The following is a 142,782-nucleotide window of genomic DNA, read 5'->3' as shown; positions in this document are numbered from 1 at the left end:
CTGACGGGATTTGGCCTGGAGCTCTCTCTCCCCAGGACTGTTGCCTGTTCGTCTCTGCATCTCCTACGAGCCACGGCACAGTGTCAGATACATATCAACCATCAGAAAATGTGCACTGAAATGAAATGATAGGAAATGACGCACATAGTGGTAGGCGCAGTGCACGTCACCCAGGCCCTTTAAGCAACAGGTGCATGCACTGAAAGAAATGTGGGTTCACCTCTGCCCTACAGACTGTGCAGGGTGAAGCTATTCAGTTCTATGAGTTCTCTGACAAACTCCTCCTAAGACAAAGACCTGTGGCCCAGAAGGTTCTTGACTCTCTAGCCAGAAGCCTGGTCTCTGCTAGAGGATTAGGCAATGTGTTCATGATTTCAGAGGAGGAAATGAGCACTTCTTCTAAGTTTTCAGACAGACCCCAACTGGTATGAAGGCTCCCAGTACTTCTACTGCCTCCAGCCCTTACCTTCCCCTTGGTCAGGGCTCGGTGGTCTACCATCCGTGTACTGGTGGAGGTGAAGCTGGAGAAGCAGCACACTGTTGACAGGGAACGACATGAGCTTGGCATCAGGAGACCAAAGTGAAAGTCCCGGCTCGGACGTTACCAGACATAGCACTAAGGCTGTGCCAAGTTACTCTGCCTCTTAGAGTCTCAGCCTCCTCGTCTACAGAACAGGTTTTAAAATAATATCTGCCCTTTCCAGCAACCTGTGAGGACCCAATGACATATTTGATAAAATGTGCAAGAAAAACATATGGGTATGGGGCGCCTGGAAGGCTCAGTGGTTAAGTGTCTGACTCTTGATTGCGGCTCAGGCCATGATTTCAGGGTCGTGAGATCGAGCCCCACATTGGGCTCCATGCTCAGCAGGGAGTTTGCTGGGGATTTTCTCTCTCCCTCTGCCCCTCCCCGCCCTGCTCGCTCTTTCTCCCTCTCTAAAATAAATGAATACATCTAAAAAATTATGTGTATGCACAGGTATGTAGACAGACTAGATAGAAATACACAAAAATGTTAACATGACTACAATTTGAAAGAGCGCCTAGTATACGCCAGGCACTGTGCTATATATTTTACATACAATAATCCTAATTCTTACAATAATCCCACAAGGTAAATATTTTGTTATATTTTAGGTGAGGAGACCAAGGCTCAGAGGTTAAACAATCTACCAAACACCAAACATCTACTTAGTGGTTTTACTGGGATTCAAGCTCAATGCTGCCCTTCATGTCCAGGATATTTCTAATCTATGGTAGTTTTCTCTGTGTGATGGGGTGATTTTTTTTTTCTGCTCTCTATTTTTCAGCATTCTCCAAATTTTATACAATGAAGTGTGTTACTTTTTAATGCTATTATTGTTTTAGCCAAGTTTTATTTTCCATAAAACACGCAATCATTTTTCTCCAATACACACTGGAATTTAGAATCCGATTATACAGTATTTAAAATCGTAAATAGATTTCTCTGTACTGAAATTCAGCATTCAGTGAGGAAGAAACGTTTCAGGAATATTGGTGCCTTGAGAACAACAAACACTATTTTAATTTTATATTTGTAAATGCTATTTTTTTTTAAAGGAAAAATTTCATGGAAAAACAAAATGATGTAATGAACATTTGAGCCTGCAAGATACCGGTTTAAATCCTGGCTCCCCACCACCATGTGTGCTCTGGCAGCTTGCTAAGCTTCTCTAAGTATCAGTTTCTTCATACACCGAGAGAGGTCAGAGGGAGGCCTGGGCAGCCTGCACCACGAGGCTGTGGTGAGGGTCAAAGAAGACACGATGTGAAAGTACTGTTGACTTACTCATTCAACACGTACTGTATTTACTGGCACCTATGGATTGTCCAGCGCTAGACAGAAAGAATACAAGAGAAGACATAGTCTCTGTCCTTAGGAATTTGAATCCACTGACATACAAAGCAATTTCAGTAGAGTGGGACAAGTGCCGTGTGACAGGCAGGTACCAGGTGCTGTGGAGCAGAAGACAGGCATCAAATTCAGTTTAGTAACTAGAGGAAGGGACAGCTAAGCTGCTGTCTGAAGGATGAGTGGGAACTGGCCAGGGTGGGGCCTGGGGAGAAGGACAGAGAAAGAGCGTGTGTTAAGCCTGAAGAGTGGCAGCATGGCCGGTCAGTGTGAATTCGAGAGAACTCCCAGAGCCGTTGAGGTGGGGCCAAGAAGTCTCACCTGGTGGGACTGCAACAGCAACAGATACTCCTGACAGGTAAGTACCCTTCATCCACTGTTCTCCCCATGGGTGACCCCAAGGCCCACCTCTGAAAGAACTGTCACTTCTCCAAAGAGTCTTATGAGCCACACTGCCCCCGAAAGCAGCGGATCTGTTCTCCACGTTTTGGTGGAGCCTATAGAGAACCGAGCAGCTCCTGCATCTGGCACGTGATACCCAAGATGGTCACTTTCCCCCTAAGAAGACGACTTTGCTGGCTAACTCAGCTCAGCAAATGTAGTTCATGCTCTTCTCCCGAGTACTCGAGAGTTCTTTTCAAAGTCTATGGTTCACTCCTTTTCCCAACCAGTAAGAGTTATTTCCCTCAGTCACAAGGGTTTTCCAGAGAAGGAACAGCGGTGAGAACAAGCTGATGAGTACAATTATCCGTTGTGTTGCCTCCTCGGTGGCCAGTGGGTGGAGGCCCCCAAACAAAATGAAAGGAAGGGGGCGGACACTCTTAAGGAAAAGCCAAGACTGAGAAACGTGAGGTGGAGCAGGAGGCAATGAGACGTTTACTTCTCTGAAGGCCTGGTACTAGCAGCCACAGCGCGCATGGCTACTAGCCACAGCACACACACTGACACGGTGCTCCAGACGCCAGCAATGTCCCATGCATTTTATAAACACATCTGACATATCCTAACTTCTTTCATCTTCACAACTCTATGAGATAAGAATAATTATTATCTTCATTTTACAGATGAAGAAATTGAGGTACAAAGAGATTAAGTAATTAACTTGCCCAGGGTCACATGGCTAGTAAGTGGCAGAGCTGGGATTTAAATCTAGACAGACTGGCTTAAAATTCAAGCTTTTAACTATTAGGTTATCAGTAGTATATTTAATATTATTTCATATATCAAATATTATCAATATTATATTGAGGCATTCATGCTGAAAGGCAGGAGGGGTAGCCAGTCAGAGTTAGCCAGGTGCCAATAAGAATGCTTTTATTTAGAAGCCTTAGCACAGAGCTTCCCTACTGATGTGCTGTGAATGAGATATGGATCCCCTCACCGGGCTGAGGAATATCATTTTCTGTGTGTGCTATGATGTCAAAAAGGCTGGGCAGCCCTGCTCTAGCTTACACAAATACAAAGGCATTATCACCACATTATCATTATTATATTAATCCGAATCTGATTTATCAGAAGCTTCTTTGTCTTACTTGGAGATAACTTTGTATTCTGTGTTTTGTTATATTATGGAGGATGAGCGACAAACCAGTCCAACCACTTTATTTCATGGCAGTTCTGGTATCAAGTACAAGGCTACATTCTTCTTCTATCTGACCTATTAATTGGTTGGTGTCCTTTCTGATGGTATCATTACTAATAGGGGACAAGGTCAAGGAAAAAGTACACTCAAACAGAAGCTAGTCGAATTTAAGGCACGATGGATGAAAGGAGCCACACGAGCAATCAGCTCACTCAAAGGACAGTCTGTGAGTGTGATTCCAATGGGCTGGGCCATTTCGCAGGTTTTTCCCACGAGTGCTGTGTGTAGTGAGGCTGGCTAGCTTTAGGCAGACTGCAGTATCTCACTCAACTGCAGTGAGAGTGGGCACTCGGAGGCCTACTAGGGTGCGGGCAGGGTGGTGATTTCCAACAGGCCTCAAACAGGGCTGGGATAGCAAGATTTCCAGAGGGAAAAGGTCTGGAGTCAGGCCCATCTTCTTTCTCTGTTCTGACTCTGGGATCACAGCAGCCTTCAGAGCTGTCACCACATCTCCTGGTGGCAGGAATGATCAGAGGAAGGACGGAGAGGGTAAAGGAAGTGTGTGCTTTAGAAAGAGCAAGCAAGAGTGAAGGACTGTGTTTGCGTGAGCAGGACAGTATAAACAGCTGAAAAAGGCAGGCTGAAGTCAGATCACCCAAGCTTATTAATGTGGCCACAAGGCCCACCAACATCTGGTCCCTATCTGCTAAGCAGCCTCACCAAGCCTCAGTCATTCTTTCAAGTAAAAATGAACAGTGGCTAGTTCGGCTTGTATTTCAAACAATCCCATAAATGCTCTTCGTTGAGACAACCACTATGCTTCGGAATGCACACAAGTGCTGCAGGAGCATTTCCACTTTGTCACACAGAATATTAAAAAGATGTGTACTCAATGGTTGAGATTCACTAAAATTAGCAATTTTTACCTCTTCATCAGGACATTCTCTTTTTTAAAAAAACTGAGAGCGTAGCAATGAAGAACACAATGACTGCAGGACGGTTCTGAGCCACTGCCCTGACTCGTGTTAAAGCACCGGCAGTTCTACCCACGTGGCTCTGCAACAACAAAGAACATCTAGTGCTATTACAAAAACAGTCCTGACCCGGTAGATACCCTGAAAGGTTTCAAGGACCCCCAAGGTCCGCTGATCCCACTTGTGAACAAGCGTTCTAGGCAGTGGGGAGGGACTGGGCTGTGAAACTGGCCCGTGTTGTGCAGAACCAACTGGCGGCTGGCTGGGGACTGGGAGAGCAAGGAGAGGCTGCTGCAGCTGGCAGGAAGGGAAGGAAGCCTTGTACTAAGGCAGGGATGGGAAGGAAGAGAAAGAGGCGAGGGGTGAAGCCACAGAGACAGAACTGGTCCTAGTCCTGCCAAGCAACTGGAGATGGTACAGGAGTCAGAGATGCCTACCCTTTTTGAAGGAAGGGATGGGGCCTATTATCTCTCTGTCCCCTCTCCCAGCAGGGAGCCAGCACAGAGGGAGACCTCAATATATGTTTATGAACCAAAGTCCGGTAACCATAAGAGCAGTGACCATCAGAGAAGGGGGGAATTCAGGAAGGGAAGCTGGTTGGGAATGGGGAGAGGGGAAGACGGTGTGTCACTGGGAAGCTTCAGATGAAGAAGGGTGACACACAGCAGCAAAGGAGTATAAAAACTCACAGATCAGACTCAAACCATCCTCGACCAACCCTCCTCTGACCCAATCTACAACAAAGGCATTACTTCTAACCCGCCAGGCATGATGGGGCCTCAGGCGTTCAAGGACACTTCAAAGGAGCATCGCATATGTCACAAATACGACAAGTTAAAAAAAAAACAACCTGGAAAGACACACCTCAAGCCATTATTAATAATGGTTACTCTGGGAGAACAAAACTGGGTGGGTACAGAATTGTACTTTTCATACCTCTGTTGTATTTGATTTTGTAATTTATGGCACAGTTGTTTAACTTTTATAATTACAAGTAAATAAATATGTTTTACTTACTGCACGATTTTCCTTATGACCTTCTCTGCCATTGTATTCTGGAAGAAATGTGCTCGTCCCTACTGTGTAACTGTCTTAGGCACGCACAGGCAGCCCAGCTAATCCTAGCTGCCCAATGAATACCGAAATCTCGCACCCTCTTCTCTGGAAGTATCAGATAATTTCAACCCAAAGCAATCTAAAAGGTTAAGCAAAATGTACATCCATTCTTACCTTGCCAACTTCTGAGAAGTAAATCCTCTGTAAACTGAAATGAAATAATGAAATAATGCTCCTGTCGGGCGGAAGGTCTTCCAGCGACAGGAAGTGTTTCAATAGTCTCTGGAGGGAGCAGGCATTCTTCACTTCCCCACTGGCTTTTGCTTCATCTGGCAGAAATAGAAAAGATTATAAAAATCTGACTTCTTTAAAATGACCCGCGAAGATAAAGATTACCTTATGCGTCCCCCAAACTTATGCATTATACCAGTAAGTAGATATATACAAGACCATCACAGATTTCCCGTCTTTAAAATCAGGCATTTGAGCATTTGAAATGCCAACACTAAACATTTGAAGATTTAATGAGGGTCTGAGTAAAAGTTTTCAGATTCTGTTTCCGCTGTGGGAGACCAGACCTGGACCTGGAGGACAGAGCTGGACAGCTCTGTTCACTGAGGAGTGCCCTGCGGAAGGCAAAAGCTGACACTTCTCTGTCACCCATGGTTTTATTTTATTTTTTTTAAAGATTTTATTTATTTGAGAGAAAGAGAGCGCGTGTGTGCACATTCATAAGCAGGGGGAGGGGCAGAGGGAGAGGAAGAAGCAGGCTTCTCACTGAACAAGGAGCCCCACAATGCAGGGCTCAATCCCAGGACCCTGGGATCATGACCTCAGCCAAAGGCAGACGCTTAACTGACTGAGCCACCCAGGCACGCCTGTCATCTACGTTTTTAGAGATGAATGAACTCTGGCTCCATCTCTTAGTGGCCAGGTCCAGGTTTCACAGGCAGGAGGCAACAGAGGCGGAAAGATAAAGTAGATGCTAAAAGCAGCAGGTGGTATAAACACGAACAAAGTTTTAGGCCCAATGCATAATTATTGCTAGTTTTCCATGTGATAACTTCATTTTCTATATGTCCACTGCAATTTTCAATCTTGCAACTCTAGCTGTCATATGTCAAAGCTGATTTGCTAATTTCTCTACAAAATGAGTATCTATTTCCCCTTTTCCCAGTGGAAAAGCTCTGAACGTGCAGTTTAAATCTGAGTTCTGGGGCGCCTGGGTGGCTCAATCAGTTAAGCGTCTGACTTTGGCTCAGGTCATGATCTCAGGGTCCTGGGATGGAGCCTCGCATTGTGTGTGCAGGTTCCATGCTCACTGGGGAATCTGCTGGTCCCTCTCCCTCTCCTCCTACTCATGCTCTTTCTGTGTCTCTCAAATGAATGAATAAAATCTTGAAAAAAAAAAAATCTGAATTCTGGGCCCTCGTGCTAACATTTCTAAAATGGTTTTCTAACCGGAAGCCGGATATGTTTCACCATGACCTCAGATCATGTGTCCCAAACTCAACTTGTCCCAACCCCCATCCTTCCTCCTTTCCCTTCTTCTCTGTCAGATTATATCACCCTTCCAGCTGCCCAGCCACAGATCATTTGAATCATTTCCACTGTCTCTTTCTCCTCTAACCTCGTAGTTCCAAATGCTCACACGGTCATTCTTTCCCTCAGCCTGGTATGCTGCTTCTCGAAAAGAACACCTATTCATCCTTCAGGGCCCCTCACGAATTACTGAAAGTGGTCCCACAAATTGCAGCAGTCCTTGACTTTTTTCTACTTCACCCAGCATTTCATCACATCCACAGCATGCTATGATAATACACAGAGCTGGGTATTCACACACATACATGGCTTGGCCACTAGGCCATAAGCTCCTCAAAGGCAGGGACGGATCTTTTTCATGTTTGTATTTCCAGTATCTAGCACAGTATCTGGCTCAAAAAGGGCTCTAGTAAATATCTGACTACATTACTTCATCCATAAAATATTTCTTTATTGTCCAATAGAGAATGTTAGCATATACAATTATTCTTCCTATCGTGCATTTTTACTCCCCAACAAATTTCTGTGGCCCAATGAAACTATTTCCAGGGCCCAAAGAAGCTCAGGTTACACTCCCTCTCCTTATGGCCTCATCTCCAGGAACAACCTTGAACAACTTTGAACTTTAACTCTTTGCCTTTAGTCTTGCCACAGGTTCCTTCTTGTTGCCTACAGTAGGAGTTGGCCAATTTTTTTTTCTACAAAGAGCCTGATAGTAAATAGTTTAGGCTTTCTATGTTGCATGATCTCTATCGTGACTACGTAATTTTGCCTTTGTAGACTGAAAGCAGCCACAGACAATACATAAATGAATGATTGTGACTATATTTCTATAAAGGCTAATTTGAATTTTCTTTCTTTCTTTTCTTCTTTCTTTCCTTCTTTCCTCCCTCCCTCTTCTTTCTTTCTTTCTTTCTTTCTTTCTTTCTTTTTTCTTTCTTTCTTTCTTTTTCTTTCTTTCTCTTCCTTCCTTCCTTCCTTCCTTCCTTCCTTCCTTCCTTCCTTCCTTCCTTCCTTCTTTCGATTTTATTTGTTTGCTTTAGAGACAGAGAAAGAGAGTGAGTGCAAGTGGAGTGAGGAACAGAGGGAGAGGGACAAGCAGACTCCACGCTGAGCACAGAGCCCAACCACGGGGCGTGATCCCACAACCCTGAGATCATGACCTGAACCGAAATCAGGAGTCAGATGCTTAACAGACTGAGCCACCCAGGCGCCCTTTAATTAATTAATTAATTTGAGAGAGAGAGAGAAAAGAGAGCAAGCACACGAGCAGGGGGAGGGGCAGAGGGAGAGGGAAATGATCTCAAGCAGACTCCCTGCTGAACATGCAGTTAAATGAGGGGCTCAATCTCAGGACCCTGAGATCATGACCTGAGCTGAAATCAAGACTTGGACCCTTAACCAACTGAGCCACCCAGGTGCCCCTAGAATTTGGATTTTAGATAATATTCCCATCACAAATATTAATCTTCTTGAATGCTTCCCTCAATCATTTAGAAATGTAATAAGTATTCTTAGTTTGCAGTCCACACAAAACAGGTGGTGAACCAGATACAGACTGTAGGCCATGTTTGCCAACCCAGCTTATTTCCCCTCCTCACCAACTCCATTCCTCCCCCCCCTCAATGCACATATGCACACGAACGCACCTCTGTTCACTTCCACCTGTAGCAGGTCTGTAGTAAAGACAGCCTTCAGAATTTATTTATGGATTTTGTGTTATTCTGCTGTTTGGAACTACTCAAGGGCTGGGAAGGTAGAAAGTCCATGGGCTTTTGAGCCATGGGGGCCTAGAATCAGATTCTGGCCTTCCCATTCACTAATGAGATTGTCTTGGACACAATACTTAACCTCTCTGCTTCACTGTCAGCATCTATAAAATGGGGGCAAGAACACCTACGCTGCAGGGTTGTTGTGAGAATTAAATGAGCTACTGTATTTCAAGTTCACAGCACAAAGGCTGGCATAGAGTAGGCACTCAATAAATAGCAATTATGACTCTAGCTTGAGATATGGCTTCCCAAGATCAGCTGTGGCCCTGGAATGCAGTCTGTAAACCACAACTGGGCAGCCAGAAGGAATAAACTGATAGCAAAGTACAAAGGCAGAGAGATAGAATTTGATTTTCAGATTCGTGACCCAGGATTCTAAGTGCCCGGTTGGCCCTGATTCCTTCTGCCACCATTTCAAATTCCTCTGGGTCTCTTTTCCCAGAACTTCTGACTCTCACACTGCCTGAATCTTCTCAGAGTTGCTTACCAAATACCCCCAATGAACCCTGGAACCCTCCCCTCCTTCCTGGACCTCTTCCTGGGATAGGGCTGGGAAAGGATGAATGTGGCCAGACCACACTTACACACAGCGGCCTGCCACCTGGTCTTATATAGGCTGGGCACTCAATTCCCTCTCATTTCTTCTGAACTTCCTACCTGTATATGGAAAGAAAATTTTCCAGACTTCAAGAACTAGTTTTTCTATGGAAGTTTTAGAGCAAAAATAGCCTGTATATAAACAAGGGATCCATCATATTATTAAGTAATATGAAAACATTCATGAAGGGCAGATAAGACTAAGGCTTGTGGTATCTCTGTCCTTGGTCCAAAAAGCCAAATTTGAGTGTGTCACTTCCTTGCTCCAACACTTCTAATGGGTATCCACTCCGCTGGAATAACCAAGCCCCTGTGCTGTACTCAGGGCCTTCACAAGCTTGCCTCAGATGACCCCTCCTGCATTACGTCCTACCATTCCTCTACAGAAATCCTGACCTACAGTCCAGGCAGAATGGGTGATCTGTTTCTACCTAATTGCCCTCAACAATCTCCAGCTCTCCACACTTGTGCAGAGTCCTATCCCAGCATCTGTAACATGTGATTGCACATCTCCCCTTAGACTGCGAGCTGAGGATAGGGTGGAGACTCTGATTCCTCTCTGGGTACCTTACACCTAGCACAGGGCCTGGCACGGGGCAAATACTCAATAAATGTTAATGAATGAATGAAAACACCTGAAGTTATTCTTCCCTTAAACTGTCTTAGCTGGACTCTTATTAGCAGACTAAGCAGTCTGGGTCACTGCCAAGAAGTAGAAAAACCGAAAAGAAAGAAAAGAAGCATGACCAATATGATCCAAGCAACGGAAAATAGGTTTTAAGAGTAAGGTAAAAGAAACCAAGGCTGCTTAGCCTGGAGAAGAGAAGAGGAGGCCTAACTCGATTCTGGCTTTAAGTACACAAAAGGTTCTCATGAGAAAATCTTGATCTCATCTGCCTTTATAATCAGAAGGAAGTTTTCCATATTCATGGAAAGTGGAACAAGAAGAAATGGCTTAAGTTAAGGTCAGAGGGGTTTAAGCTGGAGAGAAAGAAGAACCAAATTAGGTACCACTTTTCCAGAGATTCTGTTATTGTACTTTTTGGCAAGTGAATTGGAGGGGTCTTACTTAGCACTTTTGTTGAAGGCTGTGCAAAGGGGAATAAGTATGCTGCTCTGTTCCTGTTTACTGTGGAGAGAAGTGGGTGAAAACACAAGTCAGGTAAGATTCTCTAATGAGCCACTGACTTTTAACTGACCCTTTTCCTGCAGGCACTTTCTGTCATGTTACACTTTGCAGCTCTGTGATAGAACAATGTATTATTTCAAAGTTTCCTGATGAAGCAATGGAAGGCAAGAGAGGGCAGCAATGTCAGAGTAAGACAGTAGGGAAAACTGCCCAAATAAATCTTCCTTCTATAAAAACAATAGCTAATGGGACATTAATAATTGTTAATATGATTATTATTAAAGCTAACATTCATTGAGCACATACTATGTGCTGGGCCCTGTGCTAACTGTTTGACTAAAGTTATCTCAATTCTCGTAACAATGCTATGCAGTAGGTAATATTTGTACCCCCATTTTACTGATGGAGAAACGGAGACACAGGAAGATTAAATAACTTGCCCCAGTCACACAGCTAGCAAGTGATAGAGCCAGGACTCAAACCTAGCCAGTCCAACTCTGGAGTCTATATATAACCTAGCTACTGTCAATCCAGGAGAAGGATGGAGAGGCTGGAATTTAAAGCCTAATCTCTCAGAATCCAGGAACATATTCCCAGCCACTTCCTTACACTACCCCAAGCCGGAAAGAGCAAAGCGACACATGATATTAGCAAGAGAAGAGATCTCAGAAATGAACCCATACAGACCCAATATTACAGAGAAATAAGCTGAGAACAAGGACTCACAGATGATAATGAGCAGAACCAGGGCTTGAATGAACCAGCCTAGTAACTCTGAGCGTGGACCTCTTTCCTCCATTATAGATTCTTGTTGAATTTCAGAGTGAGAAAATGAAGGAATGGTACCTGCCAAATGGGTTCCCTCCCCACACATTTCTGTAATGAACTGCTAATCTCACATTAGAACCTATGCCTGAAACACAAGGATGCCAGCAGCCTCTGTAAACGGATTCTGAGGTTCTACCAGCAAAAGATGGCAACACACTTGGTTGATGGTGCTACAGCAGCTGCCAAAAATGCTCACACGTTAAACCAATCGAGCAGACCTGGACCGGGCAGCTTCCATATTAGGCTGGTGGTTCACAGTTTAAGCCTGAACTGGACTATCCTAACAGCTTCCTCGTTGATGTCCTCCTTCTGGGACCTTCTTTGCTCCAGACTAGCCTCCATTATGCAGCCAGAGTAAACAGAGCCTTAGTCATGGTATTAGGAGGCTTGCAGCATAATGGAAAGAACATAGGTCTTTGAAATCCAACACTCCTAAGTTTGGACCAAGCTCTGTCACTTACTCGCTACCTGACCTTGGGCAAGACACTTTAATCTTGCTGAGGTCTGGCTTCTTCGTCTTTAAATCGGGGATAAATATCCCCATATTGTAGGATTGTGAGGATTAAATAAATCATAGTGCGTAAAGCCTCTAACATATTGCAAGCCACAATACAGAGAAGACCCTCAATAAATGTTAATGTTTTCCTCCCAACTCCTCTCTACATTTTGGCCACAATCTACCATTTCAGCTTATTTCCTCTCCTTACCAAGTCCATTCCTCTCCTACACACACACACACACACACACACACACACACACACACCTGCTCATTTCCACTTCTAGACCACTGCTCAAATGAGGCTTCTCATAGGAATGAACTTCTTCCAAAGCCCGGCATAAATTTCCACCTTCAGTAATCCTTCTCAAGACCCCGTTTGGTCGTGCTGGGATTGATTTCTCCTTTTCCCAAACTCCCACTTTGTTGACATTCCTTACTACATTTACCACAGTCAGTCTGATTTCAGTTATTTATGTGCTTCTCTATCTTCCCAACTACACTGGAGGGAGAAGGCTCTGAGAAGACAATTACTTATTGGAGAGCAGGAAATGTGTTGTTTTCCTCTGTGTTTATTCCTCAATACCAGGGTTTTGTACGTAGCAAGAGCTCAATATGTTTATTGAATTGAATCTTGCCACCCTTGACTGGGAATCTTTACAGAAAGATCCTGGACTGAGTTTATTCTAAAACGGCATTTACTACCTGACTTGATAAACATGATAAACTAATACTCATTGGCTTGCTTCATTTTTTTTCATCCCTTCTTTCAATGCACTGTGGACTCCTCTCAAGACATCGCCCCAGGTTACAGAGTCACACTGCCAGGAGGACATCTCTCACTCACAGAGATGGCATGATCTGGGAGCAAGCTCTTTGGAGAACTGTTCCACCCACTGGTTAGGAGATGACTGCTATTTCCACCATATTAGAAATCAGAGTTATGGAATCAGAAAGTTGATCTGAATGATTTCTATCTGCCTCAGTTTCCAACTCTATAAACAGTTTTAAGGTGTTACATATAAAGCACGAACACAGTATCTGCCGTATAGTACGTGCTCAATAAATGTTAGATAGTATATTAAAAAGGTAGTGGACTGGAAAAAACAGTCAGGACTTTGACTTTTAGTACTATATCACTTTTAGTACTATCTGCACCACTGACTGATTCCTTGTGCAGTCTTAATCAAGTCCTTCCCCTCTTGGGGCCTCTCCCATCTGTAAAATCAGAGGTAGAACCAGATGGTTCCCAAGCTCCTTCTACTATCAACAATGTGTATTTTTCTATGATTATCAAAGAGACTTCTGTTCCACATGCTGAAGCTGTTGGCAAGGGAAAATGCAAATTTGTAGTTGCAGGTTCCCAAATAAAAGGACCAGGGCAAATGCCAAGGCCAAAGGCAGAACAACAGATTAATAAACCACCTGTGAGTTTTCCCCTGCATGAACTGTATCACACTCAGTTCAGGTCTTTGAACACAGCACCACCTTCCTTCCAACAAAACTCACAGCAAAGGCAAGAGAACAATAACAGCAATGAAGAATCTTGCCTTGTACAGAACTCCTGCGCTTTCTTGCCTTTGATGGCCTGTAATCAGGGCATCATCAATCTAAACTAGGGCTCTCCATAGGCACAAAGAGAAGGAGAAACACAAAGGCCCACTCTGAACCTGAAAGCTCATAAAACAAAGACCAAAGCAAGTAAATAAAAAATGTTAATGACTCATTCAACCACAAACACTGCAAAGGCCTACTATGCGCCAGGAAGAGGAGGGATGAAATAGACATGGTCCCTTAGTACCAGTGTACTCAGAGTACACATGGGGTGACATACCCCAAGGTAGACAGTAATCAGAGCTATATTCAAAGTTCAGCCCCGGCTACAGAAGATGCGAAGGAGGGCAACTAATCCAGCAAGGGAATCAGAGAAGCTTCACTGAGAAGGTCACATGAGACATTGGCCTTGAAAGATGGGAAGGAGGGAATGTCAGGAAGAGAATGCGAGCAAAGGAATATGGAGGGAGTGTTTAAGGAACAAAAACTAGTTTATTTTGACTGAGGCACAGGGTGCAGGTTTGGGAGAACAAAGGGAAACAAGGCAGGAGAGATGTTTGGGAACAGATTATGGGGGGACTTGTCTATGCGGCTGAGGAGTCCAGACTCTATATAGTAGGCAAGGAAGCCTGCCAAGGTTTCCGAGCAGAGACATACATGATGATAACATTGTCTAAGGAAGATCACATGGGCACCCATGAAAAGGATGCAAAAGGAACCAAATTACTAGATTACTATGGGACCACATAACAGGATATCACGTATACTTCCTAAGCATGTACTGGAATCCAACAGGCCGAGGTTCAGCTTCACGCAATCTAAGTTTAAGAGGTGCTCTCTTGCCAGGCCCTCTAACCATCAAAATCTGCCAGAGCACTAGAGTAACAGCCTTCCCAAAGTCAAGAACCCAGTTAACTCTGGGATCACACAAGGGGAAGAGCGGAGGTGGGAAAGAAAGAAAGAAATTGGGGAAGGGGACACCAAAGTCTCCAGCTGGTTCAGCTCCATATGAAAACCCGACCCTGGGTCTCCTCTTTACATCACCTTTCAGCCTCGCCCTTTTTAGACGGGCTGAAGCAAAGGGTAGTGAGACTCAAAGCACCAGGCCGATGGCTGAGGATCCAGTGCAACCATATAGATCAATGGCCCAGTGTGGTACTTGGCACATGAGCCAAGGTCAACAAGACTCGTTCCCTTCCCATCCTGCAAGGTCAGTTCCACCTATAAAGCCCAAGGAGGCTTCAAGACTTAGGTCACTTCAACTCTTCCCCAGGGGCCTCTCTAGAGTACTCCCATCCAAAATGACCTAGTTTCTAGAAATCACAGCTGCCATGTATTCAGCACCCATTTTGTGATGGGTGCCACACTAGGTGACACATGTAATCCTAGTCAACCTTCACAATGACCTTATTATGCCCCTTTTATACAAGATAAACCAAAGCTCTGAGAAGGGAACAGACTCAAGGACACACAGCTAGGAAGTGGCAGAGGTGTGATCTGAACCCAGGACTACCTAACCCGAAGTCAAGCACTTCCAACATTTCATTCATGTCACCTGCGCTGGGCTCTGATCCGCCAATGACCATCTGAACGGCAGCCTGGAAACTCCCTAAGAAGAGAATATGCCCTGCATCATCTCTCTTCACTGTACAGCGAACCCACACATGTCAAGAGCTTTCAGATGAAAACAGTTAACTTGAAAATAAGGTAGTGCACACAGATGATAAACTCCTCACGTGAAAATCTATTCGTGATGTTGGACTATCTGAGCCTTGAGCCCAGCCATACAGCGTGGTAGGGACTGAGTTTCAAACTGGCCGCTGACTGAGCTCCGACCTCGGACACCTGTCACAACCTAATCCTGACCCCAGGCACCGGCTGAGCCCCGGCCAGGGCCACACGCCACTTCGTGAGCTCGCCACAGACGGAACCCCGCCAGGTCACAGACGGGGTCCCCGAGGAGAGCCCTAAAGAAGCGTTCCCTTCGGCGGTCCCTCCGCAGCACGATCGGATCGTGACCTCGGGCCACTCTGAAGGCCCTGACTGCCCTGTCCCGGGCACACCGACTCGTTCACAGACCCCCGCCCCATTTTGCTCGGAGGGATACCTCGCTGTGTCTCCTTTACCTCAGCTGCGGGACCGGTCGCGCGAACCCACCTGCAGGTCGCTCCGAGAACGCGGAAGAGGCGGTACTAGACTCGAGGGGCGGGCCCGACCGGAGAGGGGCGGAGCCGCGCATGTGCCCTGATGGCTGCGCCCTGATGGCTACGCCCCGCGTAAGGGTGGGGGCGAGCTAAGTAAACTGGGAAGACGCGCTAGAAAGGGGCGGGAAGATTGCTGGGGCGGGGCTTAGCTCTCGTCGATGCTATTTTTTTTCCGAGTGAAGGTCGAGAAGTCGGGGAAGCTCCCGGAGGGAGGCGACCAAGCAGCGGCAGGTGTAATTACCATTTACCGACAGCTTCCGAGAGCTTCCGTGTGAATTTTTAAAGTGTCTTTTGCATATGGGGAAATGCTGACAGTCTTTTCTAAAACGAGGGCGAATTCTGTAAGATTTCTTCAGACGTTTGCGTACCTATCATTTCACCGTAAGAGTTTCCTTGAGCAAAGCGTTGCCCTCAGTAGTTCAAAATTAAGCACTTAAAAGTTCATTTCTTGGAGAAAACCAACTGCGCTTAAATTGCTCTTTCAACCAGCCCCCTGTCTTCCCCCAGGCTGCAAGTGTAATGAGGGAATGAGAGTGCTGACTTGGGTTTAATTCAGGTCCTGACTCTGAGTGTGTTTCCTCCTTGGTGAAATGGAAGTAAAAGATCCCTTCCCTGTCTGTCTCAGAATTGTCGTGTGGGTCTGGTGAGCACTGCTAGTTAAGAGCCTCTTAGATTTCCAACACACCATCCTGATAAAGGTTTGTTCCTTTCCCCTTCTGGGCTCAGTCTTCTCATCTGTATGATGGAAGGAGGTTGAACCTGAGAGAACATTCAGGGATTTGCTACATTTCTCAGTCTGGGTGAAGGCTGGAGAGGGGGCCTTCTCCCAAGCTTCTGTGTTGAGCCACTTATAGAATCCCTTAGTTCAACCTGAAGGCCCCTGTAATATCCTGACCTCTCCCACCCATCACCTTCTCAGCCCACTCAAGCTTCATGTCCTCAGCAGCCATGCTGGCCTGTTCTTTTCTTTGTTCCCTAAATATCTAAATAGTCAATTGGTCCTGAGCCTCTCAGGCCTATGTTTCAATCCAGGTTCTCAAAATTGCTGTCTTTATGTACATGATTCAATTAATACCAGATGAGGGCTCTGGAGGATTCAGAGAAGGAAGGGCTCCAGGAGGGCTCCCCCAAATCGGGTAGACCTCCAGCCATACTGTGGCTTCCTTCACCATGCACTACACATAGCTTCTGGGGCCGGAAGAGTGGGAGTGGCGGCAGGAAACCTCAAAGAAGAAGCTATAGCATTCACCAGGGCCAAGGGTGGTGGGCTATCCTTTACTCAATGGTAGATGCTCTCTGCCCCAAAATGGGGAGAGTGCCTTGCTTCCCCCTCATTCCCTGCTCTAAATATTTTTATGGATCTTGAACAAACAGGAAAACAAAGCCTTCTGCAGTGGCTGCCCAACCAAACTGTCCCTCTACCCCCAACACATTGCCTCTCACAGAACCCTCTCCTGCCAAGTTTTGCCCTATGGGGTGGGGGAAATGCTGCCTGCTTTCCTCTGGCTTGCTGAAGCCCCAGCTCTCTCTTCTGTATCCTTCTTTTTCTCTACCTCTGTCCAGTCTTCTCTGAGCATCCTTCTCTGAATTTCTCAAAAGCAGTTCTGTGATGTCTTCCTGATATAGTCAGACATTCCAATGTTAAGTGCAGGCCTTGGCCACACAGTTCTGAGATAAATTTACTTTCTCTGCCATGGTGTATTCCAAAACAACTATGAACACAGAGCCTGAATTTTGAATCTGAGCTGTTCAGCCATTGAGGAGGTAGTGGGTGATCTGTCATAGGAGGTGTGCAAGCAGGGCCACCTTTTAGGATGCTGGGCTGGGCCTTCTCTGGTGAGCCAGAAGGAATGGCAGAGTGGAAGGCCTTCCAGATACTAAAGCAGTGAAAGCAGGGATACTGGGTACCCGGAAGGGAGCCAGGCAGCTAGCCAAAGACTAAGCTATTACATGTGGAGCATTTAGAACTGTGCCCAACACATAGTATTAGCTATTACTGTTAAAATTGTGAATGATCCACAGACTGTGAGTAATGAATGAACTCAGAGATAAGTCAGTCCCTCACTCCCACACCTGGTCATGAAACAGACTGGGAAATCGAGGTCTAGAGGGGAAAGAGGCCACCACTGTACCTCAGGGGCTAGGCTGGGACTGGACTCCAGGCCTCTGCCTCCCAGGAGAGCCACTGCACAAAACCACCCTATCTCCTTCTCGGGGAGAAGAAAGAGCTCTTAGGTGGCCCTTTGCTGACTCTTGTCTGGGCAGCTGGTGGGTAAGGGACAGTGGAATGACAGCGAGCGCTAAGGGGCTCAGATGTCTCCTGAGGAATAAGCTTAGAAGTCAGCCCCATGTCTTGCCACCCCCACTTTGAGTTCTAGCCAGCACCCCACAAACAGCCTTTTCTTGAGAAGGGCTTCCTTTGCTGTGATTAGGGTTAGGACTTTATTTTTGCTCTGTCCCTTGACCCATTCGCTCCAATAAACCACATAGACTAAGGGGGTGGGTTGAGAATAGCTATGCCAGGGAACCTGAGCTGAAACAAGGAAAGACTCCTGAGAGACTGAATTCCCTGAAGGAAAGGGCCAGTGCTCCCTACTCCAAGGGTCCTAGACTAGGCCAGAAAGTCTGGGTCCAGAATTCCCAGAGCCCTGGGAAAACCTTGGTGTCTCCACCCTGGAGAGCTAAGCCAGACATGACCACACCAGCCAACCCTCCAGATGGCCTGGGATCTCAGGACAAAAAGCCCTCCCTTCTCCATTCTGGCCCAGTTCCCTCCACAGCCTGCCCAGGAGCCATGTGGCACCCAGACCACAGCTTCCCACCAGTGCTGCTTTAGTTTGCCTCCTTTATTTTACCAAAAATAACAATAATAAACCCTTCCCTCTGTTTCACAAAAATAGATTTCCCGTCTCCCCACCCCCTCCGCAGTCAGCACTGGCCACAGCCTAGAACCCATCTTCCAATCCACAGACCTCCCTGAGGGAATCTCTGATCCCCCGGACCCTAGCCCACCCCAGAGCCTCTGGCAAAGCTGCTGGGTCAGTGTTTCCCTCGGGAACTTCTCCAGAGGCAGTGGTCTGGGGTCCAGCTGGCTGGCCCCAGGAGCCCCATCTGCTTCCTCAGAGATCAGGCAGCTGCTGGGCCATGGAGAGGGGCATAATTTTGGAGGCTTGGCTCAGCATACAGCCCCAGCAGACCTGAGGAGCAGTGGGGCACTCTGGCACTCACTGGAAATCCTTGCTCAAAGCAGGAACAAGTGAGCTCTAGAGAGGGGCTGTCAAACCGTCCTTCCACATGCAGCTCATCTCCCTACGTAGCAATCCGCAGGCCCTGGGGTGGGAGTCAGGACCCCTGGCTTCTACTCCAGCTCCACAAAAGCCTCTCTGTGAGGCCTTGGACAGTTTCTCTCCTTTCTTCCTGGCTTCAGCTTCCTCCTATGTACACAGATGATTCTGTGAGGCTGGACGATCCTTGGGCCCTTTCCGGCTCTCCATCCTGGCCTCCCAGTGTAGAGGCTCTAGGAGGGAGGGTCCCGTCCCTGCATCAGTTTCCCCACCTGTGGGTCTGGGCACGACGGTGTGGAGTAATGGAGTGTCGAATGAACATCCCAGCTTCTCTGGGGACAGCTATCCAACCAGGTGGAATGTCTAGAGGATGGCTGGACAGGAGGCAGGTCCTTGAAGGATGGGGGCTTTCCAAGCCTGGAAGAGTCCGTTCACTAGCAACATGTCTTTACTGCCCGGGGATGGGAGACGAGTCTCCGGTGTTGCCAAATTCAAGGTGCACTAGCTCCTTGGGTTGGAGGATTATCTTGCGCTGGGCTTCAGATCCTAAGAGCCAAGTCTATAGACTCTGGGATCTAGATGGGAGTGTATGCTTCCCAATTTAAGGACCAAAGGACTTTTGTGGACATGAGGGATTGCCTCTGGCCCTCAGGAGGCTGTCTATAATCAGGCTTCCTAGAGGCAGAGGGATGAGCGAAATGACAGTTCCTGGGCATCTCTGGCTCAGCAAATCAGAACCTGTGTCTGTGGTGGGCCAGGGGTTTAGGTACTCAAGGCAAGACTCCCTTCTTCTGTCCCTCCGGCTTATGCTTATGGAAGCTGATGGCCTGAAGGTTCAGATAAAGAGCTACATCTACAATCAGTTTGTGCACTTCCACACATGGTCAGGCCACTGACCTGTCATCACTCCCACAGTGCTCATGGTCCGGGGGTCCCAATTCCTCCTTCCGTCCCTCCTTCCTTCCATTCATCCGTTTACCTAGCATGTATGGAGGGCCTACTATGTGCCAGGGAGGGTCTCAGGCAGCCAGCTCTTACAGACACACCCCACAGGGAAAATCACACACTCACACAGAGTCATCTGCACTTATTCACACACCACTTGCTTACGCTCTTGACCTTGCTCGCTATCCTTCAGCCCCATTCACATTCCCCACATGGGCACGGGAACCACTACTGAACGGTCAAGTATTGGAGCAGACACCTGGCCTATCCCACCCTTAGACTCCATGTGGAGATGTAGCTCCTTCTTTCCTTCTGTTTGCCCACGTTAAGCTCTCCCCTCCTCCATTCATAAGCAGTCAGGGGGCATGTGGGCAGACGCCTGAGAACCACAAGTCCAGGGGCTTTGTGTGTGTGGAGGGGTCCCACGGACTTCTGGTTCCTCTGCTACCAGATTCCTGGGGGGTCCACTCCCCAGCTGCACTGTGTTCAGATGGTCCAGCTGACAGGCAACAACTCCAGGCTTGGGCTCAGTGACAGATCCGCTCTGTCATCTCCCTCTGCAGACACAGAAGGTAGGAAGGGGTCAGTCAGAGCTCAACCTACCAGGCAGCCCCTTCCCAAACCATGGGGCCTGGCTGTTCTTCTGCCTGAATCTGGCCCCTTCCTGCCCCCTCCCAAGTCCAGGCTATAGATCAGAGTCTATAAACTGAGACTAGAATGAATTCTCTATTAAAGTACAGAATCCACTGCTCAATGAATTGCCTTCCCCTACTTATCCACGTAGGTATTGGATTTTCTGAAAGTAGGTAGCCTTTGGATCTGAAAACTCCAAGGCTAGCCCTGAGAGGGGAGGGCGGCAGGGGCCCGGCCTCACCAGTGGCTCCAGCTCCCGCTGGTCCACCAGGCTGAACTCGCGGATGAAGTAGTAGAAGTGTTTGTAGCAGGTGTTGACGTGTGCTTCGGCCCCCATGCTGAGGATGCTGTCGAAGTGATGGATGTAGACGTGGACGAAGACCCGGAAGAGGCGGGTCAGGATCTTGGTGCAGACCTGCTGGAAGTTCTTGGGGAAGGGAACTCCTAGGGAGTGGGGATGGCCAGAAGTTGGGGGATCAGCAGCCTGGGAATGAAATGCTACCCAACCCTGCCCTCCCTGCCACAGGCAGCCTTCACCCAGGATGGCCACTTCCTTGCAGGGGACAGAGAAACCAGGGTCTGCCTTCTCCCCACTTCCCTTTTGTTTTTTTTTTAAGATTTTATTTATTACTTAACAGAGAGAGAGAGAGAGCACAAGCAGGGCAGAGGCAGAGGGAGAGGGAGAGGCAGGCTCTCTGCTGGGGCTCGATCCCAGGACCCGGAGATCATGACCTGAGCCAAAGTCAGATGCTTAACTGAGAGCCACCGAGGCGTCCCTCCCCGCTTCCCTTTTAAACAAAGCACAGATCTCGCTGTGCCTCTCCCCTGCTGAACTACAAATCATCTCCCACATTTTCCCATCACCCAGAGCCGGATCCTGCAACCACGCTAGGTCACTGACCAGCCCCTCTTTGACTATGACGGAAGTTATGCCCAGGCTCTCCACAGAAACGTGTGTCTGCAGGTACTGCCCCGTGACCTCCTCGATATAATTCCAGGGTGAGTTTATCAACATCTCTGGTCCATTTTTAAAAACACAGGTCTTCAGGATTAAGTTCTAACTTCACAGGATGGTGCCTACTCAAAGCCCTTCATGATCTGACCCCAAACTCTTTCGCCAGCCCCACCCCAACTCCTTCCTCTTCATAACATTCACAGGGCAGGCCCCAGATCCCCCGTCCTGACCATTACAAAATCCTCAAGAACTAGTTCAGATACCTCTCGTCCCTTCAACTACTCAGTAACACAAAGAACCTTCCATCTTTGAGCTGGGCCCTGTGCTGGGTCCTCTGCGCTTTTTGCCTCCTCTGATACGGCTACCGTAGTCCTTCTAGACGTGATAAAGCAGAGGTGCGCGATAGTGACCCCACTTGCCCAGGGCCAGACTGGAGGCAGCGTTCAAACGCTGTTGGCGTGGCCCTGCAGTGACCCACAGAGGTGCACACCACGGCCCCTGCCCACGGTCCCCTGACAAGCTCCAGCGCCTGGGAAAAAGCCGCAGTTTCGGCACAGTCCCCCACGCTTAGGGTAGAGATCCTGGTGACTCCTCCTTCTTCTCTGCTGTGGCAGAGCCATCCCCAGGGTTAAGGCACAGACACCTGGGGTGTCCCAGGCCTGGGGGTTAAGGCCAGAAGGGAGTAAGAGCCCAGACACGGGCCCGCACTGGTCCACCCTGCTCCATACAGGTCCTCACAGCTCTTGGCGGCGGGCGGAGGGGTGGGGGGGGAGCCCTGCCTCCTTGTGAGCCCTTCCAGGCCCAGCCCGGGTTCCTCAGACTTGTCCTACCCATCTAGACTTTGGGGCCTGGACCCCAAGAGATCCACAGTGCAGTTCTGAATCCCCGATTCAGTGCACTGTGCCTCTGTTGGCCTCAGGTCCTCCTATGTGAAATGCAGGTGCCCACTGTTGGGCGGGATAGTGCAGGAAATGGCAGGTCCCCAGACGGGGAGGGGCTGTAGCACTGAACTGTGACTCAGTGCCCGGCCTCCCTCAGTATTCAGACTTCTCCCCTCTGGGCTTGCCCACCCTGCCCCACCCATCTCTGATTCCCACAGCCTTCACGTGGAGTAACAAGGAGGCCAGGTGGGGGTGGCGATGCTGGGATGAATACAGTGTCATGCCTGCTCAGCTCCCGGGCCAACACCCGCTCTTGCTGCCCTTGGGTGGGGAAGCAGGGCCAGTGTGACTTCACTCATGTCTTCTCGCCACCCTCACCAGGCTGCCCAGCTGAGATAAGAAAAGGCCCCATGGCTCGGGCCTGACAAGGGAAAATTCTGCCCTCAGACCCCTCTGAGGGAGAGATACAATCTGGCCCTCCCAATCCCCACCCCCTTCCCTTTCCTGGAGGGAAGAGTCAGAAGTAACAGGAGGTTGCAAATCAGTCAGCCCAGGCAGGGTGACTGGCTAGGAGCACCTAGAGGCATCTCTTCAAGAAGGTTCCCAGAATCACAGTGCTTTTGCCGGGGTGGCTCCCGGAGGGACGTTAAGCTTCAGATAAGAGTCCCAAGCTGAGAGTCAGGCAATCCTAGCTCCAGATGCCCGATCTCGAGCAGACGCTTAACCTCTCTGAGCCTCAGTTTCCTTTTCTGCAAAATGGGGATGAAAATCCTGCCCCCCCACCCCAACCCCTTACAGAACTGCTACGCCAAACTAAACGCCTCCTCTGTAGAACGGGCTCTGGGGGCTCCCTCCCTCCCCGGCCTGACTCGCCGGCCCGCGGCACTCACCCACACGAGTGGGAAAGACATCCTCGTCATTGATGAGGCCCTCGATCCAGTCCATGAGCAAGGCCATGTAGCGCGGCGCCGAGAGCTTGGCCGGCCGCCTGTACTGGCGCTCGTCCTGCCAGCGGTACTCGTAGCGGGGCCCTCCGGCCATGACCGGGCAGCTGGTTTCGCTGCAGCGCTCGGCCATGGTGCCGTAGATGAGGTTGATGCGATTGAAGAAGTCCACCACGTGCACGGCGATCCAGTCGTCGATGTTCTCCCCCGGCGGCAGCCTCACCACACTGCGCAGGTCCAGGCCCGACTTGAGCGACGCCTGCGCCTTCTTATACAGCTCGAAGCGCTGCGTGCCTGGCTCGAAGCGCTTCCGAGGCCGGAACGTCTTGTCCTTGGCGAACACCTGCTTCAGGCACAGCGCCATGGCCAGGCTGGGCGGAGGGCCAGGTGTGCAGGGGCAGGACCTGTGGATGCCCTGCCGGGGTCAAGGGCACAGAGGGAGCGTGGTGGTCAGGTAATCACCAAAAGGCTTTGACTTCCCAACACATCATCTCCCTCACACCCTCAGCTTTTGGCCAGTCTCTGCAGCCTTTGCCTGGAGTCTAAATCCTCCGCATCCCCTAGGGCCAGGGCCTCTGCCCTGTCTCCAGGCTACCCTCGCTTCCCCTGCCAAGCGGCCTCAGCCCTCCCGTCTCATTTTGTTTCCTCTCCCTTCTCACTGCATCTCATAGAGGTCTGGGCTTGGGCTCCAAACAGGTGCTCATCTGACTTCTTGTTGACCATTAGAGAGGGGGTGGAGGCTTCCTGCAGGACCGCCAGGAGGCAGGAGCCTGGATGAAATGACCTCGGGGGCGCCCGGTGGGCCAGCCGGTGGTGCAGCGTGGGAGAGCCTGGCTGCATTGTGCTGGGGGTCGGGGTAGGGGCAAGGCCCCGCCTTCAGCTTCCTCTGGGATATCCCGTAGTCCATCCGGCCACCGGGGATTCCCAGGGAGCAGGAGGGACTTTTCTACCAAAAATGTACTTTCCTTTTATTACCCTGAAAGAGGAAAGGGCCCTCATCTGACCATCTGGGTGGCCTCTGAGTGTGGCTGAAGGCGCTGGAGGAGAGGGGGAGGTGGCAAGTCCAGATGGGTGCCATTTCCTCTGACAGTGGCTAGAGATCCTTCCCTGCGGAGCCAGCCTCCTCCAGTCCCAAACCAGAACAAGCCACTGGCCTCTCCCCCTGCACCTGACAGTACATGTTCTGTGAGCACCTACTATGTGCCTGGCACCGTGAGGTAGGGAATGCAGTCAGATCTACCCAGCTGGGCCTTTCTAGGATTCAGACAAATTTGCTTTGCCTCTCAAATGGAGGGGTCCCCGACTCAGAACAGACTTTGGAACAGCAGTCAGAGCCCCAGGCTTGGAGGCAGGAGTCCTGGATTCTAGTTTCAGCTCCACCATGGCTGGGTGACCGCCAGAGCAAGTACAAGTCTGACCCATGCAAAGTCCTGGGTCACGCAGGTATAGGCCAGGTTTCTGGGACTCACGTGGTAGTCATCTCACCTCCCCTGTGGGTGTGTGAGCCCTTGGGAAAGGTGGACCCAGGTACCTGCTGAGACCAGAATTTAGCCACAGATGGAGGGCTAAGGCCGAGTGCAGGCTAAGCATTGAGCTGTGGCTCCAGGCTGACCTCTGACCTGGCCCTGACCCTGGTCAATCAGAGTCCTGACTCTAGCCCTAGACTGAGGCTGAATACAGCCACAAACAAAGCCTCGCCTTAACCTCAGAGCTGACACAGGAGCACTTAACCTTCTCACATCTCTCATGATGCTGGGGCAGGATGGGGGAAGGAACGAGATGACAGTTGGAGGGAGGTGTCATGTCAGACAACAAGTCAGGCTAGTGGAGAAGTCTGGAGCAAGGATTCTTCCTTGTACCCACAACAGGCAGGCCAGGATGGGGATGGTCAAGTAAACGACAGGTGACAGGTGTTTGAAGAGTAGGGGCAGGTCTCCCAGCAGGATCTTGTCCTCTTGAAAAAATCCCTCAAAGATCTGGAAAGTCATCTCATCCATTCCTTGATCCTTGACTTCCGGAGAAGTCCCCAGTGTAGATCCTGAGTTTCCTGACCCCAGAGGAGGAGATTTCCACACTTTACATGCCACATGCATTCCAAACTCTGCTTGGGGCAGATGCTTCCAAAATCACTCCTACTGCAATTAGGTGGGGTTCCTGGTTCTTCTCCTTTGCACAGCCCCCTTTACTGACAGTTACCAACACCCATAACCTCCCCCTATCTTTCCCACCTACTTCCCTCCATCAATCCCCCCTCACCTCGGCGCTGCTGCGTGATCCCTGAACCTGTCCCCACCCTCCTGCCTCTGTGTGTTTTCTCACACGGGTCTCTTTGTCTGACTATACATGGTCAAGGTGAATGCTACCTCCTCCCATAGCCCCCTCTACTGAACCCAGATGTCGCTGTCCTGGGTTGGGGGGAGGCTGCTCCTTGGACACTGTTGTCCCTCCCCTCCCCCCCGCCCCCAGCCTAGGTCAGGGCCTGGCACATAGTTGATACTCAGGCTTTAAGTAAAGCTTAGAATCAAGAACTGCAGAGTTGCAAGAGCCCTGAGAAATCAACTGACCAACCCACTTCTTGCACAGATGGGGAAACTGAGGCCCTCTTTCTGAGGAGCCGCCATTCACAAAGCAAGTTACTGGCAGGGGATCTCCAACAGCAGAACTGGGAACTGGGATAAGGTGGGGCTCAGCCGATCACAGTGAGTAAAGGACCATCTTGTGCAGCCTGTCACTGGTCTGGTGGAGGAGGTAGGGGAAAAAGAGGGAAGTGGAGGGAGAAGGGAAGGCATGTTCCCACCAACTACATCAACCTAATTCCTGTTCCCCCAATATGCTGAACTTCCCCCAGTCTCCCACAGCACCTTGAATGTCCTGATCCGTGAGCTAGACACCCACCCTCTGGCTACAGAATTTCAAGACCTGGGTCTTTTCTCAGGAAAAAGTAAGCTTCAGGAGGGGGAGGGAGGAATCCATACAAGCCACTTGCCACTTGTCTCTTTGCTTTCCACTCCCATGCCCTTCTAGGGTTTCCTTTCCTCACAGAACCTCTGTCCCCTCCCTGAACTATGGCCGTTTCTGCCTCTTAGCCCCTGTTTCCTAACTCTAGGTGTCCTTTTACTCCTAAAGTGCCCAGGGATGGCTCACTCCCTGGGTGGGCATCTGGGCTCCCCAAATGAAGACCACAGCGTAGCCCTGACTGTTTCCGACATTTAGCCCCCCTGCCAGGGCCACACCTGCCACTCCCCAGGCCTGGCCCAAGATCTTGGCAGGCGGCTGGCCCCAGTTTGAACCCAGAATGCAGCCTCTGTCTGTGTCAAGTGTGTGTGTGTGTGAGCGCGCGCGGGGACCCTGAGGGCAGAGCTCCAAGAGAAAAGTACAGGCGGGACTCTGCCCAGTAGCGCTCGGTCCCCCGCGTCCAACCCTAGGCCGCCCCCGGACCCCCCCCCCCCGACCCTACTCGCCCAGCCGAGGGGACAGACAGGGCGTAGGACCCAGAGGCGCAGGCCTGACGTTTCCGCTCCCGAAGACACGCCCCCCTCCAACACCGCCACCCCCAACCCCGACTTTCGCAGCTCGGAGCCTCGGACCCCGGACCGAGCGCTGCGGCCAGCCTGCCTTGGGGCGGAGGTCGCCTCCGGACGGGGCCACGCCGGGACAGCCGCAGAAATAAAAGTGGCAGCGAGGCTGGGCCGTGCGCCGGCAGGGGCGCGGGCGCTCACTCACGGGGACCGCCTCGGTCCTCCTCTCGCCGCAGGGTCACATCCCCGGCGCGCCGGGTCGCCTCCTCCTCCCGTCCTCCGGCTCGGCCGGTTCTCTCGCTTGTCCGCGCGTCCGCCCGCCCGCCCGGGCCGCGGTCGCCCTCCGCCCCCGCGGCGTCGCCAGCTCCGCCCCCGCCCGCCGGGGCCCGGCCGCGGCCTCCGGGCGGGGAAGGGGCGGGGAAAGGGGACCCCCTCCCAGTGCACAGACGCACTCCCGCCTTTCCGGAAAGTCCGAAGCGTGCTCCCAGCTTCCCTCTGGGCAAAGCACTGACGGAGCAGCTGGCCCTGGCCTTGTCTCCTTGGACTTTGCCACAGAGGCAGCCTCAGCTTCCTCGACTGTAAAATGGGGACAGACCGAGCTTCCGTGTGGAGCAGAAACAAAGGGGCTGCTAGGTAATGGTGGTTTCCTTGCTCTCCCAGAATCATCTGTGTCCCGGTGGGTCCTGAGCTCAATCAGGAATGGGGACTGCCCTCTCCACTCCCGTCGCCTCAGTTCCTGGCGTAGTGCCTGGTACATAGCAGGCACTTAATGCCCCTTCGCTGGGCAAATGAATGCTTCGGGAGACACAAGCTGAGTCCCTCACCCAGCGCGGAAAGGACTGGCCCTGAGGAATGCTCAGGTGACAGACTTTCACCTCCGCTACCGAGCAGGGCTGGGGTCTTTGCTCAGGCTGGGCAGATTCTCCTCACTCCTCACCCAGAGTCACCCCATTTTCCCCCATAAGACGTTTGTTCCAGCTCTGCCCAGTTTGGAATATTTTCTTTACCTCCTTTCTTCCAACCAAATCCAAACCTTTAAGGCCCGATCTGCTCTCTCTACTTTTCGGCTTAGGTTCCTCCTCTGAGGGCAGACAGATACCCCATGCCGTACTCAAGGCGCTATGGCCCCCAGGTCCAGAGATCATTTGGCTGACTCTGTCCTGGGATGGGAGGGAAGGTTGGAGGCCTTCCAGGATGGGAGGACCACGGCATAGAGATGGGTTACAGAAGTCACTCTGGAGGGGTGCAGGTGAGCAGGTGGGGGGTGTGGGGGGGAGCTGGTGGCAGGAGGTGGGCATTTACTATTGCACTGATGCCCCACTGGGCTCCCCTTGTGTATGACCTTCTGCTTGCTTGATGGCATGCGAACAGACTGAATCCCTAAGAATCCCAGCGCATAGAACTGAGGATTCATTCTTTTGCTAAGCACCTATTTTTGCTCCAGTCTAAAGTTCTCTCTCTCTCTTTTTTAATTTTATTTGTTTTTTGATGTCTGAGTCTTCACTCTGCCCCTAAATCCCCTATAAGCAAACAACCGCATGCTCTCATGTTTGCGGAAGGGATTCTAATCTAGTCCTTCGTTTGCTGGATATCCTAATCAATACCCTTTCTGCGCCCCGAGAGTCGATCAGGTGATGAAGCTGACCCTCTTGCTGACCTCAGGTGCTGACAAGTCAGCAGTGGGGACAACACAGAGAGAGATAACACAAGGTCAGAGCTCAGTCATCCAGAAGTGAGAACACGGTTAGGGACTGCTGGTGAGCCCTTTGTAAGCGTGGGGTTGTCCACAGGAAGCACACGGAACACTCAAATTGGGCCCTTTGAGGTGAGTCTAAAGAAAGCACTACTTAGAGGTGTAGTCAGGGTGTAGGGAAACCACAGGGGTGGCATATCACTGAGGGGCTAGCAAGAGCAGCCCTTTGCTATCTACCCTAGGCTGAAGCTGTCACCCCTAGCTGAAGGGGTGCTGGGAGGGAGTGGTGAAAGTGGGAACTATGAGGAGGGGGCTACTGACTGGAGCTGAGGCCTAAGCTTGAGAGGCATATCCAGCGCAGAGCAATCATGGTGCAAAGGACTGGGGGTAAACCCTACGGAAGCCCTGGACAAGGGACTGTCTGTGCAGCCCAGAGAGGTGAGCATTCCAGGGCCTAGAGCTGGAGGGAGGAGGGTGCAGGGTGTAACTGGAGAGGCAATGGAAGATACATGCTTGGCACATGGGCCCAGAGACAGTGACTTCACAAAGGAAATAGAAACAGCTTATGCTTCCCTTATCATTCAGTTCTAAATATTTCGAAATTTCATTGTCATTTCCTCTTTAACTCATGGATGATTTAGAAGTATGGTTTTAGTTTCTCAGCCTATGGGAGGTTTATATTTTTCTTGTTGACTTCTAATTATATTGCATTGTGGTTGGAGATCATGATCTGTAAGATTCTGTGGAATGTGATGTGACTCCCTCTGTGGCTTCGTACATGGTTATTTGCTGTACCTCCGAGCTGGGTTTTATAGGATGGGCAGGAGTTTGCCTGGTGAAGAGTGAAAAGCTCAGAATCTTACGTTGTGGGAAATAGAAATGATCCATTTTGAAGGCACTTCAGAAGTTCCCAGCTCATCCTCAGAGCTCCCTGGTGTCTGCCTTACTACAAGCTGACAGGCTGGCAGGTGGGATGGGAGGCAGATGGAAGGGTTGGGAGAAGCCAGAGATGACCCCAAATCCCTCAAACACCTGTACCCTCTTCCTATGGCTCTCAGAGTGGGCTAGAGACACTGTGTTCTTCCAGGAGGCTCTGCTGGGACGAAGACCCAGACCCCGGAGAACAAGGTCCTAGCAATACCACATATTAGCTGTGTGACCTTAGGTTACTTCTGCCCTCTCTGATGGCATGCTGGAACCCTACAGGACAGGCACTGGTCCCTGCCACTGTGTCCTGAGTATAAGTGGCTCAAATAAGGCCCTGGCTCTGAAGCTTGGCGGGAGCCATCGAGGACCTAGTTGAGGACGTACTCTCTTCCACTGCACAGTCTGAGCATATGACTCTTTGAGAACTCCGGGTGGCAGCTGGGTTGTGGCTAGACCTGGGCACCTGCCCTGCTGTGTGTGTCTGGGAAAGTCTCTGCACCTCTCTGTGTGTGTCTGGGAAAGTCTACTTTCCCCATTTATATCATAAAAGTATCTTCCAGCCACACCATTCCAAATGCCTTTTCAGGACCAGCTTCCTGCTCCTGCCCCCATAGGCCTGTACCCAGTGACTCTGCCGATACAGAGTGACTTCTCCCTAGGGACTCCCCAGCCCCTCCTGTGCCAGGAAAGCCCCCCCTCATTGGCACACTCCTCCCAGAATGAACTACAGTACTCCCCAGCTCACCCCACCAGGTATCTGGCAGCCCCTATAGCCTGATGGCGCCCATCTTCCCCTCACTCTGCCAAGAAAAAGTTTCTGTTTCAGATTCTGCCCCTCCCTGCCCAGAAGGCAGGATCTCTCATCCTGAGTCTTTCATCCTGGCCCAGTGAGGAAAAAGTGAGGGACGTCATGGCAGTAAGAGGAATTGAGCTGACTTCCTTTTAGCCTGAGGAAGGCCAGGTTCAAGGGAATGTGACAGGGGAAGACAAGGTTGAAAAGGATTTACGCTAAAATTCTGTGTGACTTTGGACAATGCGTTTATTCTCTCCTAGTCTGTTTCTCCTTCTGTGAAATAGAAACAACAAAGATAATAATCTATGCCCCACAGAAGAGCTGTGAGGGTTGGATGTGATAGTCCTTGTAAACTGCAGAAAGCTGGAGCCAGTCTTTTGGGGGGTGCCGCCTTCAAGCATCCAGCAGGCTCATGTGTAGAAGAGGGATTGCACTGGTCCCCGTAGTCCTGGCAGGCAGGGGGCAGAGACCCAGGCAGTAGACACATCAGAGCTGTCCATCCACACAGCCTGCTTGTGCTCCAAGGTGCTCCTCCCTCCAGGCTCCCCACCCACCCTTGGAGTGGGAGGCAGAGCGTGTGCATGTGCATAAGGGCCTTAGGCCAATGTCAAGACTTCTGCCCAGACCCCCAGCATGGCTCTGGTAGACCCTGCCCCCTCCCCTAAGTGCTGGCCGTCCAACCACTGGGCTTAGTTCCCAGGGGAGGTGATAGTGAAGGGGGCTGGTGTTCACCAGTGCCCCGGGCTCAGCCTTCCACAGAGCCCACCACAAAGCCTGCACAGGAAGTTCTGTCCAAGCCTACTTGTGATGGAGAGCAGATCAGTGGTTGCTAGGAGTTCGAGTTGGGGAGGAGAGTGTGACTGTAAAGACAGAGCCCAAGGGACTTTCTCTGGGTTGCAGGTCTGCATCCTGACCTTGAGCCTCTAAACCTATACACATTGTAAAATTTCAGAGAACTATATACAAAAAAAAAGAAAAGAAAAGAAAAGAAAAATGAGTGCATATAAAAACTGGTAAAATCCAAATAAAGTCTGTAGTGTTTTTTTTTTTAAAGATTTTATTTTATTTGAGAGAGAGAGAATGAGCAGGGGGGAGGCAGAGGGAGAGAAGCTCAAGCAGACTCCATGCTGAGCATAGAGCCAGACGCAGGGCTCAAATTCAGGACCCTGAGATCATGACCTGAGGCGAAACCAAGAGTCAGCTGCTTAACTGACTACCTACCCAGGCGCCCCTAAAGTCTATGGTTTTAACAGCATTATACTAATGTCAGTTTCCCAGTTGTGACCCTTAGTATGGTTAGGTGAGATGTCACTGGGGGAAACTGAAGGAGGGGTACATGGGAACTCTATCATTTTTCCACCTTCTATGTGGTCCAAAATTATTTTTTTAAAAAATTTTTTTAAAGATTTTATTTATTTATTTAACAGAGGGAGAGACAGCCAGCGAGAGAGGGAACACAAGCAGGGGGAGTGGGAGAGGAAGAAGCAGGCTCCCAGCGGAAGAGCCTGATGTGGGGCTCGATCCCAGAACTCTGGGATCACACCCTGAGCCGAAGACAGACGCTTAACGACTGAGCCACTCAGGCACCCCAGTGTGGTCCAAAATTATTTAAAAATAAGTTTTTAAAAAAACTGACCAAAAGACATATCACTTGCAAGGTATGGATCTTCTCTGGATCCTGATATGAACGAATAAACTATAAAAAAAATTTATGAAACAACTGGGGAAATTTGAATGACTGCTCTTTTGATAGTATTAAGGAATTGTTATTTACTTTAGGATTTTTTTGTTTAAATTTTTTTTTTTTTTTTAAAAGATTTTATTTATTTCTGTGACAGAGAGACAGCCAGAGAGAGAGGGAACACAGCAGGGGGAGTGGGAGAGGAAGAAGCAGGCTCACAGCGGAGGAGCCTGATGTGGGACTCGATCCCGGTACGCCGGGATCACGCCCTGAGCCGAAGGCAGACGCTTTAACGACTGCGCTACCCAGGCGCCCCTGTTTAAATTTTTTTTAAAGATTTTATTTATTTATTAGAGAGAGAGCATGAGCGAGAGAGGACAAGCAGGAGGAGCAGCTGAGGGAGAGGGAGAAGCAGGCTCCCCGCTGAGCAGGGAGCCCCACACAGGCTCCATCTCAGGACCCTGAGATCATGACCCGAGCTGGGGCAGCTACTTAACCGACTGTGCCACCCAGGTGCCCCACTTTAGGATTTGTTTTTAAGTACTTGTCTTTTAGAAATACAAACAGAAGTATGTATGGATGAAACAATATGATGACCAGGATTTGGAGGGAAAGGGGGTGAGGGTATATATGAAACCAGATTGTTATGTGTTCAACATTTTTTATGTTGAGTCATAAAGACTTGGGGTTTATTACACTATTGGCTCTACTTCTGTATACATTTTACAATTTCAGTAATAAGTTGAAACTTACAATAATAAGTAAACTTAATAACAATAAGTATTACTTAAATATTTTAAATAAATAGTATTTACTTATTAACGATAACAAGTAAAGTAATTAACAATAAGTTTAAAAAAGGAACCACACAAGGGGAGGTTTCTAGGTCTCTCTCATAGCAATTTTGTTTCAGCGTCTCTGGGGTGGGTCCTGGAATCTGCTGCTTAGCATGCTTTCCAGTGATATTTATTCAGAAGACTGAGGTTTGAGAACATCTGCTATAGACTGAATGCTTATATCCCTCCCCTGCAAATTCATACATTGAAACCTAATCCCCAATGTGATGGTATTTGGAGTGGGGCCGTTGGGAGGTGATGAGGTCATGAGGATGGAACCCTCAGGAACGAGATTAGTGCCCTTACACAATACCACAGAATACCCTTGCCTCTTCTACCATGTGTGGACATAGCGAAAAGGTGGCCATCTTGAACTAGGAAGCAGGTCCTCACCAGATACTGAAACCATGGATGCCTTGACTTCAGACTGCCCCGCCTCCAGAGCTGTGAGAAGTAAATGTGTGTTGTTTTTAAGCCACCGAGTCTATGGCATTCTGTTACAGCAGCCCAAACAGACTAAGACAACCTCTTCCTGTTCCCTGTAGCACCTGTGGGGCGGGGTAAAGCTGGAGGGCGCCTCTGTTCCTGGTTCTCTGTTCCTGTATCACCTCTCGGGGTGGGGTGACGTCTTCTAGTAATAATAGTAGTAAATCAGTACAGCTTTAACCTCGTATGAAGACAGTATGGTGGAGTGAAAACAGTATGCCCATCTGGTTCCTTTGTTCATTTACTCCTTCATTCTGTAAGTATTTACTGAGGGCTCACTAGATGGCAGGCACTGTACGTGGCCCCCCACGCAGACCTTGCCCTTGCTTTGTGGGTGATGACAAAAGCCTCAGTCTTCTGAGGATTTTCTGCCAAGCCCAGGTGTCCCATTTCACAGCTCATAAAACTGAGGCCGCACTGGGCCGCCTGGCTGGCTCAGTCAGTAGAGCACGTGACCCTATGCTAGGCATACAGCTTACTTTGAAACAAGACAAAACAAAAGGAACAACAAAAAAAGAGGCTACAGAAGATCGTTGTATGCAACAGGTCAGAAAAGGATTGGATCTTAAAGGGAAGGGTCCAGTGACTATCATCCCTTTTTTAACTTCCTCAGAGTAAATGGGAAAGATGCACAAGGAGTGAAAGAGATGGGCCCGAAGACAAATAAGGACAATAAAAGCCATTCAGTGAACCTTTGATATACCTGTGCTTGAGATGCATTTTCTCATTCCTTCCTCTCACTCACCCTGGGAGGGAGGGAAGTTCGTCTCTAGAGCTGCTACATTGTCCTTCCCTCTAGAGGGAGGGATGGAGGGGTGGGCAAGAGAAAAAGAAGGGGGTGTCCCCAAGGGGGAAGAACGCATTGGATATGTTAGGATGACACCCCACACTCTGCCCTACAGTCCTCTCTGGGAGAACCCTGAGGTCCCATCTTGGCTTCCTTTCCCGGAGGAGGGAAAACTGCATCCCCACCCAGCCAGAAAGCAGCGGTCGGGCAGTGGGTGGGGGCCCGCTTCTGTGCAGCCTGAATTCTAACGCCAGCACGGCTTGTGACTTCCCGCAGTTATCCAGCTCATCGGGGCGGGGTGCGAGTGGAGTGGGGGGCGGTGCTGTGTTTAGGGCTTTTTCAAGAAGCAGCGGGAGGAGCGCAGCTCTGTCCTACACGAAGGGAAATAAGGGTGGGAGCCTCCTTCCATCACACCAGCTGCCTGGAACCAATCCTCCTCACGGGGGAGCCCTTGGCACAGAAAGTTCTTAGCGCTCCGCAGCTCCGCTCCCTGGTGAGGCCCATGAGACTGTCTTCCCCTTTGGACAGGAAACCCTGAAAAGTGGGCTGTTACTTACCGGACCTCCTCCCCTGGCACCCGGTAGCAATAACTGACAGTGTAAGGAACTTTTTGGTTTACAAAGTGCTTTCACCACTCTGGTCGTTTCTGAGTCCTGTAACAACCCCGGGAGGCAAGGACTAGCTCTAAAAGGTGAAATGACTTGGCCAAGAGGCAGAGCCTGAAAATGGCAGAGCTGGGACTCAAACGCAGGCCTCCTAACTCCAATCACGGTCCACCCCCCCATCCTCCACCCCACCCCCCTGCCCCCACACAGCGCTTGGCAGACACAGTTTCGGAGCTATCTCCTATGACCCACGCGGTAAGTCAGGGAAAAGAAGAACAAATCAGCTTGAAAGGGAGCTAGACTTTTCTAAAAATGGTCTCCTGGGAAAGTAGATGACAACACAGACATTTGTACCTGGATCCGTGTCAAAGCAATTAATAGAATTAAGTTCATTCACCATCCTCAGTAACCTTGACACCTTAGATTTCTGCTCACTCTTTTGACACCCTAGCAAAATCTGCCAGTGCAGGTCATACGCCACACATTCGACAGATAGCACCCAAGAGAGACAGTCGTTAGGGCGAGCTGCAGGGAGAAAAGGAGAAAGACGCAAGGAGACCAAACACAGAGAGAGGGGTTCAGGAACAGAAGGCTATCTGGGGGTCACTTGGTTTCTAGAGTGGAGGGTCTCTGCGTCTGGGAAGGAGGTACATTCGTAGGCCACCACTGAGATACCCAGAGCTTCCCTGATCTTGACAGCAATTCCCTCTCCACAGGGGCACCCAGAGGACACAGTGCAGGCTGCTGGCCTGAGACAAACCGAGAAGGGCGAGAAAGTTCCAGCCAATCAATCCCAGCTCCAATGGGGTGTGAGTCTCCCAGCCGAGCTCCGTAACTGAGTTCCCATCCATCCCCCATGCCTGCCCAGCTTCCATACATCATTCCCCTCTGCTCCCTCACCACAGGCAAGAGCAGATGTGCACAGGATGGATGGAGAGCTTCAGCGTGCTCAGGCAACACACAATTCTCCGTGCAGCTGCAGGGGCCAGGCACAGATAATCCAGCATTTGGCTTCAGGGGTCATGAGCTGGGGAATTCTCGGCTCTTACAATCAGACAGGGAAACCATCCGGACTCCAAGAGTCTGGGAAGGCATCTATTTTCCTCTGTTATCCTTCTAAGTCCTTACCTGGGACATGCTAGGAAGAGCTAGTCTCATCCCAGAAATCTTTCCTAAAGGCAGACAATAAACCCTTGTTTTTCAGATATTTTACAGGTGGGCTGCCTGGAACCAAAGTGCAGAGAGAATCTGCAACCAGGAGAAAGAAGGAATGTTGCTACCAACACATTGTGTGACAGTGGGAAAATCATTTCGCCTGGTTTGGGGCCTTTTTCTTCAGGTATAAAATCACTAACTTATTGCAGGAGTTCCCAAACCAGACTGAGCCTCAGAATTACCTGGAGATTTTTTTTTTTTTTAAATAAATAGTTTCCCAGGCCTCACCCTAGACCAAAAGAATCCATATTTTCAGGGTGGGGCCTAAGAATCAACATTTTTGACAAGTTCTTCAGGTGTTTTTGATGCTCAACCAGGTGGGAAAATTACAGGCTTTGGTCTTTTTATGCTGTAAACTATTATATCTAATAAACTAAGAAAGCAGAGGTCTATAATCTGGAGGAACTTGGTCTCAGATAAGTCATCCACCAATAATCAGGCAGGCCTTGCACCTTGCCCCGAAACTCCAAGTGTCATCCGGTTCCAGACGCTGTCCTAGGTATGGCCACTGGTGATCAGAAGAGATAAACAGTGCTCATTCCAACCTGTATGCTCTGGTCTGGGCTTAACCCAGCCTTCCCCTCCTTGCTCCCACCTACCAGTTTGTGAATCCAGCCTTGAGATCCCCAAATTCCTACTGCCATGCTCTCTGGCATGATAACGGTTGCTCAAGCCTCTTTATATTCATGGAAGAGAATTTCTAGAAATGACAACCTAGTGCAGGAAGAAAAGCACAATAGAACTTGTGTTTAGAAGTAGGTCTATATTCTAGAAGTAGATCTATGTTCCTAAAGCAGAAGATCCCACCTCCTCCATATTAGGAGATGTGTGTTTGAAAAAATGAAGTACTTAATCTAGCAGCTACTATTTTGCACTTATAATAAAAGTGCAAAATACTAGCTCTGGGGGAAGCTCTGGGTATCTCAGTGGTGGTCTACCACGTACCCTTTCCATTAGCAGGGGCTGGGGTTTTGAGTCATATAAGGAAAGACAGAAGGTGGTTTAATCTGCTGCAAAGACTTCAAGGCAACTTGAGAGCCGTTGCTATACGCCAGCAGGAGAGTGAAGCATAGTGCTAAACACTGTGCATGTGCCGTATCATTTAATCCTTTTCTTTTGAGACAGGACTTTTTTTTTTTTTTTTTAATTTGCAGATGAGAACACAAAGGCTCAGAAAGACTGGGTAACTTGTCCAAAGGCAGACCTGGGATTCTAATTTACGCCTTACTCTTAACATCTCGGATGCTGTCTCCCCAGTGTCCTCATTTGTAAAATGGGAGTAATACTATCCTCATAGTATTGTTGAAAAAGACCAAGTGGAAGAAATTCAGTAGGGAAGCAAACATCTCCGAGTCTCCTGGGAGTCATGTGCCAAGTGAGGCTCAGCAAAACACCTCTCTGCTCCCTCCCTTCCCCTGTAAAATATAAGATCTATCAGCTACTTCCCACCATACCAGAGGGAGGTCAGCATGGGAGAATAAATGTGGGTTGAAGAAATATGAATGCAAGGCAGGGATTTGTGCCACATCGTAAATGTAGGAATAATAACAGGAGCAAAAGTGATCTGAGGATCACAGTGGACCAAAAGCCAAAAATGACCCAGTAATGATATTGCAAACCAAAGAAAGGATTTTTTTTTTTTTTGGAGGAGGGGGTTAAGTGAAACACTTGAGGGGATATCACTTATCTCTGACTACTGCCATGGCAGATGCAGAAGACCAAGGAAAAGTGAGTAACACACGTTGAGAGGGACACAGGTTCTGGGCAAGAGAGTCAAGATTCAAGTCAAGATGTGATGGGAACCCTGGCCTGCAACCAGCCAGATGAGAAATCAGGATATGTACAGAAGCCTCGAAGTCAAGAGTTCCAGAAAGGAAAAACCATGTTTGACAGCAGATCGTGGGGAAACAGTGGAGGGTGGGAGTGGGGACAAAAGTGAGAAAAGGACAAGGTGGAGGGGTCAGTAAGGTGACCTCAGTGAGTGGCAGCAGTATGGGGAGATGACTGCCAGGTGGGCCATGGCAGCTCCCGAAGGACTGTCACCCTACATCCACTCTGGTTACCCCACGAGGTCATCTTAGGCTCAGCTCCAGGCCCCAGTGTGAGGCAGACACTGGTGGGTTAGATTTTCCATAAGCAGGGGCTAGGGTTTTGAGTCATATAAGGAAGGACAGAAGGTGGTTTAATCTGCTGCAAAGACTTCAAGGCAACTTGAGAGCCGTTGCTATATGCCAGCAGGAGAGGCTGTGAAGTAGAAAAGTAAACAGACTTTTCTGGGAGGCTCCAGCTATGGTGGGCAGAATGAAGCCCAGTGAGATGAGGAGTGAGGGGTGGCACCCTCAGTGCAGGGTGGGGAAGAACTTGTCATCACTCCGAGCGGTCTCAGCAGGGCTCGGGTCAGCTAGCAGGGTGGACAGCTCCCAGGCCCTGGAAGTTTTCAAATAGTTGCACCAGGGGCTAGAGGGTGCTGTAGAGAGGGCTGCTGTCATGGTGGGAGGTTCAACTAGACCACGGTGTTTCAATCTTCCTTGGAGAAACAGTTTGTTCAAATGACAGCTCAGGGGAAGCCCAGTAAATAAAACACTGCTTCTCTGGTTGAGTTAGGGGTAGTAAGGACCAGGCTGCCAGGATCCCCATCTCTAAGAACTGTTGGCATTCCCTGAAGCATAGTTGGAAACTAGTGACTGGACAGCCTTTAAGTTCTTTTTTAATGTTAAGATTTGGTAAGCCAAGACAGGAGCTTGAACGTGCTTTAAAATAATTATCTTGCTCCAAAAGTTTGGACATTGTCTCTCAGTTTTTCCTGCTTGTATACCCTGAACCTGGCTGCCTCCTGATGGCCCTGTGGTTTTGTTTTCTGTGCGCAGCCTCCGTAATAAGAGCAAGCAAAATGCCCACTGCCTGGGCTGGGACATAATCACAGCATGTTTTGCCAGGGCCGGATCTCATTGTGCAAGGGATGTTTATAGACGCCGGTGGTCTGAGCTGAGCAGTCATCGAAGAGGAATTTATTCCACATTCGCTGGATATCTTATCTCTCTGTGTGGGCTTCATGCTGGACCCTGGGAAGATGATGTCCAGTAAGATATGATCCCTGTCTCCAAAAAGTGTCCAGTCTATGGGAGCGACAGCCTTGTAAAGGTGGAGCACGAAATGCTGGGGAGCATAGAGGAAGCACAGAGGTCAGTAGGGAGGGGGCAGATGTCAGGCAAGGCTCTGGAAGCTTCTGTGGAGCTTTGAAAGGCATGTAAGAACGAACCTGATGACGAGGGAGTGGCATCTGAGGCAGGCTGATGTGACCCAAAAGACCAGCACAGAGGCGAGAAGAGCACAGGGTATCCTGGGATCTGCTACTCATCCAGAATGACTGGAGCTACGGGAGTGGGGGCGGGGGGCTAGCCTGAGACGGGCCTGGAGAAGGTGCCCAGACCCTGAAGTTCCTGTGTCCTGTGAGCTGATCGAAAGGGACTTGGTTCTGAAAGCTCGGGGGAGCCTGCAAGGATTCATAATGGTTTGAACCTATTTTTCTGGAAGCCCTGCCAGCTCCTGAGGTCTGCAGAGCTCAGAGGTGGTCCTATGAAAGTGAGAGATGAGCCTGCTCACTGGACGTTACAAATGACACCATTAAGTCTGGAGCGTGGACAGTCGCCTTCTATTCCTGGCTTGGCTCCTGATGCAGGCAGTGACCTTTCAGTCATCTCTTCCTTTTTCGTGTACCAAGACTCTCCTTCAGCAGAACCGGGATAAAAATGCCGCCACCAACCTGACACATTAGCAGAATTGCCAAGACCAAAGTGCTCCAGGCAAACAACACAAAACACGTTCTCCTTAGTTGGGACATGCTGCCTTTTGAAATAGGGTTTGGAGAAATCAGAAATATCTAACACATGCATTTTGTTCTTTAGTTGACAGCAGGAAAATTGGCACACCTGTGTCTCAGAGCAAGGGCTGATTCAAGAGCCACCCATGACTTCTCAGGGCCTGAACGGCTGCTGGAGCTAGGGTCAGGGGTAACTGAGGCTGCTCTTCTCTGAGCTGGCAGTAGGGGAGGACAGGGTTGGTGGCCAGAGAGCAGCCACGCATCTCACCAGCCCTCACAGGCTTGTGAGAAAGGCAGAACTAATCCATGCAAAGGGCGTACAGAGCGCCTGGCACCCGGTGAGCTTCCAGTAATCAAGGCTAGTGGTTACCATTAACGTGTACAGATTGTGAGGCCAGCTCTGCACTCACCGGGCCTCTCTGCATGGAGCACATATTCTTTGAGACTTTCATATTGTTTACCTGTTACTGTCTTTTAAAACCATAAGCGCTTCATGGTGGGTGCCATGGTCGGGAAGATGTGCATGCCCACGGTACCCAGTAGCGTTCTTTAGCCTTCCTTGCCCCTCCTCTGAGATGGTACTGGTCATTTTGGCTTATATTATAATGATTCATGTCAGTGTCTTGCTTGCTGAACTGTGAGCTCCTCAAGGGCAAAGACTGAACCTTGAGATCTGTGCCCAGAAACACCCATGCTTAGCAGGGCCCTGCTGCAAAGGCCTGAGTACTTGCTGTTCTCTCTACCTGGTACTTTTCCTCAACTCATGTATCAGCTCTCACCTCTGCAGAGATGGCTCTCCTGACCACTAAGTTATTGCCTCCACTCCACATTCTAGCACACTATTTTTTTAAAAAATTTTCATAGCACTACCAGTATTTGAAATAATCTTATTGGTTTATTCATTTGTCTTCTCCACGAGGATATAAACTCCATGAAATCAGCAGCCTTATTTGTTCTATTTGTTGCTGTATTCCCCAGTTTCCTGTAACTATGCTTGGCATAGAATAAATGCTCAATAAATATTAATGAGTGCTGAATCAATGCTAAATCAAATGACCAGGGGTGGGCATTTATACCTCTTCTCCAAGACTGAACAAGAGGTCGGTATTGTGGAGACTGCAAAAAAACCCAGAACACGTAGTTCCTGCTTCCAAACTGTTTGAGTAAAGAAGTAGCAGCATAAACATCCCGAGAACAGGACAAGGCAAGCTATGACCAGGTGCTAGATGTGAGGCCCGAGGGAAGAGACACGGGGAGTGGCCGGAACGGACCTGGAGAGCAGGGATCAGCCCCCTCATCTTCCGGTGTCGGCACCTCACCTGGCGGTTGGAGTAAGGGCTCTGTGAGGGACTGCTCAATTGCCCTGAGCCCACAGCCCGCCAAGGTCAGGCCAGTGGATTGGAGAGATACAGGGACTGTGTATAAGCTGGCATCTTGGCTTGCAAATATTACTACTTAGGAAGTTCCAATCTATGCGTGTTGAGAGATTCTCTTAAATTCAGAGTATTTAGATACAGGTACACATACAACAAGACGTTTTGGCTAAAATCCATGTCATTTATTTATTCAACAAACAACTGAGTATCTTCTATGCTCCAGGCCATGTCCTTGACACTGGGAATGGAGATAAATCCTGGCCCTCAAGGAGCTCACAGTCTACTGGGGAAAAAAAACACATACATACACTTATACTGTAAAGTACGCAAAGGGAGACCACTAATGGGGGGCAAGAGCAAAGGAACCAATCCTAAGTTTAATGTCCACAGGAAAGAAAGATCTGGCTAATGGGTGTTTTTTTGTGAGGAACAGATAAGGCAATGGTTCTCGAAGTGTGACTGGTGAATGACCTGCATCGGAATCCTCTGGAGCACATATACAATGCAGATTCCCAGCACCACCTGCACAGATTATGACCCTGCAGCTTGGGGGACCTGAGAATCCACATTTTAAAGTACTCTAGGTAATTCTACTGTGAGATAAGGTTCGCTCTTTACACTGCAAGGAAGAATGATCTGCATGTCTGAAATGGTAATTTGTGTTGGTCTTTAAAGAGAGAAGGGGATTAGAAAAGAGGAAGGGTGTTGACATTTATAGTAAGCCCTACCATAGTCTACCTATAAGCCTATGTAATTCTCACAATAATCCTATGAGGTAGATATTATTATTATCCACATTTTACAGAGAAATCGAATCAGAGGGTTTAAGTAATTTGTTCAAGAGCATAGAGCTAATGAATCCCAACACTGACATCTGAACCCAGATTCTTTAACTCTAAAGCTTGTCCACTTTCTGTAACACCATGTTGCAGCTGGGTACGGATTTACTGATTGTTACAGTTTTCTTTTGGTTCTTTGCCAGATCGTACCAAGTAAATATAAAGAAGAGCCAGACGGCATTTGGATCATTCCCAATCTAACTGTCCATATATACATCCCTTTCTGGCAAGTGGGGATTTAGGGCAAAGCTGGGAGGAACGAGCAGCCAGATCTTATTTCTTCTCCCATCATCTTCTCGCCCTCTTGTGAAGGTGTTACGAAAATGTACTATGGCCAAGAACTGGGTCCATCTGAAGGGAAAAGCAAACATAACTGGATGCCCACGAAGCCAACTCCATCTGATGTCAAAGATTCCTGGGACTCAAAACATCCAGACTCAAGTTTCTCCAGAAAGGAACTGTCAGAACCAGAGGCAGGTCCAGAATTCCATTAGGAAACAGCTCAACCTTTAGAGAACTCTGAAAGGCTAGCAGCAATTCCAGGTTAAACAAACACTATCTCTTTCTATACACAGACTCAGAAGTACGACAAAACGGACACGGCTCAGAAAATAACGTGAAGTCCAATCCCATCTAAAGAGCTTGGGGACAGGCCCAACCTATAAATAATCTTCCGTAACAAGGAAAATACACCACCACGCAAACCGCAGCTACTGGTCACCTTCCCACTTACCAATTCAGTGTCGCACAGGCAGACTCAGGCAGCAGCAGCCAAGCGGAGCACGCCAGATCAAGAAAAGGAAAGGTGTAGTAAAGGGGGTCAACACAACACTGGGGGGCCCCTGGGACCTCAGATTCAGAAGGTTGGTGTGTAACCACTGCCCTCTTCTAGCACTGAGCTTGGAGCCACAGCAGTGACACTACAAACCAAATGTGAATTTCCAGTGCCAGAGAACTCCTTTCTTATTTTTGGCATTTCAAGCAACTGCTGAGTCCAAAGATGAGATCTGCACTGACACCAAGGACAGCACATAGGTTAGATTTCACTGTTCAGTGTAAAAAGACTGTAAGGCAGACTTCACTGCTACGTTTCCCCCGTACCCCATCTGGGAACATTCGCTTCCACGTACTTTTTCATATAGTACTGGCACGGCTTAGAGTTGTTTGAAACAAATGAAATAAAACAAAACATGCAAATTGGGATGGCTCCTCTCCTTACAAAAGTGTTGATTTATTTACACTGCACTGATTCACCCCCTCCAAATACACAGCTTCTAGTAGGCCGAGTTAGAGGAGCAGCGTAACAAACTATGGCTTACTGTACTTGTGTGTTTCACTACACCGGAAACCGGGCCCTCCAAACCAGCTACACTAAAAGCAACTCTGGGGACATCTAGATGAAGTCTGAATCCTGATGGCAATATCTGGTCGTTCTAGAGTCTAAACAGGATACTTGGGCTATACCTCTGGCCAGCCAAGGGGCACAAAGGAAGAGTATGCAAAGCCTACCCCTAACTACAGCAGGTCTTCAAGCTCACAATCCTGTCACAAGTTTATACATAGGAGGAACTAATCAGCTGGGAGCTGTGCGGTCAAAAGGATATATATATAGCACTATTATACTGTGTAAAGTCAGGTTGCCATCCTGCGGATCCTTAGCTCTCTCTGGTTATGATCTCAAACACTTAAAAAGGAAAGCGTAAGTATGCTGGGAGATAATTATCAGAATGTTTGGGTACCTTCGTTCCTGAATATCAAGTAATAGGGCTCACCTCCATGATTACTTCTTGCAATAAGCACATAGGGCAACCCATTAGAGACTGCTCCTTAGAGCTGCTAAGCTCCCAAAAGTTCAAGGGGCCGGGTGGGCTGTGGAAAACTATCCAGGGCTAAGCAGACTCCGTAAGCCAACCCTCACAGCTCTAAGTCTTATCCTGGTTCTGGGCACATTTCAGTTCTGCTCCAAGTCCACTTTGCTCCAATTCAGCGATGACAGACATATATTTGAACTCATTTGGTCTGAAGTTAAAGGTCTCCACTAACCCGTAGGTCTCCTTCCGGTCGGTGGCATAGAAGAGCTGAACTTGGTTGGCAATGCACTGTGCCTCAGCAACATTCTGTAAGGTAAAAAGAAGAGTGAGGCTGTTCCCTGCACAGGGCCATGAAGCTCTGTGTCTGAGTCCTGTGGCAGGTGGAGGGGCCTTACCCAGGAGTCACTGCTTCCAGAAAGCTTCTCTGACTCCCTGACATCCAAGTCTTGGTAAGGTACCCCCTGTCTACGTACCCAAATTACCCCATGCTGACCTCTACCAAAGTACGTATCATACTATATTGTATCTGTCCTTTCCTCTTTTGCTTTCTTGTCCATCTTCCCTAGTAGGAACTCCTCAAAGTATATGCTTGCTTTACATCCCTGCACATGGTCCTATCTAGTCAATGTTTGCTAAATAAAGAAACACATACGTCTGAAATTTCCCTCTTCATTCAGTTCCTTCATTAACTGTTAAGTATATCTTCAAGGCGGGGGGAGAGCAATAGTTACTCAGCTTCTAGAACCAGTTTGTGAGTCAGTACTAAGTTCTTGACTAACCAGACATACTCTTGAGTAAAACTTGTTCCTGATACCACCTCAGTCAGAAAACTAGTGCCAAAGCCAGCTGTGTAGTTCTATAATTTGTCCACAAATTCTATGACACGTCTCTCTTTGAGGGAGCCTAGTTTCCCTTTCCTTGAGTATAGGCTGTACTTGCTGACTTCCTTCTTCCAAATGGGCCATGGTGAAATGACGGGAGAATGACTTCTGCTACTAAGTCACAGAAGACACTACAGCTTGTGTCTTGCTATCTCTCTTGAATTACTTGCTCTGGGGAAAGCCAGCTGCCAAAGTCATGAGGACATTCAAGTAGCCCTACAAAGAAGCCGATGTGGCAAGGAAATGCGGCTTCTTGCCAACACCCATGCGAGTGCACTTGGAAGTGGATCCTCGAGTCTAATCGTCCTTCTTCTGCTGACTATGTCCTGAACCAAGATCTTGGCAGCGACTTCATGAGAGACTCTACACCAGAGCCACCCAGCTAAGCTGCTCCTGAATTCCTAACCCACAGAAACTGGGAGGTAATAAGTGGGTGCGTGTGTGTGTGTGCGCGTGTGTGTGTGTGTGTGTTTAAGCCACTGAGTTTAGCAGTAATGCGCCATGCAGCTACTTCTAACTACTCTACCGACAAAGTTCCAGGGAAGAGAAGGGTCCACCTTCTCTAAAGCTCAGTGGCAGAGAAATGGTGCCCTCTGTGTAACAGAGGTGGGATCAGGACATAGGCTACACTCTACTCTCAAAACCCTACAAAACAATGTCCTCAAACTACTATTACTTTTTGCTTCCTATCCACTTCACTAGTCCTAGCTGGTCTGAGGCCCTTCTTCATTATCACTGTGTCCGTATGGCCAAAATCCAACCCCCCCCAGATACTGGAAAATTCCCACTAAAACTATCAAAAGTGTGCTTTGTCTAGCTACAGGATGATGGAAATGGATTTATAAATACCATAGGCTCCTTTACCTCCACTCCTTCCCATGGGGCTTTCAGGTCATTTCTCCAGGCAGAGACTAATCTCTGAGACTAGATTTTCAATCAAATGCCTTTTTCCAAAACGCTGGCTATTTCAAATTAATAGAATTTCAGAGCTAGAAGGGGCCTCAGAGATCACCCAGTCTTCATTTAATAGGCCAGGAAACCAAAGGAGATGAGATTCAGGGATAGGCCCAAGGTCATATGATGAGCAAGTGGGAAACCTCTGGACTCCTAGACTGGTACTCTCTCTACTATCCTGATACTATTTCTGGTGAGGCAAGATAATGAAGACTGATCAAGGTTGATAACTCTACTTCATCAATTTTACCCTTCCTATACTTGAAATGCCTCAAGAGTAAACCATTTCTAAAGCAAGAGCACTGCCATAATTGGAGGCAGATACCACCACTTTCTGGGCCCATGAACTGCAGGGGCTTCTGATAATTGACTTTAATTTGAGGCTCAGGATAGTGGAGGCAGGGGTACTTTCGGCTGTATTCATTCTAGAACAGTGCTGTTCAAACTGCAGAGTTCTAGGGACTCTGTCCCTTCACCTCTGTTTTAGCTGTTGCATCAGAGCTTTCACATAAGATCTTGTTTGGGGTGCCTGAGTGGCTCAGTTGGTTAAATGTCTGCCTCTTGACTTTGGCTCGGGTCACGATCTCAGGGTCATGAGATCAAGCCCCGCATCAGCAGACTCTTTCTCTCTCCTGAGTTTCTTTCCCTCTCTCCCACCTACACCCACTCTCGTGTTCTCTCTCAAATAAATAAATGAACCACGAGAGACTACGGACTCTGGGAAACAAACTGAGGGCTTCAGAGGGGAGGGGAGTGGGGGACGGGTTGGGCTGGTGATGAGTATTAAGGAGGGCATGTATTGCATGGAGCACTGGGTGCTAACACGCAAACAATGCATCATGGAACACTACATCAAAAACTAAGGATGTACTGTATGGTGACTAACATAATAAAAATTTTTTAAAAAATGAATCTTTAAAAAAATACGATTGTGTTTGGATAAAGGGTTCTGACCATTAGTTTAAAGACCACTAGTATGGTGGGTAGGGAGACGTGTATTTGTCTCTCATGGAGGGTTATGGAAAGCCCCCTCCCCACTGCCTTAGTTCTCAACATGAAGCAGTAGTCTCCTCCCTTTCTAGGAGCAGAGTCGATAAACATATTAATTCCTACATTGCTCAATAAGGAGGTATACTAGCAAGCCTGATTTCTCCCTCTCTTTCAATCTTCATAGATACTACCACCTTACCAAGTCCTGCCCATTTTTCTCCCTATATATTTCTGGGGTCCTTCTCTCTCCACCGTCCTTACTATCCTACTTCAGGTCCTCACTGTCTCTTGCTCACGCTACTGCAACTGTCTTCTAGACGATCACACTGACCTGGCTATAACTAAAAAATATTCAGGAAGCAAATAATTAATAGCTTTGAAGTCCAATTCTTTATGGGTCACTCCCTGTTCAAAACCCTTTCATGACACTTTCATGTCCTCAGGATAAAGCCAAAACTCTAAACACAACCCACCAAGCCTTCTTTTGAATGTATTCATGATACCAAACTGTAATACCTCAAGTCATTCTATGTGTCCTAACATGTACTTACGCTATTCCCTCTATCTGGAACATTCCTCCTCCCCTCCCCCCTTTCTTATCTAGCTAAACACCGGCTCGTCTTTGAGATTCAGCCCAGGTGTCATCTCTAGGATCCCTCTTCTTCCTCTTTCTGGGCCAGGGAACACCCCCCGCATGAGCATCTTAGCACTCTATCCGAGCACTGGCTGCATTCCAATGCAATCATCTATTGACACAGAGACGAAACCAAATGAGGTTTTCAAATATTCTTCTAAATTTCAGCATTAAAGTTATTAGTTCAAAAGAAACCTCTAGTTTCTGTATATTTCTATTCATTTGCTTTACTGTACTTGGAAGTACTATGCCAAAGTGCAAATTCACACACGAGTAGCAAGGGATCATATATTACATTTCTTCGTTTCCCATCTCTGAATCGTGTACCCCTATAATAACTTCTAACATGTCTCGTCTGTGCTGCATAAGAAGCTCACAGTCAAATTGATTTCTACGAGGCAAATGTATGTTGTTTGGTATATTGTCCAGTATTATAAGGCCAGGAAGCAAATTTTCATGTTGATGAGGCCTGTGTAGCAGTTTGAGACCACCAGAGTGAGGTGGTAAAAATGCCAGAGCAGAAGGGCTTCCTGCCACCTCCAGAGTCTACTTTCAATATGGTTAGATGCTGGGCTTTGCTGACAACCAGAAACTAAAGTCTCTGTGTCACTCCCTCCTCTTGAGGGCAAATCTCATTATTAGTAACTATATTCCCTCCAAATCTCAATTTGAAATAGCCACACTTAGTCCTAATTTCCTAATTAATTAATTAATTAATTATAGAGGCTTAAATTCATGACCCTGAGATCATGACCTTGAGATCAAGAGTCAGACACTTAACTGACTGAGCCACCCAGGCACCCCAGCTATTTCCTATCTTTTAAGTTCACTCCTAACTTCGAAAATCCTTTAATTCCACCAGGACTCACAATTCTTACGGTCTCTAACCTTCCTTACATTTTCTTTTCTTTTCTTTTTTTCCAAAGATTTGTATTTATTTATTTGAGAGAGAGAGAGAGAGAGAACACAGAGGGAAAGTGAGAGGGAGAAGCAGACTCCCCGCTGAGCAGAGAGCCCAATGCAGGGGCTTGATCCCAGGACCCCTGGGATCACGACCTGAGCTGAAGGCAGATGCTTAACCGACTGAGCCACCCAGGCGCCCCTTCCTTGTGTTTTCACTTCCCTCTTTATCAGCTTGCATACCATGGTCAGTAACTATCATCATTCTTTTGCACTCACCTTCAACTTTCTGGTCCCTGCTTACTTCATTAGACCACTTGGCTGAACCATAACCCCAGTTAAACCCAAACCTCAGCCCTCTCTCTCTGTGCCTGTACCCACACAGCCATTCTCTCTTCCATTGTCCTAGACCACATGTCGACACTTTCTGTAAAGGGACCGACAGTTAATATTTTAGGTTCTGCTGGCCCTACAGTCTCTGTTGCAACTACTTAACTCTGGTGTGGACCTAAAGCGGCCATAGATAATATGTAAATAATAAGCATGGCTGTGTTCCAATAACACTTTATTTACAGACACTGAGATTTGAATTTCAAACACTTTTCACAGGCTATGAAATATTATTCTTCCTTAGTTCCGCCCCTCCCCCCCAAACCATTTAAGGATGTAGAACACATTTTTAACTCATGGGCCTTCTAAAAACAGATAATGGACTGGATTTGGCCCACAGGCCGTGGTTTGCTGACTCTGTCCTAGAAAATAATTTCACACTTTCTTTTCAACTCAATTATCCAACACCTATTCTTCAATGTTCACTCTCAGCTGATGACCTTTCACTAAGATAAAGTCTTAGTCTTTTCACTAAACAATCTAGAGAGAACTACAAGATACCACCACCTTTCTCCATTTAACTGTATTTGTGTCCCTTTATTTTGGCTTCTCTCCTATTGTTATATTTCTGGCAAAGATCAATCCCTCATTTCCGGATTTAACCACTCAAAAATACTTCAGAAATTCTCTCCTCTTTCTCCTGCATTACCAATATTTCCTTCTCTACTGGATCTTTCCATCTGCATACAAATATAACGTTACTTCTCTCATATTTAAAACAAAACACATTCTTGTCCCCACTTCTCTCTCTCCAGCTAGTGCCCCACTCTCTCCTTCGCTTCCCTTCCCAGAAACATCCTTGGAAGACTTGCTTATGTTTACTCTTTACAATTTTTCTTCCCAACCTCTTCTAAATGTACTCCAATGATGCTTCTGTCCTACCACTCCTCTGAAACTGTCCTTAAAAGGCTCACTATGACTTCCATGTTGTGACATATAGTAAATTCTCAGTCTTCATCTCATTTGCCCTACCAGCAAGCGAGACTTGGCCAGTTGAACACTTCTAATTCCTTAAAACATTTTATCTTAGCTTTCAGGGCATTTTACCATCTTAGTTTTCCTCCTTTCTCACTATTCCTTTTTAATCTTCTTTGCTTATGCTTCCTCATGTCTCCAGGCTCAGTTCTTAGACTTCTTTTCTTTTTTATCTTCATTTATTTCCTGAGTGATTTCATTTAGTCTCACGGTTTTAAATAACAATCTGTATGCTGACAACTCTCATATTTCTATCCCCAGCCTGAACCTCTTCCCTGCCCTCCAGGCTCATGTATCTAACTGCCTACTACTTGGGCATCTAATAGCTATCTCAGATTTAACATGTCCAAAATTGAGCTCCTGCTCTTCCTCCCAAATCTGTTCCTCCTCCAATCTTGTCTATCTCAATCAATGGCAACTCCAGGGGCGCCTGGGTGGCTCAGTTGAGTGTCTGCCTTTGGCTCAGATCATGATCTCAGGTCCTGGGATCCAGCCCCACAAGGGGCTTCCTGCTCAGCAGGGGGTCCGCTTCTCCCTCTGCCTCTCCCCTGTTCATGCTGTCTCTCTCTCAAACAAATAAATAAAATGTTTACAAAAAATGGCAACTCCACTCTTTTGGATAGGATTTTGGGTGACTTCCAGTTGAGTGTGATGGTGGAAAGAAGAGTTCTAATTCTGACCCAGACTTGGGCTTACTGCTGCTGTGAGATACTAGCTGAGTGCCATCACTTTTCCTTCTCCGTAAGTAGCTGGGAAGAGCGAGAGGAAAAATAAGTGCGCATTGTAATGAAGAATCTCAGGGGGAAGAGGCATGACAGTGTTCACTCTCTTGACATGCTAAACTTAAATCCTGCCAGATAAATGAGATGGAAATGAGCAAGGACTAGACAAACCGGCTGTATAAAAACCATAAAACTGCTCCTGGCCCCGGATATACAGAGAAAACAAACACGATGGGCATTATTATTTATGGACATATGGTGAATGCTCTATCCCAGGGAATGGGATAAGGAGGAAGGGAAATCATTATGTATGCTGAATGTAATACATGTGAACAGTGTGGAAGAAGAGAAAAGACTGAGAACTATTCCAGTCTTTGAAGTTGTCCTGACACTTGAGAAACCATTTGCTTGTCTATAGTCTCTTACTTGAAGCCCCTAGGGCCAGACGTGTTTTGGAGTCAGAGTTACTGTATTCTAGAAAGGCAACAGGTGCATTACGTAATGCCCCATGATCAAACACATTAATATCTTCTTAGGAAAATGCATGAATATTTCACACCAAGTGGGATTAATAAGGACTACAAGTGGCCTTATATCAGTTTAAATGAAGATTTAGCTACCAAGTAAGTTCAAGCAGATAAGGTCTTGTGACCAAATGAATTATGAGAAAACTTTGTTTCCAGAGCTTATGGACTTCAAAATTGTGAATAAGTGATTCAGTTAGTGATTGTACTAACTTCAACTTGGAGAAGCTTGTGCAAGACAAAGTTACTGTCAACTTCAAGAAACATGTACATATAGGTCTCTGGAATTTTACCTCTCGTCATCTTTGGCAGAAGAATAGTACCTTCAGGGCCACCAGGTAAATCCAAAGAGGTAAAAATTAATTCTTACCAGAAATGTGGGATCCATTTCTGCTGTCATCAGCACTATGCCCTTTTCTTCCTTAAGTTCAGGGTAGTGATATAAAACCAGCTGGCTGGCTGCAGCATCCCCTCGGGTCTGTAAGGAGAAACACTTATCAAGGCTCAATAAGGCACCACCACACAAAACTGCAATTTCAGAGCAATAGAGAGTCTAGAGGAAATTCGGGCTCTTAACAGCCCCTTGGGTGACTAGTGAGTCAGAGGATTGGTAGGTGGGGGGATGGTCAGGCTTGCCAAGGCACAGTGAAACTGACAGTTTGCACAGTGTTATTTGTGTCTTCAATTGAAAAAGGTTTGGCTTTTTTCCCAGAAAATGTTTACAGTAGGCAGTGAATCCTTCATCATGGTCATATATTTAAAAACAAAATGGCACAAGCAGCTACCAAATCGAGTTCTAAAGAAAGCAATATGCCTGTGTAATTGCCACTTTTATGGACTAGTGCATTTCACAGTTGAAATCTACTCCCCTTGGCTGGCTCTGAAGACTGAGCTCTTTTAAGCTGTAGCAAACAGCTGGAGCGTTTGCACATGGGCCAGATTTGTAATGTGCAGTTTTAAAATATAATCTGGGTGGGAGATGGTTGGGGGAAAGAATGGGAACATCATAATTTCATGAAGAATGGATAGGGCAGTGGTTATCAGACCTCAGTCCAGACTAGGAAGAGAGGCTGGGTTCAAAGTTAAAGCCCTCAGACAGTATAGGAGGAAACAACTATACATTTAAAAAAGATCTCTGGGTTTCATCTATAAATTTCAGCAAGAGTCCTTCTAATTATCAATACCTAACTATTGCTAGGGTTCAGCCTCTTGGTTCTCTCCCATATACTTCAAATACACTGATCATGTTGATCATAATTATGTTTCCGGATCTTCTTCGCATACTCGTCTATGAGCTTCAGGAGGGCAGGGACCTTGTCTCACAGGTCTCTAAGTCCTTCCATCGTCTCTAACACAGTGGCATAAGGGTTCAGTTCACAGAATGGAATCAATCAAATCCAGCTCTGCCACTTATTGCCACACTCATCCACACTAGGGACTAACTTCTCTGAGCCCATGCTCTTCTCTGTAAATAGAAACAGTAACTATCTCATGGGACATTTGTGAGGATTAAATGACATAATGTATATAAAACACCTCGCACATAGTAAGTACATCAAATGTTGGTTATTATAGGATGTGCCCAATAAACGTTACTTTATAATTCATCCAATAAAGTAAAAACTGCCCCCTCATTCTGTTTTTTTTCCTAACCCCCCCCTTTCTAAACAAGCGTAATACAATTTTAGGATACAATCACATGGGATACAGTCATGAGCAAACTCTCCATTTCCTTTACCCAAACCTTGAAAGCCACTGTAACACATGCTTGTTTTTTTGGCAATTTGGCCTCCAAATATAGAACGTCAATCCTAGTTATGATCAGATTTATTTTTAAAAGCTTCAAATGCTTTGGACTGAATTTCCTAATCCAATATTTGGGAATAAGACAAAGAAAAAAAAGGAAGGAAGGAAGCAAACAAAGCAACATCAAAGGAATGGAAATGATGCATCTAGCATCTTGGAAAGTGCTGACTCTGTTAATAAAATACAAGTAAGACACGGAGCCTACCTTAGGGTTAAAAAGATAACCCACCATAACTCACCCAAGTTAGTTAAGTGAGACACAAGCAGTAAACGTTATAGAGGTATGGGGAAGAGCCAGGAGAGACTAAATGTAGTCAGAGAATATGTTTTGCGGTCTTTTCCAATTTCTAGGTATTGAGTAGGACCTAGAAAGCTAGCCTAATACACAAAGTATAACAATTCATCAACGCCAAACAAATACCGCTAGGAGTTAGTAGATACTGTGTCCTCAAGCCTCAGCAAGGGCTCAACAGTCCCTCAAAGTAGTAGGCCTCTGTCTTCTAGGGGAGGAGCACAACCCACCTACCTGAATATTTATAAGTGCAGTGAAGTGGAGTTCAGTACCTGTCCATTGTCCCACAAAGAACTCATAACCTTCCCTTCTCGGTAGAGCACAGAGAAACTGTGGGAAACAAATACATGAGGAGATAGATGGATAAACAATAATCATTTGCTCCATATCCAACTGCCTGTATCATTTACTCCATTTTTTCACTGACTGGTTTTTAAACATTTTTTTAAATTATGAAATTGATAAGTGATAATTTAACGAATACTCAAATACTTCCCAGTCCACCTAAGAAAGCAAGCATTAGAGATCCAACTGAAGCTTTCTCTGTAACCCATTCTAATCTCATTCCAGAGTAACATTTATCCTGCATTGGGTGCCTGTCATTCCCTTTCAGGTTTTTATATTTTAAATGTGCATGCATATATGCATATCTATAAACAAGAAATACCGTATGTTTAAAAACTTGCTGCATGTTTAAAAACTTAAATCTTATCAAACTATATGTCCATTGACATATAGTCAATTTTTGACTTTTATTGTCTTCACACTTTTGTGTGAAGATTTTTTCACTTCACACTTTTGAGATTCATCTATGTTGATAAATACAACTCTAATTCATTAATTTTCATTGTATGGAATTCTACTATAGAAATTTACCACAATTTATCTATTCTACTGATGAACATTTGAGCTTTTCAATTTTTTTTTTTTTTTTTTTTTAGATTTTTTAAAATTTATTTGACAGTGAGACAATGAGAGAGGGAACACAAGCAGGGGGGAGTGGGAGAGGGAGAAGCAGGCTTCCCGCCGAGCAGGGAGCCCAACATGGGGCTCGATCCCAGCACCCTGGGATCATGACCTGAGCTGAAGGCAGATGCTTAATGAGTGAGCCACCAGGCGCCCCAAGTTTCTCAATTTCTAAACTTTCTAATGCTGCTGAGTTAACTTTTGTTCCAATTATTATAATCACTTCCTATTCTATCACCTGAGGCTGATACTGGAGCACAGTTGTAAACACAAAGAAATGACTAGTTTTACGCTTAAGATATTTAGAATTGGGGATGAGTGGTGAAGAGAATGGGGTCAGGACGAAACAAAGCATAACTGGTCCAGTACGTGTTAGTCATGGAACTGTCTCCTTAAGGCCAACCACTCAGGCTCTATTTTATTTGTAGATGACATAACCTCAGTGCCTAGCTAACAGGTAACTTGATTTGATTTCTGTCACTCCTGGTCATGGTGCATTTTCTAGAAGTTTGTATAAATGGAACTAAAGAATCTATACTTCTTTTGGGTATTTCTTTCATTTAGTGTAATTGTTTCATGATCTATCCATGTTGTTGCATGTATCAATAGTTCATTCTTCTTATTGCTGGATATTATTCCACTGTATATGTATATGTACACACAATCTCCTCTACTCCCACAATATCTTTATACAACCATGATAGGCATCTTTTATTATTTGGTTATTACAAATAAAGCTGCTATGAACACTTGTGTTGTATGAACATATGTTTTCAATTCTTGGGAAAATATCTAGGGAGTAGAATAACTGGGTGGTATGGCAGGTATATGCTTAACTTTTAAAGAAATTGTCACTCTGTTTTCTAAGGTGCTTATATTGTTTTACATTATTGTATCAGCAGTATATAAGAGTTCCAGTTCTTCCACACCCCCACTAACACTTGGTACGGTCAGTCTTTTTAATTCTAGTCATTTTAGTGGTATCCCACTGTGGTTTTAATTTGCAATTTGCATTATGACTAATAATATTGAGCAATTTTTCAGGTGCTTATCTGCTATTCCATTTTATTGGGAAATTGTCTGAATCTTTTGCCCATTTTTTAATTGGGTTGCCTGTCCTCTTAAGTTGTAAGAGTTTTTAATATATTCTAGATACAAGTCACTTGTCAATATGTGTCTTGTAAATATCTTCTCCCAGTCCGTTGGTTGTCTTTTCATTTTCGTAACAATGTCTTTTGAAAAGTAGAAAATTTTATTTCTTATTTATTGTGGTAAAATATACACAACGTAAAAGCTATCATTTTAACTATTCTTAAATGTACAATTTGGTGGCATTAAGTACATTCATATTGTTGTGCAAACATCACCATCATCCATCTCTAAAACTTTAATCTTGCCAAAGTGAAACTCTACACCAATTAAACAATAACTCCTCATTCCCTTCCCCCCATCCCCTGGCAGCCATCATTCTACTTTCTGTCCATGAATTTGACGATTCTAGGTACCTACACCTATTCTAGATATGTAAGTGGAATCATACAGTATTTGTCCTTTTGTGACTGGCTTATTTCACTTAGCGTAATGTCTTCAAGGTTCATTCGTGTTGTAGCATGTGTCAGAATTTCCTTCCATTTTAAGGCTGAATAGTCTATTGGGTGTATATACCACATTTTGTTTATTCATCTATCAGTGGATACTCGGATTGCTTCCATCTTTTGGCTATTGTGACTAATGCTGCTATAAACACGAGAATACAAATAGAAAATTTTAATTTTGATTAAATTTAATTTACTGCTTTTGATTTTTTCTTTTATAGTGTTTTTTGTGATATACTTCAGAAATCTTTGCCAAACCCAAGATCACTAACATTCAACCTAAAACTGTATTTTGTAAAAGTTACATTTGTATCTCTGATCTATTTAATTTTTGGATGCAGTGTAAGGTAAGAGTAGATGTTCTTTTTTGCATATGGCTATCCAAACTGAAGAGATTATCCTTTCCCCATTTAATTACCTTAGCACCTTTGCTAACAAATAACTAACCACACATGTTGGTCTATTTCTGGATTCTCTGTTCTATTGATCTATATGTCTATCTATATGCCAATATTACATTGTCTTCATTACTGTAGCTTTATTATTTTTAAAGATTTTATTTATTTGAGAGTGAAAGTGAGAGAGATCACAGAGGGGGAGGGAGAGGGAGAAGCAGACTCTTGGCTGAGCGGAGAGCCTAACGTTGGGCTCGATCCCAGGACCCTGGGATCATGACCTGAGCGGAAGGCAGATGCTCAACTGACTGAGCCACCCAGGCACACCTGCAGCTTTGTAATAAGCCTTGAAATCATGAAATGTAGTCCTCTTTGTTCAAAACAAAATTGTTTTGGGGCAACCCTCTTCAGTCCCTCCCTCTTTGGGGGCTTTGTACTATCACTCAATAAACTTTGCTTCACTCTCACTCAATAAACCTTGCTTTCCTGCTCACCAAAAACAAAAACAAAGACAAAAAACAAACCTATTTTGTTATTCTAGGTCCTTTGGATATCCAAATAATTTTTTTTTAATTGGCTTGTCAATTTCTTTAAAGAAAAAGAAAGCCAGCTGGGATTTTGATTGGGATGATATTTACTCTAGAGATCAACTTGGGGAGAAATGATGACAATACTGAGTCATCCAATCCAGATCACAGTCCATCTCCCCATTTACTTAGATGCTTTTTATTTTCTCTCAGCAATGTTTGGAAAATCTTTTTGGAAATCCTAAAAATTATTAGAAATTATTACTGACACCAAGTCTGCTCGTCCACCTCACCAATTCCCTTTCCCTTGGGTCTTCTGGCAGCTCATGACTCTAACAATCTCATAATTCCTTAGGTACATACAAGCAGAAGAGCATGGCCAAAACGGAAAAGAAACTGGTAATAAAACAGAAACTTAAAGGAGGGTGAAAACGTGAAGGGCTCAGGTGTTGCCTCCCATGTTCACTTATACTGACAGAGATCCAAATCAGAAAGGGCTGCACCGTGTCCAGAGAGCTAAAAGGCCCGAGACCCTTACTGGGACAAATCCACGTGATTCCTTCTGGCTGAAAATCTCACCTATCAGTACAGTCAACATGAGCATCTTTGTTAAATAAACAGAGCGCTATAACATATGAGATAGTATGGAGTATGAAGGGATAGGTTAGAAAACATCCTCGTTTGGCAGCACTGATAAGCAATTCTCATCTGTTCACTGGAAACTTACTGTTGGACAGGACTGAGCCCGGGTCCAGATCAAGTCAAACTTCTCTTTCTGTGGGTTAGAAAACAATAAAATTCAAAACCAAGAAAACAGAAGGCTGCAATCACATTTAAATTCACCAAGACTGAACTCTAGGACTGAAATACAACTAAAAATATCTCTTACATTCTGTCATTTACAAATCCCTCTTACGACAGAGAAAAAACAGGTGTATGTTTGGCTGCTCAGTGTCAGAACTACATGTGAAAAGTAGATATTCCAAATGCTCCAAAATCTGCAAGGGACTCTGCCAAGTGTCGGAGACGTCAGGCCACGGAGGCTGTCGAAGGGAGAGCCAAGAAGGCCTGTCCAAACAATGAGTCGGTATCACAGATCTAAAATATCACAGGAAGCGCAGATCCTTTCGGCCGTTGAACTTTTCAAGGGCAAGGGTCTATGTGTGTAAGGCGGGGCAGCAGTACTCTCAGAGCAACCAAAACACCCAGCTTTCTTGTTCTGTCTGTAAGTTTTCCTCCTTAATATTAAACTCACACATGTAAACTCAGTACTTGATGTAAACTTAATCTAAACGACCTCTTCTTCAGTGAAGAAGAAGAACAATTAAAGAACTAGCTGATAACCCAGTACATCAAACGCTTTTTTATGCAGAAGTCAGTATGAACACGTTAAACTAGAAGGAGCCAGCAGCACCCCTTCCCGGTCACAAGCCTCAATGGTCAAGAGTGGCCAGTGACTATCTCCAAGACAGCAATTTCAGGAAGGGAAAAAATAAAGACAATGCCACTTGCTAAGGGGAAATGCCAGAAAAAGCCTAGGAGGAAGCTGTAAGTCAGCTCAGTAATAGGTCACCTATAGACAAAAGGGGAAGAAAGCTATGCTAGAGGCCCTGTCTGAAATTCCAACAGTATGGTGGGAAAACACCAAAAAGAAGTAAAACACAGTTGGAAATTGCTCAGCAACATGAACTTACACCATGCTCCCTTGTCAGAGACTTGAGTCAGAGAGACATTTCTAAACCAGAAAGAGGGAAAACAAGAGCCATAAATATACCATATGGAGCTTCCAATCTTTGGTGCTTAGGGGATAATAAAAACCCTGAGAGCTATAAATGTAAGTTCTCAAGAGGCAATAAACATAGAAAAAGTAAAGGCAACTGCCTGCTAAGGTTAGAGCCCTGACCTTCATGCTATAACACTTTCATTTTCCCCTCCAAACTACTTACAGGAATAACTGCGTAGACTGTATCTTTTGCTGCAAAATACTGCTGCCAAATCTGTACAAAAAAGAGACGGTGTCTGTGACATGTGGGTAATCTTTTCAACCTGCGCCACGAAATGGTGACAGCTTTCATTGCTCAGAGTAACATGTTATTTGATAACAAGGAAGAAAACCCAATGTAATGCTTTTATTACTAGTACATGATTACAAAAAAGATTTAATACCATCTAGTCTTCTAGATGATTTAACTGTAACTCTTAATAACAAATTCCTGTAAAATGGATTCTATGACCTTGTTAATCATTTCCCTCAAGATGTGCCTGTGTGCAACAGACATGTTCTTTTCTCATACCTTCTCTTTTCCTTCCCAAAACCCACACTCCTCAGCCAACCGTGCGCTTCTCAGACAGCCAGGACATCAGTCATTCAGAACCCAGTGCCTGGAGTCAGGTGGACCTGGATGTAAATCCCAGCTCCAATCATTTGCTGGCCATGCTACTTAGGGCAAATTACTGAAAATCACTAAACAACATCAATATAATCATCAGTAAAATAGCAATAACATCAACCTAACAGGATCATTGTGAGGACTAGTTGAAATAATGTAGGTTTGTGCTCAGCACAAGAGAATTATAATGCAAACCAGAGCCAACGTGCTCTGAGGGCAACAAAGAGGCACTTAACCCAAGGTAGGGATGACTGCCAGAGGAGGGGATACTTGAACTGTTATCCTGAAGAATGATCACGAGTTAGCCAGTTGAACAAGGAGGCTGGGAAGATAAACAGGTAGGACAGAAAGAGACACATTCTAAGCAGAGAATGACAGCATTAGCAAAGGCACAGAAGTCAGGGAAGGCATTACAGCCAAGGCGACACCTGAGTGAGCTTTTCAAGAACAGGGTCACCCTCCTTTAGAGATGCTCTGCTTTGTCAACATTTTCATTAAGAATGGTGGGGGCCCCTTAACTGAACATACTAACCAAAGTATAATCTAACTAACACAGGGTACAGAAGGACTATTACCTCCCAGGACCTTCGCAAATCATTGTCAACACGGCCCAAGGTTGCTTTGCCTTTTTTTCTTTTTAATGTCAGACACGGTCTTTTCATTTTAAGGACAGCATATCCTGCTATTTTTATTTAATCTATATTAGTAGATAGTTCATGACTCAACACTGAAATTTATAGACAGATAGATGTTTCCTAACATAAGTGACCTTGGTTACTCAAACTTATTTTAACGAACACAAATTTATGTCTAAAATTATAGGTCTGAATGATATTTATCATATGATCAAGCCTCCTGGGCCTGGCTTCTCTCTCCCCTAAAGAATATGCCTGGTGTCTGCTTTCTATTGGCATCTCTTCAGAAAGACACAGTTTGAGGTCTCCTAGAGACTTTGCATAAGTCTCTATTAACACCAGTTAGAACCCTGTGCTGTTCTCGTGTTTCTGTGTCTGTCCTTCTAGTAGGCTAAAACTTCCTGTGAGTAGAGGATTCTCTCATTTATTTCCATGTCTGCCATATGACCTGACATTTAATAGGTATTCAATAAATGCTTTTGCTGAAACCAATGATACAACCAGAAGAAACTCATGGCAATTGGCACTACTTCCCATAAGGGAACAGGATGCCGAGTCAAACAGACATGGGTTTGAGTCGAGCTCTACCCTAAGTTGCCTATCTCTTTAAATTATAGTTTCCTCAGTTGTAAATTGGAAATAATAGCACCTATACTTCAAGATAGTTATGAGAATTGAATGACATAGTACATATGAAGCACTAAGTAGAGTACCTGACACATAGTCTACTGCTTTTATTACTATTTTGATTTTCTCAATATACCTAAAATAATTCATGGAATTACAAGAAATGCCAATAAATAGCTTATTATAGTCTATTTAGAGAGAAAAGAATCACATACATGAAAATGTAAACAGCAATGCAAATCAAGGTGTATGGAATACCAAACAGGTAGGAGAGATCGTGAGCGGTCTGAAGAAAGCACTCCTGAAGAAGGTCCTATAATAACAGAGGACTCTGAATGGCAAGCAAAGGAATATGGGAAGTCACTGAACATTTGCAAGCAGGTCACTGACATAGTATTTATTTTTATTCATTTACTTAAAAACACAAATGTAGCACTTACTCTGTGCCAGACACTGTTCTATGTGCTTTATAAATATGAACTCACTTAATTCCCCAAACAACTCTGTGAGATCAGTACTATTATTACTACTATGAGATAAGTACTATTAATACTACTATTAGTATTATTACCTCCACTTTACAAAGAGGGAGACTAAGGCTCAGAAAGGTTAACTAACTTATCAAAGTCATTCATGTAATAAGTGGCAGAGCTAGGACTTAAAATGGGTGGCTTGGCTCTAGAGTGAGTCTGTGTTATTTATTTATTTATTTATTTTAAAGATTTTATTTATTTATTTGACAGAGAGAGAGACAGCCAGTGAGAGAGGGAACACAAGCAGGGGAAGTGGGAGAGGAAGAAGCAGGCTCCCACCAGAGGAGCCCGATGTGGGGCTTGATCCCAGGACCCTGGGATCATGCCCTGAGCCATAGGCAGACGCTTAATGACTGAGCCACCCAGGTGCCCCATGTTTTGTGTTTTTTTAAAGATTTAATTAATTTATTTGACAGAGAGAGAGAACACAAGCAGGGGGAGAAGAAGAGGGAAAAGCAGGTTCCCCACTGAGCAGGGAGCCCAAAGTGGGGCTCGATCTCAGGACCCTGAGACCATGACCTGAGCCCAAGGCAGACGCTCAACCGACTGAGCCACCCAGGCAGCCCAGAGTCTGTGTCCTTAACAAATACGCTATGTTTTTCATAATGAAATTAGAACTTCAAGAGGATTCAACCGCAGGCTATGAGAGGTAGAGGAGCAGGGAGGAATAAGAGCAGGGAAACCTACGTAGACAGGCAGTGCAGTAAGCCAGGAACACAGTAAGATGATTTTAAGTAAGATGTGGGCAACAGGAATGAAACAGAAGAGGGTAATGTGAGTTGATTAGATACACAGGAGCAAAATCAAGAAAGACAAGTTTTCTTATGCCATTTTGTTTCATGTAATTGATCACTTTTGTTTTCTATGACCACCTTTCATTTTGGCTAGAAAGAGATGTCAAGGAAGGTATGCTCCTTTCTCCTTTCAGATTTGGCTTAGAGACTCTGCACATGTTTTCATAAAGTATGTCAGCCCATTTTCATTCATTACCTGTCTTATTTCTTCTGCAGTTTTGTCTTTCACCATCTCAATGTTAAAGATTGAACTGAGAGTCTGAATGAGAAAATAAAAGGCAATTAACATCCACGATTAAGAAAATAAAACAGTTTAACTATCTGAAAGCCTTGTGGGAAGCAACAGGTCAGGACAGTGGAGCAGATCTTCAGTAAGTACAGAACGTGTATAAGAAAACCTGCATGCTCAGAGAAGTGAACCCCTAAGTCCAGGCAGGCTTTCACGGTGCTGTTCCTGGGGTGTATCTATAAGTACCTTCCAAACGCTTTACCCTCGCTAATGCGCACTGCAGCATTTTGCAGCCGGCAAGAAGAGAAAATCTGGTTGTCACTTCTAACTGCTACTCCACTGGGGGTGACTCCTTATTTGCAAATTAAATGAGTAAACATGCTTTGATTTTTAAAAACTACTTTCTACAGAAAGAAAGCATCTCACTAGGATTTCCCTCATATTTCCTCTAGCACCCCCAGGACCCACACTATGCTAGAGGTTATATCAAGGACATAAAAATTCATAGAAATATTTTTCATCTCCACAGATGGAAAAAAAATCACAACATCATTGAACCACAGTAATTGTGTTCAAATGTGCAGCCTCTTGTTATAGATGCTCCATATGACTTGAGACTGACATCTTTAATTAGAAACCGACCTTGTCCTTAGTGAATCCTCTGCTCACAGGCTGCTTCCCCAGGGTGTCTGTCTGAAATAGAAGATGAGACAAGATATTTATCTCTACCTTAGTCATAAGAAAAAGACCACCACGCTAGGTGAGGTGCACAATATCTCATTTAGTAATATGACACTTGAAAACTCACTTTTCTCCATTCTGAACACACTGAACACACTGTTCTGTGTGTTATCATTTGTGAGACAACTTTTCTAGGGCTAAGCCATTGAGATACAGAGATGAGAAAAGATTTCTTTGTTAGTAACTACCATCTACCGGTACTTAGAGTTATGTATCAGAAAACTGATCTCATTTTCACACCACTCACTTTCAGGTTCATTGTGAAAACAAAACAAATGAAACACTCCATTTGCACAGCTGCCTTCACCTTTTAATCACTAAGCCACTGTGGATATGAGGGACTCCTTCCCAGAATGAGGCCTGCTTGGGTTTCCTGTGCGCTGCTCTCTTATCTGCTCCATGGTGAGCCACAAAGGAGGTGAGCAATGGAAAAATGTATTTTTGAAGGCTGCTTCTCATCTGTGACACAATTCTGATGGCAGGCATCCTCACCAGACTGGTTTTTTCCAGCACTCACTCTTAATATTCCCTCTATCAAATTAGTGATTATTTCTTCTCCTAGCCCACTATCTCTGATAAAGGCCATAGCCAGGAAATCCTACTATGAGGTTTCTGATAATAGGGATGGGTTGTTCTAAGTCTTTCACTCAATTTCTCAGTTCAAGTCCATGCCTTTCAGAAGGAGTACAATCTACACCTGGGATTCTGAGGCTGAAAAACACTTACCTGCATAAAATCCTGTCTTGTTATTCTGCACCTCAAGGAATCCAAATCTTTCATAAATGATGCCACAGAACTAGTACGAACAAATCAGACAAAAGTCTGGTGTAGACAAATCTGTTGGATACACCCTCATCTTTTTGGCCATACCTACCCCTATACAGTGGCAGCACCCTAATGCAGTCTGTCCTTCACATGTAAACTTTCCAGAAGAAAGAGAATTGATCTCATTTTCACACCACTCACCTTCAGGTACATTGTGAAAACAAAACAAATGAAACACTCCATTTGCACAGCTGCCTTCACCTTTTAATCACCAAGCTCAGTGTATTCTTTTCCCACAATGTCTCTCTAATCCATTCTTTATTTCCATTTGTACTTACAGAAATAACAAATTTAAGCTCCAAGTATAAGCTTATTGCATTTTATTTTAAACTAAGATACTTAAGAGGCACCATTATTTTATGTATCAGAAAATGATGCCAATTAAATAATAACACAATACTTTCACATCACATCAATTTTAAGAAAATCCTGCTGGAGATGTTAAAATGCAAAAAAAAATTTGGGTTTTAGAACAAATGAAATATGGTAATTAAAAATTATAGTTGAAAGTATGTGCCAAAAGTCTCAAGAGCACTTAATAGTTTATTTATTTATTTATTTATTAGAGAGAGAGAGCACATGCAGGGGGAGTGGCAGAGGGAGAGGGAGAAGCAGATTCTCCCCTGAGCAGGAAGCCTGACTTGGGGCTCAATCCCGGGACTCCGGGATCATGACCTGAGCCAAAGGCAGACGCTTTAACCAACTAGCCACCCACGCGCCCCTTAATAAAACACGTAAATGGGTACTCTATTACTCCCCTATAGATGCTTTGGAAATCTGTGTGGACAACTTTTCTGTTACCACAACAGTTGACTGGATGAGGACATTTGTATTTATGAGACGGGAAGCGGTGCCAGGAGCCGCAATCTAGTCAATGAATTCCACATAATGAAGAATTTTCCCTCACTCCGCACAACTTTTCAGTGTCTAGCCAGATGTCCTCATAAGTGAAAAACCTTTTTATAATTATCTGGGTCTAGACTCTAACTCCGTTTTGCTTTTCCTTTCCTCTTTTTTTTTTTTTTTTTAACACGGCTTTAATAAACACTGAGTTTTTTAGAAATGCAAGTAGTATATAACTTAAAAGAAGATTGCACATTGTGAAATCTCATGAGGATCACTGATAACAACACTGCTCATGGTTTGCGAGTTTTTAAAAGTAATAACATGACACCCCTATACCAGTCAGCATTTGCTGCTTATGTATTCATGATGATTTCATGTATAGGTGAGAGCCTCTGACAACTGCATTAGGTTTGACAGCATAGCTGTGCTCAAGAACTTATAAAGTCCACTCATAAAAGTTTCATTTATATCACTCATTCATTGTAGAAATTTCATTTATATCATCTAAATAAGCATTTTATGAAAAAGTTCTTTCCTTGGGGCGCGCCTGGGTGGCTCAGTTGTTAAGCGTCTGCCTTCGGTTCAGGGCGTGATCCCAGGTCCCTGGGATGGAGCCCCGCATCAGGCTTCCTGCTCCGCTGGGAGCCTGCTTCTCCCTCTCCCACTCCCCCTGCTTGTGTTCCCTCTCTCACTGGCTGTCTCTCTCTTCGTCAAATAAATGAATAAAATCTTAAATAAACAAACAAATGCTTTTTAAAAAAAGGTTCTTTCCTTGGGACGCCTGGGTGGCTCAGTTGGTTAAGCATCTGACTCTTGGTTTCAGCTCAGGTCATGACCTCATGGGTCATGAGATGGAGCCCAGCATGAGAGGCACATCAGGGCTTCACGCTCATCAGGGAGTCTACTTGAAGATTCTCTCCCTCTGCCCTTCCCTCCATTCTCCCATGCGTTCACATGCACACACTCTCTTCTCTCAAATAAATAAATCTTAAAAAAACTTTTTGAGGTGCCTGGGTGGCTCAGTTGGTTAAGCGTCTGACTTTGGGTCAGGTCATGATCTCGGGGTCCTGGGATCAAGCTCTGTGTTGGGCTCTGCATTCAGTGGGGAGCTGCTTCTCCCTCTTCTTCTGCACCTCCCCAGCTCATGCTCTCTTTAATAAATAAAAATTAAAAATAAATAAATGAATAAATAAATCTTAAAGAAAAAGTTCTTTCCTTTATATTACAGCTAGAGCATTATATTGATTCTCCCCCACCCCCACCAAAATTATGTCTACCAGTGGGTTACATTGTCTACATTTCATTTCAGGGTACAAAATGGAGAATTAACCTTTTTGTTTTTTAATAAAAAGGGGATGTTGGGGTGCTCCTGGGTGGCTTAGTAGGTTTAGCGTCTGCTGTCGACACAGGTCATATTCCCAGAATTCCGGGATCAAGCCCCGTGTCGGGCTCCCTGTTCAGCTGGGAGTCTGCTTCTCCTTCTGCCCTCACCCCACTCTTGTGCACTCTCTTTCTCAAATAAATAAAATCTTTAAAAAAAGGGTGGGGGAATGTTGGGTCTCGTGGTAGGGAGGCAATGACTCAGAGCAAAGAAAAGGCTTTGCAAATGGAGTCATTAGCCCCCTTCTATCTAGCTAGATAAGAAAGACTATAAGTCATTATTTACCTAAGAGTCGCCATAATTTAAGTTACATCTTGACTTATGTTTGCATCTTGTCATCATGAAGTTGAATTTCTCAATCCGTTTACAAAAGGGGGGAAGAGCTTTCCCATGTCACATTCAAAGTTTATAATATAGTAATATTTCCAAGAGCTACTGATTTGTAACCTTGGCACTATAAATGTTTATTATAGGAAATTACATTTGTTAAAATATTTGTAGTAGAGACTTGTTTGTTCACATCAAGTTGTAAACTGTGTTTGTCATAGGAGGTTGAATTTGCTCTCCAACCTTGTAATGATTAACCCAGTGACTTGCTTTTGTTCTCATGAACTCAACCAGTGATAAAAAGACTGAGTGAATTCTCTTAAAATTTAGAATACTCAAAGCAAAAAAAGTTACTGTCCAAATTAAATAAATATCTTTCATTCTAAAACACAAGGTAGAATCCCAGTTTTTCACTGTATGTTATTTCAGGCCCAAACAGCCCACGCCTGGATTACTGCATAGCCTTCCTGGTTTTAGCCTCTCCCACTCCAACTTGTTCTGTGTGCCACCCTAGGTTAGTATTTTTTCAAATCACAGGTTGAGAAATCAATTTACTGGATTGTGGCCAAAGTTTTTTTAAAAGAAAAAAAAAAGTACATTGCATATAGTAAAAGCATTGTTTTGTAAGAACTCTGCTTCAGTTATAATCATACACATGTGTATGTACTGAACTGCAGTGTAAAATACATTCTTTACTGTGGATCATGGTAAAAGGTTTAAAAAGCACTGTATTACATTTCAACATGCTTTTCCCCAGCTTTGATTCTTGTTTAAGGATAAGAGTAGCTATTAAGCACTTTTTTGTCCCATATCTCTAGAGCCCACAGCCATGTATACTTTGCCTTGACCATTCTACTGCACCCCCCAGGAGCATGGACTGCCTCTTTCATCCCTCTGTATCTCTACCATGACCACAGTACTTTGCCAGAAAGAGCAGGATACCATTTATGAATGGAGACTGAGCTGTGCAGCAAAGGCTATGTTCAGTTCATCCAGCTGACCCATCAGTGAGCCCACTCCCAGGATAGGGTTGGGCGGGGGGGTGCAGCACACTGGTGAGCCAGTAACACATAGAGAGGCAGGTCTTACCTTCTGTTCTATACATTTGATAAAGTCACCTTGCCTGGAGTGCCCCACTGGCTGCTTCCGAAACTCAATGCGCTTTTCCAGTCGGGATTCAAAAGCAGCTGGGTCAGACCTGAAACCAAAAGTGAAACCACCTGGGACTTTTTGAATTTGGAAATAACAAAGCATCATGTTGCACTTCCAGAGAGGACACAGGCATTCAAAAGCTGAAGGATTTGCCTATAAATCAAGAAAGTGGAAAAAGAAATCCAGTTATTTAACTACTGTTAATCGTCAAGGGGCCTGTGTAACATTCTTCTCCTGCAGGTTATTTCCTAGGGTGATGCAGACCTTGGTCCCTCAGGTACCTATACTCTGGGTACTTGGAATACAAATCCTCAAGATGGGAAGAGGACTCTGAAGTCATCTTGCATGGTCGTCCTACTCAGGCAGGAATCCAATAGCATTCCAATAGCTTTCACCTGAACACATCCAGTTCTTGGACATCTTCTTTACCCCATGCAAAGGCTAAACACCTGTTTATTCAGATGCAGGTGATTCACAGGCTTTAAACAGCATATTTTGTAGGAAAAGATTTAGCACCTGAGTTTCTCCCTGACTCTGTCTCCAAAGCACTTGCTCCTGCAGATGAAACATAAGAACTTGTCCTTTATGTCAAAATGAAGCTGGTCTTCAGGCCTGAAGTCCAGGTTGAGGCTGCCATCCTTGTTAAGAATTCTTCAGGCTGTGTAGCCAATGATGCGCTATTTGGCACTGCACACTTTGGTGAAGACAACATACAGGGATTACAGCTCCTGGGCCATGAGACCCGTAGTGTCACAGATGCAGTCTGCAGGATCCAGAGCCATCCTGATCACTTCTCTGGTGGAGTGCTTCCTGGTCAAGGCATTGTACGGGGCCCCTCTTTCACAGACCTCAGTCCCATAGGTGACATTAAACACTACTCCCTTCATGCCATTACATGGGCAGGTCTTCTTCCTCCCCTCCACAGCAGGCCAGCAACTCAGTGCAGTCACTCCAGGGGTCCTGCCCTGTGGGGTGTGGCACCTGCTGGGGCTGCAAATGCCAGGACCAGGGTTAGTGCTGCAAGCATCCACAGTCACACCTGGGACTGCCACGGTGAGTGGATAGAGTGAGCGGCAGCCTAGGCATTGGAGTCTGTGCACTCCCACCTTGGACGTCTTTTATTATTAAAACATCTGAGCCTCAATTTATCTGTATCTTTCATACTCAGGAATAAGAAAAAATGTCTAACCCCTTTTATGTGAGTACTTGAAAATTGCTATTATGTCACCCCCTGAAGTTTTCTGTAGGTTACATTTCCTTAGTTCTTTTGGCCCGTCTTCATATATGTGATTTGTGACTACTTCCTCACTATAAACCTGCTCCCTGGACACCCTCCAGTTTGTCCACACTCTAGATATAGTGGGCCTGCAGCTAGATCAAATACTCCCAATTCACCAATGCAAAGTGTGATGCAAAAATCCAGACACTAGGCTGAAGGGGTCAAGAGGGCACACAGCCTTGGCCTGCTATTGGCTTACGCCAAACTGTGGCTGGTGTGCTCCAACGGCCCAGGTTTCAGTGAATACAGAGACTGACAGATGCTACAGCATGAGAACCTTGTGTGGAACTTAGGAATATGGACATTATCTAGAGTCAGTGAAGGTGCTCTGGAACACTCACTCTTTAAGACAGCAGTATGCGTAAATATTGATGGGAATGATCTGGTGGGGAAGGAGAATAAAACCAGCCATTCACTGGTTCATGAGTAAGAATGAGTGGGAACTGTTAAGTATTCAGAGTATGAGTAGACAACTCTCCTAAAATGCTGCCTGTGAAAGGGATCAATGGAGAAGAGGCTGGAGGGGAATGCAGGTCAAGGAAAGGTTTTAAAGAAGAGAAATCCTTGAGTATATTTGAATGCCGCTGGAAAGAGGGCAAAAATACTCATTCCTTTATTCTGTCATTTTTTTCAAAAAGGGAAGAAAGATCACCACAGCAGCACTGAGATGGACTGGGGTGGAAGTGGGGAAGACTAGCTAGAGGATGACTGCAAGAGTCCAGAAGATGATGGAGGAGTACATTAGGGCCATGGAAGCAGAGATGAGACAGAACTCAAAAAAGTTACAGTACGCACTTTTTGGTTTCCGTAGACAACTGCCTGCCTAGCCTGCCCCAGATTCTCTCCCAAGCCCCTCTAATTTTCACCTTTCATCTCCTTCAGCTTTTTCCAGTTTAACTCTTCAGACCCTCCCCTTGGTCCCCTTGCACCCACTTCAAGCCTCTTGATCTCCAAGTCCTTTCATCTGGAAGCTGAGGAGTAGTGTTAGGAACGCTGGATTCCAAACCAGATGAATCCCAACCAGCTGTGTGACCTCTGGCAGGTCTCTGCCGCTCTCTGATTCTCAGTTTCCTCCTCCTAGTGAGGGTTCAACGGATGCCCCAACTGTGATTCCACTTGTCTTTGATGCCGTGCTCCCTCCCCCAACCTCCTTTCTTTGTAGTCTGGGCTGTAGCTAGAAGCCTGGGAACCCGAGCTCTAGGCCAGGCCTCAGTGACTCAATATGTGACCTTCAGCAAATCAAGTCCCTTCTCTGGAAGGCTCTATGTTCCTATTTCTATAATCAGGGCAGGTCTCTTGGAACCGTCTACTTCATTAGGGCTGACACAGGATTCCACCTCAGCGTTTTGAGAACTAGAGCACTAAGAAAGACAACTGGGGGAAGAGTCAGGACTTTGCAGAGACTCTCAGTTCTGAGACTAGCTGTGTGATGTTAGCAAGTCACCTTGCTTCTCAGAGCCCACGGGCACATCATCTACAGAGCGCGGACAGTAACCGGGCCCGCATCTCAGGACTGTCCCAGGCACGGAAGGCGTGGATCCACCAGAAACGCGGGCCGCGCGCCGCCCCTTCCCGCCCGCCGCCGGCCGGCCGCCCGGCCTGGGTCCGCACCTGCGCAGCTGCTGGATCTTGTCCCGGTAGCGGTCGTAGAAGGGGTTGGCCTCGAGCTCGGCCCCGACCTCGCTGCGGTCGGCGCCCCCCGCGGGCCCGCTCGAGCCGCGGCGCACCGGGAACACGCGCAGCTGCGCGGGGGACACGAGCCCCAGGCCTAGGGCGCGGCTGCGCACGGCGCACAGCCCCCGGTACAGACCGGCCACCTGCAACACGGCCGGGCCCGTGCCACCCGCCGCCGCCACAGCAGCCATGGCCGCCCCCGCCTCCTCCTCCTCTTCCTCGGGCACGTCGGCCTCAGCCCGCGGCCCGCGCGCCTGCTCCATCGCGCTCCGGGTCCGCCGCGCCCCCGCTCCGGCACCCAAGTTCCGCGCGCGGAAGGTTCCGGGCCCGGGGGCCAGCGAGACGGGGCGGGGGGGAGGCGGCTCGCCGCTCGGCCCCCTCGCCGCGCGCCTGGCCGCTCGCTCTGCAGCTCGGGGTGCCACCGCCCGTCTCCTCCCCCAAGCCTGCCGGGCTCCACGCCCACCCGCTCGGGTCCAGCAGCCTCTGCGCTCGGTCCCCTCCTGAAAGCTCGGACCTGCCTTTCAGATTCTCTTGGCGCTCGCCGGCAGTTGTCCTTCAGCCTCCATGCTCCTTCCGTCAACTATAATCACAGTAGCAGCTTCTCTTTCCTGGGTGTTTCTGTGTGCAGGACACCACCTGCTTCATAACCTGTGAGGCAGGCCCTTTCCTCATTTTACAGATGCAGAAACTGAGACTGAGAGTCATTAAGAGACTTGCCCAAGTTCTACCCAAGGACTGAATTCTGTGCACGATGCCAGCTGCCTCTGAAGCCTTGTCTCCCTCTGCTTCCTGACATCTGCCTTGAACTCCAGGCAAACCTCCTCTCCAAAGGGACACCTGGGTCTGTCCCTAACAAGTCTTGATTTTGGCTGTTTCTGATCCTTGTCATGCTCTTTTCCCCCTCTCTGTTGACCCAGTACTACCATCTTCTTCATCCCCTTGAACCAAGTGGGAATTCCTGGGGTCAGACACAGTGACATCAACATATCTATGTCTCACCTGCTCCCAGCACAGGGCCAGCTGTGGAGCAAGCCCACTACAATGGCACGATCCGTTTGCCTTCATGGAAGCCCTTCCTGTCTGGGTCTTACCTGGTAGAAACCCCCTTGTGAATGGTGGACTCCTCCTGGGCGAGGACAGAGTCTTCAACTCTTCTCAGTCCAGCCTGCACTCATGGAGACTGGTCCTAGGCCCTGGCCCGTGCTAGAAGTAGTGTGGTGGACTCGGAGATTCCTAAGTCCTTCAAGTGTACTGACCTCTATCTGCCTCAGGATCCTTGCACTGGCTGATGACCCCTCTGCTTGGATCTGCATATGACGGCCTCCTCATTTATGGCTCAGTTCATAAGTTGGAACCTTAAAGGGACTTTTCTTGATGCATGCTATCCCTTTGTGTTCTTTATCCTGTTACCTTATTTTATTTTCTTCATGCAGTTATGACTATGTGAAATTCTTAGGTATTTATTTCCTTGTTCACTAATTCATGGATCTTATATTCTAGTGGGATGAGAGACAAAAAACAAACAGTTGACCCTTGAACAACATCAGTTTGAATTGCACAGGTCCACTTAAATGTGGGTTTTTTTACAACACCGTAAATGTGTTTTCTCTTACGATTTCCTTAATCTTTTTCTTTTCTCTAGCTTACTTTATTTGTAAGAATACAATATATGGGGGCGCCTGGGTGGCTCAGTCCGTTGAGCGTCTGACTCTTGGTTTCGGCTCAGGTCATGATCTTAGGGTCATGGGATCCAGCTCCCATCAGACTCTATGCTCAGCAAGGAGTCTGATTCTCTCTCCCTCTGCCCCTCCCTCCGCTTGTGTGCACGTGCTCTCTCAAAATAAATCTTAAAAAAAGAGAATACAATATATAATACATATACAAAATATGTGTTAATCAACGGTTTGTGTTATTGGTAAGATTTCTGGTCAAAAGTAGGCTATTAGTAGTTAAGTTTGGGGGAGTCAAAAATTGCACATGGATTTTCAACTGTGCAGGGATCACAGTCTCTAATCCCCATGTTGTTCCAGGGCCAATTGTAATGTTAGGTGATGATATACGCTATGCAGAAAAGCAAAGCAGGCTAAGACAGAGAGAAGGGGACACTTGAGCAGAATGCCGAGGGAAATGAGGGAATCATCTGTCTGGATATCTGGGAGAAGGGCCTTCCAGACTGAGGGAACAGCAAGTGCAAAGGCCTTGATGCAGGAGCATGCTTGCCCTACTGTGGAATAGCAAGGAGGTTCTTATGTGAAGAGATTCAGGGAGGGGTAGTTAGAGCACGTTGGGTTCTGTAGACCTGGGGTGAGGACTTTGGTTTTAATTCTGAGTAAGATGGAAAGTCACTGTAGGGTTTGAGCAGAAAAGTAGAATGCTCTATTTTTTAATCTACCTTTTTAAAGGATCATTCTGGTTGCTGGCAAAATACAGGGCATGGTGGGGGCAAGGATGACAGCTCTCCCAAGGGTGACCAATATGTCCTAGTTTACCTGATTTTCCTGGTTTTAGTGTTGAAAATCCTATGTCCTGGAAACCTCCTCAGTCCCAGGCAAACTGGGATGGCTGGTCACCCTATGGGGAGACCAGTACTCCAAATGGGGGAGGGTGGTGCGTGGAAGGCAGTGATAGTCATGGGACAAGGGTCACGTTCTGGATGTGTGTTGAAGGCAAGGTCTAATGGTTGTGCTAACGGAGTGAATGTGGCTATGAGGGAATGAAAGGAGTCAAGGGTGACTTATAGGCTTTTGGCCTGAACATCTGGAATGACAGAGTTGCCCTTTACAGAGAGGAGGAAGGTGGGGGGCAGGTTTTGGAGGATGGCTGCTCAGGAGTTTGGTTTGGGGCATGTTCATTTGAGGTAACTTAATAGACTTAATCCCCTTAATGGTAGGCACGTCAGCCAGGCTGTTGGGTGAACGAGGCCAAAGTCCCGAGGAGCAGTTTGGGCTGGAGATAGAAAGTGTGAGTTGTCAGTGCCTGTGTAGTATTTAAAGCCATGAGTCTGGATGTGATCACTGATGAGTGAATGCAGACAGAGGGCTGAGGACTGAGCCCTGGGGCACGCTGGCATTTAGAGATCAGGGGAAAAGAGAAATCAGCAAAGAGACTGAAAAACAGGAGCCAGTGAAATAGGGGAGCCCCATGTAAGCGGAACATGGAGGGAAATCTGGGCTGAGGAGTGCCCCGAGTCCCATGCCAGGAGACTATAAAGAGGGAGGTAATTAAATGGCGCCCATAGCTGCGCCAGGCCCAGGCGCGCAACGTCAGGGAGGCGGACTTGGGCTTCATTAGGGAGGGGCTTTCTAACTGAGCCGCCCCAGGAGGTGTGGCAAGTCTCCGACTCAGGTGAGTCCTGTGGCACAGGCTGCTGGGTAGGGGACATCTACCTCCAGGGCTCCAGCCTCTGACAGGAGCTGGACTACACAATTCTCTAAGTCCCTTCAAACTGGAGATGATGGGATTCGGGGAAGCCAACAGAAACAACTGTCACAGAGCCGGGGGACTGAGCTGGGCCTTGAAGGATAAGTAGGTGTTCGGTCCGGTCCGGGGGAAGTGGGAAGGGGACTTGTAGGTAGGGGAGCAGTGGGAGTGAAACTCCAGAGAAGTGACTGGGCTGGGTCTGTTCAAGAGTCTGGTCTGGTCAGAGGGCAAGGTGTGTGAAGGATAGGGAGGACCGTGAGGCTGGAAAGAGATGCTGGGCTGCATGTTGGGGAGCTCCTACAGGGCCTGATGCCCAGGAAACACTTACTAACACATGTTGAAGGAAGGTAACTAAACAAAAGAGAGCTTGTAAGAGCCAAGGATGGAGGCGCTGATCACTTAGTTCCCTTGAGCAGGTTTTCTCTGGCAACTTGGTTAGAGGAGTCGTGAAGGCGGGGTGCCTGGGTAGCTCAGTTGGTTAAGTGTCTGCTTTGGCTCAGGTCATGATCTCCCCACTGAGCAGGGAGCCTACTTCTCCCTCTGCCTACCACTCCCCCCCTCCTTGTGCTCCTTCTCTCTCTCTTTCTCAAATAAATAAAAATCTTAAAAAAAAAAAAAAAAAGGTCTTGAAGGCAAGGCTGCCCAAAACTGTGTGCTCCCTGCCCTACTTCTTGCTGGAGACAGGTATCCCATTAACTGTTTCTTGAAGCCCAGAAACACGTATGGACCCCAGAGACACCTGGGGGCCTTTCCTGGGGGCTTCTGTGCGGGCTCACCATAAGAGGTGGATGGCAGACAATTCAGTGGGTGGGTCAGTCCCTGGCAGTAGAGACACATTAGGCCTATGACACACCATTGGATAGAGTCCCTTCCTTCCATTAACCCAAGACTTCACAAGCATAACCTCTAGAATGTTTAATGTTCAGAACCCAGTGACCTAGCCTTTAGGGAACAATGGGACTAAGCATTCCAGTGCCTTCTATTGGCTGGGCAGATGGGTAGGTGAGCTCCCTCTCCCCAGAGCCATCGGCTGGGTACCAAGGCTCGACCTTATGGATTCCCAGCAGGAGGACCTGAGCCTCCCTGGTGGTAAATGCCCTTCCAGTCCCTGCCTCTTGCCTTGTGCCATTAGTGTGGGGCAGACACCCCGGGAAGACCTTTTACATGGATGGGTGGTGGCTGCCTGCACGGAGGAGTGCTAAGCAGTTAGGATATACTCTCCTCTAGAAAACTAGGGATTGAGGGCCCAGATCATGTTTCTTTGCTGAACCAGAGGGGGGTACAATGAATACCCAAGGACCATCACAGCTGAATGGGTACGGGGTATGGTGGGGTGGGATGGGACACTGGTGTCCCCGTCACCTCTAAACTTATTCCTTGCTGGGCTTTGCCTTTAGCAAGGCTTCTCAATCAGATGGATTGGATGGGTCCAGGGCTGGGAACAACAGGTTTGACCAAGTCTGGGCAGGTCATGCCCCCTCTAGACCTAGCTTCCTGATGTGTAAAGGGCTAATGGTGGTCCTCTTAAGCTCCCTGGAAATCTAGCATTGACTGAATAAGAGAATGATGAGGCAAGTCAATGAGGAAGGAAGGGAGAATGGAAAGATGGGATAATTGATGAATGGGTTAGGGAGAGGAATGCAAAATAGCTCAGGCCCCAAGACAGAGCTATCAGCCAGCTTGCCTCTTTTTCTTTCTTGCCTTAGTGTGGGTCTCTCTGTACTTTGGATTCCTGGGGCTGTGTTCTGTGGTAACTGGCGGCTGCATTCTCTTTCTGCACTGGAGGAAGAACTTGCGGCGGGAAGAGCGTGCCCAGGAGTGGGTGGAGGTGATGAGAGCCGCCACGTTCACCTACAGCCCGCTGTTGTACTGGATTAACAAGCGTCGGCATTATGGCATGAACACAGCCATCAACACGGGCCCTCCCCCTACTGTCACCAACACCGAGACTGAGGTCCAGAATGCAGATCCCCTGTGGGAGTTGGACATCTCCGAGGGCAGGAGCTCTGCTGCCCAAGACAGCAGCCCCAAGGCGGATGCCCCTGCCGCGCTACGACCTCTGCCACAGCCCCTACCTTCCCCAATGCTGCGGGCCCACACCAGCTCCCCAGTCCCGGTTCCCGTCTTTCAGGAGGTGCCCTTTGCCCCTTCCCTGTGCAACCTGCCCCCAATGCTGAACCACTCAGTCTCCTACCCTTTGGACACCTGTCCTGAAAGGAACGTCCACTTCCATTCCCTCCCCACTATGGCCCATGGAGACCACTGCTTCAGTGCTAAGCCTTTTGCTTCAGAATTATAGCCTCCTCTCACGGAGGGTAGGAGCTGGAGGTATCAGGGGCAGAGCAGGAAAATAGAGCTAATCCCTGGGAGGTGGTATTGACACAAAGGCCAGGGCCCACCTGGATGTCACTTATGAAAGACTGAAAAAAAAGCCCAAGGCTCCCTTGTGTCTCATTTGTCATTAGGAGGGCAATGTCCTTCCCGTTTGATGGGGGCACTTTGCAAAAAGAGTTGAAGGTCATAAATGGGAACCAGAGGGTGTGGGGAGACACCGAATCAGTAAACATGAACTCAACATCTCTCTATTCGGTATTTAAGACCCAAAAGGCATGCCAGACTGTGGGCCAGGTATCCAGTGGCACTGCTGTTCTGTGGGACATTAAGCACAGCTGCCACAAGAGTGAGAGCCACTGGGGGTGCATGAGCCATGGCAATTCACAGTGGCCGTGTCACACGCAAAACAAGTCATCATGAGATCCACGAGCCACACTGCATCGCATTCTTCCTTAACATTGATGATGTGCTGAGTTCTTTTATGGTTGTCTCTACGTTATGTCCAATACAAGGAAACTGCCAAATGGACCTCACAATCCTCCACTTATAAATGAAGAGACGGGTTCCAAGGGCATATCGTTTTTACGTTGCAGAGCTAGGTCTTAAATTTACATCTGCCTGGCATCAAAGTTCTTGGTCTTCTCAGCATACGCCATGGTGTTGTCCCTTCCCTAATGATAAGTCTTGTTAGAAAACACTTGGCAAATGATTGTGTGTGTGTGTGTGTGTGTGTGCCCGTGCGTGAATGTCTGCAAGGCGTAACTGGTCCATGGATTGGCTTAGGAGGAATGCTGGTCATTGAACCCTCTAAAATTACACACAAAATGTATTTAAAAAAAAAATCTTTATCAAAGGGATCCATGGACCTTCAAAAAATTAATATCCACTATATGAGGATATTTTTGTGCATTTTGGAAACGATCCTAAAAGAAGAGACAAAGAGAATACTGGCTATTTGGTCCCACTTTAAAGATAAGAAAGCCCAGGGGCACCTGGGTGGCACAGTTTGTTAAGTGTCTGCCTTCAGCTCAGGTCATGATCCCGGAGTCCTGGGATTGAGCCCTGAGTCCCTGCTGGGCAGGGAGCCTGCTTCTCCCTCTCCCTCTGCTTGTGCTCTCCTCTCTCAAATAAATCTTAAAAAAAAAAAAAAAAAAAAAAAAGATAAAGCCCAGGTGCACCCCAGGATATAAAATTTCCCCTTCACTCTGGGAATGAGGAAATCATCTGACCATATTTGTAAATGAGCTAAGCTTTATGTAGTCTTCCCTGAAGGGAAAGGCCACACAGCTCATGTATGTTTGCTTATGTGTGTGTAATGTGTGTGTAATCCCAGAACCCTAGCATACATGCAGCGTTAATTTTTCTCTTTTTTTGTGTGTGAAAAAGCCCCAGCCCCTATACAACCTGTCTCTTGGAATGGGTTTCACCCCCCCCCAACCCCCTGTACAAAAAGGCAGTGGAACATTCCTTGTCAAAATGCTCTTCCACTGAATCTTAAAAAAAACTCCAAGAGCCAAAAAAACCCCCAACCAACCAACCAACCAACCAACCAAGAAAACCAAAAAAAAAACCAAAACAAAACAAAAAACAAACCCAAAACACCAGTGGAGACCCAAGGGGAGCTTGGCTAATACAGAAAGGGACTCCCCCTCCCCCTCCCCCACCCCCTCCAACCCTGCAGATGCTCAAGCAGCAGCCTTCACTTCTTCAGGCTCCATGCTGCAGTTCTTAAGGCAGATTCGTCACCATCTGTTAGTTCTTGCTTTCAAAAGGAGAAAGGAGTCTATAAAAATAGGGATCAAAGCAGATTTTTGTTTTCTTAGTAATTGAAGGTATGGTGGGGGAGAGGGGGACCTTTAGTCACAGACACAGTGGGAGAAAAAGGAAATGTTTTATTTAGATAAATTAAAATAGCCGTATTACTGATATGAAATAAGCAAAGCTCAAGTCATAAAGACCTTGAATTCACTCTCCAAACAGAACCAAAACTGCTCATACGTTACCAAAATAGCTCCACTAAAGCAAAGTAGATTTACATTTCTTAATATGAGAAAACAACAAGGTAGGTTAGGTTCGTATAACAAACAATACACACTATAAAGTCTCAGGAATACCCAAATGTGTTCTGGTTTGGATATGTAAGAAGGGACCACATGTAGCTGGTGTGGGTAAGTAAGCCAATGAGGTGTGTAGCAAACAAAAGCTGTCACTAAAAACAACTCAACAGCAGGCCATTATGAGTATGAGCCCATTACAGTCAAAGTCTTCAACTGTGACCGGCAAGACCAGCAGTGGGAGGTGGGGGCAACAGAGTTACGTCCAGCAAAGCCACGTAAAGTGAGGAAACACCACTGGCCGGAGTAGCAGCCAGCAGCAGGTGAAGGGTGTCCTGTCCTAAGTGCCAGGTCCCTCTCTGCCCTTAAGAGGACCCTACCCTTTTCCCTAAGCCAGGTTCTCTATTCCTTTGACTCATCTCTTCCTAGGACACCTTTTTGGTCCTCTGATTTCTAGGGAGGCTCTCGAAGTAAACATTACCCCAGATAGTATAGGCAAAAGAAAAAAAGGGCCGAGAAGCATTGCTTTGGGTCACTTAGGAAAGCAGCAGTAGGAGCTGCCAGGGTGAAAAGGTAAAAGTATTTGAAACAAACACCAAAACCCAATCTTCCTCTCTGAGCTGAGCTATGAGGCAAGGGAGGCTTGAGTACAGCTCAGAAGTCACAGGTTGGGGAAGTTAAGACAACATCCAAATAAAAGCCCCAAATTAACACTGAAGAATAAGCTCATCAAACTCTTAAGCCAATGAATCTCCTCAACCTGGAACCAGAGTTCCAGATGCCCTCGTTCAGGAGCTAGGGCAGCGGCATGGAGAGGGTATACACAGTCTGAGAGCGTGGCCGGAACACGTCTGCCAAATGGGACAGGAAGTGGTACAATGCAGCTGGCTTCGGGATGATGCAAGCCAGACGAGCTCGAGGTGGGACGAACAGGTGAGAAACTGAAAAACAAAACTGACTTCTCTAGGTGTAGCTATCCGATACAAAAGAAAAGTACAGACAAAAAAGAGTTAAGGGGTCCTCAGAGTATCTGCCCATGAATAAGAATTTGAAACTAAAATGGACAAGCTACATTACCCTCAAGTGTATTTCATATAAATCAGTTCTCAAAAAAATACCTTCCAAGTACAGACATACTATTTATGGTACAATATATACAAATATAGCAGTATAATTCAATTTATTGCTAGAATTTTATTTGGTTGTTACAAAATCTGTAAGGGTATATATATTTAAAAAGGGGGGGGGGAATGCATGGAAGGCAGCCAGAAGAAAAAGAGTTGTCTTCGAGTTACCTAAAGTGCCAGGCTAATTTTATGCTATATTTTAACCTTTTCAAGAAGGAGAAAATAGCTCAGATAGGCAAAAAAATGTTTTTGTTTTTGTTTTTTTTTAAGAGAGAGAGAGAAGCACAAGCCCTAATGAGGTAAGCAGACGCATTCATGGGAAAAGACTTCATCTTGCTTTAACTAAATGTTAATACTTTCAGAAAAAAAAATCAAAGTTAGCCAACACTAATCTGAACACCACATAAAGAAAAAAACAGCCCTTAAATGTTTAAAGGTGCTCGATGGCATCCCTGGGTAACAGGGTAACTTGGACGAAGTTAAAATGGAAGCGAGCTCTACTAAAGAAGTCTGTGCCATGAAAGTTCTAGTTTCTCCCTGACTTGGCCTACAGAACAGTTAAGTTTCACAGAGTGCTTCCTTTTGTGGTGCCCAAAGCCTGCCTCTAAGACCAGCACAGCACACACACAGGTGACACAGAGATGTGATTCCTTCCAGTCTGGGGACCTTTCGGACCAGGCCTACGAAGTATTTGAAGGGAAGAGTATCGCACTTGCTTGTTCCAAGATTTGAAACAACTTGCTACCATCACGTGATCCCCCTGCTCCAGGCTTGCTCGATTGTTCGGCCTCCTCTGGACAGGATGCCTCTAGCTACTCCTGAGCTGGAGCTACTCCTGAGCTAGACAACCATTAAGGCGATCTGATGACTTCACGCGCTGCATTTTACAACCCCTTTGGCTTCAGCCCACAGAGGGACATACTAGGTTCTTCTTGGTAAGCCTCCAGGTAAAATCTCAAGGAGTTTCCTGGGTCACAATGAGGGGCAAAGCTACCCCCTACAGCCCCTCCTGGGTAGCCAGGCAGAGACAGTGAGCTGAGGACCACAGGCCTGCCATTCAGAATGGAGCCTGCCCAGAAGTGGCAGCCAGCTACAGTTCTAAGAGAGGCTTGAGTTGCGGGGGTGGGGGGAGATAATCTAGCTCACTCAGCAGGGAAAATGTAGCTCCCCACTGCATAACTGTTTATGCTCATAAACCCTTCAAGTAGGATAAAAAGTGAGAAAAACCCCCAAGACTTTTCTGGTTCACAGGTTGGGATCGGCTAAGGGGACAGGAACAAAGAACCAGCATCTTACTTTCCTGAGTCTGGAGGCAGCACTGTGCTTACAGGGTCCCCGGAGGCAGCACTGTCCTTACAGGGTCACCTCCTCAAATCTATTCCTCTAGCCTCCAGGCCAAACCCCACAGCAGCACCTGAAGGAGGCGCCTTAAGGAGACATGGACGTAGTTCCAGCTGTTACCACATTAGCGATTTTTAATAACAAGCCATTTGTTCACAGCCCCTTTCAAACCATTCTTCTGACTTCGCGCAAAATATGCACAATTCTTTCATTTTAAATATTTACAAACAGAAAAGGTCTAGCTTTTAAAAGAAAGACATTTTCTGAGTCTGTATAAAGTGCAGCTAATTTAAGGCAAATTTATGTGAAATATAAAAGGTGGCTTATTCTCTCTATATACACATTTTCCAGTTTTAAAAGATAAGGTCTCCTTCCCTGAAAAAAAAAAAAAGGAAAGAGAAAAAAAAGGGCTTGGCTTTTTTCCTGGCAATTTTGAAATTAAGATCTTATTGGTTTTAGGAAATCATAGATTTCTGAATAGCATATAGGTAAAATGGCCTTCTTTTTTAAAAAAATAACTTTTCTTTATAGCTTTTTCAAACAAGTTAAAAGGTGGCAATGTGTCTGCTACAGTAGTTTGGAGGACTGGAGGATCGATGGGTAAGTAAAAGGGTTGTTTGTGTTAGGTGAGTAGATATTAGGTAGTCCTGGGCATATACCCATTTCTAAAATATGCCTGATGAGCTAGACACCTAAAGCTACCCTTAGCTCCAGGAAAGAATATCTTCCATCGCCATCAGAATCAAATGCTCTCAGAGTCTCTAATTCTGGCACAGCAGAACCTAAGGAGTTCCAGATTTCCTGGTAGGTCAGCTTCCCATCCATGTCCTGGCCAGTCTTGTGGAATAAATCCTGAAGATCTGTTAGAAAGGAATTACAAAAAAAAAATGTGTATGTCTATACATGTAGCTAACTTTACTTAAGAGTTTAAAAAGTAGCCTCAGCTGAATGCAAAGCACTAAAAGCTAGTTTGCAGACTTTGTTTCCAAAAGGTAAGGCTTAGTATCTCAATAAATCAGAAAGATGAACTCTTAGGAAAAAAAAAAAAAGACGAATTCTTTAAGAATGAGAGGAACATTGGCACTATCCTTCCAAAATAGAAGCAGTGACAGATAATCACAGGAAAAATGAATGGGCTGGCATTCTCTCTGTCCAAGGCTCTTTCCTTTTAGATTTGCCAGATTCTGTTCTTATGCTGAACAGGTAAAAAGGACTGCAGATGCCTTAAGAGCTAATGATAGGAGCTGAGCCCATAAAACAGACAATGGCATACTGTTAGCCAAACAGAGTTACCATACGACCCAGCAATTCCCTTGTACTCAAAAGAAATGAAAACATATCCCCACACCAACACTTGTACATGAATGTTCACAACTGCATTATTCCTAAAACAATCCGAATGTCCATCAACTGATGAATAGATAAAATGTAGTATACCCATATAATGGAATGAAATACCGCTCCATGCTACAACACAGATGGACCCCGAAAACATTATGCTAAATGAAAGCAGCATGGATATTGAGGCCATGGATCCTATGATTCCATTCATATGAAATACCCAGAATAGGCAAATCTAAAGATTTTGGCTGAAAGATTAGTGGTTGCCAGGGGCTAGGGGGTGGGGGAATAGGGAGTGACTATTTCATGGGTACAGGATTTCTTTCCGGGATGATAAAAAAATGTTCAGGAATTTGATGGTGGTGATGGTTGTACAAGATGTGAATATACCAAAAACCAGTGAATTATACATTTTAAAAGGTGAATATTATGGTATGTGAATTATAGCTCAATTAAAAAAAAAAGAAGCAGAGGACTACAGATCTCTTCAAAGTGACAGATACAGTATATATAAGGCACCCGGCACCTGTGCTCTCTTTCTCTCTCCCAGCTGAGACAGAGAGAGTAGTATCATCAGTCTATCTGTAGCTTCTTCTCTATTTCTAAGATATTATTTGAGCCAACAGAATTGGACAGTTTCTATCAACAGTCTCTTCTGTATTTTCTCAAAGGCCCCATAATAAACACTTAGGAGGGCCAATTACTTACATAATATTTTAAAAGGACTCGACTGTGTCCCCAAAGAATGACTTAATAGGTTTAGTCTCTAATACCAGAAGACAGTCATGAAGCTTCTGTTTCTTTAGAAGTCTTCCTAAATCCTTTCCTTCCCTTCATTTAGTCAACCCCACACCTAGATTCCATAGGCCTTCTGCTGTCTGGTACTTAGGAAGAATGGAAATGGCCTGAAGGAAGGGGAAGTGGTTGCAGTACAAGGTCACTCAAGGAGTTTTGAGCTTTTGAAGAAAGTCCTACTTTCAGTCCTGAGACCCATCCAGCGAAGCCGCTAGAGAATCTCAAAAGCCAGAAAAAAGCAAGTGGGGCGCTTGTTCTCAATGCCTGCCACCAAGTGGCTAGCTGGGAAATGTCTTGTGTGTGTATATGGGGCATGAGCATATAAAATTGGTAGTAGCATTCAAATAAAAATCTTATTGCTGCTTCGGGTCATTTCAAAAGTGTAGTCATCCAAAGTATGTAAGGCCTATGTTAGAGGCCGAAGTACAAATGTTAAGTTGGCTATTTCTTAATCTGCTTTAGAACAGTCTTTCCTCCATTCATTCTCATCAATTCTTGATGTAATAAATGACAAGTGGGAGAAAGCACTTGTATTGCCAATAACCAATTTAACACTCTCCTGTCTCCCTAGAAAACTGAAAGAAAAAACCTGGGGATAAGGGGAAAAAGTAATTGCATTTATATGGCAATATAAATGTAAGTCTTCTATGCTTTAAGCATTAATTATAGGCTGTAGATAACTCACTCACTTAACAAATACTCACCTGTACCAGGCACTATGCTCGGGGCTGTGAGTAAAGTTAATTTTCTATCCTCCCAGGAAATTACAACAGAGTGACATGTGCGAAACAGGGGCAAACATAAAATATTTTAAGAGCGCATACACAGGAAAGCACCTAATCCAGTCCTAGGAGGCGAGATAATGTTCCCTGGTGGAATGATATCGAAGTTAAGGTGGAGAGCCAGGCGAAGGTAAGTGGGTGGGAATAGGAGAGTTTACAGGCAGTTAGCGAATGCAAGATCAGGGGACTCTAAACATCACAATGAAGGATAGCATGTACTAGGAAGCAAGGCAAACATGTTTCACTGTGAATCGTATCCATCCTACTGTTTATCTTGCTGATTTTCAGCCAAAGGACCCCTCACTTTTGGAAGGCCTTAGCAAATAGGGTCAACTTCCATTTTGTTAATCTCACAGTATTGTGGTTGCTTGTTCGCCTTCTCCACTGAACTGTCACATCCTTGAGGAAAGTGAGCTGGTATCTTACACTGTACTTTTACTGCTTAGCACTGGGTCTAATCAGGCACTGACTGAATGAATGAAGGCTCTGTGGTGCATTGGGTAAGAGTGCAAACTTTGGTGTCAGACTGCCTCGGTGTAGATTCTGCCTCAGTCCATTCATTATTTGCTGTGTGGACTTAGGCAGTTTCCTTATCGAGAAAATGGGTATAACACATGAATATTTGTTCCCAGGGTTGCTAACAGGATTATATGATGTAATGCATAGCATATCAAGTATCTGGCTCACAGGAAATGCTCAATGTTAGATAGGATCCTTTTTCTTGTAAGTTAAAAAAATCATAAAGTTTTAGCTTTGAACATTTTCCCTACTGCTCCATGGTATAAAAATTTACCTTTGATGCTAGAAATTCCTGGTAGGACAATAGGTCTTAGCTGCGCAGCTTTCTCAATATGATCTCCAAGAGACTGTGGAAATTTTGGTAATGCTGACGGCTTTGATGTGAAACTCTGTACTTGCTCTGTAACAAACACATGCGGTTGTAGTATTATCAAATCTGATACCAAATTAAACCAGTACTGAAGGTCGGTTTTTAGGGCAACTGCTTATGTACTTAAGAGAAACAGTTGAGAATTAAGTAGCACAGTGACTTCATGAAGTTAAAGGCATGGACTGAGATTTGTGGTGTGGGCAAGTGAAGATCAATCAGTATCACGTAACATTAAGGTTTAAGAGGTGGGAAGCCCCTGAGAAGCTCTTACAGTGCAAGTTAGCATAATACAGGTTTAGATGCTGAGAGTTTAAGCTGCATTGGCTATCTGCTATCCTAGGAGCCATACTATAAGCCTGATCTGGGGTATGTGCCACCAGATCAGCCGGTGCCGGAAGAGGGCTTTCCTATGATTATGCAGCATGATGTTAGGACAAGGCCTCCCATTGTAGTCTGTCCTCCATCCAAAAGAGAGTAAGAGAGGTTGTAATGCTTTCCCCCAAATGAAAAAATATTTGCAGGGAGTAGGGGTCAAAGCCAACCCAGTCCAGTGCTTTGGTTACATCCTTGAGGCATCTGCTAATATTGATTAGTATGTCCCTACCTAGAGCCAAGGGCCTTTCTAACTCAATGATCCTATCATTATTTGTTAATGGTTTTTCAGAAGGACTAATATTTATTTTTAAGTAAATTTTACGCACTTAATGAAAAGACTCCGTGAACAACATTTAGGGCTGGTTTAATATACACTATGACAGCTACATTTTTGCCTATAATTGGATGCAGACAGCATGGAGAAGTCTATTTCAAGCTAAACATTACCCATTCTTTCCTTAATAGACTGGAATACAAATCATGTACAAAATGGGCTTTTTCTAAATGAAACCAAAGTGTATCAGTTCATCTCGATGCACTCAGGCATCATTCCCTCAGTTTGATTGGTCCTGCTGGAGCACCTTTCCCCACTCCCTGTGTGGGAGGCAAGCTGCCCAAGCCTGCGTGAAATATTCAGAACCCAGCCCTGAGTATCTCACCGTTGTTAGCGGTGTCTGGCGGCCTGTTGCTCTCAGGTTGGTTTGTGAGAGCGCTGATCAGCTGCAGTTTCTCTCTTAGCTTGGATACTTGAGAATCCGAACTCTCTTCTTTCTGCTCAAAACAAAGATCACAGAAGGCTTAAGGTGGAATAAGACCTTATCTGATTCTTCATTATATTTCCAGAGCCTATTGAGCACGTAGTGCTTGACTTCTAGTAGGTTCCCTATTAAAAGTAATGAAAGAATGAATCAACAAATACTAGAGATACCTTTGTGCTCAGAGTTGATAAGGGCCTAGCAGGATTTGAGGCTAGACCATTAAGGGAACATTATGCGACAGATGACCTGATTCACTGTGAACGTTTGGCTGATGGGGGAAGGCATGCATGTGTCAGCAGTAAAGGAAATGTACCCTTGCTCAGGTGCCCATGCAACACCCATTTCCTAAATGAGTAGATATTATTTTCTAGGAACTATTTCACACCGAATAATTTTCCTGATATCTTACTTCACCTTGTGACTAGACAAATTTAGGGAGAGTGTTACGCTCTTAGCACCTTTAAAAAAAAAAAAAAAAAAGAAAAAAAAAAGCAACCAACTCTCGTTTTTCCTTCTCTCCCCCCCATGGTGAGGATTCAACTGGTGGTGGGAACTGTTGGGAACACACAGAAGGAACTGCAAAATACCTAATTCATTTACTTATATCTTTTTAAAAAGTTTCTTCTTTATGTCCTTTCTCATTCCCAGGATGATCCAAGTGGCATATAAAAAATACATTTAATTGCTTAAAAAAAAAAGAGAGAGAGAGAGAAGTCTGGTTTCTATGAGGCTTAGGCTTTTCTAACTGCTTAGCCTAGTGTGAAAGGTCCTGAACCTATGTTCAGTTAGAGCACCAACTTCTTACATGTTTCTTTTATTCAATTACTTCTCTCTGATCTTTATTTCTACTCTCATAGTTACCATATAGAAGATCACTCTTGGTTTATTAAGGAGCTAATATATGGACACAGGTGACTAAAGCTCAGTACTAAATACTTGAATTTATGAAGAAATCAGGGAAAATTATACCTGGTTAGGATGCTTAGATGAGGGATGCTTAGGATAAAGGGACCAACACACTGGGATGACAGTTTAAAACACAAAGGGTCTGAAAACAAAACCAGGAGATTTAGGCAAAAAATGTGCACGAGCTGCATTTGATTCTGAGGTTTACTGTTAAAATCTGGACTGCTGCTGAAACCACTGTGACTCTCCAGCAGTAACCACCTGTTACTTTTTGTGTCAGCATTTACATCTGGATCTTCGGTTTCTCTTGTCATTCCCCAGGTGGGCTATTTTTATTTTTATTTTTGCAGAAGCAGTTAGAAAAGTCAACAAAAGCCTAGCTCAAAAGCATTAAAATCTTAATATATCTAGGGGCGCCTGGGTGGCGCAGTCGTTAAGCATCTGCTTTCGGCTCAGGGCGTGATCCCGGCATTCTGGGATGAGCCCTGCGTCAGGCTCCTCCGCTGAGAGCCTGCTTCTTCCTCTCCCACTCCCCCTGCTTGTGTTCCCTCTCTCGCTGGCTGTCTCTCTGTCAAATAAATAAAATCTTAAAAAAAAAATCTTAATATATCTAGACTATATGAAACAGTTAAGGAAGAACGAATATAGATAGAAAGTATTACATTGAAAACTGCCTGTACTATGGTTCATTTCCAAGTGCAATTCCTCTGAACCCCATATCCCTGAGCTCCTCATACACAATGGACATCTCAGATGGTATTTTAGCCACTCAGCCACAATCTTCCTGGCTTTTACTTTATCTTAGCCCAGATCTTATAATATTAACACTGTAATCACAGAGAATGTTGCAAATAAACTTTCTTTCCTGGGATATCAAAGCATATCACAGATTGTCTTACTGTGAAATATGTCAGGGAAGAACTTAAAAAAACAGGGGAAGGGACAAGGTTAAAGGAACGGGCTGGGGCTTAAATGGACTATGTATGTACTGAGACTGAAATCTAAAAATAAATGCTGATTAGACACCAGTTTTCGATGATCTCTGCCTCTGTTCTCTGTCATGAGCACAGATAACTTACTGTCGTAGCTTAAAAGTCGCTTCCTGGGACGCCTGGGTGGCTCAGTCGGTTAAGCGTCTGCCTTTGGCTCAGGCCATGATCCCAGGGTCCTGGGATACAGTCCCACATCAGGTTCCTTGCTCAGCAGGGAGCCTGTTTCTCCCTCCCCCTACTTGTGCGAACACGCGCATGCTCTCTCTCTCTCAGACAACAAAAAATCTTGAAAGAAATTCATTTCCTTAGGGAAGCTTTCCTGATCTCTGCTAACATCCTCATCACACCCTATATTTTTCCTTTGCAGCACTTATCACACTTGTGCTTAATGATCTATTCAGTTATGTATTAATGATTTTCTGACTTTCAGCTCTACCAGAATAAGGGTCACATGTCTGTCCTGCTCACTGTGGTCACCCCAACTCCTCGCAAAGGGCCCGGCACAGGGTAGATGCCTGATAAAGTACTCCCTTGTTCACTAACACACTAATTTACTAATCACTTTGTCTTGAAGTTGCAGCAAATGGAAACCAAAGTGCTCCATTTGAGAAAGAAATAGTAGCTCAAAAGCACAAAGATGCTGTTGTGTTTTGTTTGTTTTTAAGTAATCTCTACCCTCAACGTGGGGCATGGACTCACAACCCTGAGATCGAGCACTGCACGCTCTACCGACTGAGCCACCAAGGTGCCCTTCAAAAGCACAAAGACGCTGATGCTTTATTTTTACCTCAAAATAAGCCCCCCTTATTTACCTTTATGCTTTGGGTCTTTAATGTATCTGTTCTGTTGGTCACTTGATGCAAGGACTCTCTTTTCAGAGTGGCGGTTCTATCATTCATCTTAAAGTGTAAATACAAGATTAAAGGCAAACATTAAAACTTAAATGACATCTAACACTTTTAAAACAAATTGGTCAAACTTCTTTAAAGGTTCTCAGAGCACTTTCAACAGAAATACCATTAGGAGAACGAGAGGAGAGGGAGAAAGGTTGCTGAGATACAAAGCTGAAACTGGTGCCTCACAAACCTTAAAACTTCTGAAGTATAAACCGCAAGAGGACTTACACCCAGAAGCATGCTAGGTAGGATGGTGCTGGAAGACACAGCAGGATAGACAGTACTACTAACACTTTCCTCTTCTGGAGGAAAAGAAAGTGGAGAGGAGAGGGACAGTACGCGGAGTTTGCGGCAGAAAGTTTTCACTATTAGCCTTGAAAACCTTCAAGGCCTGCTACTCATCAAATCACCACAAATTCCTAACCCCTACTTAGCTGAGTTCAAAAGGGCTTTTTAAAATAAGGCTCCTTTAATCTTCAAAGCTTTGTAGTAAATTACACGCCCTTGTGAAGCAGGAGGGGGAACAGGTCTTCTGATTCGTCACCCTCCACGCCACGTCAAGCAAGCTGCCACGGCCCCACTGTGGCAGAGCTGGTTCACACCTCCATGTCCAGGCGCCCGAGTTCAACTTCATTTGTGGGCTTGCTTTGCGCTCTGCTGCTTACTTCAATCTACGGTACAATTTCCTGTTTTAGGTTTCCATTTCCTTACATAAGCCTGTGTCTTCACTGCATGAAATCTTTAAGGGTGGGGCTTGCAGCCATTAAAAAATAATCCCCATGGATTCCAGCACAATAGCTATACGAAGGGGATTAGAAAACACCCGTCTTATTGACAATAACATGAAAACCAGTAAACACACGGTCTGCCAGCATCAATGACTTAGGTCATCCAGTCTCCTCATGTAAAATGGGAGGATGGACTCAGTGATCTCTCAAGTTGGGGAGCTGGTCTGTTCTGGTATGTTTTAAACGGCTTTCCTGCGTTATACGCAAAAGGTTCACTCTAACATGCAGACCAAGCAGGATAAATCTGAAAGTCAAGTTCAGGCTTAAAGAAACAGGAAAAGGGGGCGCATGGGTGGCACAGCGGTTAAGCGTCTGCCTTCGGCTCAGGGCGTGATCCCGGCGTTATGGGATCGAGCCCCACATCAGGCTCCTCCACTATGAGCCTGCTTCTTCCTCTCCCACTCCCCCTGCTTGTGTTCCCTCTCAATGGCTGTCTCTATCTCTGTTAAATAAATAAATAAAATCTTTAAAAAAAAAAAAAAAAAAAGAAACAGGAAAAGATTCTTCAGTCGTTGTCACTGTCATTGCTCCCATCCTTACCAACTTAAAAAAAAGCAAGAAGACCTCCGTTGGAAATATGTGCCAGAGCTTCCCTACCAGAGGGGTCACTGGTAACATGACAGGAGGCTTGTCACTTCTGCCAAGGCCTTGTGTTGAGGCCCTGGCAAAAAAATGAACTCCTCTACACCTCCCCTTCTAGATCGGGGCTAACTCTGCCTGTGCCACTCACATCACAAAGCTAGTGTGAAGCATGGTACGAATGTGTAGCCTCTCAAATATGCCAGGGGACTGGATCTGAAAAGTCTGTGGAGTGTCATCCATGTACAGACAAAACACACTGCAACACAGAACATACCACAAAAGATCCAAAACGGCTTACCAGGCTGAGGGACAGGTTCGCTTGCTTTTCTACCTTGCTCACAGCAACCAGATCTGTTTCTATCAAGTTGACTCTCTGGGTGAGGTTACTGACTGTCTCATTCATCCCCTCGAGTTTAAGATCATTCTGTCTCTGGTACCCCACTAGGGCACTGTTCACCTCCTCTAAAGAGTTGTGAAGGTACAGGATATCCTGGAGTGGAAATAAATCAAATTGTGGAATCCAGCTAAAGACACACACTAGACGAGCAGGCCAGCAGCACTGAACAACCATTACTATGTCACGTTACGGAAGTAAACTCCTTCTCCTGGTTTAGACCATTGATTGTCTGTCTTGGCTTTGTCCCTCCACTCTAAATTGCTCCGAGTTCACTCCCTCTGGAATTGTTTGACCTCAGCTAGACAAGAGGGGAAAGGGGACTACCTACATGATTCACTCTCTGGTCCCAGAAAGCTGAGAGCTTGGGAATTGATTTCCCAATGTTTACCTCACCTGCTGGCGGGAAAGCTTGCTGGGTTATTAACTGAAACGCCTATTAACCTAATTTGTCAGAACAAAACTACCTTAGGAACAATACCAATTACTGAATTGGCTCATGTAGCAAAACCATAACAAGTAGTGCATTATTTAGTACAAGATTCAATTATTTTTATTGACATCTTCTAGTACTGATTGCTACTTAAAAAGGAATGATGACTATAGGTTTTAGAGGGCATTAAACTCAGGATAGGAATTCTTCTTAGTGAAGATTTCCTTTATTCTCTTTAATGTGATTCTGAACTCAATAGCCTTTCCCCTCCTCTTATCTCTAGAAAATCTGACTTCCAGGGATATGCTTTCCAACATTTTAGAAATGTTAACTTGCCCAGACTGCTATTTTTTCATGAACAGTTTCAGGATAATTTGGCTATTCTATGTCTTCCAAGATATGAAAAGGAATTTACTCCACTGATTGACATGCAGGGAAAAAAAGCAGAGTGCTAAAGAAGAGCCAGGATGGCATCTTGGATTCCTAAGATAGCAACACACATCGCTGTCTGCTCAGCTCTCAGGCAGGCAAATTTATGCATGAGATGAGGCACCACGACACAGAGCCCAACTATTCAGGCGGCCCCCAGAGTCCACTGTGGGCATCGGGAGTTAAGCCAGAGACACAAAGTACCTGTTTCAAATTCTCACTGTGGGTTTTATTGTCAAATTCTGATGTAGCTGAAGGTGATGGAACGATCTGGTTGCTTCCGTTGGTCTCTTTCAAGAAGTGCCGATTCTGTTAAAAGAAATGGAGGTTAGAAGAGGCAACAACTAATTACCAGGTCTACTTAACCATCTGGATGGTTCTAGAACATTCTAGCTTCCCAGAGGGGGCATTCACAGATTAATCAACAATTATTTCCTAGGAGCCTACAGTGTGACCAGTCTTGTGCTAGGCCCGGAGGGCACCAGGTACTTTTGGGGATGCCAGTCTGAAGCCTGGACTGGACCTGCAGCACTCAGACACATCAGGAAACGGAGATCCTCCCAGTCTGTTTCTCGTCTCTGAATGGAATGAACTCCCAGAAACCAGTCCTCCTCTCCTCCATTACCTGTACTCCCAGAGAAACTACAGAATCACTATAACCTCCCAGGGGCCAACTCAGTCTGGACCCGGCTAGCGTCATCACCTCCCCAGGACTAAAGAGGTTTGTACACTCAAAGAGTAGCCAGTCATGTAACCACTAGCCTCAGGCATTGAATACAACAACCAGTTATGCACATTATTCATTTTTCAGTTTTAACAGCACATGCCAAGATTTATGTCTGAAGGTTACCCTTCCCTTCCCATCCCCTCCCCTCCGCTCAAGTCTCTCTTTGCAGAGACTGAAGTAGAACACGTTTATATACACTTTATCCCTCTAGTAGAAAAACTTTGCTTAATGGCTTAATCTTTCAGAGCTCATATCTATGACTTACTCAGTATAAAATGTGCCAGTGGGGAGGATTACCACTGGCAACCATGGAAGTTTAAAAGAAGCAGATTTAATTATAATAGAATGCAATTAGGGAAAATAAACGGTTTTCCCTGAAATTTGAAATCCTAGACATTTATCAACCCTACTTTTATAAGAAACAAAAGGCAACAATAAAGAAAAAAGAGAGGTAGGAGAAAAAAAACCCATGGTTCTCTAAAGCATGAATTTTTGACTTAGGAAACATGTACTTTGGAAAATATTTATTACTTTGAGAAAATGCTCATGATATTAACATAAGAGTAATGAAAGAACTGTTGAGTTTATTATTATGGATCCCACAGTTACGCAGCAGCATGGGTGGAACTGGAACGCAGAGTGTCTGAGCACTAGCTCAATGTCTGTTCCTCTGGGTCAGCCCCATTAAAGACCAGTGAGGAGTACTTGTTTTGGAGAATGAAAAATCCTTCCCTTCTAGAGCTCTAATATAGCCCTGGTCTCCTTGGTACAAACTGCCCAGCTTAAACTCAAAACTCCAAAGATGGAAAAGGGCATGTGTCTAGAAATTAGTGGAAAAGCTGGGGAACTTTTGTGTGCCTTGAACAGTCCTGATTTCATGTACATATAATTCATCTCCCCAGCAAGACGGTGAAGGCTATGCCATCCTCTTCTTCTTTTGTAAATCCGGCATGGAGAAGACTACTCACTAGGTGATTGAGTAAGGCCTCGCAGTGACTGTAGACCACTTACACCCACACAACATGAAGAGACATTCGAAGACAATTCCTGAGCACTGCAGGGGTTTGCTCCTATCTCACTTATCTGCTGCTGCATAACAAATCATCCCCAAACTTTGTGGCTTAAAACAATTTATTATTTCCCATGATTCTGTGGGTTGACTGGGCTCAGTGGGGGTGGGGGTTTTCTTCTGTTTCACATGGTGCAGGCTTAAGTCTTTCTCTCTCTCTCTCTCTGTCTCTCACACACACACACACACAAACACACACACACACACACACACACACACACACACACACACACACGGCTGCATTCAAGTGGGAGTCTGGCTGGAGCCGGAACATCCCAGCTGGCCTTTCATTTCTAGAGTCTCTTTCACTTGGCCTCTCATCATTTCCTAGTCTAAGAGCTCTGTCCAAATTCCGGACCCACAGAACGTGAGAAGTAATAACGTGTTGTCTTAAGCCACTACGTTTACGGTGATTTGTTATGTAGCAATCAATACCTGTGACACTTCCCTTTCCTCCTTCTCCATTTTCCTTCCTACCCATTCCACCCCAGAATTGTATCTTACTGTTATTTCCTCCAGCATGTTTGCAAAAGACTCAGCTTTTACTTTTATCCTCCTTAACTGCGTGATTTACAGATTATATCTTTTAAAAAGGTACACAGTAAGTTCTGTTCAGATGAATGGGAAGATGGCATCACTCCTATTACAGAGAAGAGGGTAGGCAGAATGCTGACTTCCTGCAGGATTTGTAGATTTCCTTACCATGTCACTCTGCAGTGACTCCATGGTCTTCTTGTGTTCATCCACAGTCTTCTGTATTGCCTCCACAGCAAGATGGACGCTGTTTAAAGTGTTGCCAATGGTAGCTACACTCTGAACAGAAACATGTTCTCAAGTCAGTGTCTTTTCCTTTTTAAAATTTCTAATAGTGTTACTAAGATGTAACTAATACACAATGAACCTCACATATTCAAAATGTATAGCTTGGTAAGTTTTGACATATACACCTGGGAAACCATTAGCATGTTCGAGATAATGAACATCCATCACCCCAAGTTTCCTGAGACCCCTTTGTGATTCTTCCTCCCCCACCCCCGGCAGCCACTGATCCACTATATATCAGTCTGCACCTTTTAGAATTTTGTATAAATAGGACCAGTGACTATGTGGGGTTTTTTGGTTTTGTTTTTTTGGTATGGCTTCTTTCACTTGGCTTCACCTCTTAAGGTTTATCCATGCTGTAGTCACTTAGCTTATTGCTGAGAAGCATTCCATCATATGGACACAACAGTGTAACTACTAACCTGTTGATGGACATTTAGGCTGTTTTCAGTATTTGACTGGTACAAAGAAAGCTGCTATCAACATTCACGTGCAAGTCTTTATGTGGGCGTACGTTTTCATTTCCTTTGCTGTATGCCTTTTCATCATAATGCCTAGGAGGTGAATGGCTGATCATATGGTAGATATATGCTTCACTTTTTAAAAAGCTGCCAAGATGTGCTCTAAAACGGTTTTACCATTTTACATGTCTACTGGCAGTGTAGGAGAATTTCAGTTCCTTCACGTCCTCATCAATGCTGCTACTCTCAGTCTTTTTCATTTTAGCCATTCTTTTGGGAGTGCAGTGGTCTATCACTGTGATTTTATTTTACATTAAACACTGACCTAATGAAGCTCAGTGTTTTAATTGTTTCAAGTCTCTGCAAACTGAATTTCATGTAGCTTATGCAGACACAATTAACAGGAAACTATACATGTTGATGTTCATATACAGTTGACCCTCAACAACGCAGTTGTTCAATTTTGCAATCGAAAATCTACATGTAACTTCTGGGGCGCCTGGGTGGCGCAGTCGTTAAGCGTCTGCCTTCGGCTCAGGGCGTGATCCCGGCGTTATGGGATCGAGCCCCACATCAGGCTCTTCCGCTATGAGCCTGCTTCTTCCTCTCCCACTCCCCCCGCTTGTGTTCCCTCTCTCGCTGGCTGTCTCTATCTGTCAAATAAATAAATAAAATCTTTAAAAAAAAAAGGAAAAAAAAAAAGAAAATCTACATGTAACTTCTAATTCCGCAAAAACTTAACTACTAATAGCCTGTTGACCAGAAGCCTATTGATAGCATAAACATTTAACACATATTTTGTATATTATAGGTATTATACACTATATTTTTACCATAAAGTAAGCTAATGTTAAGAAAATCATAAGAGAAAATACATTTACGGTATTGTACTGTATTTACAAAAAAAAAAAAAAATCCACATAAGTGGACTGCATAGTTCAAATCTATCATGTTCAAGGGTCACCCGTGTATATATACAACAAATAATTTTCCCAATTTAAAGGACTTTTCCTAGAGAAAAACCAAATCATTTTCTTAAAAAACAAACAAGCAAACAAAAACTAGTTCATAAATCTGGGACTCACAGATAAGGGTCTCCCACAAACTGCCCTTACCAAGCCCTGTGGCAGGCGGCAGAAGGCCACAGTTAACACTGTAGACTGACACTGTGTCAGGAGCAAATGATGACTTTTGAATGAATGACAATGGGTATAACCATTTTTGGCTTTGGGAAACCCAGTGCTGGAGAGATGAAGACAAAATTCCATTTGGCAGCATTGTTCCTAAAGCATTTGCTTTAGAATCCCATCAGCAACTGCTAAGCTGAATGAGATGTGAGTCTTCATTACGCTTAAGGAGCCCAAGTGGACTGCAGACTTGGGAAATATGATTCAGAAACCATCATTTTAAAAAGGCCTGTCTTAAGGGAATATCCAAAAGAGTGTTACTATTTGGTGGGTGTTGGCCTCTTATTAAGATTACTGACAGTTTTAGGGGCGCCTGGGTGGCACAGCGGTTAGGCGTCTGCCTTTGGCTCAGGGCGTGATCCCAGCATTATGGGATCGAGCCCCACATCAGGCTCCTCCGCTATGAGCCTGCTTCTTCCTCTCCCACTCCCCCTGCTTGTGTTCCCTCTCTCGCTGGCTGTCTCTCTCTGTCGAATAAATAAAATCTTAAACAAAAAAAAAAGATTACTGACAGTTTTATAGTTTTATGTTCTTTGAGATTTTAATTTTTTTATTTGAGAGAGAGAGAGCAGGAGCAGGGGGAAGGGCAGAGGGAGAAGCAGGCTCCTCGCTAAGCAGGGAAGCCATGCAGGGCTCAATCCCGGGACCCTGGGATCATGATCTGAACTGAAGGCAGAAGCTTAACTGACTAAGCCACCCAGGTGCTCCAATTTTATAGCTTTATGGTAAATACATTAGTATTTTTTTTTTAAGATTTTATTTATTTGACAGAGAGAGACACAGCAAGAAAGGGAATACAAGCAGGGGGAGTGGGAGAAGGAGAAGCAGGACCCCCACCAAGCAGGGAGCCCGATGCGGGGCTCGATCCCAGGACCCTGGGATCATGACCTGAGCCAAAGGCAGATGTCTAATGACTGAGCCACCCAGGCGCCCCAATACATTAGTATTTTTAACCAAGGTTGTTTTTATTATATTGACAGCCAAGAACCCAAAAGACCAAGAGGTGACATTTTCAAACTTTAAAAAAATCATGAGATACATTGAAGTCAAGTATTTGAGATGACCTTCCACTTCAAAATGGAGCCACTTGTATTAAAAGTACTATGTGACATTATAAGTGCATAGATTTCCAAAGAGAAAACACACTGGGTAGAAGTCTCTATGCGGGGGTGTTATCTATGCAAGCTCTGTTATTACAGAAGCTACAGGCATTCAAAGACATCTACTGTTAGACAATCCTCCCTTGATGGATATGAGAGCCCATTAGGATGCAAGATAGTAAGCTCTTGTTTAAGATTTTTTTTGTTGTTGTTTTTTGTTTTTTAAAGAAGCAGCTGACAGAGCCATGTGAACTCTAGAGCAAAACCCTGAAACTAGCATTCTTACCAACAGCAAAGTGCCTGGCACAAACTGGAGGAAGCTCCACAAATGTTTACTGAATTAATTACTGCAATAAACCAACGTCATTTTCTAATGCAAGACTGCCAGAGTTGCTTCTGTATTAAAGACCACAGATGTATTGCATGGTGCACTGGGTGTTATACGCAAGTAATGAATCATGGAACTTTACATCAAAAACTAGGGATGTACTGTATGGTGACTAACATAATATAATAAAAAAATATTATTAAAAAAAAATAAAGACCACAGAGGCCTACCTTTTTTCCATTTGACCCTTGGGAAAAATGCCAAGAATCTCCCTCATCACAGTTCTCTCCCCACCTCCCCACCACCCTCCCCTTTTCAGTTGTAAGCAGATGACCACCTTGTTAAATAGCAAACTATGGAGACTGAGCACACACAGGTGGTATGGCTACAATATAGCAAGTTCTGTTTCTGCAAGTGGCATTCGACTTTTTCACTCCTTTGTGGAAACAATTTATATGTTTATAGAGCCTGGCATACAGTCAAATCAAACTTTCTGTACACTAACTTTGAAAAGTCAAAGATCTTAGATTTGACACCCATTTTTTAGGGTTCCCTGAAGCTCCAGAATCCCTCCTTCCACTTCCTGCTGCAGGGGCTGATGTTGCTTGTGTCCCAATTAGGTACCCTTTTCTCCTTCCTACCCCTATCCACTCTCCCCATCCAGCTTTACAGATTGCTGTATATTATTCATTGCTGCCTCCTGCTCTGGGCCCGAATCCTACGGATCAAGTAAATGGAAATTCCAAATTATTTTTTGCCTAGGCCCTAGAGTTTAGGGTATATAAGAGTGAATTGCTTAGAGGATATGCACCTTTACCTTTATAAAATAATAAATAATGTTTTCCAAAATGCTTTTTACCAATTTATACTCCCAGAAGGCCTTTGAAAGTTACCTTTGCTCCACATCCTTGCCAACACTTATCATATCCTAAACTTTGAAATTTTGCATTTTCCCCAATTATTATTATTATGTTTTTTAAAAACCTCCTTCTCAACCATGAAAAAAAAATAGCAATTCATAGCAACTCTCTTCTATAGTTGGTCTGCTTTCATGAAGACATTGTGAACGATGAATTGAGAATGCAAGCAATAAACAAACCCACGTATGTTAACCTCTAAGAATCCCGGAAGAGCAATCTCAGGATTCAGAGAGCCAAATAAAAAGGTGTAAATATATAAAAACCACAACTAAGCTCATCTGCTGCAAATTAAAGGCCCAACTAACCAAACCAAAACAGAGAGGTTCTGAACTGTTTAGAACACAGTGATACACTCTATTACTGCCCTCTTGGAGTAGCTGATTTCAAATGTCATGCTTTCAAAGAAAACTTGTTAGAAGCTACAGCAATAGGTTAATCTCAGTACCCACATGCAGCACTTACCTTCTGAAGTCCCTCTACGGTGGCAGGCAAACTAATTAAGTCTGCAGCTGACTTAACGTTGGCTTTGAGGTGGTTTACTGCAGAAGTCAACAGAGAAATCTGAAAGGAAGAGAGAACAATGAAAAGAGAATTTGGAGAAGTGAATGCTTCCTGCACAGACTCTACAGCTGATAATAATATCAAGGCACCCTTGGCTTTTATGTGTTTCTGTGATCCAGACATTATACTGTCAGCTCACAAGAGTAGAGGAACTACAATACCTGGGATAGAACTGAGATCTGGAAGGCAACAGTAATACCTCTTCCTTCCCTGCCCCCATTTTTTAAAAATAAAGATTTATTTATTTGAGAGAGAGGGCGAGAGAGAGAAGGAGATAGAGGGGGAGGGAGAGAGGGAGAGAGAAATCCAAGCAGATTCCATGCTGAGTGCGGAATCTGACGCAGGGCTTGATCTCAGGACCCTGAGATCACAATCTGAGCCGAAACCAAGAGTTGGATGCTTAACCAACTGTGCTACCCAGGCGCCCCTTTCCCTGCCCAATTTAAACACCAGTGCCAAAGAGCGAAAGGCAAGTATTATTCTTTACTCTACTCCTGGCAGCTACAAGATCCAAAACCTTAAGTTACCAAAAAGTTGCAATGATTACAACACAATCCCTCAACAATTGGACAGGGAGAAAGCTAATGATCAAGGACCCCTGAAAGATTTCATTTTGGTAAAAAAATAACACCTTGGTTATTTACTGAACTTTTTGTTCCTGACCAAGTGGGAACATACATTATAAAGTAAAAGCCCATCATCACAAAATACAGTCTACAGGAACTTGTACAACACTTTAAACTACTTGGGGATTCAGTTTTGGTTTAACAACGTGATTAATATTTCAAACTCAATAGCTCAACCAAAGTACTACTCTGCACCTGAAGGGGCTCAATAAATACCCACTGACACGCTGACTGATGCAGTACATGTATTAAAATAGGAATTGAATAAAAATAAAATGTGTCTTCCCTTCTGCTATGTAGGGGTAGGATTCTAAATGGCTGTACTTCTCTCTTGAATGAGGACTGGGGGAACCTGTATAATACATAATTTCAGGCAGCAGAGATCATATTCTAACACCTTTGTAGTGTGGCTCAAAACATTCTTGAGAGATTCTTAGTTCCAAACTGCTTTCCTGCCCCAAATTCTAGGATGAGGACACAGATCTAACAATAGCAATTATATTCAGGATGGAGTCAGAGTAACCACTGAAGTTTCTGGGCATCTGTTATGTGCCTCACACTGTGGTAGGCAGCAGATGGATGGCAGACAAAGTAAACCTGATCCCTCCTTTCCTTCAGCCAATGCTGGGCGTCTCTGTGCTGGGCACTGCCGCAGGCACTATGGAGACAGTGGCAAACAAGACCACGAGGTGTTGCTCTCAAGGAGCTTACATCCTAGTACAAGGTGAAAGAAAAACAAAGAGGAAAAGTATCAGATAAAGTACTAGCAAAGAATTTCAACAGATTTCCTGGAGCAAGCCACAGCATGATCTGAACCAGGAAGTCTAGTAAGGAGTTCAGGAACTCAGGCCTTTTTCCCTCTTTCCTTTTAGGAGGGGTACGTTCAGGGGCTTCAGGCTGTTTTTCATTCATTCATTACTACAACGAGTGAGCCCTATTTCATACCAGTGGTGAACAATACGGATATCAGTGATCTGTGGTATTTACATTTTAGTGCAAGGAGACAGACAATTTTATATAAGAAAAACACTGGATGGTGAGGTGCACTATGAGAAAATTAAAACAGGATGACCTGATGAGTGACCAGGTAGTTACTTTAGATTAGATGATCAGAGAAGGTGTCTATAAGGAGATCAAATTTGAACTGAGATCTTAATAACAAGAAGGACTTACTCAAAGACTGAATGAAGCACATTTCAGGGCAGAGGGAATTGCTAGGGCAAATGCTCCAGTGCAGGGAAGTGCAAATATGCCTGGCATATTTGAAGACTAGAAAGGCTTGGTGGCAGGAACACATAATGCAAGTGAGAAAGGGGGAGGAGGAGGGAGAGACGGAGAGAGGGAGGTAGTGGGGTAGAGGCAGGTAGGTAACATTAAAGAAATAATTAAGTACCAGATGTGATACCGAATAAAGTCAAAGAAAAGAACGTTTGTGTAGGCTGAAAGGGACAGGCTTCACTGAAGTGGGACTCAAATTAGACTCTGATGGAGAAGCTATATATAAAAATAAAGCAGGTTTTCTTTCTAGGTTAAATATGTGAGCGTGGCATTAGGAAACAGGTAGGGAACAACAGCACGAATAGGCCCAGGAATACTTTTTCTTCACGGCCTTTCTCAAAGTGACAAGATTTGTGTGATGACTTAAGGATTCTCTCTTTCACTAGACTGTAAGATCCATGACACCACAGACCATGTCTATTTCAGAATTTTCCATAATATGCCTGGCACACAGACAAGCATCAGTAAGTATTCACTAAACGAATGTGTGGCTGAGAAAGAACACTCTGTCCAGGAGGGACAGTGAGAAGACTAGTCCAAGCAGAGTAAAGGGTAGAGGCCAGGAAGGAGGAGAAAAGCCTTTCTCACCAGTAAAATGGCTGAAACAATAAAAACTATTTAACAACAATCATCTCATAAAGATGTATGAATGTTTTAAAATATGTCTACAAATTCTTTGATAGTCTTCCCTTCAACAGGTGGGACCTAATCCCCTTCCCTTGAATGTGGCCTGTCCCCAGTGGCTCACTTTCAGCCAATAAAGTGGAAATGACAATGAGCTTTGGAAACTACGTTGTTAAAAGCACCAGGGCTGCTTCTTTGCTCCCTATTGGATCACTCACTCATGGAAGCCAGCTGCCGTGTTGTGAGAACACGCAAGCAGCCCTGTGGAGAAGCCCACGTTGAGAGAAACTAAGACCTGCGGCCAACAGCCATGTGAGTGAAGATCCTCCAGTCCCAGTGAATCCTTCAGATGATGCAGCCTTGGCCTAGATCTTAAAGGGAACCCGAGAAAGATCCTAGCCAGAACCACTCAGCTAAGCAGCTCCCAAATTTCTGACCCACAGAAACTGTGAGGCAATAAATGCTTGTTGTGTGAAGTCATTAAGTTTCGGGATGAATATAACACTAGTGACAGATGACTAATACAGGCCATGAGGATTAAATGAGATATACAACTAAAGCTCTTAGCACAGTACGTGGTACAAACAAAATACTAAATTAGTGTTAGCTCTTTAACAGTGAAATTTAATAAGCACTTAAACATGTCATTCTCCATAAATGCTCCAAAATATTCAGACTAATCTTCAACATTCCAACTTTATCCATTTAAAAACAAAACAAAAGGTGAGAAACCTCAGCCCACAGAGATATTCTCCACAAACTATAAACCTCGTAAGAGTAGCAGTTACACCACAGAGATTGTTTTAATCCATACCTTTAAAAAAACAAGAATAATACTGAGGTTTGAAAAGGACTTACAGGAAACAGGCATTCTTATGAATTGTTAATTGGACTGTAAATTGGAGAAGACCTGTAAGAAGGTTCTCTAGGAGTATTTGTCAAAATTTGAGTGTTTAGGGTGCCTGGGTGGCTTCGGCGGTTAAGCGTCTGCCCTTGGCTCAGGTCAGGATCCCAGAGTCCTGGGATTGAGTCCTGCACTGGGCTCCTTGCTCAGCAGGGTCTGCTGCTCCCCCTGCCCTCTGCTTGTGCTCGCTTGCTCTCTCTCTCTTTTGCAAATAAAAATAATAAATAAAAACTTGAATGTTTATATCCTTTAATATAGCAATTTCATTTCTAGAAAACTATCTACACATTACTAGCTCAGGTACACAAAGATTATGCACAAGAGTATTTACTGCTTCCCTATTCGTAAGAGCAAAACACTAGAAACCATCCAAATGCCGATAGCTAAGGATGAGGAGATCTAGTCAGTGGGCAAAGCAAGTTGTGGAACAATATACACGGAATGACTCCATCCATTTGGTCTCTCTCTCTCTCACACACACACGCACACACACTAATGCATAAGCGAATTCTTATAAAAAACCATTAAGATTTTCATAGAAAGGGGGCTAGAAATGTGTGTGTGATGGGGGAACATACAGAGATGGGGGTTGAAGGGGAATTTTCGTAAGAGTTCCTTATGTATTTTATTGTTTGAACCTTATGTAAGAACACATGCACTTATTACTCATAAAATTTTAAAAACAAAAGATGGGAAGGAAATACACATGTAGGAAAAAGACATCACGACTCTGGAAGCATTTAACAGATTTCCTAGGCTGGCCCTTTCTTCCATGCCCTTCACTGGGCCTTCCAAGACTATCTCAATGTGCTCAGTCATAAAGTGCGAGGAAGGAGGTCCTCCCCCGGGTATGTTTTACTGAGTGCCCCACAGTATGTACACAATTGACTCAATACCAACTTGATGGACAAGATTCCAGTTATTCCAAATGTCCTATCAATTGTGTGGTTACCTTTTGGCCACCTAAGGGAACAAACTGCTTCCAGTGACATCTGGCCAGATCCTAAAATACATAAGCTGTATTCTGGGTGGAGTGATCTAGGTAGAAACTGTTTTCCCAGGTACTACAATATCCTGAGGCTAATCAGAAGCACCTCAAGAATGGCAATGGCCTCCCAAATGGCCAGTGTGGCTGGAGGCAGCTACCACTTCACCCAAAACCAGAGGAGCAGGTGCAAGTCAATGCAAGTAGGGTAAGGTGAAGTACTATTCGGCTTCTCCCCATCCCCCAAACACCCCAGGCCTAGGGTATCAGCTGCTTCCCTGAAAGAGTATGCCCTGGAGAGCTGACCATTAACTCTCTAAATACCAAACATCACTTAGGACTTCTTACTCATTTACAAGACCCGAGCCCCACACTGGTCACTAGGACTCAGCTACATTCCCATAAACTGCAAAGCCAGATTCCATCTTTCAGCATTCCTCTTCTAAGAGTGAAGAAATGTCAGTATCTGTGGAAAAGTACAGCAAAGCTACATGTGTAACTAGAATGGAGAGACAAGGGGCACTCTCCTTTTACTATCTCTGGGACTGCTCTAGTCTCTGATGGACATTCTAGAATGTCAGATCAGATTCAAGCATTACAGAATTTATCTCTAAAAGTCACACGATATAGTTCAAAGAGTCTAAAAAGTTGAATCAAGTAGAAACCATTAAGAAAAAAACCCACATTCCAGCCAAAAGATGAATCATGACTCGTATGCATATTACATGACTTTTCATCAGCAGAATTAAAAATAACTACTGTAGACCATTTGCTTATTAGACCATTTTACACCATAAAGTCTGAAATGCTGTTTTTACCTTGGGGTTAAAATTAAGGATTCTTTAAATAGTAAGTAAAAGAGTTACTAAAAGAGATAATCATCAATGATGAATGATTACGAGCCCTTGTAGGGACCTGATATCACAGCCTTTTAACTTGATCTACTGAGCACCTACTGCACCCTTAATATAAAGACGTAAGGCAGAATGGAAAACTGGAAAGGAAACAGGCTCCTAGGCCTTAAATATTTTAATATTAGCACTGCTACACAGCCGTGCAACCTTGAGCCAACTACTCAACTTCTTTGAGCCTCAGTTTTCTTATCTGTAAAACGGAGATACCGCCTCCTACTTCATAGGGCTGTTGAAGCAAAAAAGGATCTCACAAGTAGTGCATCTAACTGTGGCTGGCACAGAGAAAACATTTAATGATGGCGCTATCATCTTAATTGCTCTCATCATTGCCATCAACATGCATAAAGCTCACAAGCACAGTGTACAACCTTCTAGTGTAATTAGATGCATACATAAATAACTATCATATAAGGTATCAGGACCGAGTGCCAAGAGATAAGGAGCATATAGAAGGGCACGCAAGGTCCTTCTTGATATGGCTCTTGCTGACATATCCTTACTTCTGGCCTCTGCACCAAACTACAGCTATAATGAACTACTAAAATTCCCTGAATGCACTGTGGTTTTCATCTGCCTACTCTTCTAGACATACAGTAACTTCTCGTATTCACAACAGTTATGCTCTAGAAAGTTGCAGCAAACACTGAATTAGTGAATACTGAACTACTGCTCCTAAGGGACGTACAGGGTTAGGTTCTGGAGAGCTGTCTGGTCACATTTTTGTCAACTAGTCAATATAAGACATAATCTTGTTTTATAGCTGTTTCTGTTTAAAGACATCTTATTAAATATATATTGCTGAACTCATGCCTGAAGCTTATCTAACACATGTATTTTCTCTGTAGGACACATCACAGCCTTGGGACTCCTGGGTGGCTCAGCTGATTAAGCGTATACGTTACAGCATAAGAGCTGAAACAAGGCAGTGTGTCACCTCGTTTGACATCAACTGGAAACGTTTGTGTTGGGTGACTCAAATATTCTGCCACTGTACACCTGTTGGCAAATGACTACAAAAGCACCACAAGTAGAGATTTTTGGGGTTACAAATTTTAGCAAGCAGGCGAATTCACAAATAAAGAATCTGCAAATGAGGATCAACTCTACTAATGTTTTACCTATGACGCCCTTCTCTCTTTCTGCAGGATTCACCTGGTGAACTTTTATGTGCCCTTCAGGACTCAGCTCAAGATATGTGAGAAGCCTTGCCTGACCCCAGCCATTCTGGTTAGATACATCCTTAAAAATGACCCCCTAGCACTCATCTGGACCTGCTTCTTACTGCTCATCAGACTGCTTTACAACTGTTAACTTTTTTGTCTCCTCCATTTAGCTATGAGAGCCCTGGGGGCAGGAATCATCATTTTGGTTCTGAATCCAAGGCCTACCTCTATAAAAGCAGCTCATTAAACATTTGTTGAATTAACAGTCTTCAAAAGAAGAGGGAGGACACTCCCTATAGTGGTTGAGAATGGCTATGGGTATGAAATCAGAAATTTCATGAATAAATCAGAAAAGTGAGTGAGATTTTTAACCATTAGTTTAAACATTTTCAATGCAAAATTTGATTTTAACTTATTTCAAACTAATGGCTTTTTTTTTTTTCAGGTGGCATTAACTTCAACTCACATTGGGATAAGGACAGTTCTTGTTAAGTGATATAATTCATTTTCTTATTAAGCCACTTTAAATTGCTTTTTAAAAAATAATTTGCCAATAAAAGCATCTTAACTGACAGTTACCTGTAAACATAGAAACATAGAAATTAAATACCAATTTTATTTTTACACCTATTCTGATTTAGGACAAATGCCTTTTACTTGAACAGACCATAAGATATGCGTAACGTTAATTATAGAAAATCTCTCAGAGACCAGTGAGCTCCCCTTGGACCAACATAAAGCTCACTCCACTACCACCACCCTCCTGCACCCATGCCAGCTTCTGGCTGGTCTCAGCAGTCACTCCCCTCATCTCTGAAGGTCAATGAAGACTAAAATGGAAAACGTTCCCCATTTTATATATGAAGCCCTGGGACTAGAGTAAACTTTTCCTGCATACCTGCCTTCCCAGGTATTCTTGCATTAAAAATAAGAGCCAACCCAAGAACAAAATGATTCTTTTGTTGCTAGATTCCTGGTTAAAGAGAATTCAAAAGCCAAAATATGTAGCAAAGATTTGAAAACCTGTATGTCCTCTCACACTGAGTACCAATTCCCCTTTTGATTCTTCCCACAATGCTGATTTACATGAACGAGATGAGAAAGAGCTGACAGTGACTCTTCATCTTGAAAGATTTCATCCCTGCCTCAGAACAGTGATCTCCATGACAGACTGTCTCAGTGGAATCCATGGTTCGCCCCAGTGAAAGATGCTAATGAACTATTTCTCGGTGCTTCACTGTGGTCTATTTTCACTTGATATAATCTCTGACCAAACTGCTAATTTGCTCTGTCAATAAAAGCAAGGCCACAATTTATCCTATTCTTTTTACAAAAGGGAGTGAATACTGGCTTTTCCCTAATTACTCAGAGTCCAAAGATAAATGATAATGAGCAAATACTGGGTGCTATAACCCGTCAGTTATTTCATCAGTAATTTAAAAAAGTGAAATAGAACTGAATAGAAAATAAAATAAAAGGCATATTAAGGGGGGGGCGCCTGGGTGGCACAGCGGTTAAGCATCTGCCTTCGGCTCAGGGCGTGATCCCGGTGTTATGGGATCGAGCCCCACATCAGGCTCCTCCGCTAGGAGCCTGCTTCTTCCTCTCCCACTCCCCCTGCTTGTGTTCCCTCTCTCGCTGGCTGTCTCTATCTCTGTCAAATAAATAAATAAAAAATCTTAAAAAAAAAAAAAAGGCATATTAAGGGTAAGTTATTGTTTTCAGAAACTTTTATTGTAGTTAGACATATATGTATGTAAGTATGTGCTTACAGGGTAATGACATGAAACATTTCTTTTTGTGGGTTCCAGGCAAAATCTGAAAGCCGCTGTTGCAGACCACTGATCCCTGATCTTAAGTGCTGACCTGCCCCACTCCCACACTGCTGCTGAGAGCTGGCGGTAGCTTCGGAAATGTGTGGAAGCAATTTATTCAAGCACAATGCTCCCTGCCAATGGCTGATTCTGAACTTTGGGACTCCATTTTGAAGAAGAGAATATCTGCTTAGCCCCAATGAAGAAGGTATATCTATTTTTTTTTAAAAGATTGATTGATTGATTGATTTGCCAGAGAGAGATTGAGAGGGCACAAGCAGGGGGAGCAGCAGAGGGAGAGGGAGGAGCAGGCCCCCCACAGAGCAGGGAGCCGGATGCCGGATGCCTATGCGGGGCTCCATCCCAGGACCCTGGGATCATGACCTGAGCCAAAGGCAGACACTTAACTGACTGAGCCACCCAGGCGCCCTGAGGTATATCTATTTTTAAGCACTTTGCAGGTGTACCATTCATTTGGTACTTGAGTCTTCTTGCCAGTGCACACCTTTTCTAGCTAAACTGCAAAAACTGGGGACAGAGGCTACAGCAACTAGTGACAACTCTAGCACCTTATACACAGGAGATGCTCAATTAACATCCTTTGCATTAGCCCTTTCCCTCTGGCAGAATCCCTCTTTTAGAATCGATGCCTTTTGAGATCTGGCCAACTTGGGACTGAAAAAGTTTTTGCTCTAGGCTTGCTTGCCTGGCCAAGGTATTTAACCAACTCTGCTACCTCCTCCTGTGCTAGTCTGGAATGACTACCATTAGCTACAGATGGCTTACAGATTTGTTTTGCTACAGTGTACAGCACTGCACCCAAGACTGCATCTGTAAGTTTGGGAACTCTATTAAACAAAGGAAACTCTCATTATCTAATACAAAATAGACTATCCATTTTTCTTCAAGGTTAGAATGACACTCTGATACCTACACTCAAGAATTTCCAACTCCCTCCAAACTATTCCACTTGATAAAACTGTTCTTTCGCAGAAAGGGCTAACATCTTATGTATCTGGTAATGCATACTATTACCCATTTTACCTGACCTTAATGTGCTAGGATCACAGTATGTGAAACATCATCTCAAAAAGTAAAACAATCAGAAATGAGTGCCCTATACCTACAAAGTCATACTAAACAAATAAAACTAAAAATTCACAGCTTACACAGAAATAAAATCACACACTTGCTACCTGCTTATTCATTTCTGTGATGTTTATCCAGACTTTGTTCAAGCCCAGCTCCCCAGATTCAATCTTCTCGAGTTGTTTTTGTTCGCTGAGTAGTTCTTCATTAAGTTTGGGAATTTCTTGGAATGAGCTTTTCTGATTAGATTCCACTAAAAGCAAAAATAAGAATAATAATAACCACAGAGTACTCTCTTGACTCCAAGATGAAAAAATGATCTTACAGTAGGAAGGAAGACAGATTAATAGAAGTCAATCCTGGTAAGACGATTGAATTCCTATCCACCAGCTGCACTGTTTTTTAAATTTATGTAAATGTATATTTTTAATACTAAAGCACCATTTTAACTGGGCCTATTTCACAATTGGGGGTACAACTTTTAAAAGTCAGATGGCTAAAAACGATAATGAAGTATCAGCAGAAAGAGTCGGACTCTGTAACTTACTGTGATCCTGAGTAAATTACTCAAATTCTTTAAGCTCAGTTTCCTCATCTGTAATACAGAGATAAAATATACTTCACAGGATTTTTAGAATTAAGTGAAAGAAGTGTTGTAAAGTACTAAACAGGGCTGAGCAGGCATACAACAAGTGATAAATAAATACTAAGTATTAACCAGAGCAATTAAGGAGCTTTGTGGTCAGTCAGTGAAGATTTACAAACGTTACTCCATTAATGCTCAAGGTGATGTCAAAAGTTATATCCCTAAATGCTTAAATCTAATTTTTTTTCTCTCTCAAACTGGTCAAATGCAAGATGGGTTCTTAACCACCTTTCAAGTGCTGTTATGAGGATTATGATTTAAAATTTTTTTCATAAACAGCAAACAGTGTTTTCTTAGATCTTAAATCAAAGTGAAATAGAAGATAAAGGAACACGTTAGGTGAAGTGTAGGGTGATATTTGGCTTTTCCTTTGGGAAACAGTATCTCCTGACTGGTTTAGAGATTTGCCAGCCTGAAAGAGTGCTTTCTCTTCTGTCTTTTAAGGAGTATTTTTCCTTTTCATGAAAAATAGAATATTGATCATGGCTGGTCCTCCAGAATAAAACCCACATCATTTTTTTAAAAGCCACAGATGGCCCGATATACTTTCTTTAGAACCAAAAAGAAAAAACCTGGCATACAGGACAGATAAAAAGCAATTCACTAAAATTTAAGTGCCATGATTTTTTTTTGTTCCTCTCTGTGGGGTCAGCATTGGAATAAACCTGACGCATTTTAGGCACTCAGTATCACTGACTGCATAAATCTGGCCTTTGCTTATATCCCAACCACATTTCTCATCACTTTACCTTCCTCTTCAAACTATTTTTTGGTAAAGTGGATTTTCCAGACACACCAACCTCTTTAAGTCCTGGCATCTCCCGAATATAGTGTTTCCAGGTATTGGTATTGACAAGTGTTCAACAAATATTTGTTGACTGATTGACTGCCAGGTCTATTACCTGTACACACTTCAAATACACATTTCTAAAAAAAGAAATTCCCTGAAAAGCTCAGCTAAGGTATAAATTACATGGGTGTCCTGTAATCACAGGCACAGAGCAGTCCGGGAAAGGAGTCCCTGGAGGGTAGAAGTGAGCAATGTTTTGAAATGTATAAATAAAGGATTGTTATATGTGATCAAAACAAGCTGTAGCACAAACCTAAGAGGCCCAATTAATTACAGAGAGATGAGGGCACAGGCAGGTGTCTTTAGTGGTTATTTATAGTTAAACATTGCTCCTGAGAACTTCATTTCCAAGTATGGTTACCACTTACAAAGAAAACACTGGCCTTAAAAACAATTTGCAATACTGGTATGGACAACCATTAAGGAGTGAAATTAACTAAAATACAAAATCTCATTCTTTCTTATACTGTACTCTGATTCCACCAGTTGATTAAACATATTGTTCAAGATGATTCTGGCAGAGAATTGTGGTTTACCCAATTCCTTTCCTTGAATCAGAAGAAAACCAAAATCAGTATTTCAACATTTTTTTCAAGCAACGTCACTAAGAACATCATTAACACAGTAACTAAGGAGTAGCTGTCCCTAGGTCAGGTTCAGACCTTGAATAACTGCAGGCAGCAAAGAGAAGCTGGGGTGAAGGAAAGCATGGAAGTTGTGATCTCCTAAGGCTTAAGATGGGAAGTGAGGACACAACTCTAATTCCAGTTCTGGAGCCAGATTTTGTTAAGACCTTGAGAAAGCCTAGTGATCAGTTTCCCCATGAGCTAATGCTGCTAAGCTTAAGGCGTTTGTGATTAACTTGAAACTGGTTCTTTAGCTTAGAAAATTAACCCTTAAAACCTAGAACCAAAGATCTGTGTTGCTAAAGAAAGACAGGTCAAATGTGGTTGAAGCTACTACGCAAACACACCTTTCAGATAAAGTTCCTTGGATGTGGCAAAACACAACTCTGTAATTTAGAATATATAAAACTCTTCACCTTAAAAAGTCTCTTAAGCTTTAAAACTCATGAGACAAATATTTATTTGTGATTTGGTACACAGTAAGCACTCCATAAACGCTAGCTATTATTATTGCCCATTCCATACAGTTTTTCTTAAGGAGGAAATTGTTTGACAGACACTCCCACATTCTTTCTCAAATGGCCCTGTGAGGAGGAAGGAAACAGCCCAGTGTTGCTACTGCCACTTTATACTTGGGGAAGTATAAAGTGGCAACAGGCGGAGGTTAACTATGGTTCTAGACTGCTGGACCTTAGCACTTCCTTTCTGCACCTCAGGTGTTGACTGCAATGCCCTTATTTCAGATGCCATTTGTCCTGATGGTGCATAAGCACTACTTTTCGTTTGTAGGTTTAAAAACAAGCAAACAAACAACTGTTCCCACGTTCAAGCTGACAGCAAAGAAAGAGTATAAGAAGGCTGGAATGAATATGTAATTGCTTCATCAGAGTGGGCAAAACTCTTAATTCAGCATGGTTCACTTTGTGGACCTAGAACCTGTAAACAAGATAACACTCTGAAAAGGGCAACCACTTACTTGTTCTAAATTTTTCCTTGAGGGCATCCAGATCTTCCTTCAGGGCAACTTGCATCCACACCAAGCCAACGCAGGCCACAACACAGGCGGCAAGGATGACAAAAGCACAGAGGGGATAACAGATCTTGCAGCATCGTAAATAGTCTCCCCTGATCATAAGAACAAATTCAACCAGGAGTACAAGAGTGATTATGAGTACAGCTGTATTAGAAATAGCATACATGTGTCACCATATAGCTATTCACCGGGGAGCACTGGCTACCACATACTTTTTTTTTTTTAAGATTTTATTTATTTATTTGTCAGAGAGACAGACAGCCAGCGAGAGAGGGAACACAAGCAGGGGGAGTGGGAGAGGGAGAAGCAGGCTCCCAGAGGAGGAGCCCGATGTGGGGCTCGATCCCAGGACCCTGAGCCGGAAGCAGACACTTAACGACTGAGCCACCCAGGCGCCCCATGGCTACCACATTCTTAAATCTCAACAGCAGGTTGAAAGTGACTAAATAATATGACCTATGAAGAGCTCATCTTTTGGATACAAAGGTTTCAAACTTCATATGAGACAGAAAGAGATCCTGTGGGCATTGCAGCCCACAACCATCATCACGGATTCGCCCACGGATTTGGGGACAAGTTCAGGGTAGGAACTTGTCAGGACCAGTGCTTCTCTGCAATTCCATTACAGCACTATAATTTACCTCTCTATCTATTTCTTGCTTTCCAACATGTATCCCTTCCAGGGGAGCCTGATTCAGATTACTGAAACTTCACAAACTTTTGAGCAAGTTTTACTTCAAATGAATGAAAGAAATAGGAACTGTAGGTTTAAGTGGACACCTGGTGCACTCTAGCTTATTGGCTTAGAAGGCAGGAAACATGGAAAGGGGTTCGATTTCACACCAAACTTCAACCAGCACTCAAGGTCTAAACTAACTCAACAGGGCCACTCACTCCAGTGGAACTGCTCCATTTCATCAGACCTTCAGATCCCAAATCTAAGATTGCCCTTAACTACTTAATCTGACAAAGCTCATTAGAAACCAAACTCTTCCTTTAACAAAATAAAAGGACAAACACACTCTAAACAAACAAAAAAACCCTTGAAGTCTTTAATCTCTTTCAGCACCCCAACCTTCTGCCTGCCCTTGCTTCCACATCCTCAGCACAATATTCTTTTCTTTCAGTGTGCTCCCTGACAGAGTCCAAGGACACCTTCAAGGTTCCCTTCAGCCTTTTTCCACCCTGGGCCCCAATTCCCAATGTCCTCAAAACTCACTACTGGATTTGCCTAGTGGCTGCACCATCTAAAAGTGGTTTGGAAAGAAGTTGCCTCTTCTTTTAAAGGTTTCCTACCCTCCACATACTCTTGAGGCTCATGCTTTGTAAACTCCTCACCATATCCCCTCACCTTCAAGATTTGGACTCATCAAGAGTGCAAAGAATAATCTGAAGTCTTAAAGTCCCTGTCTCTACTACACTTTTTAAAAAGGTCTAGTCCTAAAAGCTTCTTTGCTCCCGGGTACCTATTCTTAGCTTTTCTGCCACTCCCAACTTGGCCCCTCTGGGCTCTTGGCACATTCCCCAAGTCAATATCTCCACCCTGGATTCCGAGTTCTTCATACACTTAGAGACAGATCTCTACCTTATCCTTCATTCAGGACCTGAGCTCATTACACTAACATCTTTTCTTCCTGTTTGCCGTTCAAGGTCTACACCCTTTTTCCTTTCTAAGAACATCCTTCTCCTTCCTTCCAATTTTCCCTGTTGGTATTATAAGGAAATGCCTTTTCCCTATCCCACCCTCACCACTGCATCACTCACTTGACAAAACGAGAGCGATTTCCAACTAAACCGAACTCCTCTTCCTCCTCGGAGCTGGATTCAGAGTCTGAGTCAGGAGGCTCAGTGCGAAGGAGGCGGTGGCCTGAGCCTTTCTTGGGCTTCTTTCTCCGACTGTCCCCAGCCAAGCCGATCAATGCATTGAGCTCTTTGCGCTTCTTCATCTTTTTGTGTGGGGTGAGGGGTGCACCCACTCCTGAGCTGCCAGGTTCGTACCCGACGCCCAATTCTCTCGCTGCCTTGGAGCTGCCTTCCAGGGTGGGGAATCTGGGCCAGAGCCCTGGGTCACTCCCACCCAGGGGTGGGACTGACCAGATCCGCTGGGGGCTAGAGATTGGAGCCCAGAGGGAAAGTGGAACTCAGATGGGTGGGGGAAGTCACATAGAGATGGCCAGGGAGCTGGTGATAAAAATGGGTAAGGCTCTGGGCATGGAGTCTCAGATAAGAGGGTGGCAAGGGGAACAACCTTTATCTCCCAATAGGCTGGTAATACTTCTAAGTGTGCTCCAGCAGCTGGGGAAGGACACACAGATGGGTGTTCTGGCCTTCCGGGGCAGGACTTCCAGTACAGAGCGAAAAGAAACTTGTTCTTGAATGGGAGAAGAGGGGGAGGTGCAGAGCTAGACAGAACGCGCTAGTCGCTCCCTAACTGGAGAGGTGGCAGCAGAAGGAGGGACTCGCAGCCACTACAACCCCGACACAGCTTGGGCGCCAAGACAACGACCTGGTCTTGGCGTGATCACCGTTCTCCGGCTTCCGCCTTGAGTTTGAAGGGGGCCCGAGACTGCGGAAGGCCTAGAGCACGGCTCGGAGGGTTCAGCCTGCCAAGTGCCAGTCCCGCACCTGGGAGACCCCAGCCCTACTGTCTGGGCCGGAGGGATAGGGCGATGCGGAGGGGCGACGGCGGCTCAGCCCACCTGAAGCGCTCCCGCCCAGAGTTTGAGGTGTTCTGGCGACTCTCGGCAACTCACACCCGCCGCTTCCACTCCAGCCGCGACTCCGGCCCTCGCTCCGGCTGCAGCCGCAGCTGCTCCCAACGTGCTGGTGGTGGTGGCGGCGGCGGCGGCCGCGGGCTCCAAACCCGGGCCATCGCTCCAGCCCCAGCTCACTTCCCCTTTGGCAGCAGCCGCCGGCGCCGCCTGCCAGTAAGCCCCGCTTTCATTGGCCGTCCTCCGGGTGACGTCACACGGGGGCGCGAGTGGTGGAAGGCGGGGCGTTAAAGGGGCCGTGGCTCCGGCGAGGGCTGGGTCCCGCCTACCGGTTGAGGAGGTCCCGCCCCCAGGGAGGCCACCTGGGCCCCGCCGCTCACCTGTCTTGGGGCGGAGTTTTCTTTCGCCGGGAGCAGGGGTACCCGCAGGCTTAAACACCCAGCTGTTCGACATGCTAGGAAAGTTCATCAGCCGCCAGACCCGGAGTTGTGATCTGGACTGACACAGTCTACAGGCTCCGCCCCTCTGACTCGCTTGCTGTTTACGAAAAGTTTAGGCGTGTTACAGATTAATGACCCAGTTGAACACATTCATTCATTCCATAAATATTTATTGAGAGTTTACTACTTGTCAGGAGCAGCTCTGGCACTGGGGACACAGCGATGAACTAAATAACCACCTGCCTTTCTGGGTAGAGCTGCCAGATAAAATTAAAAAACAAAAACAAAAACCAGGACACCAGGAAAACTTGAATTTCAGATCAAGAACGATTTTTCCCCCAAAGTGTAAGTATATCCCATGCAACATCTGGGACATCTTCATAATGAAAAGTTAATTCTTTTTTTTAATCTAAAATTCAAATTTAACTGGGTGTCCTGTATATTATCTGTCAACCCCATTTCTGTGGCTTATACTTTAGTGGGAGGAGAGCAACAACAGGCAAATATATTAAATGTCAGGAGGTGATGAATGTTATGAGGAAAATTGAAATACGATAAGGGGATAGGGAATGACTCATGATAAGGGGATGTTTGGTCGGATACCGGGAGGATGGGAGGGAGGGAGTTGTGCAATGGCCTTGAGGAAGAAGTGACCTGGAAGATCTGGTGTGGCCGGACCTGAAGAACAGAGAGTGGTAGGAAATGAGGGCAGACAAGCATCAGGGTCCAGATCTTGGAGGGCTTTATGGATCATAGACCATAGGCCAAGACTTTGGGAAACCACTGGTGCTTAAAGCAATGTCAAAATTTCAGAAATAACAGAAGTAAAACCAATGGATCATAGAGGTAGTAATTAGTAAAAGTGTATTGTGCACACACCAAAAAGACAGTTTGCAAACTAGGAGCACTCAAACCAAAACTTGGAATTAGGCTCAGGGGCATAGAGTTACAGAGAAGCTTGTATAGTGACAAAGTAGTGACTTTATTCTTCACAGTGATTAATTATAAATATTAGAATTTTCTTAAGTGATAGGGAATTGGCCAGTGGTTACCTCATATCAACTTTGGGAAACAGTTTTAGTTTTGCTTATGATTTCCAGAAGCACAAGCAAGAAATAACCCGGATCAAATTAGCCTTGCTAACTTAAAGCTAAATGAAGCTTTGTTTGTATGATTCAAGTGTTTTTGTCTGCTCAGGGAATTTTCAAGGCTGGTCTCCATTTGTTTTTTATTTTAATAATCCGCCCCCCTTGGTCATTGTCTCAGCACACTGAGAGTATGACCAATCAGTGTAGCATTATTCTTGGTTACCACCATTGATGTAGTCAGGCCGAAGAATCACACATTCTGTGTTTCCACTAGTTATCAGGCTGGAGGGCCATGTAGTTCCCATCTTCATCATTTATGTGATTATTACCCATTTCATCCAGTTGTCTGATCCTGATGGCTGCCATTTGGCATGTGAGTGGCTGCTGACAGGCGTTTAAAACCCTCTAGAATATACAACACACTAGGGAGGTTAATATGATGACTGAAAGGAAAACAACAACCAAGGACTGAGAAATTTCCCGGAGCAGAGATTCCCAGGAGCGAAGATTTAACCAACTAAATAACTCAAACGGCTTATAATCAGATTCCTGTTTTACTCAAGCCAATCTACATTTTTTTGAATAATGTGCATTTGGGTTTCAGTTTTTTCTGAGTTACTTATTTACATAGGCACAGCAGGACGTATTAGCAAACACATACCCTCAGGATTAGTTAGGACGGGTCGAATTTGAGGATGTATTTCAGAAGGTGATGTTGCAGGAGAGCTTCCCCCTAAATTCGGCTTCTATTGATGTGAGCGATCAGGTAATTTCACGAGAGAGAGAGATTTCTATGGAAACAAAAGAAAAACAAAAGGTAATAGCTCAAGCAAAATTTCAGTACTGTTTCTGAGTTTGGAGAGAGACAGTTGAAGACAATTTCTAGATGTCAGGTTTGAAACATCTTTAGGTAGAGTGAGGGCAAGCATGGGAATCAGACAGATTTTCTTGGTTTGCAGTATGAATGTCTCTGGTGATTTTTCTGAGTGGCCACATAGGAACGGGCACAGAATTTGTCCACACATAAGCTGTTGTGGTGATTTGCCTGAAGTTTATATCAAGTCAAGCTCGCATGGCTTCCAGAAAAGGGCAGTTTTAGTTTCACAGTGATTCCTAGTCAAAAGAGTAGGAGAAAATTGAAAAGTTTGGAGACTTCTGGCCAAATGTTGAAGGAAAATGGAAGAATTCAGGATCCAGTTTACAGGTAGAAAACAAAACTTCAAAGACAACAGCACTAGAATCTGATATCCCCAAAGATGTATTACTGAAACATAATCTTTCTCTCTGGAGTCATCCCCATTTCTATCAAAGATAACTACAGGAAGACTAGTTTATTTACAATTAAGTAGTTTCTATAAACGGGGCCTGATTATTTACATAAATGTCCCTGGGTGACTGGGTCGGTTAAGCGTCTGCCTTCAGCTCAGGTCATGATCTCAGGGTCCAGGAATGGAGCCTTGCATCGAGCTCCCGGTTCAGCGGGGAGTCTGCTTCTTCCTCTCCCTCTGCCTCTGCCGCTCCCCTCCGCTCGTGTTCTCTCTCTCTCTTTCTCTCAGATAAATAAATAAAGTCTTAAAAAAAAAAAAAAGCGCAACAAGAATAGTGATTGACCATATAGGCTCTTTAAAAAAATTTTTTTTTAAGATTTTATTTATTTATTTGACAGAGAGACAGCCAGTGAGAGAGGGAACACAGCAGGGGGAGTGGGAGAGGAAGAAGCAGGCTCCCAGCGGAGGAGCCGATGTGGGGCTCGATCCCATAATGCCGGGATCACACCCCCAGCCGAAGGCAGGCGCCCCCCATATAGGCATTTTTTAATCTGCTTTGCTAGAACTTGTCACAAGGAATATCAGAGTGGACTTTCCAAAGCCTCTGGAAGCTAGAAAGCCAAGCTGAGGACTTGTCCAGTTGTGTCCTGTTACAAGGAGAGCCGATTCTTATCGAACTCATGCAAATATATATTTTATCATAAAAATAAGAATATCTAGGGGCGCCTGGGTGGCTCAGTAGTTAAGCGTCTGCCTTCGGCTCAGGGCGTGATCCCGGCATTGTGGGATCGAGCCCCGCATCAGGCTCCTCCACTGTGAGCCTGCTTCTTCCTCTCCCACTTCCCCTGCTTGTGTTCCCTCTCTCTCTGGCTGTCTCTCTCTCTGTCAAATAAATAAATAAAAGCTTTAAAAAAAAAAAAAAGAATATCTAATAAGAGTTTCTGAATACTGGAGGGATGAGGTAGGAAGAAAACTATCTTAACCTTTGTCACAACGACATTTTACCAAATTGCTGTAAGCTATAGATAACATAAAAGAGAGGACAAAAAGGGGCCCTTTAATCTGGAAAATAAAACATTAAAGAACTAGCAATGTTTTAAATGAAATCATAAAAATTACAACCATCTCATCGGTTCATTCTGTATTATGTAAGTAATCCTTATTCTGCTTCATCTTGAGTTAACATCTTCATGAATCAATCAGTTTTCCATTGGAGCTTTAGAAATTCTTACCTTACATTGTGTTTTGATCTTAAAGATGTCAGAAACCTGAATTTTAGAGTACCTGTCAGGGTTTTTTCCATAAATCTCTTTGAAGATGAAGCATTTGTGCAGGAAAACTTTTGCAAAAGCATCAGAGTAAAGTAATAACTGTAAGTGACAAAAGACCTTGGAAGATCTGGTGAGAGTTCACGTACCCATAGAAAGAGAGTGATGAAATTGACAACTAAATTTGGTTATTTTTGTGACATACATTTTAAAATCATGACTGATAACATTATATCAGAACACACTAGATTTTTAGGAATTTCATATCATCTCTGGAACACTCGGGTTACCATATGTAAGCAGAAGCTAAAGAAAGTTTAGCATTACTTCTTATTTGACAATACTTCTTATTTACATGCTTCCCATGTAATTTAACATCTCAAATGACCCTAAATAATTTAACCTTTCTCTTATTACTTTATTCAGAATTTCACTGGGGGAAGTTTGTTAAAATTGTCAAAGACTTAAAACATTTGATAAAATACAATCATAGGTCACTGTGAAACAATAGTTATCCATTAAACCAAAGTGACAGTTAAAAGATTTAAAGGCAAATACAGAAAGTTACACGGTTGTAAAAAAAACCCTTAGCTCTTCTAATAAAGAAGACTTGGGTCTTTTTTTTTTTTTTAATAATCGAAGAGTTGATAAAGACAAAGCACAGAATCTTTTCTAGGCGGATTACATTAAAGGTAAAGAAAAACCTTTGTTTATAATTTTTTATTAAGAGCAGACTAATAATCTAAGGAACCTTTATCCTTTTAACAGAGAGAAAACTAAGTTCTAATTTTGCATTGGTGTACTTTTGATATTAAAACTCTCCTTTTTTTTGAACATAAATATCCATACAGGTTTTGTTTTATCTTTTTCCTATCTTAATCATGAATAATGGTTTTACTTTGGGACAAAATTACTTTCTTTTTTTTTTTCTCTTAACAAAACAACCAAAACCCAAACCAAAAAACCCCCCATGTCCTTCGTATCTTTCCTTCTTCAAAAAACATCTTCCACTTTCCTTACCTGCTTTCCATAGACAGTTGTTTTTTTTAACCCTTGTTATTTCTAGCAGTTTTCATTACATATATTAATTAAAATTCTTAACCCTTAGAATCTTTAATTCCTAGTGAAAACTAAGAAGTAATTGTTGGACTAGCAAATTTATAAACACATTTCATAAATTTCTAGAAGTATATTCTTCCTCATGGTAAATTTTTAAATGTGGCACAAGACATGGGTAATAAATACCTTTTGCCTCTCTGTGAAAAATCAAAAAGTCAAAAGTAGATAAACTTCTGTTTAGCATTTAATGCTTATTTGGAGATGATTTATATATTTAATTGATTATCCCATTATTTAGCTTAATTTTGTATAAACTTTTTTTAAATTTATTTGAATTACTTGCTTTTAATAATTATGCTTGGATTAGACATTAAACAACTAATCATTCTAAGTTATTTTTCTTGTTGACAAATTTTGAGGACAGGCCTGCTTTTATTAAACCAACAAATTTAAACTAGCTTTTATTTATCAAAGACTATCTCAAATCTCATGAACTTGAAAAACATTTGGATTTGTTTCTATATTTCTGAGAGTGTACTTGATTTGTATAAATGCTTAATTTTCTTAAATCTTGCTCAATATGTGCTCTTCAGCTTTTTTTTATTTTTTAAAGATTTTATTTATTTATTTGACACAGGGAGAGAGAGCAAGAGAGCACAAGCAGGGGGAGCTGCAGAGGGAGAGGGAGAAGCAGACTCCCTGCGGGTTCGATCCCAGGACCCTGGGATCACGACCTGAGCCGAAGGTCAGACACTTAACTGACAGAGCCACTCGGGTGCCCCTAAACGCTTAATTTTCTTTAAGCCAATTAAATAGAGCTCTCTACAAATTAATTTTGGTAGTATCATCTGGAGTTAGAAAAGTATCACATACATACATGGACATACATGAACATACAGACAGACAGACACAGAGTTCTTATCACTTTTGTTTTAAATATTTTAGCCATGTCTCAGGTACAGAACTCAAAAAAATAGTTAGATCCAAAATGTGTTTCTGGCAGATGGACTAAGTTGAGGCTATCCGCTCAGATGGCCAAAGAGTGTTTACTTAGGATTTTTTTATTTGCATGCTGTAAGAATCCTTTTAGAGCTGTTTTTGGAGTCTTTGCCTTTTAGAAGCTTCTACATATCAATTAAAGAATGCATCCTACTGTCTCTGAGAGTATGCATCTTTTTTGAAGGTACCCCCATTAGGTGGACTTTTATCTAAGTCAAAGTTTTCACAACGATTCCTGAAGTTCACTCATTTTGCGAAATGGCACAAGATTGTGGAGCATAGATCAGGTGGAAGTCATCTTTGCTTTATTTAGATTCTCTAAGGTGTCCTATCCACCAGGTGCCATATTTTCCAACGGCTGTTCCAAAACACAGGGAATCATGCATTTCCGCGCCCCCCCAAATTTGGAACACAATAGGGTAACTTACCAAGAAGCTTCAACAAAATGCAAGTATGTACCATCAAGTTGGAGAGCTCAAAACACAGAAAATGGAGCTTGGATCCAAGACAGACTCACCCACAAGCTCCAGGCGGGGTAAGAAAGCATTGAGCTCAGTGGGCTCTGTGGGTACCAGCGCCCATTGCTTCACCAGCTTTGAAATTGTTGGAGGTCTTCTTTGGGACCCACTTCTGATGACCCGAAATGTCAAAAGTTCAGAAACAACAGAATCACCAATGGATCACCATGGTAGCAATTAGTAAAAATGTATGGTGCACACACCAAAAAGACAGTTTGCAAAATGGGGGCACCCAGACCAAAACTTGGAATCAGGCTCAAGGTTATGTGATCATAAAGCAGCTTCTATAGTCAGAAAGCCCTGACTGTTTATTCTTCACAGTGATTGGTTAGAATATTAGAGTTTCCTTAAATGATTGGAATTGGCCAGCGGTTACCTCATATCAACCTTGGGAAACAGTTTAAGTTTTGCTTCTGATTTCCAGAGGCACAAGCAAGAAATAACCCAGGTCAAGTTAACCTTGCTAACTTAAAGCTAAATGAAGCTTGGTTTGTATGATTCAACTGGTTTTGTCCGCTCAGGGAATTTTTAAGGCTGGTTTCTATTTGTTTTTTATTCTAAAAACTAAGAGGAGTCATGCTCTGGCTTAGATTTTGCAAAGAGCACTCTGGCTTTTTGAAGACAGAGTTAACAATGTTTGCTGATGGATTACATAAAAGGTATGAAAAAGGAAGGAATACTAGATGACTCTAGAGGCTTAGCATGGAACAAATGGAAGAGGGAAATTGCTGTTTACTGAGATGGGGAAGGGCAGTTTGGGGTAAACTTGAGAAGCCAATTCAACATTCAAATGAGCCGTGGTATATAGGCATACCTGGCAGATATTGTGGGCTCGGTTCCAGACCACCACAATAAAGTGAATTTCTCAATAAAGGGACTCAAATGAATTTTTTGGTTTCCCAGTGCATATAAAAGTTCTGTTTACACTATACTGTCATCTCCTAAGTGTGCAATAGCATGTCTAAAATACAGTCTACATACTTTAAATAAAAATACTTTATTGCTAAAAACTGCTGACCATCATCTGAGCTTTCGGTGATTGTAATCAAATGGTGTTGGTAGACTTGCTTGACTCGGGGTTGCCACAAAAAACCCCAGTTTGTAAAAAATGTACTACCTGTGAAGTCAGTAAAAAGAAGCATAACAGAATGAGGTATGCCTGTGTCCATTTGGAGTTCTGGGCAGAGGCTGGGGCCTGAAATATAAATCCAAGATCTGTCAAATGTAGGTGATTTAATGCAAAGGGCTGGGGCCCCTGGGTGGCTCAGTCGGTTTAAGCATCTGCCTTTGGCTCAGGTCATGATCTCAGGTCATGATCTCAGGGTCCCCGCTCAGCAGGGAGCCTGCTTCTCCCTCTGCCCCACCCCCTGCTCATGCTCTTTCTCTCTCTCTCAAATAAATAAGTGAAATCTTTTTAAAAAACAAAGCAGGGGCGCCTGGGTGGCACAGTGGTTAAGCATCTGCCTTCTGCTCAGGGCGTGATCCTGGCGTTCTGGGATCGAGCCCCACATCAGGCTCCTCTGCTATGAGCCTGCTTCTTCCTCTCCCACTCCCCCCTGCTTGTGTTCCCTCTCTCGCTGGCTGTCTCTCTCTGTCAAATAAATAAATAAAATCTTAAAAAAAAACCAAACAAAGCAAAGTGCTTTAAACTACTTGGAAAAAAGTCACTTGAACTAATTTTTATACCCCATAATTTTTTTATTGAAGTAATTTTTATATGTATACATTTTATACCCGCACAATAAAATCTATCTTCATCTAGGATACCCACCCAAAGCCTGGGCCCGTCTCTTATTTGTCTGTGTCTAGCCCAGGGCTGGGCACCTGACAACGATGACCCGATAAATATGCGATGGGCACTTCCGTGGACAGTGCTGAGTAGAGGTACTAGTAGAGTTTGGGAATCAAGAGATGTGGGATGAAAGCATGCTTCCAGTACTAGCTCTGTCAGCACGAAAGCTATTTACATTCTCTGAGCTTTCGTTTTCTCCTCTGCAAAATGAGGGTTAACATCTGTTTCACAGGACACACAATGAGAAGATGCTTGTGAAAGTGCTGTGGGAGCTCCAGTTAAGGTGCAGTTATCCTGTTCTTGGTTGTCTCCTTTTGTTTCTAGACCGTGCTGCCCGATATGGTAGCCACTAGCCACACATGGCAATTTAAACCAACATTTAACTTAACTAAGATTAAATAACAAGTTGTAATTAGTTCCTTAGTCTCACTGGCCGCTGTGTTCTGTAGCCGTATGTGGCTAGTGGCTATCAGGAAACACAGAACATTTGCATCACTATAGAACGTTTTATTGGACAATTCCACTCTAGCGCCTCCTGGAAGGTCTGGGGGTGGACAGAAAGGGTCCTGACTGGGGCACCTGGGTGGCTCAGCCGTTAAGCGTCTGCCTTTGGCTCAGATCATAATCCCAGCATTCTGCGGGATCAAGCCCCGCATCGGCTCCCTGTTCAGCGGGAAGTCTGCTTCTCCCTCTCCCACTCCCCCTGCTTGTGTTCCCTCTCTCACCGCCTCTCTCTCTGTCCAAATAAATAAATAAAATCTTAACCAAAAAAAAAAAAAAAAAGGAAGGGTCCTGACTTCAAGAACCACTTCACAAACATATTCTGGGGCCATGTAAAGCCCCAGGCAGGAGAGGTGGCTAGCCCAGGCTAGCCCAGGACAGCCCTTCCCGTGGCCTTCCTGCCTTGGAGATGTCACATCCTCATCCTGGGAACCAGGGGCTGAGGAACCCAGGGGACAGAGGCAGGGCCAAGGATGCATGACCTAGCTGCAATGACTTCCAGACGCTGCCGTCTCTGTAGATGGGCACCCCCCCAGGACTGGCCAGTGGGCTAGTCGTGGGTGGGGAGGCTTGAGGAGTGGTGTTGAGAGCTAAGGGGTTGCTTCTCCTCCTTCTGCCATTTGGTCCCTCTGTCCATCTGTTTGTCTATTGATCTGTGGATAACAGCCCTCCCGTGTTGGGTAAACAACACAAAGGATTCTGAGGACCTTTGAAAGTTGCTGTGCAGGGGTGCCTGGGTGGCTCAGTAGGTTAGGCATCTGCCTTCGGCTCAGGTCATGGTCCCAGTGTCCTGGGATCGAGCCCTGCATCAGGCTCCCTGCTCAGCTAGGAGTCTGCTTCTCCCTTTGGCCCCCTGCTCCTGCTCTCAAATCTTGAGACCCTTCTTGTGTTGTGGCTCGTTAAGGTCTCAGAATCCTCTCCTCTGGGATCTAAGTCCATGCCTGAACGTTGTCACTTGGTAGCTGTGTGATCTTGGGGAAATTACTGAGCCTCTCCAAGCCTCCACTTTTGTGAAATGGTGATAGTAATAGTAACTAGGACCAGCTACGTAATTTATGGGGCCCAGTGCAAATGAAAATGCAGGGGTCCTTGTTCAAAAAGCAGGAAAAGGAGTTTTTCCCCTTTCTTCTATGATTTCTCACTCAATCTGTTCATTATTCACTATTTAATGTTGCATTCCTTTGGGCATGGGGATACTCACAGGGCCATGGGGCCCTGCCTCATGACTTGGCAGGCATCCTCAACCCAATTTTCCTTATGTCTGTATCCAAGCCCCTGCCTGGGCCAGAGGCCAGGGAACAGGCAGCCAAGAACCCATTCTGGGGAGGGAGAAGGGGGGAGACAATGAGAGGCAGAACTATGTGTCAGCTGCGTTTCCAAGTCCCTGGCGCATGCTCCATTATTTCATTTGGATTTCACTTACAAAACCCAAATTTAAAGATAAAATTGTTGAGAATTTCAAGATGGTGCCCAGAGAGCATTAAACCCGTTATGGAGCGCTTGTCTGCGTGGAGGGCTCTGTGCACCCGCACTGCCCCCACATGCATGAAGCTGGCCCTGATAACACCCAGCCCACAGGGTAGCTGTGAAGAATATGCCTGTCCCCTAGGAAGTGTCGATACGTGTCTCAATAAACGTCAGCTGTCCCATTAAGGTCACTATTAATTATTAAATGTGATTTATTACAGATTTTTAAAATTTGATTTCGATGATGACTCAGTGGGTAATACGTCTTCTTTTACTTAATACAAAGTGCTGCTTCCATCTGCTATAAGAAACCTCTCTGTCATCATCATATTTCTAGGTGGTTTGCTATGGTTAAAGTGGGAGGAAGGAAGATACATGAACATTTAAAAATACTTAAAGGGGGGCGCCTGGGTTGCTCAGTCGGTTACGCTTCTGATTCTTCATTTTGGCTCAGGTCATGATCTCAGGGTTGTGAGATTGAGCCCTGCATTGGGCGTGAAGCCTGCTTGAGTTGTTTCTCTCTTTCCTTCTCCCTCTGCGCCTCCCCCCCTCACACACTCTCTCTCTCTCAAATAAACAAATAAATACTTAGGTATCAGGCACTTCTGTGTTAAGCCTCACCACAAGAAGCCAATCCTCAGTAGGCAAGCCTCTTACCCTGCTCCGAGAAAGAAATCGACGCTCGGAGCACGAGTCTTGCCTAGAGACACACAGCACATCATGGCAGATGCTGGGGCCTGAATCTGGATCTGTCTGCCCCCGAAGCCTGAGTTCTGCACCCAAGGAGCCTGTTGTCTGAGGCCTTTGTCTGCAGCACATCTGAGAAGGGACCACCAGTAAGTGTCTTTCCTCTCCTGGGATGGCCTCATCTGCTTCCCCCAACCCTTTCCACCATTCTTTTTGCTGCTTTGCCAGCAGCTGCATCCTGTATCCTGAGGAGAAGCCTAAGGACAATGGGAAGGGGAAGGATTGGGTGGTAGGAAAGGGGCCAAGCTCCAAGCTAAACAATGGTTTCTTCTCCTGGTGGGTCCCGGGCAGCCGGAAACAGCAACTGGTTCCCAGCATTATTGTGGGCAGGGGTGAGAGCTGCCCCCCACTTGGATTCTCCTTCTATTCTGGGCACAGCCTCCTCTGAGTTGCTGCAAGCTTTCGTGCCTTGGCTGTGTAGTAGCCTCAGTTTCCCCACTATCGGCTGTTGTCTTTAATCCCCAAAACAGGACCCAGTGCTGGGAGGACCTCAGGGACTATTTGCTGAATTACACTATTGGAGGAGTAGATGAAACCCTAAAGAGTTTCCGGGCGTTGTCCTTTCTTGGTTACTTTGCCCATCTAGCCATCCCTCCAGCAACTGTGCTCTGAGGGAGCCGCTGCAGCGTGCCTGTGAAGCTCAGGAGGACACCGATAATATCCCCGCCCTGCTAGTTCCTAGGAAGCCGGCCAGGCCCCGGGGCAAATGCCGCAGAAGAGGTTTATGCTAGAAGGAAAAAAAGTAAGTCTGGAGTGACTGGGCTTATATTAGGATAGGAACAATAATTCCGAGAGGAAAGAATCTGCACTGGGGTCTCCAGCCCACCTGCCCTCTTCCCCTGGGGCTTGAGCTGCAGAAGGGACTGCAAGTGGCCACCCAAGCCCTGGACTAGCACATCTGGGCTCAGGTCTCACCCCTTCCACCCATCAGCTGTGTGACCTTAGGCAAGTTCCTTTTCCTCTCTGAGCCTGTTTCCTCATCCGTAAATTGGAATTAACAAAACTTACCTCCTGACGGTGCCTGTGGTAAGGATTGAATTCAAATGGTGAGCCTTAACAGGCTTCATGGGAATTGCTGAGTGCACTGAGTGAACCAGGAGGCCAGGAAACAGACCTCCGAGAAATCCCGTTTGAACCATGAAACTTAAATAGCACAGGCTGGGAGAGAAGGCGATGGGATCGTGAAAGGAGGGCTGCTCTATGAAGAGGAACTCTGTGTGTGTGTGTGTGTGTGTGTGTGTGTGTGTGTGAGTGTGTGTGTGTGTTTCGGCTTCCTCAGTCAAGACTGGATGTTTATGGATGGAGTAAATGATGGGAGATGCTGAGTCAGCAAAGCCAGGAGACACGACAACCTAAGGGAGGCTTCCTGGGCCCTCCTGAACCCTTTTCCGGGGGAGAATAGCACTAATTTTGTGTCTAAGCCTAAAACTGAAGGTCCAGCTCCATCTGAGACCAACCCCTACTTAAAGAAGATGCCCTGGGAGACGGTACAGGCATGCATGGCCTTGTGCTGCCCTCTGCTGGTTTTCATGAGAACTGCACTTTTGAGATGGTAATTTCCGTTCATACAAACGGTAACTCTCCTGTGACCAGCCCAGTGTTGGGAGCTGGGAACTCACAGGTAGACAAAAATCACATTCCTGCTATTCAAGAACTCCTGATGTATATGCGTGTGTGTGTGTGTGTGAGAGAGAGCGAGAGAGAGCGAGAGAGAGCGAGAGAGCGAGGGAGAGAGACACACACAGTGAGAGAGAGAAAGAGAGAGAGAGAGAGAAACAGGCACATAAACAGGAAAGGTATATCAGCACCATGACACAAGATGCAGAAAGGGTAGAGATGCATTAAGGAAAGTTTTTGGAAGGAGGTGATTTTTCATCTATCCATCCAGCCACCCATTATATATTTAGCGAGTACTTACTGTATTATAAAAACTAAGCTTTGTGCTTGAGCTATAATTGGTAACAAAATATACAAAAATCCCTGCCTTCATGGAGCTTATATTCTTTTTTTTTTTTTAAAGATTTTATTTATTTATTCGACAGAGATAGAGACAGCCAGCGAGAGAGGGAACACAAGCAGGGGGAGTGGGAGAGGAAGAAGCAGGCTCATAGCGGAGGAGCCTGATGTGGGGCTCGATCCCATAACGCTGGGATCACGCCCTGAGCTGAAGGCAGACGCTTAACCGCTGTGCCACCCAGGCGCCCCAATGGAGCTTATATTCTAATGAAGGGAAATAATGCAAAAATAAGACAGGTAAATATATATAGTGTTGGATGATGAGTACTAAAGGGAAAAATAAAGCAGGAAAGGGGGACAGGGAGTATTGTTGGAGTGACTGCAACTTTTGTTTTTTTTTTAATGATTTTTTATTATATTATGTTAGTCACCATACAGTACATCCCCGGTTTCCGATGTAAGGCTCGATGATTCATTAGTTGTGTATAACACCCAGTGCACCATGCAATACGTGCCCTCCTTACTACCCATCACCGGTCTATCCCATTCCCCCACCCCCCTCCCCTCTGAAGTCCTCAGTTTGTTTCTCATAGTCCATAGTCTCTCATGCTTCATTCCCCCTTCTGATTACCCCCCCTGAGAAGTGGGATTTAGATAAGCAGAGAAGAGGAAATCCTTGGGTTCTGATACAAGGAAAGCTGCAGAAATGAGAAAACGCAGGGCTAAGTGATGACTTATTGCTAGATAGTCATTACCCAGGTCATTAGCAACACTGAATGCCAGGCACGAAAGTTGGACCATTGCTATTCAGGCCCGTGCTTCTCAAGATTTTAGTGTTTGTTCTCAGCACTATACAACTGCCAGATAATCACAGTGACCATTTTCAAGACTCCACCCAAAAATATTTGGGGTTGCTTAGAAAAGATTGGCTGTAGAGTATCTACAATCATCTTTGGGATAAATACCCAGTAGTGCAATGGCTGGGTCATAGGGTAGCTCAATTTTTAACTTTTTAAGGGACCTCCACACTGTTTTCCAGAGTGGCTGTACCAACTTGCATTCCCACCAACAATGTAGGAGGGACCCCCTTTCTCCACATCCTCTCCAACAATTGTTGTTTCTTGCCTTGTCTATTTTTGCCATTCTAACTGGCGTAAGGTGGTATCTCAGTGTGGTTTTGATTTGAATTTCCCTGATGGCTAATGATTTTGAACATTTTTTCATGTGTTTGTTAGCCATTTGTATGTCTTCATTGGAAAAGTGTCTGTTCATATCTTCTGCCCATTTTTTGATTTGTTTATTTGTTTCTCGTGTATTGAGTTTGAGAAGTTCTTTGTAGATCTTGGATACCAGTCCTTTATCTGTAGTGTCATTTGCAAATATATTCTCCCATTCCGTGGGCTGCCTCTTAGTTTTTCTGACTGTTTCCTTGGCTGTGCAGAAACTTTTAATCTTGATGAAGTCCCATAAATTCATTTTATCTTTTGTTTCTCTTGCCTTTGGGGATGTGTCATGAAAAAGGTTGCTTTGGCCGATGTCGTAGAGGTTGCTGCCTATGTTCTCCTCTAGAATTTTGATGGATTCCTGTCTCACATCGAGGTCTTTCATCCATTTGGAGTTTATTTTTGTGTATGGTGTGAGATAGTGGTCAAGTTTCATTCTTTTGCATGTAGCTGTCCAATTTTCCCAGCACCATTTATTGAAGAGACTGTCTTTTTCCCACCGGATGTTTTTTCCTGCTTTATCAAATATTAGTTGCCCAAAGAGCCGAGGGTCCATTTCTGGGCTCTCTATTCTGTTCCATTGGTCTATGTGTCTGTTTTTGTGCCAGTACCATGCTGTCTTTGTGATCACAGCTTTGTAGTACAGCTCGAAATCCGGCATTGTGATGCCCCCAGCTTTGTTTTTCCTTTTCAACAGTTCCTTGGAGATTCGGGGCCTTTTCTGTTTCCATACAAATTTAAGGACTGTTTGTTCCAGTTCTTTGAAAAATGTCCTTGGTATTTTGATCGGGATAGCATTGAAAGTGTAGATTGCTCTGGGTAGCATGGACATTTTAACTATGTTAATTCTTCCGATTCATGAGCATGGAATATCTTTCCATCTTTTTATGTCTTCCTCAATGTCTTTCAAGAGTGATTTATAGTTTCTAGAATATAGGTCCTTTACGTCTCTGGTTAAGTTAATTCCAAGGTAACGTATGGTTTTTGGTGCTATTGTAAATGGGATGGATTCCCTAATTTCTCTTTCTTCGGTCTCGTTATTCGTGTATAGAAATGCAACTGATTTCTGAGCATTTATTTTGTATCCTGCCACGTTACTGAATTGCTCTATAACTTCTAATAGTTTGGGAGTGGCTTCTTTTGGGTTTTCCATATAGAGTATCATGTCATCTGCAAAGAGAGACATTTTGACTTCTTCTTTGCCAATTTGAATACCTTTGATCCCTTTTTGTCGTCTGATTGCTGTTGCAAGGACTTCTAGTACTATGTTGAATAATAGTGGCGAGAGTGGGCATCCTTGTCGTGTTCCTGATCTTAAGGGAAAGGCTTCCAGCTTTTCCCCATTGAGAATAATATTTGCAGTAGGCTTTTCATAGATGGCTTTTATGAGATTGAGAAATGTACCTTCTATTCCTACACTCTGAAGGGTTTTAATCAGGAAAGGATGCTGTATTTTGTCAAATGCTTTTTCGGCATCGATTGAGAGGATCATATGGTTCCTGAGTCTTTTCTTGTTGATATGATGTATCACGCTGATTGATTTGCGAATATTGAACCACGCTTGCATCCCAGGTATGAATCCCACTTGATCGTGATGGATAATCCTTTTAATGTACTGTTGGATTCTATTAGCAAGTATCTTGTTGAGGATTTTGGCGTCCATATTCATTAGGGAAATCGGTCTGTAATTCTCCTTTTTGAGGGGGTCTTTGCCTGGTTTGGGGATCAAGGTAATATTGGCCTCATAGAATGAGTTTGGTAGCTTTCCTTCTGTTTCTATTTTTTGAAATAGCTTTAGGAGAATAGGTATTATTTCTTCTTTGAATGTTTGGTAGAATTCCCCAGGAAAACCGTCCGGGCCTGGAGTTTTGTTATTTGGAAGGTTGTTTATCACTGACTCAATTTCTTCATAATTAATTGGCCTGTTTAAGGAATCAATTTCTTCCGGTTTCAATCTTGGTAGTTTATAGGTTTCCAGGAAGGATTCCATCTCTTCCAGATTGCTTAGTTTATTGGCATATAGCTGTTGATAAAAATTTCTAATAATCCTTCCAATTTCAATGGTGTTCGTCGTGACCTCTCCTTTTTCATTCATAATTTTAATAATCTGGGTCCTTTCTCTTTTCTTTTGGATAAGTCTTGCCAGTGGTCTGTCAATTTTATTGATTCTCTCAAAGAACCAGCTTCTAGTCCTGTTGATCTGCTCTACTGTACTTCTGGTTTCTGCTTGATTGATTTCAGCTCTAATTTTGGTCAACTGCTTCCTCGTGCGTGGATTAGGCCTGTCCCTCTGTTGCTGTTCCAGCTTCTTGAGGTGAGAATATAAAAACTGCATTTTAGATTTTTCTATTCTTTTGAGTGAGGCTTGGATGGCTATGTATTTCCCCCTTAGGACTGCCTTTGCAGTATCCCATAGGTTTTGGACTGTTGTATTTTCATTCTCATTGGTCTCCATAAATTGTTTAATTTGATTTTTGATTTCCTGGTTTATCGAGTCATTCCTGAGCAGGATGGTTCTTAGTCTCCAAGTGTTTGAGTTTCTTCCAAATTTTTCCTTGTGGTTGAGTTCCAATTTCAGAGCGTTGTGGTCTGAGAATATGCAGGGGATAATTTCAATCTTTTGGTATCGGTTGAGACCTGTTTTGTGTCCCAGAACATGGTCTATTCTTGAGAATGTTCCATGGGCATTAGAATAGAATGAGTATTCTTTGGTTCTGGGGTGTAGTGTTCTATATATATCTATGAGGTCCAACTCGTCGAGTATGGCATTCAAAGCCTTTGATTCTTTGCTTAGTTTTTGCCAGGGTGTTCTGTCTATTTCTGAGAGTGGAGTGTTGAGGTCCCCTACTATTAATGTATTTTTATTTATATGTCTCTTTATTCTGGTTAAGAGTTGGCTTGTGTATCTTGCTGCTCCCCTGTTGGGGGCATATATATTTATAATTGTCATATCCACTTGTTGAATACTTCCCTTAAGAATAATATAGTGCCCTTCTGCATCTCTAACTATAGTCTGTAGTTTAAAATCCAATTTATCTGATATGAGAATTGCTACCCCAGCTTTCTTTTGAGGTCCATTTGCGTGAAAGATGGTACTCCATCCCCTTACTCTCAGTCTGAATGCATCTTTGGGTTCGAAATGAGTCTCTTGTAGACAGCAAATGGATGGGTCATTTCTTTTTATCCAATCTGCAACCCTGTGGCGTTTTATGGGATGGTTCAAACCATTTACATTAAGACTGATTACTGAGAGATATGATTTTAATGTTGCCATGTTGCCAGTAAAGTCTTTGTTTGTATTGGCTGTGACTTTCTGTTCTGTATCACTCTTGGGGCCTTTTTACTTTTATAGAACCCCCCGTAATATCTCCTGTAGGGCTGGTTTCGTGGTTACAAAATTGGTTAGTGACTGGCGATTCTGAAATGTCTTTATTTCTCCATCAATTCTGAATGACAGCCTTGCTGGATAAAGGATCCTTGGCTGCATGTTTTTCTCTGAAAGAGCTTTAAATATGCTCCCCCAACCCTTTCTCTCATTCCAGGTCTGTGTAGACAGGTCTGACGTAATTCTGATGCTTTTGCCTTGGTACGTGAGAAATTTCTTTGCCCTGGCCGCTTTCAATACTGTATCCTTGCATCTAATATTTGCGAATTGCACTATGACGTGACGTGGCGTAGGTTTGTCGTGGTTGAGCTTGGGAGGGGTCCTCTCTGCCTCTTGGACACGAATGTTTGTTTCCCTTGCTAGATTAGGGAAGTTTTCAGCTACAATTTGTTCAAATATCTCTTCTAGACCTCTGTTTTTCTCCACCCCCTCGGGGATGCCGATGATTCTAACATTGGATCGTTTCATTGAGTCAGTAATCTCCCGTAACCTACATTCGTGGGCGTGGATTTTTTTAAGACCATCTTCTATTTTCATTTTTTCCTCTATTAACCCATCCTCCAATTCACTAACCCGTTCCTCTGCTTCTGCGACCCTGGCCGTCAGAGCCTCTAGTTTTGCCTGCATTTGGCTCATAGAATTTTTAATTTCTGTCAGATTCGCTCTCATTTCTGTCCTTAGGGATTCTATATTCTCAGTAACCTTTTCGTTAATAGTTTTTTCAATTCTACTCATCATTTTGACCATCGTTACTCTGAATTCCATTTCTGATAATTTGGTTACATCCATATCCATTATTTCTGTGGCAGAGGCCACAGAATCACTGTCTTTTCTTTGCTGGGGGGGGCTTCTCCTTCTTGTCATTCTGATGAAGAGAGGTTGCGGGGTTTCCAGAGCCCAAATTATTGACTGGGTCCCAGGCCGTGCCCCTTGTTTTATAGGGATCTTAGGGATGTGGGCTTCTTCTTTAAAGATTTTATTTATTTATTTATGTGGCAGCCAACCAGCGAGAGAGGGAACAGAAGCAGGGGAGTGGGAGAGGAAGAAGCAGGCTCCCAGCGGAGGAGCCCGATGAGGGACTCCTTTCCGGAACGCCGGGATCACGCCCTAAGCCGAAGGCAGGCGCTCAATGACTGCGCCACCCAGGCGCCCGGGTTGTGGGCTTCTTGATTTTTCAGCCTGCCTTCTGTGTTCTGGGGGAGGGGCCTGCCGCGCCGATACTCAGGCAACCCTGTTTGGGTAGAGTCTCCGTGTCCCCTGCGAGGGGGGATGGGGATGGGCACTCCCTGAGCCGGTATTTCCAGGCTTTTGTTCTCTGGCGGCTTTCCCTGGCGGTTTGCTGTGCCTCTTCTGAGAGTCAGAGCAGCAGCGGCCAAATTTCAGCCTCTGTCACGGAACAGAAGGATTGCGGCCCGTTCTCTACTAATGTTCTGGCCACTTTAACTCTGTTTCTGTTGGTGCTGCTCAACCCTGCAGCATCCGGGGATGTGCGCCCCACACCCGGCGTCCCAGCCCTCAAGCAGCAGTAGCCAAATCTCAGCCTCTGTCTCCGAACAGAGGGATTGCGGCCCGTTCTCTACTGATGTTCTGGCCACTTTAACTCTGTTACTGTTGGTGTTGCTCAACCCTGCAGCGTCCCGGGATGTGCGCCCCACACCCGGCGTCCCAGCCCTCACTTCCAGGGCCGGCGCGTCTCTACTGTTTTGCGGGTGCCAACCGCGAGCCCGCCGGCTCCCCCGTGCAAGTGGCTACCACTTCCCGGCGCCCGAACACGGCGGCTCCCTCCCCCTTCCGTTTATCTTCCGATATCTGTGCACAGTTTCATGGCTCCCCGCTTCGTACCTCAATACTCAGCGCTGGAGATGTTCATTTGTAGAGATCCAGATGCGTCTTCCTGCGTCTCAGGCTGGTTCCGTGGTTGTTTAGGCTGGTCTGGTACCTATCCAGCTCGACTCGGAGGACCGGCTGAAAACGGTGTCTCCTACTCCTCCGCCATCTTAACTCCCAGGTGACTGCAACTTTTGAAGTAACATCTGAATAAAGACCGAAGGGAGAGAAATTTTCACTTCTGAACATGACCGAGTAAGTTGTAATGGACTTTCTCTCCTGCATAAATAAACCGGAGACTGGACAAATATTATGAAACAATTGTTCAGATATTGGACAATGCTAGCACAGGACCACGATCCCTGAGAGAAGGAAAGCAAACAAGGTGAGTCTAATGATCACCTTAGCTTTATGCCTGAAGACACTTTCTGGCAGAGCAGGGCGAAGAAACTCAAGTAGAGTACAGGGGTAGAGTCCCTGAGAGGAAGAAAAGAGCTCCAAAAATCTGTGTAGGGGTCTTCCTTGAGTCTTTGTCAAAATCCTAGGTTGTACATGCAAAAGTTGAAACTCCATGAATGTGGGCAGATAATAACGACTGGGGAGTTATAATGTGGGGAGGTATAAGCTGAACCAGACTGGGAGACATTCACATTCCAGCTGGCTACAGGGGAGAGAACTTGTGAACACCTGGCCATTCAGTAGAGGCCTCAAAAGGGTCATAGTAGTAGGACTAACATAGCCTCCGAATAAAGGCTACTCTATAACTACTTTAATAAAGCTTTAAAAAGTATAAAACTGACCTACAAGTAACTTAATTGCCTGCCCAAACAAAACAAACTTCAACATTCTTTAAAGAAAGGAAACAAAATTCAGACCCTCAACAACAGAACATTTGCAGTATCTAGCAGTCAATAAAAATGACTAGACATGGAAGGAAGCAGGAAAATATGACCTATAGAAATAGACCCAGAAATAACAAAGATGCTGGAATTAGCAGACATAGACTTTGAAGTAGTTAATGTAAATATATATATTGAGATTTAAGGGAAAACATGGACATATGAGGAAAGAAGTGGAGGTTACCAAATGGAACTTAAAGAGTCTACAAGTATAAGATCTGAACAAAATTACACGGTATAACTTAAAAACCAGATTAGATACTGAAGAAGAAAACATCAGTGATCTTTAAGACATAGCAATAACAAATATCCAAACTGTAGCAGAGAAAGAAAAAAAAAAAGCCTTGACTTAAAAAAAAATGCATGAGCCTCATTACTGGTGGAAAACTGCAAGTGATATAGTATTTGTGTAACTGGGGTCTCAGAGAGCGTAGAGGCAGAAAAATATTTGAAGAAATAGTAGCCAAAATTTTTTAAAACATGAAGGCTATAAACAATAGACCCAAGAAACTCAACAAACACCATAACCATACATCGTAAAAAATTTACTAAAAACCTAGTTAAAGAGAAAATATTTGAGGCGGACAGAAAAGAAGATATATTTACAAGAGAATAAAGATAAGAATTATCATTAATTCCTCACTAGGAACAATGCAATCTAAAAGACCAGGGGGATAATCTCTTTTAAAAACAGAAAGAGGAAAAGAAAAAAAAGATGTCAATCTAGCATTATACATCAGTGAAAATACTCTTCAAAAATGAAGGAAAGACGCTTGGGTGGTTCAGTCAGTTAAGCGTCTGCCTTTGGCTCAGGTCATGATCCCAGGGTCCTGGGATCAACTGCCACATTGGGCTCCTTGCTCAGCAGGGACCCTGCTTCTCCCTCTGCCTGCAGCTCCCCCACTTGTGCTCACTCTCCCTATCTCTCTCTGACAAGTAAATAAATAAAATCTTTTAAAAACCCCACAAAAATGGAGGAAAGTAAAGACATTTTCAGACAAACAAAAGCTGAAAGAATTTATAGTTTTTCACTGTAAAAAAGGCTAAAGAAAATTCTTTAAGCTGAAGTAAAATAATACCAGCTGAAAATCTGGACCTATACAAAGGAGTGAAGAGCACCAGGAATGTTAAATATAGATTTTTTTCTAAGTTAAACAATTTTTAAATTAACTGCTTAATGCAAAAAGCAACAATGATGTATTATGGTGTTTATAACATGTAGGAGTGAAATGTATGACAACAAAGGATAAGAAGAAGACAGAAGCATATTATTATATTTCTTTCAATATGTATGATGCAGTATAATATTGTGTGAAGGTAGACTGTGGTAAGTTACAGATGAATATTGTAAAGCATAGGGAAACCACTAAAATGAAGACATGCGTGGCTAACAGGCTAATGGTGGAAATAAGATGAAATAATAACAAACAGAAACTCTACCCAAAGGAAGGCAGGAAAAGAGAACAAAGAACATCAAAATTTGAGGGTTGTGGCTAATATTACATAGAAGAGAATTTGTTATTAAAATTTCTTCCCTCTCTCCCCCCAAAAAATAATAAAGGCGAAGAAAATCCAGGCCTAAACCATCTCACTGGTGAATTTTATTAAACATTAAAGGAAGAAATAATACTAATCCAACACAAACTCATTCAAAAAATAGGGAGGAAGGAATTTCCCTCAACTTATCTTTGGAGATTAATATTATCCTGATATTTAAAAAAAGACAAAGACATTACAAAGAAAGAAAATTACTATTTTTTCTTATGAAAATAGATGCAAAATTCTCTTTTTTAAAAAGATTTTTTAAATTTGTTTATTTGACAGAGAGAGCCAGCGAGAGAGGGAGCACAAGCAGGGGAAGTGGGAGAGGAAGAAGCAGGCTCCTAGCGGAGGAGCCTGATGTGGGGCTCGATCCCAGGACTCTGGCATCACGCCCTGAGCTGAAGGGGGACGCTTAACGACTGCACCACCCAGGCGCCCCATAAATTCTTTAACAAATATAAGCAAATTGTAGCTAACTACATATGAAAGGATATATCACGACCAAGTAGGGATTCATCTTAGAAATTAAAGTTGGTTTAATGTTTGAAAACCAGTGTAATTCACCATATTATAGAGTAAGGGGAGAAAAACAATACAATTGTCACAATACATGCAAAAAAACCATTGACAATATTCACTATCTACTGTTAAGAAAAACTCTAAGAGATAAATAAGAAGAACAGCAGATAATCTGAAAAAAAAAACACTAAGAGAAAATTAAGAGTAGAAGAGGAGATCCTCAATGTGATAAAGGGCACCTATGAAAAACCTACAGCTAATGTAGTTAATGATGAAAGATGGAATACTTTTACTAATAGATTAGGGACAAGTCAAGGATGCCTGCTCTCACTGCTTCTACTCAACATTGTACTAAGGTCCTAGTCAGTGCTATATGAAAAAAAAAGACACATAATTAGATAGAAAAAAGTAAAACTTTTTTATTTACAGGTGATATGATCATATCCTATAAATAAGAAGTCCTAGGGGATCTATAAAAGAAGTATTAGAACTAATATATTGATTTAGCAAAGTCACAAGTTAAAAGGTCACAACTGTATTTTTTTTTTTAAAGATTGTATTTATTTCAGAGAGAGAGAGCAAGAAAGCACGAGCAGGGGGAGCTGCAGAGGGAGAGGGAGAAGCAGACTCTCCGCTGAGCAGGGAGCCGGACGTGGGGCTTGATCCCAGGACCCCAAGATCATGATCTGAGCCGAAGGCAGATGCCCAACTGACTGAGCCATGCAGGCGCCCCCACAATTGTATTTTTATATACTTGAAATGAACAATTAGAAAATAAAACTAAAAAATCCAACAACATTTATAATAACAAAAATATGGAATATTTATGAATCAGTTTAACAAATTATGTGTAAACTCTGTTCAATAAAACTACAAATTATTGCTAAAACCAAAATAAGACCTAAATAAATGAAGACATATACCATGTTGGATGACTGAGAGACAATATTGTTACTATGTCCATTATTCTCAAGTTGATTATAGACTCAGCGCAGACTTAAGCAAAATGTCAGCAGGCTTTTTTTCTTTTTCTTTTCTTTTGGTAGAAATTGATGAGCTGATTCTAAAATCCATAAGAAATGCAAAGGACCTAGAATAGCCAAAAACTTTTTGAAGAACAAAGTTGAAAGATTTACACTATTTGATTCTAAGCCAATAGAAGGCAGCAGTAGTGGAGATCTGGGGGAAGTGAGAGAATAAGCCATGTGAAAATCTGGGGATAAAGTATTTCAAGCAGAGAGATGAGAACATGCAAAAGCCCCAAGGTGGGAGCATGTTTGGCACACTTGAAGAACAGTGAAAGATACTGCTGTGGTTGCAGCAGAATTATCCATGCAAGAGTCGCAGGAGATGAGGTCAGGCAGGTAACAGGAGGCCAGGTAACTTAGGGTTGTGTAGACTATTGCAAAGATTACAGATTTTACTTTAAGTGAATTAGGGAGCCATTAGAGGATTTTGAGAAAAGAAATCATATGTTCCCACTTAATGTTTTAACTGGATCACTCTGGTTGACATGATCAGGATAGAATGAAAGGGGCAAGGGCAGAAACAGGGAATCAGGTTAGAGGCTACTCCAATAATACAGAGGTGTTGGTGATTTGGGTCAAGGTGGAGGTGGTGAGAAATGGTTGGTTTATGGACACATTTTGCAGGTAGAGCTGACTAAATTTGGATACGGGAAATGAATGAAGGAAAGGAAGAAGTTAAGGCCTGAACAGCTGGAAGACAAAGTTGTTAATTACTACCTTGAGGAAGATGGTGGGAAGAGTCATTTTGTGAAAATCACATGAAGTGTTTTGTTAGAGATGTGGTAAATTTGAGATGTCTATTGGACATCCAAGTGGAGCTATCAAGTTGTTAGTTGGAGATACAAATCTGAAGTCCAGGGTAGAGGTCTAGATTAGACACATTTAAAGCCATGGGACTAGATGAGATTATTAATGGAATGAGTGGAAATAGAAAGAGATAGTTTCCAAGGACTGAGTCCTGGGAATCTTCCAATATGTAGAGCTTGAAGGATAGAGGGAATCATCAGAGAAATAGGATGAAAAGCTTTGCTATGAACAAAGGAATGTAGGAGTAGAGGCGACTAATAATGTCAGAAATACAGGCAGGGGAATTCATAAAGGAACTTGAATGCCAGGCTAGAGGTCTCACCCAGTGGTTTCTAGAAAGACATAGTCATGGTCAGATTCAAGATGTAGGAAGATCGTTCTGGTAGCACTAAGGGGGTGAAATGGAGTAGGGTGGTGTGAGCCTGGAGGCAGGAAGACCAGGGAGGAGGCAAGAGCAATCATGAGGTCATTATATCAGGATATTTAAGGGCTGACGGTTTCTTGATCTTGGATTTTCCAGTCCATGGGCTCTTCCAACCTGAAGTGTAAAAGTCTCCAGGGATTTGTCTGCCAAAGATTTCAGCTAGGTCCAGGCTTGGCCTGCACCCTGACAAGAAATCCATTGCCAAGGCCTCTGTCCATGGTGCTGATTCATTAGTCTCTACCTCCACCTCTTCTTGAAGGCACATTGGCATTCCCGTCTCAGCTCTCAGGACTAGCGCAGAATCAGCATGCCCAGAATCAGCCCACATTTGGCCAGAGGCTCAGAGGGCTTGGGTTCTGATAAAAGATGGTTTGGGATTGCGTGCCTGGCTTTACCTCTGCTCAGATTCCCCAGGTCATAGTTGCTTTGATGAAGTCTTGCTGGCCAGATGGAGAAAAACTTCATACCTAGCAAATGGAGGGCCCTGACCCAGTCGCTTTCCTAGACCCCACCCCACCCCTATGGTTGGCCGTTGGAGGTGACTTAAACCTTCATAGTTCCTTAGTCTTGTTTCTCACAGTGGCCTAGTTTCCACTCCCCTCAGGAGGTATTTTTAGCAACCTGTAGACACAAACTTTCTTGCCTGGTGCCTTTGCATGTTAATTTTCTCCTGAAAAGCCCTTTTATCTCTCCTTCACCTGGGTAAATCCTAGGGGCTCTTCAGTGCTTACCTTAGGGGTACCTGATTCTGGAAAGCCTTCCCTGATCCCTCCCAGGCTGCTTCCTCCTGCTCTTCTTCTTTTTAAGATTTATTCATTTATTTGAGAGAGAAAAAGAGTGAGCATGAGTCAGGGGAGGGGCAGAGGGAGAGTGAGAGAATCTCAAGCAGACTTTCCACTAAGCATGGACCCCCAACTCGGGGCTCAATCTCACAATCCTGAGATCATGACTTGAGCTGAAATCTCACAATCCTGAGATCATGACCTGAGATCATGACTTAACTGACTGAACCACCCAGGTGCCCCCTCTTGTTTTTTCTTATTTGACATCAGTTACACAAAGGTGACTTATCTATAATCTTGGCTCATAACATTGTCATTGTTAGTCCTTGCACAGACCCCCTTTCCTCCCTCCCTCTTTCTTTCTTTTCTCTCTTTCTCCTTCTCACCTTTCTCTCTCTTTATATGTATGCACACATGCACACACACATGCACACTATTTTTAAAAAAATTTTAGCTGTTTTTGAAATTTATAAAAAGAGTATCATGCTGTATGCAATCGTCTGAGACTTGCTTTTTACTTTCAATACAAATGTTACCAAGATTCATCCAGATTTTAATATGGACCATAGTTCATTCAATTTTGCTGCTACATACATCTTTTGTGCAAATACTATATTACAATTTATTTATCCATTTTCCTGTCAATGGACATTGGAGTTGCTTCCATTATTTTGTTATTACAAACAGTACTGCTTAAAATATTATTATACATGCTTCTTGGTGCATGTCTCCTTGTACACACTCACACTTACACACACATATCTTGAAAAGGAATTTATGGGTTATAGAGTATATGACAATTCAACGTTTTAAGGTAATAGTAAATTGTTTTTCAAAATGTTTGTGCCAATTGACCCTCTCACCCCTACTATATATTCAATGTACAGTAGAATGGTTAACCCCCATTCTGTCTAACATTTGTTATTGTCAGACTTCTTAATCTTTGTAAATTGAGTGAGAATAATTGACATTCTTTTACTTTCACTGACCTGATTACTAATGAAATTGAACATATGTTTATTGAAGGTATGTTTCCTTTTCTGTGAAATGCCCAATCATGACTTTTGTTATATTTCTATTGTTTTTCCTTCTCTGAATGATTTGAGGCATTTTATAGTTTCTTGATATAAATCCAATGTTGGTTATCTTTTGCAGTTGTTTTCTCCCAGTTAGTAAATTATTGCTTCTCTTTCTTTAAAATGTCTTTTAATGATTAGAAGTAATTATTTTAGTATACTTCAGTTTATTATTCTTTTTCTTTTATGATTATCTCTTTTTGTAAATTGTTTAGGCCAAAGTTATAAAGATATTAACCTACATTTTATATTCAATGTTCTAAAGTTTTATATTTTCCATTTTGGTTCTTAGTCCATTCTGAGTGGATTTTTTTGTGTGTATGGGGGAAAATATGGATCTAATTCCACATCTTTAATTTCTGTCATGTTATATGACAGGTATGTTTTGGGATTGTCTATTCTAATCCACATTGGCCAATATGTACCATCATACTGTCTTAATTACCTTTGTTACATAATATGTTCTGATAACTGGTAGGGCACATCCTCCCTATTTTTGTTCTTCAGAAATATCTAAGATATTCTTGGCCCTTTCCTCTTCCACATTAATTTACAATCAGCTTGTTAAGTTTAATTTTTAAAGAGCCCCATGATTGGGGTTCCATTGAATCTAAAATTAACCATATTAAAATATTTCTGTTTAGAAACATGGGTAGATACTGTCTCCATTTACTTAGATATTTTTAAATAGCTCTTAAAAAGTTTTTTCCCCCAACTTTTTATTCTGGAACAAATTCAGGGCTATATAGAATATCCACAAGAGTAGTAAATCAGCAGCTGCATAACCTTGCAACATTTGCCTTAGCTCTCTATATTTATGTAAGTATTAATATGTTCTTTTTTCTGAACCATTTGAGAGTATCTTACATTCAAATTATGAATGTAATGTTACTTCCAAGTATTTCTTTTTTTTAAAAAAGATTTTATTTATTTATTCGACAAAGATAGAGACAGCCAGCAAAAGAGGGAACGCAAGCAGGAGGAGTGGGAGAGGAGGAAGCAGGCTCATAGCAGAGGAGCCTAATGTGGGGCTCGATCCCAGAACGCCGGGACCACGCCCTGAGCCGAAGGCAGACGCTTAACTGCTGTGCCACCCAGGTGCCCCCCAAGCATTTCTGCATATAACTCTCAAGTATAAAGACATTCTTCTGTATGAGTACAGCATAATTATCACATTTAGGAAATTTAACACTAATGTATTATTATTATTTAACATACAGTCCACATCAAAAATTCTCTGATTATTCTCTTAATGTCCTTTGCAGCTGATTTTTTTTAAATGACAGTTTTCAGCCTGTCATTGACCTATGTGAATTTTATCTTTCATGATATTTGAAAATATAGGCTAGTTGTTTTGCAAAAATGTCCTTCATTTTAGATTAAAACAATTGTGCTGACGTACACTTTCACCAGCCTTTGTTGTTTGATCGTTTCCTCATGCTTAGACTCAAGTTAACCATTTTTGGCAGGAATACTGTATCACTGAGTTTCACATCTCAGGGTACACAATGCCATTTGTCTAATTATTGGTAACATTAGATTTAATCACTTGGGGAGGAAGTATATCTCAATAATGTATTGTGATTTTTTTGTATATAGCTCTTATACAGCTTCTAGTTACAATTATGCTTAAGTCCTATATAATTTTGTTGCTCTTTCTTAAATATTGTTTTTATGGCAATTGTTTGTTGTTGGTGTATAGAAATGCAATAATCTCTGTGTATTGATATTACATCCAGTTGCCTTGCCATATTTTCCTAATAATCCTAATAATTTGTCTGAAGATTTTTTTGTTTCATTTTATGAAGATAATTATATTACCTGTACATAATGACAGCTTTATTTCTCCCTTTCCAATTTTTCATGCCTGAGTGTCTTTTTTACTTATCAGAGCTGCAGTTTCTTTCGCCCTTGTGCTCTTAGCCCTATACTTCCCTCAGTCTTTTTTTTTTTAAAGATTTTATTTATTTATTTGACAGAGATAGAGACAGCCAGTGAGAGAGGGAACACAAGCAGGGGGAGTGGGAGAGGATACTTCCCTCAGTCTTGGCACTGACAGGATTGTATTGTTTTTGCCTGATCACATATCTGTCTCCTTTACTAGCCTCAGAATTCTTTAAGGACATAGATTGATTTGTCTCTGAATCCATGGAACTCAAACAAGTCTGGTCCTAGAGTGAATGTTTGAGAATAATAACCATCTATTGAGCACTGTGCTATGTATTTTACATAAACAATTTTATTTATTTATTTTAAAAGATTTTATTTATTCATTTGAGAGAGAGAGTGCACAAGCATGTGAGCAGGGGGAGGAGTAGAGGGAGAGGGAGAAGCAGGCTCCCTGCTGAGCAGGGAGCCCCACACAGGGCAACACAGGGTTTGACATGGGGCTTGATCCCAGGACCTGGAGATCTTGACCTGAGCAGAAGGTGGATGCTTAACCAACTGAGCCACCTAGGTGCCCCATAAACAATTTTATTCAATACTTCCAATAATAGTACAAGATGGGTACAATTATTGTCTACATTTTTAAATGAGGAAACTGAGACTCAGAGAGGTTAAGCAACTTACCAAAGGCCACATAGCCAGAAAGAGGTGACCCTAGATTTGAACTCAGATCTAACTCCTGATACTTTTCTCTTAATTGCTATTCTTTACAGCTTCCCCAGTGGATTAATGAACAAATGGGTAGGAGGAAGGATGGGGGTGCCTCCTTCTGTGCCCAGGGGTTTAGGAAGGTCTCTTGGGGTCCCTCTTTCTTCGGAAAGTTTTGAACACCAAGGCTACTGGTTCTAGGTCACCTTGGGTCTCTCCGCCAGCATAGTGAAACCCATCTTACATTCTGGGGTCCCTCCAGCTGTCCTTGGGAGCAGAAATATGCTAGGGGCTTAGGATCTAGCAGGGACCTTATAGGGGCTGCTATCCTGGGACAACCCTTACCAATTCAGGCCATTTAAGAGATGGGCTAAGACTTTTCCATTGGCTCAAGGGGTGACCAGATAGCTCTGGTTCCTCACGGATCATGGGGTCACCATCTATCCTGGCTGTCCCCAGCTTTGGCAGCAGATGGCCTGTAAGTCTTCAGCCTAGGAATTTCTTGGGAGTAGTCCCTTAAGGGCCCATTCTTCGCTTTTAACTTTTGTGTTGGAAAGCCCAGTTGAAGCTGCCTCCTTAGCCTCAGGCTGTGCAGTTTTTGCAGGGCTGGGAGTAGTCAGACCTTAGATTCAGGGACTTATATTAGTGAACATGGTCTGCACCCTAAGGGTGATCAGGGGTGAGAGGAATTATTTTCCTATCTTCAGTAACATCTGTGCTATACTGCAATGGAAAAACATCTATGTCTTATCCAGAAGTCCTAAAATATTATTGGGGGAGATAATTATGTCTCTAAGCTACATACTTCTTGCAATTACACATGAGCATTATGGTTAGCATGGAGCTCCTTGGAAGCCAACAGATATCAGCATTTCATT

At 44.5% G+C, this 142,782-nt stretch overlaps 5 protein-coding genes and 1 long non-coding RNA gene across 10 annotated transcripts in view; 2 read left to right on the top strand and 4 right to left on the bottom strand.

Moving 5' to 3' along the window:
- MKNK1 (MAPK interacting serine/threonine kinase 1) overlaps window positions 1-5,725 on the bottom strand; it is a 32,814-nt gene extending 27,089 nt beyond the window's left edge. The window contains exons 1-2 of one of the 2 annotated variants that reach the window (XM_008699252.2): window positions 5,660-5,722; window positions 467-537 (exon numbers count right to left, since the gene is read on the bottom strand). The gene's annotated coding sequence lies outside the window, so the exon portion shown is untranslated. Of the gene's footprint in view, window positions 1-466; window positions 538-5,659 lie in introns of both variants that reach the window. The other variant, XM_008699251.2, reaches the window with a different exon arrangement.
- Window positions 5,726-18,438: 12,713 nt separating this feature from the next.
- On the bottom strand, window positions 18,439-27,126 carry MOB3C (MOB kinase activator 3C). Of its 2 annotated transcripts, none has more exons than XM_040627340.1 (4): window positions 26,973-27,126; window positions 23,196-23,664; window positions 20,711-20,913; window positions 18,439-20,393 (listed from the first exon to the last, which is right to left on the bottom strand). In XM_040627340.1, the coding sequence occupies exons 2-4, from the start codon at window positions 23,611-23,613 to the stop codon at window positions 20,364-20,366; spliced, it is 651 nt and encodes a 216-aa protein (XP_040483274.1). In that variant the 5' UTR covers window positions 23,614-23,664; window positions 26,973-27,126; the 3' UTR covers window positions 18,439-20,363. The 2 variants fall into 2 exon arrangements, with proteins under 2 accessions (XP_040483274.1, XP_040483273.1); XM_040627339.1 differs by having other exon boundaries at window positions 26,865-27,123.
- A 14,027-nt stretch (window positions 27,127-41,153) lies between these two features.
- On the bottom strand, window positions 41,154-69,898 carry ATPAF1 (ATP synthase mitochondrial F1 complex assembly factor 1). Its single transcript, XM_040627337.1, has 9 exons — window positions 69,558-69,898; window positions 66,605-66,713; window positions 62,038-62,088; window positions 61,363-61,425; window positions 58,134-58,184; window positions 56,915-56,962; window positions 52,939-53,034; window positions 50,977-51,084; window positions 41,154-43,942 (listed from the first exon to the last, which is right to left on the bottom strand). The coding sequence occupies exons 1-9, from the start codon at window positions 69,881-69,883 to the stop codon at window positions 43,748-43,750; spliced, it is 1,047 nt and encodes a 348-aa protein (XP_040483271.1). The 5' UTR covers window positions 69,884-69,898; the 3' UTR covers window positions 41,154-43,747.
- A 4,775-nt stretch (window positions 69,899-74,673) lies between these two features.
- On the top strand, window positions 74,674-76,428 carry TEX38 (testis expressed 38). Its single transcript, XM_008699247.2, has one exon. The coding sequence runs from the start codon at window positions 74,872-74,874 to the stop codon at window positions 75,337-75,339; it is 468 nt and encodes a 155-aa protein (XP_008697469.1). The 5' UTR covers window positions 74,674-74,871; the 3' UTR covers window positions 75,340-76,428.
- A 551-nt stretch (window positions 76,429-76,979) lies between these two features.
- On the bottom strand, window positions 76,980-112,906 carry EFCAB14 (EF-hand calcium binding domain 14). 3 transcript variants are annotated; one of them, XM_008699245.2, is made up of 11 exons: window positions 111,748-112,906; window positions 109,927-110,075; window positions 106,936-107,081; window positions 97,333-97,431; window positions 92,755-92,865; window positions 90,461-90,565; window positions 89,299-89,490; window positions 87,547-87,633; window positions 84,738-84,849; window positions 83,608-83,733; window positions 76,980-77,157 (listed from the first exon to the last, which is right to left on the bottom strand). In XM_008699245.2, the coding sequence occupies exons 1-11, from the start codon at window positions 111,927-111,929 to the stop codon at window positions 77,117-77,119; spliced, it is 1,350 nt and encodes a 449-aa protein (XP_008697467.1). In that variant the 5' UTR covers window positions 111,930-112,906; the 3' UTR covers window positions 76,980-77,116. The 3 variants fall into 3 exon arrangements, with proteins under 3 accessions (XP_008697467.1, XP_008697465.1, XP_008697468.1); XM_008699243.2 differs by lacking the exon at window positions 76,980-77,157 and adding an exon at window positions 77,252-80,756; XM_008699246.2 differs by lacking the exons at window positions 76,980-77,157; window positions 89,299-89,490 and adding an exon at window positions 77,252-80,756.
- A 401-nt stretch (window positions 112,907-113,307) lies between these two features.
- On the top strand, window positions 113,308-135,820 carry LOC121101985. The gene is made up of 3 exons (XR_005833992.1): window positions 113,308-113,479; window positions 132,282-132,487; window positions 135,762-135,820. It is a non-coding gene; the product is annotated as an uncharacterized LOC121101985 (long non-coding RNA).
- The last annotated feature ends 6,962 nt before the right edge of the window (window positions 135,821-142,782 follow it).

This window comes from Ursus maritimus, unplaced genomic scaffold (assembly GCF_017311325.1).
Source record: "Ursus maritimus isolate PB19 unplaced genomic scaffold, ASM1731132v1 scaffold_12, whole genome shotgun sequence".
NCBI classification, from domain to species: domain Eukaryota; kingdom Metazoa; phylum Chordata; class Mammalia; order Carnivora; family Ursidae; genus Ursus; species Ursus maritimus.
The sequence above is the reverse complement of the archived record's forward strand: the minus strand, read 5'-3'. Positions and strand labels throughout refer to the sequence as shown.

What these genes read in the sequence shown, in the direction of transcription:
- MOB3C (XM_040627340.1), bottom strand. Translation starts at nt 23,613, where the DNA reads ATGGCGCTGTGCCTGAAGCAGGTGTTCGCCAAGGACAAGACGTTCCGG. An exon ending in TGTCTTTCCCACTCGTGTGG is followed by an intron (nt 20,914 to 23,195) that starts GTGAGTGCCGCG and finishes CCCACTCCCTAG; the next exon opens with GAGTTCCCTTCCCCAAGAAC. An exon ending in AGCGGGAGCTGGAGCCACTG is followed by an intron (nt 20,394 to 20,710) that starts GTGAGGCCGGGC and finishes CTGTGTCTGCAG; the next exon opens with AGGGAGATGACAGAGCGGAT.
- ATPAF1 (XM_040627337.1), bottom strand. Translation starts at nt 69,883, where the DNA reads ATGGAGCAGGCGCGCGGGCCGCGGGCTGAGGCCGACGTGCCCGAGGAA. An exon ending in CAGTCTACGCAGTTATTCCT is followed by an intron (nt 56,963 to 58,133) that starts GTAAGTAGTTTG and finishes TCTAACCCACAG; the next exon opens with AAAGAGAAGTTTGACTTGAT. An exon ending in CTGCACTTATAAATATTCAG is followed by an intron (nt 51,085 to 52,938) that starts GTAGGTGGGTTG and finishes TTCTCCTTACAG; the next exon opens with ACCCGAGGGGATGCTGCAGC.
- TEX38 (XM_008699247.2), top strand. Translation starts at nt 74,872, where the DNA reads ATGAGAGCCGCCACGTTCACCTACAGCCCGCTGTTGTACTGGATTAAC.
- EFCAB14 (XM_008699243.2), bottom strand. Translation starts at nt 111,929, where the DNA reads ATGAAGAAGCGCAAAGAGCTCAATGCATTGATCGGCTTGGCTGGGGAC. An exon ending in TCACAGAAATGAATAAGCAG is followed by an intron (nt 97,432 to 106,935) that starts GTAGCAAGTGTG and finishes TCTTCCTTTCAG; the next exon opens with ATTTCTCTGTTGACTTCTGC. An exon ending in CCGTAGAGGGACTTCAGAAG is followed by an intron (nt 92,866 to 97,332) that starts GTAAGTGCTGCA and finishes GTTTCTGTTCAG; the next exon opens with AGTGTAGCTACCATTGGCAA.